The following is a 144179-nucleotide window of genomic DNA, read 5'->3' on the forward strand; positions in this document are numbered from 1 at the left end:
TTTTTGATATGTTCGCTTGTAGATGTAAATAAAGAGACGTGTACCTATAAAACATTTATTGATGCTAATGTAGGCACGTATCTGCTTATTTGTGCCCTAACCGTTGAGAATCGGATACATGTTTCAAAATTCCTATTTTGAGACATTTAAATAACTAAATATTATAGCTATATTTGTTTTCGCTGTACTGACAGAACCTCAAATTTATTTCCGTTAGAGAGTGTGTACTCAACGTTAACAAAACTATCACCTTAGGGTTACCTGAGAGAAACTCCTCCCCCCACGAGTTTTGGCAGGGGAGAACCTTGCTATCTTAGCTTGAAACAGACTAACTCACTCATCATGGAGTAAAAAAAGCCCATCAGGTTACTCGCATCATTGACAGGATTCGAATCCTAGATGGTGATTATAACCACTAGCTAACAGCGAGGACACGTCAACACTAACAGTTTCAAATGGCGATCAGACTAAATTTGATGAAGCCTTTCGAGTTTTATGGGCAAAACATAGTCCACTGGTAGAAATTGTACACGTTTGTGGTAGAATGTCAATGTCAGACCAAAATATGAACTATTGGGAAATCTTGAGTAGAATTTACTGAATCATCCACCGCATATCCCAAAGATTGCTTCATCTAATTCTCATCTGTTCCATACTCAAGAAAAAAAAAAACTTTTACAGACATTAGCGGCTAACGAAAAGGCAATATATCCATATTTTGTATTCTCCAGAAGGCTTTAATGGATGTTTTGAAATTTCTATTGCTTGTAGCAATCCATTTAGAAGAAATAATCGAAAACTACTGTATAGTGAGTTTGGGCAGAATTCTCATTAAAGCAGAGAAAACACCTGTTTCCAACAGCTTCCAGTTATTTTCAGGATGTTTTTGAAAATGATTAGTTCGTCTAAATCTAACAGTAAAGCGTATAATTCAATTTCACCAAATAATTCCATTACTAAATTACACTGGTGATGAAAAGTTAAGGAACAATAACAAAAATGTAAACAAATGAAGACTTCTTATTAGATCACTCTTTTATTTCTCATGCCTAGAGAATCCAAGGCAGGCTCTGTTGGAATGAGGTTGGAGGATCTGGCTGGCTATTTCATACGAGCTAAATTCTCTTAGAAGGCATTGGTTCGTTAGCAAAGTTCTGTGAGGACATGCGTTATCGTTCACTGAAAGAAATGCGGACAAATTGATCCTGTAGAACAGCGATTGTGAAGATCACGGATCTCATCTCAATACCTTAAAGTAGTGCGTGTTCATATGGAGGTCGATATGGCCATTGGCAGTGATCTCACACTATTAAACATCACCTCCAAAGTGTCGAAAAATCCGCTGTTGTTCTACGTCTGCAACATTGTTTGACAGAACTGCAATCGATTGTACCCGAACCACATTAGGCTAATTTGGTTCTGGTCTGATAGTCTAATTAGGTTCTGGTCTGGTCTATATCCCAATATCTTAGGTCTTCCAGCAGTTACCGGCTTCCAGTTGCCGGTGTATCACCACCACCATATTGAATTCAGCCAGGTAGGAAGATTGTATATTCCTATTTCGCCATACTTTGAGGCTTGCTATACGAAAAAGTTAGGTTAAATCAGGTGTGTTGTAAGCGCCCAAGTAAATAAGGCTATGAGGTGTCAGTATATTGTGTCTGTAACTGTGGGCGAGTGTTCTTCTGTCGGTTGGCTGGACGGAAAGTCCCAGTTTTCACTTTTGGCATTTACAGAGTTCTGTATACTTCACAAGAGTACTAATGGTGCAGTTGTGGGAGAGCACCGGTGGCGTCTTACCCTAAATACTATGCCACTGTGCCCTCGTGGGTAACACAGTTGGTTGGATCGCCGTCCTCCCCACATCGGGTGGAAAAAACCTGAGTTCGAGTCTCGTCGATGACGGGAGGAATTTTTATGGCACTTTTTCACAACATGGCCGAGTTAGTTGGTCTCAAGCTAGGGTAGCATGGTTTTTTCTCCCGGAAACTCGGGTTTTTCGTCCATTAAAACCGAAAATCGGCCTCAGAACACACTCAGTTTACCGACAATATACAGGAACAATATGGCCTCAGTCGCTGATACTCCTAAAACCCTACTGCAACGACAACAACCCTTTCCTGAGACTGACTAACTCAGCCACTTTGGGAAAAAGGCCATAAATAACACCACGCTCAAAAATATGAATTTCATCCCCCTTTCATCTCTGTATTTTTATGTATTATGCATTATTAACTGGAAGATTCATTCTTTTGAAGACACTCTCGATTAAGAGGAAGATGTATATAAAAAAATTATGAAAACTTATGAAAATGGTGCCCCGCAATGTGACCAATAATAGTACATAATTTTTCAGTTAGGTGGCGATAAAGTAGAAGACAAACCTGTAGTCTGGAATTAGTGTAAATATATATATTTTTAATGTATTATTGTATAAACTGCTGTTTGAATAAACACACAAATATTGTTCTTATTGAAAAGATTTATTTAAGTAATTTAGGAGAAGTATGTGAAAGATCACAAGACATCATGCAGAAGCTAGGCATCTTGCATTCTGGCTGGCTCAGTCAAAATACCTTCTTTCCAGTCGTTTCTGTCAGGAAAAAAAAGGTAAAACATGTTACACTGAGAAAATTTACATAAAATATTAATAATTACAGTATAAAATAAACAATAGATTGAAGACAGATTATCAATAGATTTAATTTTTATACTGAGGCTAAGGACAAGCCAAATTACACATTAAGAAAAACTTAACTTCAGAAGAACGTAAGATTGATGTATAAAAGAGAATGAACTCACCTTAACTGAATTTACTTGATGTAGTAGTTGTAGGGGTTGTAGAAGCCATAGCCATAGTGAGCAGTTGGGTTGTACGCACCATAATAGTTGTTATAGAAAGGGCTGACGTATACACCGAGGGTGCACACCACCAGAGCAAGGAGAAGAAGGGCAAACTATTAAAAAAAGTCAAGAATTAGGTGTGAAATATTAATCCATATAAACTCACATAAGAGTAAATTTATGGGAGATAAATTTATTTTCTGGTTATAAAATCTACCGTATTTACCCGCAGAATTTTCCTTTATTGTGTGATAATTTCGACAACTCTTGAAAGTACTTTTTGGGGTAAATTATTGAGATTAAGAAGGAGTGGTAGCACTTATTATTGCATATTCGAAACGAAACATGTCCTGGCATGATAAGGTGTTTTAACACAATCTGTGAGAAACTAGATTTATAGGCTGAACTTCCTTATATGAAGTTGATCTAAACTGTTCCTGCAGTTTACAGATAATTCCACTTCTTTTGTATAAATTTCGATAATAGAATTATGGCGAATAAAGAAGAGAATTTCACGTGTAAATACGGTAGTTTGTAAATAACATTATATGAAAAAGAAATTAAATTGCATAATATTAAATGTTAAATTCAATTTTTAAAATCTGCCATCGACTGTCTTTAGGAAATGTGAGAACAAGAATAATCGACTTTCAATGAACATTATAACTATGAGGCAAACTTACCAGAGCCTGCATGATGATAAGATGCTAGTCTTCTGATAAAGATTAACGTGCAGATCGTGAAAAGGAATGCCCTTTATATACGAAATCACAAATGCAGATTTTTAAAATTTATAAATGAAGGTCAAAGTCAGAACCAATCTGTGATCGATAAAAATATGGGTCAACTCCCACTGTTAAAACGGCATTTAACAAGGTCTTCGGGGATGCAAATAAGATGGTAATGCAATCCCATTGTAATCGGATAACAAGGACAGCATTGTGTTCTTGATTATAAACCACTTTCTGTCCATTTTAATTTTTTTATTATAAATTGACAAAGGAATTTCGTGAATAAGATTTTTTTTTCGATCTGAATCCAGAACAGTATTTCAATTGATGGATTCTATAAAATATACAATTTATTTTGATTTCTCGTACATATTGATGGAGGATAGCTGCAAATAAAGCCGAGATCAATTGAATCGATCATTGGAGTAGCCTTGACCGCAATGTAGAAACCAGTGTTAATCTTATTATATTCTATAATTCTCAGAGCTTCCTGTCTTCGATAGCCTAAATGATAAATAACGTCTCCAATTTATTTGAGACCTGTTTTAGGAGTAAAGATAAGATGGAATCTTATAAGGCAGCAAATCTATGCTGGACAGATTTGTACATTAACAGATGGACAGAAATGATACATTAGTTATGTAGTGGTCAGGTTTGTGCGCAAAATCCAATTGCCTGTTATCAACCCGAATCAAATACATATTTTCTAACTCGAATTTCGAATGTACAGCTCATTTTTCCTTATTAAACTGAAGGTTTCCTTGGAAACCATCAGTTTCCAAGATGATTCATATTATAGTTTTCACGTACTTAGATTGTGGTCTGATGGTTCATATTAGTCGCACCGCTGATTGAGAAGTTCTGAAGTGAGGAGCTTTTTGGATGTTGCTGCAGTGGTCAGTTTCCGGTTTTCATCTGCTTCCTGTATGCCAGATATACAACTCAGACCACTCCTCAGGCAGATCAATCAGTCAGAGTTCCAATGGAAATAGCCCTTACGAGCTCTGATTCAGAATACGAATGCCCAGCCAAAAGACAGCCTCATCGTATAACTCAAAGCGAATTAAACGATCTTGTGGGTGATTTAAATCTAAGGCCCAGGTAGGGCTTTTGATATCTAGGCTGAAGGAATGGGACTTGCTACTTAAAGTTAAAATTGTATCTGTATTTTTTAAACGACAAAAAAGAATTTTCTTCATATTTGCTATGGAAGGTTCACCTTTGCTACCAACAAATGTCTTCTTGTTGATCAAAAAAGTTTGATATAATTAGGAATTTTATATAAGCCTGGTGTAGGGTTTTAGGCGCATCAGCTTAGGCCATGTTGGGCCGTATGTAATGTTTGAAAATTGCATGTGTCCTTTGGTTGATTTGCTGTTTGCTGGACGAAAAACCCAAGTTTCCGGGAATAGATAACCATGCTGCCTTCGCCTGAGATCAACTAACTCAGCCACGTTGTGAAAAGACCCATAAAAATTCCTCGCATCATTGACGGGATTTGACCTCATATCTTTTCCACCCGGTGTGGGGAGGACGGCGATTCTACCAACTATGCTGCCTAAGAGGGCTTCATATAAGCGATGGACAGTAATGCCGATGATTTTCAATATTTAAAACTAAAGTTTCCACGCATCAGTGATGCGAAAATCAAAGGTATATTCATCTGATCAGAGTTACTCAAAGAGGAACATTTTTGAAAAAGTTATAAATCCTTTGGAGTCGGAAGCTCTGAAATCCTTCAAGAAAGTTTGTGAGCATTTTTTTGTGAAACCGACTCACTCAGTAGTGTCATGTTGTTGTAGTGGAGTTTTAGGAGCATCAGAACACGAGCTTATACACAGTAAATAAGCTTGTGTATAAGTTTGTTTCACTGCCCATTCAGAACAGAGGGCAATGCAGACACCATTTTTTAAATTGTTTAAGGTTAAAATATCTGAAGAGTGCGCATCAATAATGATTGGTTGTAATACCTTGCTGTCAGAGTCTTACAACCAATCATTAGCGACTTCACTTTTATTTCTGGAGGGCAGCAACAGCCTCTTATTGATCCAACTTACGCAGCTAATTTCCGATTTCCAAGAAGGAAACAGCAGACTGTGTCCTTCAGTCGGAGAACTCTTCTTTCGTTATTCCCAAATAGGAATCAGTTTCTATGGGTCAAGTTCAAAACGTGTCTGAGTTAGTCGGTCTCAGGCAAGGGTTGTATGGTTTATCCTCCCGGAAACTAAGTTTTCCGTCCAGCAAACAGGCAAATCGACCACAAAACACAATTTACAAACATAATGTATATGGCACAATATGTTTTAAGTGCCAAATGCGTCTAAAAGAAAAATCCGACAATAACAACAATTCTCCATCCTTACCATTAAGTTTATTTGCATTGACTTTGCACTATTCTTGACTTTGTTATTCTGAAGGATATTATACTTCATATGTTACGAATATTGTTCAATTAAAGAACGCTTAAGACGTAAAGTTTTATTTATATATATATATATTGTGCTGTCAAAACATAATGACCAATCCCTTATTTAAGCAATCAAAATGGACAATCCATACGAAGTAATTTATCGACATGGGGAAAGGACGTGATCTGACGGACTTCGCAAAAAAGGACGATTGATAATTGTCAGTCGTTCCAAGAGTGGACAGACGGGCAGTGGAGAACGTAGCAATCGAAGGGCTAAGGATGGACGCCAACGTCTCAGGGATGGTGGTGGTGAACGTAGGCTGTTCCTCCTTGTGCGAGTCGAAAGACAGAAAAGAGTGGAACGACTGACTATGGAATTTAACCAGGGAATGACTAGCGCTGTGTCCAAAACCATGATCTACCGAACCTTCCTCCGCTGTATGGGCCTTCGGAGTAGGCGCTCGTTCAAGTTATCCATGCTTACGGTCACCCGTTTCCAACGACGCCTAAAGTTTGCATCTGAACGACGTCATTAGACCTTTGACTACTGGAAAAAGTGGCCTTTGCCGATGAATCACATTCCCCGCTATGCCGCGTGTAAAATAAATGAAGGGTATGGCGACAAACTGCGGTGTGGTATCACCCCGATGTTCTGGTCCAACAGAAATATGCAGGGAGTGATAGTGTTTGGTATGGGGGATGTTTTCCGAAGAATCTCTTGGAGTCTTCATACCTCTAAACTGCACTCTGAATGTTAAAAACTACATGTCCATTGTGGCTGATCAGGTACATCCCTTCATAGTGAATGTCTTCCCGGATGGTACAGATGTGTTCCTGCAGGATAACGAGCTTTGCCACTTAGGCAGTATTGTTCGAAAGTGGTTTACAGATGCTACTATCTTGGCTGCCGAATTCACCGGATATGGTCTCCATAGAACACTTCTGGGATTATTTCTACAGATCTGGCGTTTGGATCCTCCACCCACGGATTATCGCAGATGTTCAGGACGTATTACTGGCGACATGGAACAACATACTTCCTGCAACGTTTAGAGGCCTCACAGTGTCCATGCTTCGCCGTGTGGCGGCGGTACTGGCAGCAAGAGGATGAAACATCCACTGTTAAGTAAGTGGTCATAATATTTTGACTGGCCAGTGTGTATACTTTATTGCCATCGGTAATATAAATGAAGTGACATTGATGATTTGTGCAACAAGCGTAACAGCAGTAATGTTAGGGGTTTAACATTTAGGAAAAATAGTTATTTAAAAATATAAAACATATTTTAGTGAGTAATACACAGCTTATGCCTCCCAACCGTAGAATTGCGTTCTGAGTAGTAAACAGCATCGTGGGGCGGCTGGAGTGAGATTAGTCACCACAGTATCAATGCAGCTTCAATCATTGCAGTATTTCGAAAGTGAAAATCATCTTTAGCATTTAGACATGAGTTCCATTAAACCCGCTTTCTGGACCTCAAAGTTTCTAAATGGATCTGGCCCATAAATGGGTTTTGTACCTTTTGAGATGAAAACATTTTCTAAACTGTAGCTTGGTCCTTCCCCCCATCAGCTCACTTCCAATACGTCCATTAATTTTTGAGAGATCTGAAAGTAAAACGTGCTCATTGTCGTTAAAAAAAATAATTTTCTGCATTAAAAAGCGGTCTGCTTGCTATTCATAGGTTTTACATTTGGTTACACCGATAATATCGGGGAAGAAGGTTCCAGAAGTGCACAGGTGATGGTGGACTATTCGCGGAAGGCTTTAGTAAGAGTTCGACAGCTTAAATTGCAGTGTTTGATGAAAGAGGAGTTCATTTTCCCAGAAAATTTTATGTGGAAGTCGACAGCATTTGTAATGATGGCTGTATTTAACTTACTTTGTCTCTAATTTGCATACGGTTCTGAAGTTGAAGTGGGAACTAAATCCGATATATGGTTCTAAGTGCAATCTTCCATTATTGTTTCATTGAAATTTCTCGGCGTTTTTGATCCCCAAAGAATTCAGTATTTTCTACGTTCTATTTGTGCTACTTAAATACATACTGATTTCGATCTGGTTTTGCAATAACTCGTACTAATTTGGAATTCTTATTATATGAAATGTGGCCGGAAAGAATCTGTGGGGTTCTTCAATTTTCTTAAAGAATCTGTGGATTTCTTCAATTTTCTCTCTGGGTTTCTTTAATTTTCTTTGTGAGTTTCTTCAATTTTCTTCATGGTTTTTTTCATGGTGGTTAATTATTTTGTTCGAAGTATTTGCAATAAATGTTATTTTTGGAACGGTTGGTGGAGGTTTCTTGAAGTATGTGAACTGTTCGTTTCTGAGACTGTGTGGACTTCAGTATAACAAGGAACTGAATCGTGTATGTCACATACTAGTGAGGGCATCTACCTTTCCGGGCCTAATGTGCATCGTCAGTAAAGGAACTGTAAGTGTATACCCAAGAGGGAGGAACTATCTTATATCTGTATATTGGACTGGTACTCGTCATCACTATTGCTGTGGATCGTTGTGTGGCAAGCTCTTCAGGTATGTGGCAACATCTCCTTACGTTAATAGCTAATTATGTTGGGTGCATTGAGTGTTTGCGTTTTTTTTAGAAGTACATACCAATGCGGCTATACTGGTTATGTTGTAAAAATGATTAGTATTGTAGTATGGTTGCCCAGCTTTAGGCTTATAAGTTAAGGGTATTAGTACTAAGATCCATTTCTTAGTTATTTGAATAATAGAACTTATCATAGAATGTAAGCAGTTTACAGAACGAATCGATACACTGACACGTCGTAACCTTAGTTGCTTTGGAGAAAAACAAGTAAACAATTGGGCATTCTTCAATTTACCATCTGAGCAAAGTAAATTTCAAATTCTTTCTTTTAGTGTGTGGGGGGAAAGGAGGTGGATTTGTCAGAAAGTCCCCATATATTCGGTATAGATGTGGTAGAATCACTGCAGAGACCTGTGGTGACTGTACAAAGCATTGAATCTGGGTAACTTTTTCATTGACAAGCTGAGGATACAAATTCTTGGCCACAAAAGCCTATGGCTAGCGAAGTTACCGAAGTTCTCACAGAAACTGGATCTTCCCGTGAAAGTACAGTAGTTTCACCACTTTTCATTCGTTTTGAGAGGTCGAGATTCAAGTCTTTTGCAGACTGCAGGAATTCTGAATGACCCTTTTGATCGGGATTAAGCAGAAAGAGTAAGGTTTCCCCTGCGAGTTATTGAGTTTTTCGGCCTGTACAGCACACAAATCAGCCTGTGAACACACACACAACTAGCATTTAATAAGCAACATTGTCTAACTTTCTAATGCTACTAAAACCAAGTACAGAAATCGTACATTGAAGAAGCGGTTGAGAAGAGCAAAGCAAAATGATATTGTGATGTCTCTTGGTGACCCAGTACTTTTAAAAAATAGTAGTTTACACAGTATATTGTGTATAGATTGGATTTTATACACGAGTGTCAGTATTTCCCCTTTCTGTTGTTGGATTCCTGATATTATCGCCATATGTTTTATAAATATTGTGTTCATGTCAAAGAGATTTACTTTAATGAACTTAGAAGAACTGCTTTATTAATATTCACGTTTAGTATCGAGTTTTATTAATAATCAAGCTAATTCGCGCCTTATTTTTTCCACTTACAACTGGTTTAAACCTGTTTTAAATTCACTAACACTTTCAAAATGTCAAAAAACAAAACAGTGATACAGCTCCATTAAGCATGTGTGGTACAAATTAACTCAACCATTCGCTAAATATCAGATAAAATTCGACCAAGATGTTTCCTGTAATAAAAAAGAACTATATTCTCCTCGGGTGATTAATTAAGCCGATTTCGCCACAAATTTCACGTTTGAGGAACTGTTCCAGATTTCGCAAGTGTGAATAACTTCCGGGACGAAAGACATCTGCTAGGCGTGTCACGCGGCGAATTCAGGGCCGCCAAGACCATCCTTTGGGGACAGGTACCCGGCCGTCCTTGACCATAACTGTTCTAGCCTTCTAGGGAACCTTTAAACGAGCCAACCTTCCTGCGCGTACTTACCCGTGCCTTGTAAAAAGTATATTAACAACTGTTATTTTAACAAGCTCAACGTGTTTGGCCCGAAGAGAAACCAGCGCGCAGTGACTGCGAATTGTATAAGACTCATGTCATCCTTGTTTTAATTGGCCGTGATAGGATGATATCTGGAACTAGGTTATTTATCAAGTGTTCGAACTAGTTTCTTATGCGAGAGAGTATGATAAAGAGTGCACGATGAAGACGGGGGAATCAAATGAAATTATAATTTAGGAATTCAGTGAAGAGCTGCGCATTACATTCTGCACGCATATCTCGATATTGGTTCCATTTTACGCGATGGATTTCGAGATCTTGAAATGAAACAGAAAATTTAAGAGGCTTTTAATAACATATTATAAATTAGTCTTAACTTTGATATGCAATCCGGCTTTCAGCATAAAGAATGCATTTTGACTGGTCAAAGAGCTGCTGGACTTGAACAAAATCGCCGATTCTATTGAAGAATTAGCGATTTTGATTGAATACAAGGGGATGTTCTACACGGTTGATTCAAACATGGGTAGCGCGTGGTAAATACCATTGGAAGCGTTTTCCATTGTTGAGGGGGGGGTATAATTTATTTGAATAGGTAGAAGCTACGTCTGCGCATGTGCACGTGACTTGCAAAACAAAATGGCAGCAAGAACGAATATCTGGGCTTTACACCAAAGAGTGAACTTCCATGATCTGCTTGGACACGGTGAAATCCATCTCGATGGATAATTAATATTTGATAAGAGCGACGATAACAATGCATATGGATTCTCTTCACTGCATTTTGCCACGTGGACTACCCTCCCCCACCTTGAAACTTCAGTCTAGTCTACGGCTTGTGGGTCATGTTATTGCGATTTGGACCATTTGTTACAGGTGTTTGTCCGGAATTCCTTTGTGAAGGACTTCGATACTCTGGTGTCCTGTCAGGACTACTGGCTAAACAGGACGGCGTTCTTCTGTACCTTACTCTTCGGACGTCCCTCGTTTTTGTAAAATAATGCAAGGAAGAAAGCATATGCAGTACGTCGGGGTTATAAAATGATTGGTGGCATTAAGAGCTTCTGTATTAGGGGTCGTTGAAAATATAAAAATTAAGCCATTATTCCACCAATTAAACCATGGAGCAATGAAATATCTGAGCCAGTGAGAATCAGAGGATACAAGTCAAATTTACCCTCTTTCGAGTACTTGTTTTTGTATCACTTCACACAAAAATCAAGGAAATTGTGATAATCTCTGAGTAACCACCATTCTTACAGTAAAAGAGTTGATGCCATAGAAAATTATTAAAATTAAATGTAGTTTCTGAATGGTATAAATGACTTGCACCACCATCGTATTTAAATTCAAAAATCTATAGAATTTAAAGGGTCTCCTCAAAAGAATATCAAAAGGACGACTTTTTTTCACACCGAATCCATTGCATCTTTAACAGTTGACTGGAAAATCTTGTCAGGTTTTGTTCCCAGTGATCCTCTTTTCTTAGGGCGTTGTAGAAAAAATTACTTTCTGGTGGCATGTTCTCAATTAATACATTTTGTTTATAGATACTTATAATAATAAAAAATATATATATTCCTGCTAAACTTGGAAAAGAATTACAGTAATATCAATGTGCAGTCAATCTGATTATCTCAAAGAATCAGGACTACTGTTTTCAAGATGTAAAGATAACCTCCAGTGGCTAATAACCTAAGAAAATTTACTAACAGTTACTAACTTTCATTAAATACAGCAATTCGTTGCTTCCTGTGGTCACTGGCAATCGTATATTAATGACTGGAGCTAAAGACTTAAGTTATTCGCAAAATAAAAAGGAAGAAAGGTTAAGGAACATGTACGTTGCGTGCAAGGCGATTTTTTAAAACTAACTTAAACCGCATGGCCATATCTATCTCCCGAAGATAGTTTCACTCTTATTTTGCGGCGATTCCACCTGTGGAATCATTGTCAACAGCAGTTGCTAACGAATTAGCGGCTGCTGTTGAGGAATTAGTCTGTCTTGGTGTGCGTGGCTCTTTCTAGGAACTCTTCATCCCGCAATACAATCATCATAACGCGAAAGTGCGTACCAGGCGTGTTTAAATGATCTCATTCCTGCAAATAAATCACTAGTTTATATTCAACTGTCATAACTGTCCAATATGGCACTTTTCTGGAGAATTTTTGTCCATTCTTTAGCGAAAGAAACTGGCCAATGAACGCTATTTGCACAAAAACTAGAAGAGCCACTTAGTTGGGCGTCTGACACCGATCTACTTTACTAACCTGATCCCACCACAGAGCAATCTTAAGCGAACTGTACCTTTTTTCTTCTTTCAACCCTACCAGTCTTAGTATACGATACCAAATGAAGCGCAAAGCGTAAATGCTAACGAACTTCCGAGACCTTATTTGTCTGCAAATTGCCAATTTCTAGATTATACGTGCACAGAGTTTCGTGGAAGTTTTTTCAAGCAGCAACGCAAATCTAAAAGCGCTTCCTCAGCACAGAAGGCTACATGACACTGCAATCGTAAGGTCAAGAGAACGAGGCAATTTTTCCTTCTTCAGTTTCTCCCAACCCCGAAACTCTAACGCTCTTCTAAGGTCATCCAGGCTTACTGAATTCGAACTCCACCTCTCAGGGAGTGAAAGATATATGGAAATCACTTGCAGGTAACTGCTTAAAACAGCACTTTTGTGGAACTACAGATCAGAGAACAAAAATGATACGCTGCATTTGCGAAGTCTTTTGCTAAGAAGAAAATACATCCATCTGGGTGACCCACGCCTCCGTGGCCAACTCAAGGACAAACTGTCCAGGCTGTTGTGCCCTCACTTGAACCCAGATTTCTCCACACGAGTGGCAGGTGGTTTTTGTAGATAAAACAGGTTCTTCATCGGTTTTTCTTGCAGCTTTAAGACTCAGTCCCATTAAAGGGTCCATAACAGACCTAAAGCAGCTGTACATCTAAACCGAAAAAAGTCCAAAACTGTACTACAGATCCCAATAGCATACAGTCCATAAAACATCACGAATGAAGAAATCCAAATATTTCTGTTAAATTCGTCCTCGCAATTAATACACCGGAAGTCCATAGGAGTGAAAAGTTTCACTTTCTATAAAGAACAGCAAAGCCTCCAGTAGTACCAAAATGAAACCCGTAATGGTGTAAATCATATGTTCTCTTCATATCGTATTGTAAATATCCTTGTTAACAGGAGGCACATCAGAAGCATTCAGAGAAAATTTAGATTAACAAAACAAAGGAGCAAATTCTTTGACTGATTAAGTGCACAAAACATTGGTTTTACAATGATTGATCATCGATTGATTTCTCATACATTGATGGATCCGTCAATGTATAAGAATTTGCTCCTTAATTTTAAGGAGCAAATTCTTATAATGCACAATATAAATTAATTTTGCTTGTATTGATTTATACTATTTTATATTGATTCTGTAATTCTCAGCGTTCTCACCATTATCTAGGGTCTGTGTGCCCTGTGGATGAGATGTCTGTATGTAAATAAATATTCTAAGTAATCGTAGAAGCTACAAGGCTTTTAATACCAACTCAGAAATACTGTTCAAGACTGAGACCTAAATGGATCTCACATGAACTAATGAGACTTGTGGCAGAGAAGAAAAGTGCGTGGGGTGCATATAAAGGTGATACAGGAGTCTATGGTAGAGATAAATTAGTCTGTAATCAAGTTGCCAAAGGCGGTTAGGCAAGCTAAGACAAGATTTTTCTTGCAAAGAACAGCAAAGATTTCTGCGCTTATATTAACAATAGAAGGAAGGAGTTGAATCACATTCGGCCATCTGATGTCAGTGGGTTAATTGCGAAGAACAGGCAATGATCATCTTATCTTTCTTATAAAATACTGTATGTCCGAAATCATTGAATTCTTGATTATCCAATTTTTATCCGTTGTTTCTTATTGCAGGATAGGACCCTTATATTGGTCTGGTACTAAAAGTGGGGGTTTGTCAGGATTAGTACTGCGTCAGCTGTGTTTTTGATTTTTTTTTTTAAATGACATTGGAAATGAGTATGGGGCATGATATCGAAATTTCCTAATTAGATCTGGAGACTGGTTAATGACTTTAATGACTAGTGCTAATCAGAGCTCCTAAGAGATGTTTTTTAACGCTGCAACGTGTATGGTTTTACACTTGGTAAATGACAGTACCTAATAAGTTATACATTAGAATTAGGAGGAGAACGATGGGAGTTCAGGGTCCAGGTAAAACATGTTATCCATGCAATATAGACAGGCAACAAAGAGAATCCATAGTGTCCTGTCGAATTTGCATGAGCAGATAGGGCGGTGATAATGCATAGGGAGGTCAGTGATGAGTATTTCACTTGGAATACTGTGTGCAAGTATGGAGAGCTCATCTAAAAAAAGACATCGAGCTACTTTAAAGGGCACAAAGACTGTCAACCCTCTCGGGAGAGATATGCGTCTTTATAAAGAACGACTTTGAATATACGGGCTGCAGAGCTTGGCAGCCAGGCACATTACAGGTACCTGATTAAGGTATAAGGTTTTGAGAAGTGATAGTAAAGTAAAATGAATGACGCCAAAACTTTTTTACTGTTTTAAATGAGTCCTGATTAGGAAAATTGACTGGATTTACATCCAGTTGTCTTTTAGCTACGAGTTGTAAGTTGGCGAAATAAATTACATCCATCTGTAGTTGAGATTGAGAGCTTCAGAAAATTCAAAAGTCAGCTGAATCAGCACCTACTGTATGTGAGGCGTGAAACATTGGTACGTTTATTAAAAGAGCAGCATTCGGGATGTGAGCATCATCTGCTGCTTTGGAACGGTGTACAGTATTTTGGTAGGTCTTATTCTCCACCTAGATCCACCTTTTTAGGAACAATTAATATTCCTAAGAAGCGGATTTCGATATGGTTTATACAAGTGTCAGGTTTTGTTATTAATAATACACACAAATTGTAATTTATGTTGTAAAAATTGCAATATAAATTATAATAAAATTACAATCATATACATTATTTAAAAAAATAACAGAAAACGTGGTGTAGTTCTGTTCTCCGATGAATACTGTTTTAGCCTACAAGCAGATTCTTGAAGTTATTTCATCCGGAGACGAGGACTGCGGTACCATCCCTCCAACATCAGAAAGGGACACTTATGGTGGAGGCGGTGTTGTCATGTGGGGGGGATAATAACGGCTTCACCCCCTCCATGCTTTGATAGGGGTACCGTAACTGAGCAGAAGTACCGAGAACAGATCCTCGAACCTATGCAACTTTTTAGAGGTGCGGTTAGCCCGGATATTCTTTTCATGCACGACAACGCCACTGCACATAAAGCTCAAGTGGTGGAGGAATATCTTGAAACTGAAGATATCCAATGACTGCCGTGGCCAGCAAGATCACCAGGTTTAAATCCGTTCGAACATATATATGGGACGGTCGGCATTGCATGCAGATAAGCAAACTCGTTGGTCACTTGGTGAGCTAAGGTCTCTGTGATAGAAGAATGGAAGTTGTTGCCACAGGATCTTATAGCCACCCTTATATCGAGTAAGTAGTAAGTGTAAGTAAGTGTTTTTAGGGTCAAGCGGCACCTGGGGTTCCCCCCATCTCCGCGTAGTTTACGTTGTGGTGTATTACAGTACACTGTAAATGCCAGAGATTTAAAAGTGTATGGATCTTGGATCGTGTAATGTCGTGTACCGTTGTTCTTCTGGCCATTTAGCCGCTGGACCCCTGTTGGGATCCAACGTTGCCCCACTTACGCCCCGTGGAGGCAGGCCAGGAACTCCGTAGACTTAGCTTACTCTGGCAGGTCCTGCCGCTTAGTTTCCTGAGATTTCGGCGGCTAGGACCAAAAAAAAAAAAAAAAAAAAACTTTGGGTGGCATATTCCAATGGTCATCAAGAAAATAAAATAAAGTGATTTTTATTATTTGCGTTGACGTGGGGATATTATCGCTTTAATTTTTTAGGCCGAATGCTGGGCGTATGGCGGTTTTGATGTATTAATTTTGATGTGTGGGACTTCGCTAGCGTGAAGATAGAGGGGAAGGAGGCAGAAGACTGGGGGGAAAAGGCAGAAGTATGGAGCCAATAGAGAAGGCGGCCCCAGTTTCAGTGGGGCATGCCCATGCCCCACCAGAAAGGAAACAGGGGATGGCGAGAAGGGGGGACCGTGTGGCCGTCCCCTCCTCCCGGGGAGTTAGGAATTATAGGTGAAGAGGGCTAGAGTGCCCTCTTCAGGTCTCCAATATGGCCTTTGTCTCACGTCTGTTTCTCTTCATTGTCACTCATGGGGCAAGCTGCATCCTTGTGTTCCTCTTTCATTGGTTCAGCATCCTTCTCTGATGCATATTCCAATGGTCATCGATCATTGGTTGATATCCCCGTCCTTAGTTTCCCGTATTCCTTGGTGTCCATATTTGGTTTCATTACTCCTGTTGGCCTTGGTGGATGGCTATTTGTAGTTTTCTTCTGGAGAAGACGTCCTGGGCAAAGCGACTAAAGGCCGCAAATTCTTCTGGTGTGTCCAGGAGATGATGTTCCTGGGTGTTAGGGATGTATTTAATTTTCGTGATCATTTGACATCTGATGTCTTCGTATCTTATATCGAGTATGGATCACTGCTGTCAGGCCTGTTTAGCCGTTGGAGAGGATCATACTGATATCACGTGATCATAGTTTTGAGCATCTTGTATCGCCTTATGTAATGTGACCTTTTTTGTTAATCCTTATGAAATCCCTTTAAATGTCATTTATACCTGTCCTAAGTTTGTCTCCTTATTTCATCGTTATTCTATAGCACACCACCAGACCAAATTTTTTCCCTCTTCATGGCAAGCTGCACGAGCTACACCACGTTTTCTACGTGTTCTGTTAATTTTGTCGAGCAGTGTATTAATACTAAAACTTGATATTTGTATAGAGCGTATTAAAACCGTGGGCTTATAGCCGTGATGGGTTTTGAATTAGATTCTTATTTCAGTGACCGAACTGACCATTGTTCTTTACATTTTCTTAGTTTTTCTATTTTGATCTTTTTGTAATACTAAAAAACAACGAGATTGCCTTCTGTAAATTTTATTTACTCTTAAACAAAACACTGAGAATAATACTGAAAATAAAACAATATTTTTTCACATTCATTCGTTACCTCTCATTTCTGGTTTTCGGATTATATTAACATATTTTAATACAGATTTTAGCTGCTTCTTGTGGTTGATGACACTCGAGCCGACAATTTCATCAGCTTCCTGAGTCTGAATCATGACGTCACTCACCCTGCGAAGATCTCGAAATAACAGAAGAACGCCTTTCTTTAGTGGGTACAGATGTGTATGTTTGTGCTTCAAAATCTGAAAATGTTAAAATTTGTGGAATAGTGTTCTTGGAAGAAGCGAAGGAGTATAAGTTTACATGGGATAAAATAAGTTTCCAATGAGGATAAACTATTTATTCCTTATAGTTTTATTCGTAAGTACGAACTTTAAGATGAAGTCCTTTTAGAATGTCGGTTTGTAGTACTCTTAATGTTTATTTTAAAGAATTACAGCTGGCTTATTAAGAACAATAGAGAGAAACTAGTTTTTCCCATTTTTATCCATGATTTTTAACAAAACAAACATGCCTAATAGACGAATTTATAACATTGTACCTTGTCAGTAATTTATTTCGTACAGACTACCATAATCTTCTATACCCACCATTCATTATCATTCCTCCATTAATGAAATTTTCAAATTACATTAATGAAAATTCTTCTACAAAAGCACTTCGAAGCAAAACCCCAGTAATGATTTAAAGTTCTTCAAGCGATTCTAGATTAAAATATAGGTCACCTAAGCGTCAGACGTCAACAAACCTGTTATGAGCAGCTCTGATTATACAAAGAGTTAAGGTGGTAATGAAATAATAGAAATTGTGTAATCCATATTGCATCTCAAACTGATTATTGAAAATACTTTAGCTCTGAACCATTAAAAGGTTGTCATCTACATGGAAAAAACTCTTCAAACATAATTACCTACCAATTGTATGTATTGGAAGTATTAATATCGCGCACCTGCTCATAAAGAATCAAATTGTTGAAGATCTTTTTGTAAGTTGAGTACTTTGGTCATAGTGGGCAAGTTTACATGGTACTCCAGCTTGGTTCGTCGTGTTTTATGTCTGTAGAAGCGTTCGTTGACATTTTGCTCGTTGTGTGGGATGAAAAAACCATATCGGTTATCCTAGTTAAATGTGTCCATTACATAACTAGTAATTTAAAAGCTAGACATTAAATACTAAATTTAAGGATCGAATCTGACTACAGCATTTCCCACCTTTCCTGTTTTGATCATTGCCTTTAAATTTGAGATAATTTCAGTATTTTTTATTTTTGTGAAGAAAACTTACTTCGGTCCCTAATTACTTGAATGAGGGGGTTTACGTGATTTGTTAATTTATAGCCACTACAATATTATATCACGCGGTAGATTAAGTAATTCATTATGGAAATAATACAATTTTAAAGGAATTGTACCACCTCAATGCCAAACATTTTAAATTATTATGGCTGCGTTTCGGGAACTCGCTGGTTCCAGTCTTCAGGCCTATGGGGGATAGAAAATTGAGGAATGGTACTACAAGTTTCCAATTTGATAATGATATGTGATTATCAACAACAGAAAGGTTTTCTTATTATGCTATAATCTCTTTATACAATTGATGTATTACTTCTGTCTGTTCAATCGAAATTTTACGAAGTTGCTTACATTCTGTAAATACCTTCGTACAATTCACCTGAAAATCTTGGACTTAATGCACCATTGATTTTTAAAGCAATAAGATGAGATTTTTAAAAAGTAGAGGAGGCAGGGAATCGTTCAATCTCCCAGGGGTATTGATGGGAAGTCCCGCAATCTCTTTGATATCGAATTGAAAACAGAAATATATGATGCTGTACATATTATAAACAACATTTAGGACTCAGTGGCAACATTACACACTGTCCATGAAAGCTGTTGTCATCAGTGCAAATCGAATTCACGATTTGCGCTGATGACTGACATTTTAGACTCTGCTGGTAAACAAACTTCTTAGGACATGTAACCCAGTTCATTCGGTGTTTTAATGCTTCCCCCACAAAGTAGTCCACTTATGAATTTATTTTTTGTTAGGATCTGATCCCCAATGGAATATAGTATTAGTCCAATGCAGAATGAAGCACCCTTTGCCATTGGTTTTAAGATCTGTTCATTTACTGCAGTAATGTTTCTATTATGCGTACATCCATTATAAATTGTTTGTAATGCGTTCGTTCTAAGAAAATGGCTACAAATTCTTAAGAAGGCAGGATAGTTTATTATCAGAGAGCCAGCTGTACAGAGATATGAAATTTAAGAAATCAAAGCTCAGTAGAAGATGCCATAGAGAAAAGTTTCAAAAGAGTTCAACATCCGGTGTGATCAAGCAGACATCACAGTAGCTGGATTCTGTAAATGAGAAGAAAATCATTCATTTCAAAATCAATATTACAAGAAACTCCTAAGGATAAATTTCACATTTCTTAAATAAAAACGGAATTTTAGAATGAAATAATTCATTTAGATAATGAAATTCGAAATTTTAATCCAGAGATTGAAAGAACTAAGTGAGGTTTCAACATGGATTAGTCCTTTTTTGACTGTAAATTAAATTAGATGGTATATTTACTGATGTTGGGATATTGGACTGAGTAAAGGTCTTAACGTTATTTACAGCGTGTAAATGTATTTTTAACTTACCTACTAGTGATGTTTTCTTAACGCCAATAGGACCAGGGATGGAGATTTCCAGTACTGTACGAGTATGATATTGGGTTAGCGTAGTTGTACCCATAGGGGTGTACATAGACCCCAAGGGTGCAGACCACAAGGGCCAAGAAAAGGAGTGCAAACTGCAAGAAAAATAAACAACAATTCATTTATTTAATTATGTTAAACAAGTTAAAGGTAGTTAGTTTTATTTTTTACGATATTTTTAAGCATTTGAGAAAAACTAAGAATTCCTCGTCTTACCAGAGCCTGCATGGTTATAAATTGCTAGTCTTTCTGAAGATTAACGCTTTAAAAGATGAATTATCACCCGTATTTATATCAAAAAGTATACGTAATGAAAAAAATTTATACTACCACGTGTTTGTGTTAGTTGGTAATTATGAGCCAATCATTGGATAGTAGGGGTGTGTCTCGAAATCGAAGACAATGTATCAATCTAATGTAATTAAGATTATACTATTGTTTTTTTGATAACGCAGTTAAAAATATGAATCCGGTCTCGGATTGGCTGCGACCATAAAGGTGCCTGATAAGTAACCGATCAGAATGGTACTGAAAATTACTATCAGATGTTGGTGACCTTGAATTTAAAAAAAAAAAAGTCTAACGCTTGAATAAACCCAACATTTCTGTAAGCAAAAAATAATTCATTGAAATATTGATGCCATGATGACTATTTTTGTATAAAAGGGTATTATATTAACAGAAATAATGAAACTCCTAAATAGCATGATCTATTCTATTCCCCGATTCTTATAAAACTTTTAAAAGTAAGGACTTCTTAAAATAACCTTAAGTTCATGCTTCGAAACGAACTCAATTTTGTTTCACTTTGAATGAACAGTGGAAATTCAATTTATTTCATCATTGATCATTAAATGAATCTTATGATCTCCACTCCAAGCATATTGATACTAAAAAGGCAGAAAGATGCAGGGAAGCAAAGTTTGTGTAGCATCTGCCTTAAAAAAATAATAAAATGAAATTTAAAATGAGAAATGGCTTCCATGTTTCATTTCTTTTTTGTTTCTTTCAAATATTTATTAAATAACTCTTTAAATCTATATAAACTGTTCGCCTCTACAAGACTAAGTGGTAACTTGTTCCAGTAGTTCTTTAGTCTTTGACTAAAGTAAAATTTCCTTACACCCAATCTAAAATTTTCCTTAATTTTAATGTCTCCTTTGCGTCGTCCTAGAAAGAGAAAATAAGCCTCCCATCCTTAGGCTTACTCAATAATTTTAAGGTCTTAAATCTCAACAAGACTCCCATGTACCAATAATGCCTACTTTGCAAATTTGGAGTCTCTTCTTGTATGAGCTCTCTTCGTATTCACAACTAATTTTGTTACCATTCTTTGCCCCTTTCAAGCAAGTGGAAGTCTGAATTGGCAGAAATTGTTTTCCACAACTGTTAAGTTTCCACTGCTGAATTAGGTTTCCAGAACTGTTTACTTCTCTGAATATGATCTGACCATTGATTTCTACAGTGTGATATTTACTTTTATACCTCCTATTACAGAAATGTATCACCAACAGTACCCAATTGTACTGTTGAGAGAATTTCATCCCGGACTGTATACATTTCTCTTTTCCTATCTAATTTACTTTTTCTACAGACAGTCAATCTTCTTTTGGGAAACAAGCTGTAAATATTGGACAAAGTCCGACATTTTAGTAAATGGAATGACTGAGAAATATGATCCTCCATTTTAAAATAGTTTTAATGAATAAATTAACTTACATTACAAAATAGCAGCGATTTCGTAAGTTTTTTTGACATTAGGTTTTTTGTGACGATCCTTATCGCAAAAACAAAAGCTTCTTTTATTATTTTATTTGTTTTTCAAAAATATATAAAGCAGAAATTTTCTGTTTGAAAAGAGAGAATGGAAAACTTAGTAAACCAATACCATCCCGAAGATAAAGTGAATCTACCCAATGTATTCGTTTCCTGGACTACAAAACTTTTATATAAAAATAAATATTGCAGAGTTTAAAAGGAAATATTTATTTCTTTTGTTTAAAATTATTACGATCGTTCTGGGTGCGATCCTTAATATTTTTTATGATCTGAATATGAGAAGGCGTTTCTTCTGGCCTTGTTTTACACGCGCTCATGACAGAAGGACATCTTTTTGTCTCCCAACTAACAGGTGTCAGTGCGAATATAAGTGACTCTGTCCCTTCTTAGAACCATTGATTATAAAGGTGTGGTCAACAAGAAAATTCAGGGTTACCTTATTGCCTTGGCCTTCATAAGCTTTATGGCCTTCGCAATAAAATTAGTAGAAGGCTCTTGTATACACACCGACTCCAAAAAGATAGGACAGTTATATTAAAAATATGCGTTGATATATAGGCTAGCGGCACCTATCATCACTAACCTTTTTCTGATGGCCAGCTGATTTCTTTATTCATATCAACGAAATTTATTCTCAGAGTAGAGAATAGGGGTTATCCCTTTTGAAATTCAATTCCTGTCCAATCTTATATCGGTAGAATTTTACCATAGAATTTTAAATCAACATCAGTTGAACAGGCTAATGTTTTTATCTGATAATCTTCCGTGATGTGATAACTAACCCTGTTAGTAACTGAGTAGGAATCTAAATTCAAACGATACGATTCACCAAATGAAATTTCAGCCTGTTGTATTCTATACATATTGCAGTTTAATGCACTGTAACTGATCATTTGGGACTATAACCTTCTCTAAATACATGGTAACAACCACAGCATAATTAGATTTTAAAATATTTGATATTTTCGTTGCCTACAGATTTCGAATTGACGTTAAAAGGCGTACTGATGTTCCTTGAGGGGAACCTTTGCTGTCATACTCTGTATTGCTGATGGAACAGGGGCGTAGCTACCGTATAGCAAAAGTAGGCAAAGCCTAGGGGCCCCTAGTGAATTCGAGGCCCTACTTCACCAGGGCCCATAAACAGATGCAAGTAGATGGACGCAATATGTAATGAAAATATTTTTCTCACTGAGCTCCTCAACAATGTTATACATCTAGAATGAGCAAGGAATTCTTATCTTATCTCAAACACATAACAAACCCAGGCAGCGGCAGTCTTTATTTTGCTTTTACAAATGCAACTTTGTATAGTGATCAGACACCTGTTTGGTTACTCTGTGTATGCGTCATATCGTATGGTGTTCGGGATTCCCCAACTTGACAGGGGAGGATAGCCCCCACCGTATACGAACATTTAGCCATATATGGTGGTCAAAAGTTGTTAGTTGATTAATTTCAATTCAAGTTTGTTCAAGTCATTATCAAAACAGCAGTTAACATACAGAAATGTATTTGTTTTATTATTGCTATTTGTATTTAAAATATAAAGTTTAAAATTAATAAATTTTAGTTAAAAATAGATGAAAACAAAAAGGGAAAGAGTGGAGCCCAAAAAAGAACAATGAAGAAAGCAAAAGAACAAGCAGTCAATAAATTACTTAAATTAGATCATTTCTTTACAAAACACAGTAATGAATTTAGTGCAGAAGGTAAAGAAAAAGACCAGCATTGTACTGGAAAATGCGGAAAAGAATGCTGTTGGTGTAAATATATCTGCGGATCATTTAAATCAAGCAGGGTCATCAAACGAAAACAATTTAAATCATAGATATGCTTTCGTCGGACATTAGTGTTGAACGCACTCCAACGAGCGGAGTTGGGAGAAATCCCAGGTGCCTTTTGACAAGAACACACCTGCAACGTTTATTCCCTCAAGTGATCTTGGAGAATACGTGGACATCAACATTTCCGATGTAACAAAAAGAAACATTTGAGTTTGTCACCTCAGAGACCTAAAGGACCATTTCCAAGGGATCCTGAACAACAAAATAGAAGTTTTAGCTACACGTTCTACCATTCTACTTCAACGCATAGTCCAGTTCCTCGTTTGTGGCTGTGCTATTTCGAACTAAGATTGGAAAAATTTCTCTTTTCGGATAAAAACTCTGTTTCTCAACATCATATCGAGGCATGTTGCTATACATGAAATGTGGCAAAGAACGCAACGATTGATAAAGATATTGAGGAAAAAGTAAGATACAGATCTTCATTTTGGAAAATGGTAACTTATTTAAGCCCCACTATCCAAAATGAGTTAATGGAATGGTTAGGTACCAAATTAGCAAAAGAAGTGTTACACTCAAAATTAATTCAGCACTATTCACTAATTTTGGATACTTCTCAAGATCTCACAAAAAAAAGATCAATTCGCGACGAAAATGAAATCCAAAGATTTTGAAATTTGTGAAACGTTTTTAGGATTCTATGACATGAAGACCATTCGGCAGAAATGATGACGGATAATATAATGAAAATATTACAAAAACTAAATATTCCCATCGAAAAATGTTATGGTCAGAGATATGCCACGAGTGGGGTTTATAATGATGCGCAGTCACGCAATAAAAGGATGCAATCAAATGCAGAATAAATTCATTGTGCAAGTCGCAATTTAAATTTAGTTATTAATGATAGCGTAATTTGTTGTAATAACGTTTCATCATTTTTCGACATTCTTAAAATATTTTAGTTTTGGAAATAGTACAAAAAGAGGATCTTTTTTCTAAATTTACTGGGGAATCTGAAGTTACATAAAAAAAACTCAACCCTACTCGCTGGTCTGGTAGATTATGGTCTATAACCACTGCGAAAGTTCGTTTTGTGGATATTATAAAAGCTTTGACAGAAATTAATCTTAAATCAACTGAAAATCTTGAATCAAATGATGATATTTGATTTTATTTTCATCTGTATATTTTTGAATAACGTGATGTGCGAAATTATGCTTCAAAAACTACAGAAGAATGATATAAGAGTATAGACCTTGATGAATGTACTTCTGTATTGGATCGAGTTAGTAAAAATTTACAAAACATTCGAAATTCATGCGAACAAATTAAATACGAATCCGAGCAAATTGCCAAGGATTTCGGGGTAGATCCCAAATTTTAAGACAAAGGACAACGTAAAACTAAAAGACAGTACGATGAATTAGATTCTTTTTTTGTTTGATAATTATTGTTTTTTTTTAAATCAATGTTTTTTACTGTTTTAGACAAAATTATAATACAAATTAAAAATCGTTTCAAAAGTATGAAGTTGGTAAATTATTTTGCAATACTAGAACCGAAAAAAGATGTCAAATGTTAATATATCAAGTGAGTGTGAAAATGTAATAAAGTATTTCTGAGTAGGCTGTCAGAACAGGGCTCATAGGGTTCTGTCAAATATATTTATGAATTTTCCAGTGGTGATGGAGATTATTCAGTTATATAAATAAATGGTTATGCTGCACTTGAATATCGTACACAGCCTTGAAGAACTCATTTTAGAAAGGATGAGAACCTATTGGAGTGAGTATAGAAAACAGCGACGAGTTTTCCAAGTTATAGTTTGGACACCAGGCAGGGTGACCTCGTCAATGTGTTTTAAGGCCTTAGAAGGCTGAGTAAAGTAAACGCTGATGAAAACTTTTTACGCTTGGCCAGTTGACTCACAAGCAGGAACAAATTTCAATTGAAAATTGAACAATTTTCAATTGAGTGGCATTCGTTGAAAAATAAATTACAAGATGGCAATTCTACGGGGTGTTTTAGAATTACACGGAACAAATTCAGGATAGTGTTCTACAGCTCAGAATAAGATGATAAAGTTCTTATAAATATATCTCAAAATTAAAAGAGAGAAATCAAGTTTCCGAGATATTAAACGATTCTCTTTTCTTTTTTTAGGAGATCCTAAATTAAAAAAAACAAGTTCTTGAAATGAACCTCTAAAAGTAAAATATTTAAAGAAATTGTTCAAAATAACTTGCGTTATTTGGGGTGATCCCAAATAACACAAGTCAGTTAGCTGCACAACAATTCGGGGAAAGACAACAGCAATTCGCAGAATTCTTTAGGAGATTCGATGTATTGCGAAAAGAAAATGCAAACTTTAAACAATTGCAAATGATGAATTTAGCGATATCAGGCGCGAGGATACATAAGTACATGTGCTGTGAGTGACTGGGGTTCAAGCCCGTGACTACTAAATACGGTGCTGTTTCTTGTATTCTTTCTATCTTGTAAACTGCTTACCTTGTGGTCGTCTCGGAGTATAAACAGAATTTTTATTTTTGATGGAGCGTGCTATCCACCCTTTTTTTTTTTTTATGCAAATTCTCTTTTTTTTTTTTTTTTTTTTTTTTTAGGAGGTCCTATTAAAAAGTACCGTGGATAGGTTAGAGATTGGAAAACAAATGAACCTTGTTCGCACTTTACTTTCACTTCTACAAGTTGCATTATTTAGGAAATACACACGGGGGTGGGACTTTTTTCCATAGACCAAAAGCAGGGATCATTCATGGATGTAGCTGGGTAATGTGCATCTTCTGACGTTCAATTTTCAACTCCTTCTATAGTTTTTATTGAAAGAAGTTAGTAATGAGCTAGTACCATGGATGAGTTAAGGGTAAGCAGGTAATGGTCCTTGGGATTGTGTAGGGTTCGGAATTTGAGTCAGTCCCATACATGGGAAAGCGCACTGACCCACAAAGTCAGTCTGGAGGATATTGTATTATGTTCAAGAACGATTTTTACAGCCTTCTTTTCTAATTCCTTCAATTCTCACGATGTCACCCACTTCAGAAATCTGAAGTTGCTCAACAATGCGATACCATTTTTTTTCTTTAGTTAATAATATATAACTCTATGCTTAGATCCAAAAAATTCAAATTTGGATTCATCCATCCACAGTACGTTTTTCCACTCTTCAATTGCTTTAACAACTTTCACAGTGATAATCTTCATTTCTGTCCATGGGCGTCCACATAATTTTCCAGGAGGGGGGAACAAAGCTTGGAGACAAATAATTACATCAGTAATTTTTTAAATTAATTTTTAAAATCTTTATCTTCACCTTCTTCCCACGTTTATATGGGGTCGGCATTTCCGTCCTTAATTCTTTTCCTTCATTCCTCCCTATCCTGGGCTTCCTGTCTCCTCCATCCTCTTTTAAATCCTTTGCCACCTTGTCTTTCCATCTCAGCTTAGGTCTCCCCTCTTCCCTATCACCTCCAACTTTTCACACGTCTTCCCCACATACTCCTCACTTCTTCGTTCACATGTCCAAGCCACTCAACCTAGATTCCTGCATTTTTTTTTACTCAGAGGCCCACCTTAACCGTACCTCTAATGTAGTCATTTCTTAACATGTCTTTCCTCGTCACACCACACATCCATCTTGGCATCTTCATCTCCGCCACTTCCATCTTCTTCTCCTGGGCCCTTGTAATCGCCCATGTCTCAGCACCCTACATCAATGCGGATCTAACCACAGTATTATACACTTCCTTTCATTCTACAATTTACTTTCTTATCACACAGCACCCCACTCATCTTTCTCCAGTTCAGCCATCCACATTGCACTCTGTGCTGTATTTCTGCACTCAATCCTCCATCCCTCTCAACGTTCGACGCCAGATACTTAAATTTCGAAACTGATGGTAGCTTTTCCTCCTGCAGTCTTATAGAACTCTCGTCTTCTCCATTCAATACCATATATTCTGTCTTCGTTCTACTTATTCTCATGCCTTTCTCTTCCAACGCTTTCCTCCATTCCTCCAACTTCTCTGCCTTTCCTTGGGATGGTTCGCGCAGTACGATATCATCCGCGAACAGCATACTCCATTGTGCTCTACTCTTCCCTTCTCTCACCAACACATCCATTACCAGATCAAACAGATATGGGCTAAGAGCTGATCCCTGGTGCAGTCCAACTTCTACAGAGAATCCCTCAGTCATACCTACACTACTCTTAGCCTGAGTCACCGCTCCCTCGTACATTTCCTTCACAAGCCTTACGTACTTTTCTGATGCACCCTTCTCCCTCATGCGTCTCCATACCTCTTGTCTGGGCACTCTATCATATGCGTTTTCCAGGTCTATGAACACCATGTGCAACTGTACTTACATCTCCCTGTATCTTTCCCTCACTTGCCTTAAAGCAAAGACCGCATCTGTTCCCGGCATGAAACCAAACTGTTTCTCCTATTTCCGTCTCCTGCCTTATCCTTCCTTCCTCAATTCTTTCCCAGATCTTCATTGAATGAGACATTAACTTTATTCCCCTGTAGTTCCCACATTCCTGCACATCCCCCTTTCCTTTATAGATTGGCACAAGTATACTTTCCCTCCACTCATCGGGTATCCTCTCCTGCTGCCACAGTTTTTCCATAAAGTCCCATAGGATATCGATCCCTTCTTCTCCCAGACTTCTCCATACCTATACTAGTATCTGATCAACACCTACTCCTTTCCACCTCTTCATTTTTCTGAGTGCGCTTTCCACTTCTTTCCTTCTTATGCCTTCCACTACTCTTTCATTCGTCTCGTCTCCATCCTCCCATGTTTTCTTCGATTGCACAGAAGTTTTATCACCGATTGCACTTCCTCATTCTACCACCAAGCCTCCTTTCCCTCCGGCATCCCCTTTCCTGATATTTTTCCCAACAACTCTTCTCCAACTTTCCTTATGATACAACTGTTTAACTTCCACCACTCCTGCACGTCTTCCGGTAACTTTATTCTTTTTAGCACCTTTTCCCTAAACTCTTTCGTCAAACCCTCCTGTTTCAATCTCCACCATTTTTTTTTTTTCTTTTCTCCCTCTGTCTTGAACATTTCCTAATTTGTCTACTGCAACCTCCCAATCGACCACAAGCAATTTTTTAAATAATTATTTAATTAAACAAGTTCCTCTTTATAGTGCAAGATGACCACTCATGGTAATACGAATTTATGAGATAGAGAAATACAAGAATATTACAGTATTTAGTAATCGCGAGGGCTTCATACAACCAGGTGTTGTGAACTTCTATACTCTCGTGCTTGGCCACTCAGCTACTGCGGCCTTTTTGGAGATCACCTGTATTTGGAAAAATGAGCTTACTGATAAAAGTCATTCATATCTTGTGGCAACAATTCTTGTACACGTGCGTACTGAACATATGCTTCCATGGGAAACATTTACTCGACCGGTCAACATTCTGGTACTTGTGGCAGGAGATACTTGAACAGCAAGAAGTATGGATTTGCTCCTTAGACAAAACCGCACTAAGTGTTGATGCCTCTAAATTCCATTTTATAGTTTCAGGAAAATTGTAAACCATGTCAAAGTACAGATGAATCGGAGTATCTTATTCCTGTTTCCCCTCCTCCTTCAACTGTAATAACGTGGTTTACCTGGAATTAAATTGCTCTTCTGAGTTAATACAAAAAGGGATGTTTGAGTTTGGTCATTTTGGTTTTCTGTTCTGCCTAAGCTCCTCATTGAAGAGGACACTGGTCCGAAACGGTTTTATGGGGAGTAATCCTGGATTACTTGGTTTCCCTATTTATGTGTGGGTATCAGACACTAGGATGTGCCCAATGTATAAATGCATTAAGTACTTGTTTTTCTAAGTCGGCTTTCCGCAGCAACAAATGCTTTATGATTTGGTACTCGTTGATTTGGATATTAACATTTATTCAATGTTTTCAACCCTTCTAATAAATAAGTTAATTCGACCTACTGCAGTAGCCTTCTTCAGTCACCACACCTCAATCTAATTATGAGTCTGTAGAATATTCTCTTCGGAATAGAAATCCATAACCATCCAATTTACAACAACCGCGTGAAGAGCACTAAAGAGGGAAGGGGGAGGGTGTCGCTACTATTAAGTAGCGTACCTAATAAAGTGGCCATTCTCTGTACATTAAGGAAAATGAAAGACTTAGTATTTTGAGATTTACTTAAGGATATATGGAATAAATGGAAACTTTGTAAAATTGAGAATAAAAATTGAGTTGCAGATAAAAGAGACGTTCGACATTTTACTGTAAAAATGCTTGCTGGAAAGATCTCTGCCCCCAATATCTGGGACGTGGTCAGCTGAGAGAGTGCCCATTCCGTATTGTGAGGGATGCCACAGTCTTGGTCCCATTCTTTGCAGGCTTTATCTTGATCTTCCTTGTCTCCGTACTAACCCGTCCTTGTCTTATCTACTTTTTTGGCAGTTTATTGGATGATTTATGGGATTAGGTTTGCAAATACCACTGGGGTTGCAGTGATACATTAGGGGATGGATTATGTCTGGAGACTCATTAGTGTGTCATTTAAGATTCTTAAGTCATATCTTAATGATATATTGATGACCTTAGATGGATGGTTGATTTGCCACAGCATGTGCTCGCATCTTTCTAGACAAATTTCGCCCATCTCTGATAATTAATTTAAATCTTTAAATTCTTTGTGTGGGTGTGGTGTTACTCAATTTATTTATATATGTACAACTAAATAATACAGGAAGTTCATTGAGAATCGCCATTAAAGCTAATTTCAAAAAGACTTTACAGTTTGAAACCAGTATACCATACGTCAGCGAAAATAGGATAGCAGAAGCATTGGAGGTAAGCGCTCTTGCCCTCCTGGGTAGCACAGTTGGTAGAATCGCTGCCTTTTCCATATCCGCTGGAAAAGATCTGAGTTCGAATCCCGTCGGTTACGCGATTTATGTGCATTTTTCAAAAACGTGGCCCAGTTAGTCTGTCTCAGGCGAGAACAGCATGGGTTTTTTCCTCCTGGAAACTCGGGATTTTCGTCCAGCAAGCGACAAATTGATCACAGAACACACAATTTACAAATATATAATATATGGCCTAAGTTTCTGATGCGCCTAAAATCATACACCAAAAACCAGGTAAGCGCTCCGCAAACAGATTCAATGTCTTGCCAAACATCAAAGAACACTTCTGATTTTAACCAAAACATGACTTTCTTCTGTGTATTCCATTTTGAGAAATATGCACAGAATATGCCAATACTCCTAGAATTATTTACGACTCATGCAGTGTTTTTTTCCATGCACTGCGATCAGTGGACTTGGTTTTTACGCGAGAATCCCACTTCCGGCCAATTGATTAGGTGCGTTTATATGCAGAGCCAATGGCTATGAAGCATCAGAATATTGTCTTTAACTGAGAATATTTTTTTTTTCAATCGTTTTGCCACAAGAAACTACTTTCTAGAAGGCAAGCCGTGCAACCATCGCCTTAGACCAAATAACTCGGCAGTGTTGTGAAGGAAGCCCATAAATTCCTCTCGTCATTAACTAGATTGGAAGCCCGGTCTTTTCCATCCGGATAGGGAGGACATCGATTATAACTACAGGCTATCTCCAAGGGCCTACATTTGTAGGCTAAAGTATTTGAATATTTCGTAGTGGCATCCAATTTTTTATAGTCATTGGGATGCCTTAATTTTTCTAGGATACTATAAAACGATCAGGTTGTTTTGAATTTGCGATATGCTATTTATACCCTGACAAAATCTTTCTTTTTTCATTAATTTCAGTTTTATCGGATTGAACACCCCCGCCTAAAAGTTTGGAATTACAGCGTGTGACAACAGTTTTTTTTTTTTTTTTAAATTAGCTATGACAATGTAAGGGTTAATCCAAAAGAAAAAAACGACAAATTATTTTAAGATTTTTTTTATTAAGCATTGAAAAACTTTACAGCAAAAAATATTGAGGTGATTAATATTAACAACTATACTGATTTTTTTTTTTCATGAAAATATCCTTCATGAGATTTTCACTGCTTTACACAGACCTAGTGTTCTGGCGATTAATTTTATGTCTTGACTGACATTACTCCAACGATCTGCAAAAGTTTCCTTTAAATTTTGTGAAGATGGGCAGACTTCGTGGACTTGACGGTCCAGATGATCCCATAAAAACTATTGGGTTTAAGTCAGGCGGATTGGATGGATACATCTTTGCAATACCACTACTGTTATTTAGTTGTTAGAAAGTCCATGATAAGTTAGTTGTGCTTCGGGTCATTACCCCCTTTGTAATATAAAATTTCTTCCCCAAAGTCTCCAGGATATTGTATTATGTTCAAGAATGATTTTATAGCCTTCTTTTCTTATAATTCTTTCAATTTTCACGATATCACCCACTTCACAAATGCGGTACCATTATTTTTTTTTCTTTAGTTAATAATACAATATAACTATGCTTGGATCCAAAAATTCAAATTTGGATTCATCCATCCACAGTACGTTTTTCCACCCTTCAATTGTCCAATGTTTATGGTTCTTAGCCCAAGTTAACGGTTTATTTTGATGTTCCCGTTTTGATAAAGGTTGTCGGGCCTCTACACGACCATGAAGTCCTGCTTGTTTACGACCAAGTATTACAGGGGATGTAGACAGGGGAGTTTCTCTGTTCCTATTGAACTTAGCTTGAATTTCAGGTGCAATAAGTCGTCGATTGCGTTTAGAAATCAGTGTAACCGTCTTATCTTGTGCTTCCGTTGTTACTCGTGGTCGTTCTGATTGTGGTTTTTCCTTTAAACTACCATTCAACTATTGTTGAATGGTAATCTTTTAAATGAAACGCTTAGCTTTTTGCCAATACTTCTCATGGAATAACTTTATAAAGAGTTATAATAGTGCTTCTTTTTTCAACATTCGGTTCCTTATTTCTTGCCATTTTTATTACAAAACTAGCACCAAACGCTTTCTGAATGACTGGTTTTCGATTTTGTAAGTTACACCTCTTAGCGCTCAATTTACACTGCTGCCACTTTATTAGGTACACCTACTTATCGTGTTGAGCCTCATTTAGACTTTAAAACAGCCTGAATTCGTCTAGGCATGGATTTAAGATGCTGAAAACGTTGTGCAGGAATGGAGTACCATGCAGACATGAGTGTGTCACGCAGTTCCTTGAAATTCGACTGAGGTGTAAGCCTGCAGCGAACAGCCCTTTCCAGCTCATACCAAAGATGTTCAATCGGATTGAGATTCGCGAGCCACTGCAGCAAAGAAAGGTCATTGTCACGTTCTTGGAGCCATTTCATAGTGATTCGGGCTTTGTGCACCGGCGCATTATCCTGCTGGAAATAACCATCTGACTGAGGATAAACTGTCAACATGAACGGATGCACTTGGTCAGCAACGATGTTTAGGTACGATGTGGCATTCCGACGTGAATCTATGGGTACCAATGGACCCAACGCGTGGCAAGAATTCCCCACACCACAACACTGTCCGCACCACCTTGCACATTAGTGGTCAGACATGACCACTAATGTGCAAGGTGGTGCGATATTTTGTTTTCGCACCAAGGTTGTATATTTGACCACAATTCTAGCCATCCTCCTCTGACTTCTCTCATCAACAAGCGATTTTCTTCCACATGAGTTCCTTTGACAGGATGTTTTCTGTTCGCTGCACCATTCTCGATACACCCTTGAAACTGTGGTGCGTGAAAAGTTGAGGAGAACTGCCGTTTCAGAGATGCTTTGTCCAGCATCTACTACCATGCCGCGTTCGAAGTCCGTTAAATTACTCCTTTTCCCCGTTCTTGCTACGGTTTGTACACGCTTAACTGATACTATAAAGGTTGTTCTGCTGCATTTATATCTACAACTGTGGTCATGTGACTTGTAACGTTGTGGGACAAACCACTTGTGTGCACAGCAGGGATGTACCTATTACAGTGGCAGCACAGTGAATATTATTTCAAAATAGTCCAGAATCATCTACGATGCTTTACCACATTCAGGATTCGTACACCTTTCTGGAATAGTCCAAAACTTTAACTATTAAGTTATGATTTTTATACATAATGGAACATATTTTAATAAATTGGTAAACAAGCTGGTACTATTTATTAAAAACTTGGAGAAGTAAGAAAAATGAAACGTCATTCCAAACTTTGAGTTGGGGTGGTGCATATCTATTCGGGGAGAAGTACAAACCCCATATATCTCCATAGTTTACTTTATCTGCGCTGTTTGTCCCTGTTCGGAGTCAGCGACATGAATGGAACGCTTCCACTTAGTACGGTTTTTAGCATTAGTTGAGGCAAAAGATGCAAGAAAACAAGCTTATACAGCATCACCAAAAAAAAAAAAAAAACCTTCCCCCATCCGGTCACTCCAAATGTTTGTCTAGTTCAGCTTTAATTTATTCAAGCTATCAACTTCCACAACGACAGATGGAAGTTGGTTCCAGCAATTAACCACCCGCTGGCTAAAGGCAAACTTCCACACATCTCTTTCCTCAATTTGAATCTATGCCCCCCTTAGGTTCCTAATCTGAGCAAGCGGAAGAATCTCATCAGTATTGAGCCTGCTCAAACCATTCTAGCCTTATACACCTCAATCAGAGCAACTCGCAGGTGCCTAGTCTCCAGCCGCTGCAATTTTCAGAACTTAACCCTTTCTTTATAAGCACATCCCTTTGTTCCTCTCACCAATCTTGTTGCCCTCCTTTTTACTCGTTCTAGCAGCTCTACACCTTTCATAAAATGAGGCCTTCAGACCTGTATGCAGTACGTTGGCGCCTCCGTAGCCGGGTGGGCAGGAGCAACAGTGCGTAGCACACGCTTCTTGATTAGACCTGGGTTCGAGCTCGTCACCACCAAATACGGAGGATGCGGAAAGGTCAGGGAATGACCACCGCATATCCCCGGAGCAATATGGCCTTAGTTGCTAATGCTCCTAAACGCCAAATAACAACAACTGTACGCAACGTGTGGACTGACCATTGCCTTTGTATAACGGGATAATCACCTCCTTGTCTCTGCTAACAGAATTCCTGTATATCATTGACAAAACTCCATGACCTGCTGTGGCAGCCCATCTGCACTGTTCAGAGAACTTCATATCTGACTGCACAATTGCCTCCAGGTCTTTTCATTCTCCACTTCCCTGAGTGTAGTACCCCACAGTTGGTACGTTTATCTTGGGTTACTGCTACCCATATGCAGTACTTTGCATATGGGTAGCACAGTCTGGTGAAGTGAACCCTGGTTCCTGCATATCTTGCCGCACTCCTCTCGCTATTGTAATCTTCGACCTGCCTCTCCTCTTTCGATCTGGAACTTGTGAAGCTAAGCACATGCTTGGGAATGTGAGTAAATTCGCGGCGCTGGACGTGGACGCGCCCCCACTATCGAAGTCTGTTCTCCCTAATCTTCAAGTTGATGGGTGTAGTTTGCATCTCTTGTCTCGCATCTTCATTCCGCTTTTTATCTCTTAGGATTATTCCAAAACCCCACCATAGCAATTTCATTTCTGCAGATATTAAAGCTCGTTTTTCCTTTCTTCTTACAGCCTAGCACTCCGAACCATATATCATACATGGCCTTACCACCTGTTTGTAACTTTTTTGATTTCAATTTAGTTGGCATCTTCTTGTATTTCAAAACACCAGAAATTTCCCGCCGCTTGGCCCATCCAGATTTTAATCGACTTCGTGCGTCCGAAGTCGAATAAAATATCCTGGATCAGCGCTAGACAAATAGCAGCTGCGGACGTCTACAGGTAATTATTAACTCTAAGCTATACTTTGCCAATGCTGAGAGAGCTGCCTCTGTTTGCCAAAACGCTTAATGTTTGCTGTCTTGTTCCCGCTTTAGAACTGTTACCCATCTCTCCAGCTTCTCCTGCGCTCGCGATTCGCCACTAAGCATGATGGCATCTGCAAAGAGTAAACTATCAGAGCCATTGCTCTGAATGTCTCTGGTTAGTTTGTCCGTTATGATGATGAACAGAAACGGGCCAAGGGCAGAGCCGTGGTGTTAGCCGACGTTAACAGTGAGGGCATCACTAACTCCAGCTGCACTACGTACTCTAGATCTACTATCCTGGTACATATCCTGGATAAGCTTGACATAGATCTCAGGAACACACGTCTTTCTCAAACACTTCCACAGAAGACTCCTAGGTATTTTTTCATAAGCCTTTACTAGGTCTATGAAGGCTAAGTGGAGAGCTTGTTCTTTCTCCCTACACTTCTCTTGCGGGACCATTGCTATAAATATTCCATCGGTAGTGTTTCTCTCCCCTTCATAAAGCCAAGCTGGTTCTTGGTAATCTGGTCTTGCAGTTTAACTGTCTTCTTTCGATAATCCACTCCAACCACTTCATTGTGTGGCTCATTAGTTTGATTAGTTCTATAGTTGTTGCAGTCATGTACTTATCCTTTCCTTTTATATATCTAAGACTCTTCCTCCAAGCATCTGGTGTCTTGGCTTCTCTCGTTATTTTCTTCATTAGCATCGTCATAAATGGGACTCCTCTCTGTCCTAAACCCTTAAATTTCAATGGGTATCATGTCAGACCCTGCTGCCTTGACTTCATACTATGCAATGCTAGCAGAACTTCCTGCTTTAAATCCTCAACATCCCAAGTCTAGCTCCTGTTGTTCTCCAGCGAATGTTTCACTATTCATGATACCTTCGAAAAATTCTTTCCATCTTCTGTTTTCGTAATCTTACCAGTCTGATGCTCTTATCGCTCTTAAATCCTGCTGTTTGTTGAACCGTGTTCTGGAAGTCTTGAGTATCTTCAATTCCCCTTCCTTAGTGTTCATACTATAACACTATCCTTCCACAGCTCTGGCTTTAGCTTGTCTTTTATTTTCCTTGTACTTATTCTAGTTTTCATCAGTTCTGTCTCTGCCATTCTTTAAAAGCTTTCTCCTCGTCCTTCAATGCCTTCTGAACATGTTCACTCCACCACCAGGTTTCTCTATGAAATTTCTTTTCTCTTTTGGTATTCCCTAGAATTTCTTCCCCTCCCTTCATAGCCTATCTGGGCCTTGTTCCACAGTCATCAAGTTTCGATCCTCCTCGATTTCTCTAAACTCCGGGTTGGCGCAGCTCCTGCGGTCTGTTTAGACTCATGTTCTTGTAGCCTAAACCATTTGATGCGCTCCTCAACTTCTTGTGATAGCTTTGGCAAGTTCCTTCAATAATGAGATCACATAACAGAAGTCTGACTGAATAAGCTTTCTCCTGGGATGACTTTGCAGTCTTGGCACCATTTCTTATTTTTGGCTCGCAAAACCATGTATAGTGTGTTTAAGCTCTAACGGCACCAGGGGTTTCTCCCATCTCCGCGTAGTTTATATTGTCGTGTGATACAGTACACTGTACAGACCAGAGATTTAAGTGTATGGATATTGTAGTGCATAGTGTCGCGTACCGTTGTTCTGGCCATTTAGCCGCTGGGATCCTGGTGGGTCCCAATGTTGCCCACACTAAGCCCCGTGGAGGCAGATCAGGTACACCAGTAATTTGTTTTACTCTGGCAGGTCCTGTCACCTAATTTCCTGAGATTTCAGTGGCTAGGGCCTAAAATAATAATGGGGAGATAACGCTAGAATTAGAAAAACCTGGTGAACGCAGTTTAATTTTGTTAAATTTGGACATGTGGGACGTGCACTAGTGTACAGACAGAGTAGGGTCTGTACACCAGTAGAGAGAGAGAGACTAAAGGGTGGGGTGAAAGTCAGAAGTATGGAGACGAAAGAGAAGGCGACTCCAATGATTTCCAGTGGGGCATGCCCATGCCCCACTAGGAGAAAGTGGGGGTGGGGGAAGGAAGGAGTCAACAGATCGTCCCCTCCCCCACCAGGATAGGGAAAGAAAGTGGGTGAGGCTAGGTGCCCTACCCAGTTCTCCAACTGGCGAGGTGGCAGCTTAGCTGCATTCAAAATCTTGGTTTTCACAAGGTGTCCAGCCAGGGCTGCCAACTGACAAGGTTGCAGCATAGCTGTGGTCTGATTGGAGAGTTAGTTTTGGTGTTTGTCTTGTCTTATCGTGATAAGAGGAAGATGAGACAGCAGTTTTGGCTTCAACCAGCACAGTTAATTACATGCAGTTTTGGTCGTGATGGGAGAGTGTCTAGTTTAATGTTCGTACATCAGATCTATGTAGAGGAAGCGAAGAGTCTGTTCAGTTTTGTGATCAGAGTTTTTTTTTTCGATAACAGGATAGTGGTTGTTTCTTATTCAGTTTTGCCAGTGTTGCTGTTCAGGCTGAGGTTGAGTGCAGGGTTCGTAGTGATGAGGTTGTTCTGGTCATGCTAAGTGGTTGCCAAGTTTCTTGGTTGTGGTAGGGTTCTGCGCCTTGTGACCAAGTCTTGGGCAAACTTTGTGAATGATTTGTAGTTCTGTTCGTCATCAAGTAGGCAGTGTTTCTGGTTCCTGGGATTGTACTAGAGCTGAGTGATGAGAAGGGCTAGGAGATCTTCGTACAGTCGGCAGTCGAACATCAAGTGGTCTCAGGTTTCTTGGGAGTCACATGCACATAGAGGGTTGTTTTCGATGCCTAGCATAGTGAAATTTCTGCGGATGCCGCCATGTCCATTTAGAAGTAGTTTGTAGTCCTGGTGAAAACCAGGTTGGGGACTTGGGAAATACTCTGTCGATGTCCGGTATAAATTTTAGAGTTATTTCTCCTTTGGTGGAAGTTGTCCACCTTTACTGCCAAATTTGTTGTAGGTAGGACAGAAGTCTTCTTTTCTCGCTGGGTCTGTTGCTTAATGGATCTGTTGTATGGTCGATATAGGTAGCGGGTTTGTCCCTACTTAGTTGGTAGAGCATTCCAACACGCATGGCCTCCAGGTCAAGAGGTAGCACCCCTGCCAGTACCTGCAGTGCATGCGTGCTAACCGCTGTTACACGCCCTGGTCATGTTAAGAAGAATTGGCCTGTGAATGGACTCCAATTTTCTCTTATTGACTACGGTGGAGGCCATGAGAAACCACGCCTCAGAGACGTAAGTGATTGCGGGAATAAATACGGTTTTATAAAAGAGCCAGCATGCGTTTTTTCAAACCTCAATCTTGGCGGTTCACTCTGGCCACCATTGCCGTGTAGGTCCTGATCTTTCTTTGTATGTAGTTCAGGTGTGGGAGGAAGAATAGGTTCTTATCTATTATTATGGATGGGATCTATCCAGTTATATTAAAGGAGGCAGCAAAAGAAGTAAGCAAACCCTTAGCCATAATTATAAGAGCTTCCCTGGACTCAGCAGAGGTACCCATGGACTGGAGAAGTGCAAATGTGACCCCAATCCACAAAGGAGGATCAAAGGGAGACACAGGTAATTAGACCTGTTAGTTTAACTTCTGTTCCAGGAAAATTAATGATGGCACTGGTTAAAGAAGCACCGCAGGATCATCTAGACAAGACTTCAGTTATAGCTCGGACACAGTATGGGTTTGTTAAGGGGGAAGTCTTGCCTGACCAATTTGATTGGATACTATGATGTGGTCACAAAGGAACTGGATGCAGGGAATAACTTTGATATTATATACTTGGATCTTAGAAAGGCTTTTGATACCGTTGCACATGAAAGACTGCTGAACAAATTGGAGCAGTGTGGCATTGGAGGCAAATTGATGCTATGGATAAAGGGATGGTTGAGTAGGAGAAGATAGAGTGGTAATCAATGAACACTGCTCATCGTGGACTAATGTTATTAGTGGAGTCCCTCAGGGTTCAGTGTTGGGTCCATTGTTGTTTTCTGTATTTATAAATGATATTGATGATGGTATATCAGGCTTAATGTCCAAGTTTGCAGACGATACGATGGTTGGCAGGGTTGTTAATGACGCTAATGACAGTACACTGCTGCAACAGGATCTAGAAAAGTTGGGCTGAGAGGTTCAATGAAGTTTAACATTGACAAATGTAAAGTACTACATATGGGAAACAGCAACCCCAGAGCAACGTATCAACTCTGTGGTACTACAGTGACAGTGGTAGAGAATGAAAAGAACCTGGAGGTAATTGTGCAAGCAGATATGAAATTTTCTGAGCAGTGCAGACGGTCTGCATGTGTAGCTCATGGTGTGTGTTGTCAATGATATACAAGAATTTTTCTAGCAGGGATAAGGAGGTGATTATCCCCTTGTATAAGGCAATGGTCAGACCACACCTTGAGTACTGTATACAGGTATGGAGGCCTCATTTCAAGAAGGATGTAGAGCTGCTGGAACGAGTACAGAGAAAGGCAACAAGATTAGTGAATGGAACAAAGGGTTGCTCTTACGAAGAAAGTTTTGCAATAGTGTCTGGAGACTAGGCACCTGGGAGGTGATCTGATTGAGGTGCATAAAGCCTTGCATGGTTTGAGCATGCTCAATACTGATGGAATCCTTCGTCCTGCTCAGAATAATCACCTGAGAGGGCATAAATTCAAATTGAGGAAAGATTGTTGTAGGATAGATGTGCGGAAGTTTGCGTTTAGCCAGCGGGTGGTTGATTGCTGGAACAAACTGCCATCTTTCGTGATAGAAGTTGATAGCTTAAATGAAGATTTACAATCTTTTGAGTCATTTCACTGGACTAGTGCAAAGTGCAACAAGGGACATCAAAAAAGTCCATCTTTTCAATTTAGCTCTAGCTTGAGAAATATTTGGAGTGAGTGGATGGGTGAAATAAGGGTGTTTTTTTTTTTTTTGGCTGATGCTGTATAAACTTGCTTTCTTGCATTATGTGCCTATGCTAATTATTCCTAGGTGCTTTAATTCAGTGACAAGTTTGACTGTAATGCCATGGATCTTGATCTGTGGTGGTCTTGTTGGCGCCAGGGAGCCTTTTAGCAGGATGGATTGAAATTTTGTGGGTGATATTGTGAGGTGGTGGAGTCGTACCTAGTCCATAATGGTGGTGAGGGCGCGATTTGCATAGGTTTTAAGTTGAGCCCTTGAGTCAGCGGACAATATTAGTGACAGATCATCTGCATAGGCCTGAGTGCGGTCTTCCGCAAGGTCCATAACCAGAACTCATCCAGGACATCGGGCCAAGAACCGAGCACTGGGGCCAACCTCGGTAGATTTTTCTCTTCACTTGGCAATAAGATGCCTGGACTACTGCACTTGTTTGTTAGGTAGTGTTTTTTTTTTTTTTTTTTTTTTTTTGGCCGAGGAAGCTCGGCCACTGAAAGGTGTCGAACTTCCCGGCGAAGTCGACTGGGATAACTAGGAGGTATTTCGTGTCACAGCTGTTGGCTGCGTTGATAAGATTTTCCAATGCGTCGATAGTTGATCTTCCTGGCTTGAAGCCATATTGATTCGGAGCAGGCATCCGTGTAGCACTGTAGTGGTTCTCTATTTTTTGAGGGAGTAAATGTTCAAACACCTTATTCAACACCAAGAGTAGGACAGTGGGGGGAGTCAGGAAGTTCTTGAGGTTTAGAAGGATTCTTCCGAATTAGGCGGAAATCTGTCGTCCGCCAGTCTGATGGGAACCACCCTCGTTGTAGGCAGTGGTTATAGAGGTTTAGAAGGAGGTTTGGGGTGTATTCTGTTACTTTTTTTCACGATTTCCGGTTCTATCAGGTCGAGTCCGGGGGGTTTTCTGTTTCTTAACTTGTTGACTGCGAGATGGAGGTCAGTTATGGTGAGAGGATCCTCTGTACAGGTAGAGTGGTAGTTTTAATTGTCCAGGCAAATCTGCTGTTGGTCAGGAGAATCTTGTTCGTCTAGTTGTTTGAATAAGGTGTTGAGAATATTACTGAGTCACTCCAGGTGGTGGTCATTAGCCCTTGTGGGGGTCTCGTTGACTGTGTTGTCTCACCTCTGAGGAGCTTGTTTCTTGCCCCTTTATAAACAACTCTCCAGGGGTCAGTGTTTCCTATTGTTGAGACAAGTTGCTTTCAGGACTGCTTTTTGTGTTGCCTGATAATTGCTGTGCAATCATTCCTGGTCTAACAGTATTGTTGCCACAGGTATTCAACTTCTGTAGGTTGCCAGATCCTCTGCCTCTGGAAGGCACATCGTTTCCGATTTACCTCTTACCTCAGTGCAAGAAGTTCTCTGGACCACCAGGGGACAGCTCGTGGAAGGGGATTTCTTTTCCTGATGGCTTCATTAGCTGCACTCACGATTGCATCCGTTACTGCCCGTTGGTGCCAGCTAGTGTCTTGATCTTGGGGGTTCTTAGCCAGTAATTGTTCTTTTTCAGTTAGCATCTTAAATAGGTTCCAATTTGCGTTGTCCGTGGCGTAGCGTTGGAGTCTGTGTCCTGGGTACGGGTTAATGTTCTGTTCATGTTGAAGGTAATGGCACGATGGTCGGAAGTGGTCCACTCCTCCTGCACAGTCCAATTGGTGATGTAGCCTGCAAAGGGTCTTGTTGAAGTTACATTTATGATGGTTTCCCAGAGGGTGCTGGAAAAGGTTGGCAGATTGTTAGGACGATTATGGACGACCAAGTTGCTGTTTATTATGAAGTCTTCTAGACGCTGGCCGTTTCTTGCGTTCCAGGGTTCGCTGTGCCAGAGTGGAGAGCGACAATTTACATCCGCAGAGATTAGGATTTTTGCTCATAGCTCAGTGAGAAGGTGTTGAAGATATTGTATAGCTGGCAGGATATCCTCTCCTAGCCGACAGTAGAGGGAAACCGCGTAGAAATCCCCGAGCATTGTAACTATGTGGGCACACACCACCCAAGCCAAGCAGAGATGGGAAATTTTTGTGACCGTGAGGTTAGAATTTCGCACGACTATGGCCGTCCAGGGCATCTCTCCTTCCACCTAGACCGCCCTGTAGGATAGAGGACAGCCTTTTATTCCATTGGCAAGGGCTCCTGGGTTAGGAGAACATCTATATTTTCTTCGATCTTCTGTCTGATTTGGCCAGCTACTGCCTTAGTTCGCTGTGCGTTAACTTGGAAAAATTTAAGCCTGGTATTATTAGTGTCTAGGCATAGTCCCCATGTTCAGTTTTTCTGTGTGCTCTTTGCCTTAACATATACAGGGTATTTGTTGTCACGGATTGAGTGGGTGTGTGATAATTTTAAGGCTTCGGCAGTTTGCACAGATTTGGTCACTGGTTTTATTAGGACATGTATCATAGCTATGACTCTTTGTCGCATAGTGGCTGCAGGTCTGCCCCGCCCGTGTACATGTATGCGTTGTGTGGCTGAAGCGGCAACTTGAAGCACTTGGTGACAGCCACGTGTTCCCTAAAACGGTGTGAGCCCCAATTTATATGGGCAGGCACTCACTCTTGTACGATGAGTGAGTGCCTGCCAGGCTTGCGGCGCAAGCTCCACAATCCAGCTTGTGGCATTCCCAGTCCAGGATTTGGTGTGGTATTTTGGTGTGATGAGTTCATCCGGCTTTCCATCCGAGAGGTATTGCTGCAGGTTTTGGTGGTAGATTTCTTCTCGGAGGGTGGTGTGATTGATGTAGTTTTCAACGTCGAAGATTTTTATTGACGGTCCTTTTTTGCGGGGTGGTTTAGGAAGGAGTTCCATGGTTGGGATCTTGGTGTTGGTTGGGATCTTGTGAGCATCTTCCTTTGATTCGGTTTCAATTATGACTCCTGTATTGCGGGTCTTAAGGATTGATTTTATTCTCGTATTTCTGAGGTCTTCTGAGACGGTTGCTATGACCGCTTTCTTTATTTCTTCACTTGGGTTCGGCGCAGCCAGAACTGCTTCAGGTGCAGCCGGCTTGAGCAACACTAGGTGCGGTTTTGGTTGGAGTGTTTTCCTCTTTTCGGGTTGTACCGTAGTTGGTGGTTTTGAATTGGTTTTCCTCAGCGCTTCAGAGTCTGTTGGGATGCGCTGTTGCATTTGAGTGTCCCTGCTGTCTAGGTATGTTTGGCTCCATTCGTTTCTGACTCGACGTGGACAGTTGTGAAGGACTATCTCCAGCTTGGTCTATATACCAACAATTTCTGCTCGTAGGACAACAGTAATCCTGCTTGTTGGTTCTTTTATTTTGTTTTCTAATTCAACCCGGAGGGTTAGGACCTGGTCCAGGAATGTTCTTTCAGTGAGTGGAGTCTGTTTGGCGATTCCGGTTGTTTGGTAGCATCTTTGATATTCTCTAGTTGGATGCATGCTTTTCCATGGGGCTCCATTTCACTCTGATCTTGTCTTCCGCTCAGATTTCGGGACAGCGAAACTGTCTTCTTTTTGGTTGCTGTTGTGACCAACTCAGTTTTGTTCTATAGTTTGTGAGTCATCATTGTGGTTTTGGATGGTCTGTTACCCATTATTTAATGGTCTTTTTTGAATTTGAAGTGAGGTCAGCCGAGTTCACGTAAATTGTCCATTGTTATTTGTTTGGTGTGATATTGGATAATCGAGATTTAAATTGAATAGTCTGAATGTGACGTTTTTTTGCTTGCATTAGAAATCATCAAAATCATGTAGTCGACATGAGTACTATGCCCACCACTATCGTATGTAACAAGGTGTTGTTCTCTTATTGTACCTGGTATTATCTATCCATAGCCATCTACAGGATCCTTTCTCCATCTGCATAGCGCTCATCCAATCCAAAGATGCCATGGACTAGGGTGGCCTAGAATTCTCCGGCCCATATGTCCATTGAGGTCTGCTCCGATGACCATTCCTTCATCAGGCATGCTGTTGATCACCTCATTCAGGTCCTGATACAAGGCATCCTTCTTTTCTACATCACATTCTGCCTGTGGGGTGTAACCGCTAATGATATTCAGCACATTTGTCAGTCATTAACTGTTTAATTTTAATTAGCGGTCACTTTTCCTGCACATTTCCACTACTGCATCCTTAAGGCTATCTTCAACCACAACCCCTACTCCATTCCTCATGTTCTCCGTGCCGTAGTATATTCATTTGTAGCCCTCAGCCAATTCTTTTTACTCCTCATCCCTCTCCATTTGGTTTCCTGGACACACAATATGTTGATTTTTCCTTTTCTTCATAACTTAATGTTCTATTCCTTTCCCGGTCATTGTTCCTACATTAATGGATCTCACTCTGACCTTTGTCCTCTTATATTTCGTCCTTCTTTTATCATTGCGTTTTTGCCCTTGATTGTTTCCTGCTACAGATGGGGCAAGCTTGCAGCGCGTTGCTTCTGGGGTACGCCATAGCATTGCGTTTTATATATCTTCATATAATTATTTATTCCAGTAGAATACTGCAAATGCCTCTTTGTAATAAATAGATTTATGGGAATCTATCCAGACTAATTTCATGAATCGGGTCCAATTTCTTAAAGCAGGCCAAATATTTCTAACATCGTAGTGGGTTGTTGAGTGAAAGAAAAGTTTACTTATTCTGTCTTAAATTCATATTCGTGTTGCTGGAAAAGTCATTTTGTTTTTCCTGGTGGTGTTAATCAGGATTTCGCTTAAATGGTGTAGAAAATTCTTCCAGTTCGTTTATTATCGTCTATCTTTACTGCAGCAGCAATGCAGTAAAACCTTAAAGCTCTTAAAATTCAGGCATTCATAATACATGACTTAAAAAAGTTTCACTGTGCAAACTGAATGGTAAAATCTTAGCGATAGTAGTTGGAGCCGATTACTTGTTAAATTTAAAATCTGAGTGAACTCGTGTTTTTTGTTTAACTTGTGGATATTAAATGGATTCATTGAGAGAATGGTGCACAATTATAATACGGCTTATCTGCTATTCTTTATTTTATGGGACGCGATTAAAAGGTTACTGGGTTTCAATTTTAATAATGATACTTATCGGAAATTTCATATTGTCAACTCCAAACACTTTGGTGTAGAAAGTGCTCGTACAATTTGCTCAGTACTGATAAGGCAATGAGCCTGTAAGAGTCCGGGAGGTGTTGGGTGTTCCTAGGGTTTTTGAGGATGAGGCAGATACTGGCAGTTTTCCAGTCTGTAGAAAAAAAGCGCCCAATTGTAGGCAATTGTTGAACAAATTGAGTATTGTCTGTGGTATATATTCTACAGCCTTTTTTGATTATCTCTGGTTCCGGGAGGTCAATTCCTAGAGTTTTCCTACTGTCAACTCCTAAGTAGTTCTCGTTGAAACCTTACTCAATGAATCCAACGATTTTGTTAGAATTTCCAGATCCTCTGCGAACTCTTTCAGTACAAAGTACGCAGCCGATTAATTTTTCACTTCGACAGTCGGAAATTCTTTTTGATAAAGCGACCAGACGTCGAGAACAAAACTTCTATTCCGCTCTGCGAAACGTTACTGAGAGTCATACACTTATACTCCAAGAGTACTTCTTGGTCAGAGGAGTTAAGCAAGTCATTTTGACAGTAAAAACAATCATTAACCGTATTTAACAGTCGCGTGGGCTCTTCACTGCTCAATTACTTAAACACTTGTGTTATTACGCTCTAGCGTTAACTACACCACTGGGCTAGGTAGATTGCCTCGTGAATATACCTTTTCAGTAACTTCACCCAATATAATTATATTCATATAGCCTTGCTTTGTTACTGCTGTACCTTGTCTAATTCACTGTGCTTCTTCTTCCAGTCACATGCTCCCTGAGGAGCTGTTGTGGCAACCAACAAATTCCTCCAGCTGCATCGATCGTGTGCTATACGAGCAGCATCGCAAAGTGTCATGCCCAGAAGTTCACTGATCGCGTCCTTCAACCTAGTTGCAGGTCTTCCTCTGCACCTCTTCCCCTCGGTTTTTCCTTTCATTATATTCTTCAACAGAAAGTTTTCCCTTCTTGCTATATGACCAAAACACTTGTTTTCTTTTGTTTATGCTATGAAGAATTTTAAGCTTGCCAATTTTTGTTCAATACCCACTCATTTGTTCTTCGATCCAAATAAGAAATACGCAGTATTCTCCTGAAACACCACATTTCAAATGCCTCAATTTTCTTCCTGTCAACTCTTCAGATTCCATCCTTCACATCCATAAGTGGGAACTGGAAAAATTAATGAATCAATGATTCTCAGTTTCATCTTTAGGGGTAGATCATGATCTCTCCATGATTTTATCAGATCAGCGACCAACGTTTTAGCAATTGCCTGTCGTCTCTTTACATCGTTTGAGCGGTTACTATTTTTATTTATTCTTGACCCTAAGCAATCAAATACATCAACTTCTCCGATATCTTTCCCATTAACCTTCACTTTACTGGAACCGAGATTATTACCAATCACCATAATCTTAGTTTTACACACATTCAGAAACAATCCTTTTTTTTTTCTTACTTGCTTCACATACTCTCAGAGTTTCTTTAAGATGGTCTTCAGAATTACAAATCAGTACGTTATCATCTGCATAACGAAGGTTGTTTATCTGTGCCCCTCCAATTTTGATGCCAGTCTCTAAATCTTCCAAAGCTTCACGCATGATGTCTTCAACATAAAGATTAAAAATGTGAGATGACAAAATACAGCCCTGCCAGCCACCGTTACCTATTGTGAAAAAGTCCGTATTTACCATGTTTGTTTTCACAGTTCCTTCCTGGTACAGTAGCTCAATCAGCTGAATTATGTGGATTGGGAAACCCATAATAGTCATCGTTTCTCGTGCTGAACACAATCAAATGCTTTTGCATAGTCTATAAAACACAAAACGACTGGAACATTTGAATTCTTTGCATTTTTCAATAATTAGTCGTAGACTTGAGATCTTATCTCTGGTTCCTCTACCCCTTCTGAAACCTGCTTGCTCTTCTGGCATTTCAAGTTTTCTTAAGATTCTGTTTAATATGATTTTCAGAAGAATCTTGCTAGTGTGAGAAATTAGGCTAATAGTCCTGTAATTTGAGCAAATTTTCAGATCTCCTTTTTTTGTGAAGGGGATGAAAATTGATTTCTTCCAATGTGATGGCCACTGTCCCGTTTCCCAAATGTTTACAATCATTTTATGAAAAAAACTCGGCCCCCTTCACACCTGTAGCTTTAATGAATTCCGCTGGGATTTCATCAATTCCAGGTGACTTGCCACACGTTAGTTCTCCGATTGCTTTTTCGACTTCTTCCTTCATGATCACACTCTTGAAAAAGGGTGAATTTAATTTTGCAGAGCGCAGTGGCATCCGGGATCTGGTTAACAGCAGTCTTTGGAGTTGTTTTTGTTGTGGTCTCTGTGGCATCAGATAATGTGGTGGTATGCCATTGCCTACAACGTGGCCGATTTTGAAAGGGGCCGGCTTTAATCATAGGAAGAGTCATCATGCATCTCACGAGATGCTTGGGAAGAGAAAGTTGACTACACAGAGCCCCGCTTATTGCAGCTGGCTTTCGCCTGGTTTCCAGAGGTCATCGTGACTACCTTTGGAAACCAGGCATACTCGTTTGATTGTCAAACGAGTATGCTGACTTTGGACACGAATTTGTTTTATTGCTACCATGGCAATTATTAAAAACCTTTAAATTATCCTTATAACGTCTTCTACCGTGTTAGAACAAAATGTTCCGCTTTGAACTTGAAAATAAATCTGAGCATTTTGAGAAAAGTTTCCAATAAATTTATAGTACTAAGCAGTTAAGCCTACGAGTCTCGAGTCGCAAAATATTTAACTAACTTGTAAGGTAGTGCTTAACTTCTCTTTGATTATTGCTCACCTCCTAGCAGATACCCCACTTGGCCAAATTTTTGCTATCCTCAAAGGACTTTGCCATAGTTATATGCATTATGGTCTCGTTGCCCTTGCGCTGTAAAAACCAAACAAACAGTGCTTAAGCCGCATTACTATTCTTCTTTGGCGTTATAATCCAGGATGGGCTTTCTCGACGATGTTTCACCAAAAATCCCTCCCAGAAGTCAAACTTCTCCAACTTCTTATTCACGTGGCCTTTAAGTCCCTTTATGTCACTGATCCATTTTTTTTTTTTTTTTTTTTTTCGTGGTATTCTTCTCCTTGTAGGTTTCCATTTCCTTATACACTGAAAGGGACTGAATTCTTGGGACACCTGGTTCCGGGGAAAGTCGACGCTGTCAACCATCTCGTTAGTGGACGAACCCACCACTTGGCAGTTATATAGGAGCACTGAATTCACGTAGACGGTAATTCGATGTCAGTATGTATAAACGTTGTGAGCCAACCGACTTTGAAAAAGGGTGGATAGTGGGTGCCCGACGCATGGGTCACCATTGCGGAGGTGGTAAAGAAATTGCACTATCCCTGTTCGACAGTATCAAGGGTGTATCGGGAATACGCCATCTCCGGAATAACACCGCAGGCACACGTGGGATCATCTTATTGTGGACAGCGCTTTGGGCGGGGAAAGGTGGTGGATGAACGTAGCCATCGACGTCTGTCTCGCATTGCTTCAGCCAACCGGAGAAAGCAAAGTAAAGAATATCGATGTCTCGCGCACCAGGGTTTCCCCCATCTCTGCGTTGCTTTCATTGTTGGTGTAACAGTTCACCGTCAAGGTCAGAGATTTCAAGTGTGAATTTTGTATGTGTAGTGTTCTATTGTTCATCTGGCCATTTAGCCGCTGGACCCCTGCTGAGGCCCAACGTTGCGCACACTGGGTCCCGTGGAGTCGGACCAGGTGGCCCCTCCGTAGCCAGGTGGGGAGGAGCAGCAGTGCGTAGCACACGCTTCTTGATTACGCCGGAGTTCGAGCCCGTGACCACCAAATACGGAGGATGCGGAAAGGTCAGGGAATGACCACCGCATATCCCCAGAGCAATATGGTCTTAGTTACTAATGCTCCTAAAAACCAAACAACAACAACAACAAATAGCAGACCAGGTACCCAGTAGATTGAAGTTTTACTCTGGCAAGACTTGCCACCTAATTTCCTGAGATTTCAGTGGCTAGGATATAGAGAGAAGAAAAAAAAAGATTTAGCTTTGGGGTTTAAGTTAAGCCGAATTAGAGTTTAAGTTAAGGTGTGGAGTTAAGAAATTTGGATGTTAGTTAAGTTAAGTTAGGTTATGTTTAGGTCAGGGTCATACGCGGTGGAAGTCATAGTGGGGGAAACACTGAAGGCTTGGGCGGGGAGATAGAAATATGGGGACGATAGCGAAGGCAACTCCAGAATGTCAGTGTAGATGGGCTCCACCAGAAGAAGCCAGTTCCTCCCTCTCCCTGTTGGGAGTGGGGTTTCAAAGTGTACGAGGTCAGGGTACCCAGTATAGATCGCCGATGGCGCAGTCAAGTCAGGTTAGTTATCCAATTTGCATGTTGTCTCTATATTGGTGCATCAATGTCCAGTTTGAGGTGAAGTCCAGTGTTGTCGTTCATGGAGTGTGGCTCTATCCAGTAGCGGACCTAGCTCTGCTCAGCTTGGAGTTCCAGGATACTGTGTTTTAGTTCAAGTAATCCTTGGCTCTTGATATTTTCTCATCCCTTGTCATGATGTCTAATGGTTGACTTGGACATTATTCCCTTGCGGTTGTCTGCCGTTGTTGCGTGGGAATGATCTTCTTGCAAAGAGTTCAGTTGCTTGGCAAAGCTTCGTATTATTCCTTGTTATCTAAAAGGTGGCGTTCTTGCCCTTTTGGTAAGTACGCTATTGTGGTGATGAGTCTATTGCGTAGGTCGTCGTACAATGTTCAGTCGTGTATGAGGTGGCCCCAGGATTCCAGGCCACTACAGGCACACGTGGGATCATCGATGATGCCGAGTGAGGTATGTTTTCCATTTATTGGTCCGTGACTGGTGGGTCCGGGGGAGGCTTGGAGAAGATCCTGTCGACGTTAGGTAGGAACTTGCCTGTTACTTCTCCTTTGCTTGACAACATATTTAACTAACTTGTAATGTGTGACCACCTGTCCTGCCAAAACTGCTTCAAGTGGGCGAGGAGCCTCTTCTCCAGAGTTATACAATTTGCTGGGTTAGTCGTAATACCCATGATGGTTCTCGCAGTTCCTTTTGAGAGGTGGCGGAGGACGCCGCACCTGACAACCTCAAGGTCCAGCGGCAGTGCTCCGACCAGAATCTGTAAGGCGTGCGTACTGGTCGTGCAATTTGCTCGGGTGATGGCTAGCAAGACTGATCTTTGTATCGTTTCAAGGAGGCTTCTTCCCGTAACTGTGATGGCCTTTGGGTGCCACACCCCGGCAGCGTAGGTGATAATTAGAACTTTATCCTTGTAGAACAGGGATAAAATGTGACTATTAAGCCCTCAGTCCCGTTTCGAGACCGTGGCAACAAGAGTGGTGTAGCTTCGGATTTTACCTTTATACTTTTTAAGTGTGGCTGGAAGTTGTTTGTTGTCCAGAATTAATCCTAGATATTTTTGTTCCTGTGAAAACTTTATCCTGTCGTTGATTTTAATCTGTGGCGGTCTAGCCGCATTAAGGGTTCCACTAAGCAGGATGAAGTCCGTTTTTGTTGGTGAGATTTGAATGAAGTGATTTGCCCAATCTTGGAGCTTGTGAAAAGCACTTTTTGCCAAAGTCTCAAGGCATGCCCAAGAGTCCCCAACCACTGTGATGATCAGGTCGTCCGCGAAGGCTTGCGACAAGGCCTCCTCCCTCAAGTCGGTGGAAAGTCTCATCCAAGATGAGGTTCCTGTTTGTTTGTTATTTGGTTTTTAGGAGCATTAGCAACTAAGGCCATATTGCTCCGGGGATATGCGGTGCTCATTCCCTGACCTTTCTGCATCCTCCATACTTGGTGGTGACGGGATCGAACCCCGGTCTAATCAAGAAGCGTGTGTTATGCACTGCTGCTCCTTCCCACCTGGCTACGGAGGCGCCGAGGTTCCAGTGGAAGGGACCAGGACCGAGACCTGCAGGCAACCATTGTAGACCTGTCTTGTTGCCCTTTGGTAGGGAGCATTTACTGTCATGAATCTGTTGGAGAGAGAACTTTAGATGACCTTGTAGAGGTTTGCAGGTAGCTTGGGTTTGCCGAGGATGCTCGGCCACCAAAGGGAATCGAATGCCCCGGCAAAGTCCACTGTAATGACTAAAATTTTTTGTTAGTCGTACTGGCAGCTTTAAGTAGGCTGTGAAGTGTCCACAGTGGAACACCCTGGTTTGAATCCATATTGGTTGTCTGATGTGCATTATAGGTTGGCCTCGCTATAATGCTTCTGCAGACGGGCGAGTAGTAAACGCTCAAAGAGCTTGTTGACTACTGATAATAATGCTATCGGGCATCATCATGTAAACAACGGAACCTCAACGTGCCACCTAGGCAAATATGCCCATATGCACAGAAGTCTAAAGAGAATTTTGTACTTTTAAAAATTTTTTGGTGTTATAATCTCAAATCAAACTATGTCCTAATTATACATTTAACCATTCCATTGTTTAAATGACTTACAAATTTTCGGTCATTAGCCTGTCATCGCATGAAGATAGTTTAGTATCTCATGCGACTCCAGTTGCCGCCCCTTCCTCGAGGAGGAAGACCTCTACTCGCTCAGAAGGTTAACTAAAATTCTAAAATCATATTATACAAATTTGGCTGTCTAACTCAAATCTCACACTAGGTCTCTTCCCAACACATAGAACATCCATACACTAGTCCCACACTCGCCAAGTCCACGACACTGCCACAGCACCTCAACATCAAGACATCCAGATATATTATCGACAAAAATAATGTCATTAACTTCTAATAATAATCAGTACGCTTCTTATTTAATTCCATTGCAATATTAAACTCTGGACATGCATGGTCTACTGCAACATGATCACTTACAATTTTCTTGCGCTTGCAATTTACGCAACAAGGGACTTTATCTTTATTCGGGCAATCTTTAAAAGAATGCCCATGTGCTGCACAATAGCCACAAAAAACCTCATTCCTACAGAATTTGGCAATGTGGCCATAAATCATGCACTTATAACATTGAGTTACTGTGACAATGTCACGAACTCGACAAGCGGACCAATTCAAAAATACTCTGCCCACACTTGTTAAATGCTTATGAACAGGACTAGAGACTTGAAGAATCCAGTTATTAACATTCTTCTTCTTGGCTTTATTCACAGATATAACTGCCAGATTTTCCTGAAACAGGTCTTCTTCTATTCCATAATCTTTCAAGTTCTTTAACCATAGCTGTTCTAATAACTCCTTCCTATCAATGTCTTTTTCGACATCATATATCAAAATCTTCGGATTCTGCTTCTTCACTTTTTCAGCATTCAATTTAAGTTCTTTAAACTTCACACATTTTGTAATCAAGTCTAGATCTTTTTCTGTTTCAACTTCAATCACCACTTTCTTATCACGAACAGCCCTTAAATTTCTCACTTTGACATCCTGAAGTACCGGTCTTACATTCTTTATTAGATAATTTCTCACATCTTCGCTGCTCTTATGTTTCTCATTTTTGGTTGAGATAATAGCAACTTTCGGTTTATTCTCCACTTTATCTTTTACTACAGTTGCATATTCTCTAGGAATTCCTTGAGTGTCCTTTTTAACCTTCTTTATTCGAGCATTAATATCAAGGTCTAAGACAACCATCTCTAGATCATCCCATAACTCCAAAATTCGAGCTGATACTTTACTAGTTATTCGATTCTCCCGTTGAAAAAGGATATCTCTCAAATTAGAACGAGATTCAGCTATTTTTTTCAGTCGTTTTGCAGCACTTACATCTTCAGAACTTTCTTTTATACTTCCTAGTATAACCTTCATATTTTGAAACAACTGCTCCTTATTATCCAAAGACATAGTTCTCTTGTCACTTCTAGGTGAATCAACCACCTGACTGCTCTTAGTCACCTTAGTTTTTGTTGACTCTGCTCTCATAACTTGCTTTTGCTTCTTAGAAACAGAATCCTTAGACTTCCCTTTATTAGCAACAGCACTTTTATCCTGTTCTTCATCAAGTTCATACTCAGAGCTATCAACTGAGTCTTCACTTCCTGAATCTGTTTCTGTTCTATCGCAAGGAAGAGAGCCAGCGCTCGACTTCTTACTAGCCATATTAAAATTTTTAAATGGCAATTTAGCCAACTATATACAACTCTTAATAAAGGAGTCTGGCGGCCAAAAGTTTTAAACAGACCCGAACTCAAAAATATTAACTCACAAAATATTAAACTAATAACAGAGTCTGGAAATCTATCCAAACCAATTTAAAATCTTTCCCTACTCAAGTCAAACGAGTTAGGGTCCCAGGAAACTTTTAAATACAATCCTGGGGGCACAAAATGCAATTAACTCCTGACCAACTCTGCACCTCCTACCTCAAAACACCCGTTCAGCCGGCTAGGGGTAAACCCCCAAATGCCCACCCCAGACGCCGAGGACGTAGGGCAGCTAATCAGGTTACAACTCGTGCAACAATAGAAACAGCAAAATGGTAACAATCAACTAAAATTTAATTCAATCAAATTAAACAATCACTCAAGATAATCACCAATTTTCACTATTCCCCAAGATTAGCCCCTGGGGCAATGCTATCGGGCATCATCATATCATACCAGAGTCATCTAGTGCCACCTGGGCAAATATGCCCATATGCACAATTATCTTACTAATTAAAAGAATAACATTCCAATATTTGGTAATGTAGTCGACTAAAATTTTGACTAAAAATTTTTACATATATTAAAAGACTCTAGTAGTGTATAATTCACAAACTTCGGTCATTAGCCTGTTGCCACAGAAAATAGATGAGTATTTCCTGTGGTTCCAGTTGCCGCCCCTTCCTCGGGGAGGATGACCACTACATTTAGAGAGTTTGTCTTCTCCTAAAAACTTTATCAATATATTCATTAAAACTTTTAAAATTGTTCCTACTTTCAAATAAAGTATATAGAACATTTAGATTCAAACCGAGAGCCACCTCAAGATTGAGTCTTAAATCAGCATAATTTGGACAATATAGCATAACATGAAGTCCTGTTTCATGTTCACCACATGCACATAGCCCCGAATCAGATAAGCCAAGTTCGTTCAGTCTGGCACTCAACCCATGTCCCGTCAACACAAAACATGCCTTCAATCCGAATTGCAACCAAGGCCTTTTCTTGTAGTTTATAAGTTCAACGGAAGGGAGAAAGTGAAATGTTTCACGCCCCTTATCGGAGTTCAACCAGCGAGTCTGCCAAACTCCAATAAGTTCACTCTCAATCCTTTTCCGTTCGGCCATCTGCAATCTTCTCTCCAGCACACCCGCGCCTTCAGAACACGAGTGAATACCAAGAAGCTCTTTATGAATGCCTCTCTTCAGACAATAAAATAAACCAGAACGAATCACCATTAGATCCGCCGGCATCTTACCAGCAATTACTTGCACGGCATCTGTCGAAACAGTGCGACACACTCGAGTTATCCCCAGAAGAGCAAACCTTTGAGCCATTAACAATTGCTTCTTCACTGCAGAGTTCACAGCTCGACCACACCAAGCTACAGCAGCGTAAGTCAGTATAGGGACAAACACGCATTCATAGAGCATATTGAAGGCTCGTCCCTTTATACCCCACTTTACTCTCACAACACGCCGAAGCTTGGCGTAGAGGAGCTTGATCTTCTGCTTCAGATACTTGGCATGTTCTGTAAAGAACAGTCGCTCCTCCAGAAACAACCCACGGTATCTAACACTCTTGACATATCTAAGAGAGACATCCCCACTTCTTACTAATGGAGGCCTACTCAAACTTAGCCTACCTTTCAATAGCATGGTAACTGTCTTAGTTGGTGAGATACTTAGTTTATGGAGACAACTCCACTCTAATAACTCACCAAGGACAATGCTAGACTTTTCTTCCAATTCCTTTCTGGAATTTCCTTGTACAACAAACACTAAATCATCGGCATACGCTATGGCATGGGTATCCCCCATGTTACGCTCTAAAAATTCATCAAGAACCATATTCCAGACGAAGGGCCCCAGAATAGAGCCCTGCGGACATCCACGCTCCACTGTATATTTTTATTCTTCAAAGCTCGTTCTTACAATGATACAACGATCCGAGAAGTAACTCTGCATGGTCTTATAGAGATTTCCGGGACAGAGTGCTATTCTAGCCCTGCGGAGGATGCTACCCCACCACAAGGCATCGAATGCACCTCTAAAGTCCACGAACAAACCCAAAACATATCTAGCCTCTGCACATTCCACAATATTCATTACTGTTCGTATGGCATCCTCCGTAGAGGCGCCCTTCTTAAACCCAAATTGTTTCTTTGAGCTCAATCCCTGAGCCTCATACCTGGGTACTAATCTATAAGTCAATAAACGCTCATAGACTTTCCCCAGGATGGGTAGAAGTGCAATCGGCCGATACGAAGCAGGTTCATTCATGGGCTTCTCCGGGCTCTTCAGAATCACCCTCAGGACCGCTGTTCTCCAAGACTTAGGAAAAGTTCCTTCCATCAGACATGCATTATACATGTCCAGTAGAATATCATGGTGCTTAGAGAAGAACTGCTTCATCGCATGGGTCTCTAGGAAATCTAAACCGGGAGCCCCACCATCCTTCATCTGGCTCACGGTCATTGCTAATTCATCATTAGTGAAAGGACTCTCGTTTGATTCATTTCTATATTGGTCATTTTCATTTAAAACTATATTATGGACATCTAAAATATCTCCCTCACTAGGAAAGAGAACTCTTAAAATCTGATTTAAAGTCTGACCCCAGGATATAGTCTCTTGCTGGTTCTCTCCCATCACACTATGGGTAATTTCAGCTACATAAACTTTGTCCGTTATTACCTTATACACAGGGTTCCAAGGATCTGCATTTCCAGCCGTGCTCACAAAATCTCGCCAAGCCAAGATTTTAAACTTGTTGATTTTATTTGAGTATTCTCTTCGTATTTGTAGATAATACTCCTTACTTTCTTGAGCGTTTCCATAATTTCTACGTACAAGCTGAAAACGTTTTCGTGCACAACGTACACGTCTTCTTAGAACATTCAATTCCATATTCCACCATGGGACCTTTCTTACACATTTCTTTTTCCTTCTCATGGCTTTCTCACATCCTTCTTGAATTATTTGTGTCACCGTATTTACCTTTTCTTCAGCACTCATTTCAAACCAGTTCACATTAGCATCTATTAATTGATCAATTACATTATGAAACTTGTCCCATTTGGCATTTTTGACAGAGTATCTACTGGTCTCCATCCACTCGCGACGAACACCGTTCACTGTGTACTCATATGATATCAATCTGTGATCACTTGTTGTAACTTCAGCGTGTACCTTCCAATTCCGCACTCTAGCTATTGAAGTACATGAGCAAATCGTGACGTCTATATAAGACTCTCCAGAAACTGAGGAAAATGTTGGCAGCTGCAACGGGTCATTAATTACATCCCAACCTTTAGAGGCCAGGAGGTCTTCCAGATCTGTGCCTCTATCATCAGACATTCCTGCACCCCACAAGGTGGAACCCGCATTTGTGTCTGCAGCTATGATTATGGGTTTAGTTCTTAGCCTACACTCAACCCTATCCAAATAACTTAGATAGGGTTCTAAATAGTCATTGTACTTACAGTAAAGAGATACCAAGTACAAGGATCCAAAAGGGCCAACGATTTCACAACATATGCCAAACTCGTAGCATAGCGATGTAATCATTGTCACCCCCAAATTGGGGTTGACAACCATTATGGCTGCATATGGTTCGTCTCCACACTCCAGAACCCTGTACACATTCGGGTAACCCCTTACTTTTCCTAGGTACGAGTAAGGCTCTTGAACCAACACCACATCATAAGCCTTATCTTCCATCTCCCTCACCAACTGGGAAGCCACATCTTTTGATCTTTGCGCATTTATTTGAGCTATTTTAAGCAAAGATAGACCTTCACGATTCATAATCTATTTTTCTTTTATTTTGCTCCATAGCTTTTTTGTACTCCGGACAAGACTTGTCAACAGCTGAGTGCTCATTGGAATTATGCTGTCTCCAGCAGTTGATACACCTTGCGGCCTCATTTACTGAGGGACAATCCTTATAAGAATGCCCCTTTACAGAACAATGACCACAGAATACATCATTCTTGCAATATTTTGCTATATGCCCGAAGGCCATACATTTATAGCATTGTGTCACAGTAACTATGTCCCTCACTCGACATGAGGACCAGTTTACATATACTCTACCAAACGATAACAGTTTCTTGTGAATAACTGCAGGAACCTGCAGGATCCAATTAGACACATTCTTATTTTTGGCTTTATTAATAGACACTATGTTCACATTTTCTTGAAATACTTTCTGATCAACTCCATGATCCTTTAAATTCTTTAACCACAGTTCTTCAAGCAGTAAAGTTTTATCTATATCTTGCTCAACATCGTAGATAAGTAGCTTAGGATTTTGTCTTTGAAATTTGTTTATTTTCATTCCTAGTTCTTGAAATTCAGGGCATTTTATAATAGAATCCATGTCTTTATCTGTGTCCGCTTCAATAATAACTCTATTATCTTTAATTGCTTTAAGACTTTTAACTTTTACAGTACTTAGAACTGGCCTGACCTTCTTTAACAGATCTTCCTTCATTTGGTCACTTGATTTATATTTATCACTTTTAGTTGTGATAACTGCCACTCTTGGTTTTATGCTCACAGCAGGAGTTGCCACGACTGCAGCGTATTGTGTCCTTTCAGACTTGGATTCCTTTTCTTTATCCAATAGCAACTGTTTTTCTGTCTGAAGCCGTAGATAGGCCTCCTCCAGTTCGTCCCATATGTCTAATATTTCAATACATATGCTACTTGGTATCTTTGCTTTATCACAATATAAAATCTTTCTGAGTCTTATCTTGGCTTTCTTTAAATCACTTAACTTTGAAAGGTCTATCTCTACTTCATCTTCAGAATCCATAGAGTCTTCAGTCATTAAGTCGTCAACCTTCCTCAGACTAGTCTGTGAGGAAGTCCCCTCACCTATACCCATCTGAGTAGATTTAGCCTCGCCCTTTTTGGATGACATCTTGGTTTTTACCTTCCTCTTTTTCTTGCCCATACTATCCTTTTTATTACTTATCTTCCTTTTTTCCTTGTACTTCTTCATTGACTTTACATCATCTGACACATCCTTAGCAAGGGTCAACAAACCCTCCTGCATCTCTACCTTTTCTCCAGAAGAAAAGTCAGAACTCATGTTTAATAACGATTCTACACTACTCTCTTCTTCATCACTCACATCTTGAGAGAGAACCGCAAGAGACTTTTTCTGAGCACGCTTTGGCCCCATATTAAAATAAGTTTTATAACTTTAAACTTAAAAACTTTTAAATACTTCAAAATGTTTCAATAAAAGAAGTCAGACTTCAAACCAGCAACTTCAATAATAAGTCCAAAGGACCTAGTCACAACAATGTTAATCACAAACAAAGTTAATATAATACAATAACAGTTAATCCAAGTAATCTAACTCGAAAAAACTTAAAAAAGGTACTCCACTCAAGTTAAACGAGTGGAGTTCCCAGGAACTGGAATCACTTAAAAGGGCACAGAAATGCTCCCTTAAAAAAAACAAACAAACAACTAAAACAGGAAAACACAAAAGCCCTCTGTACCGACTACTAATAAACCCGTTTAGCCAGCTGAGGGATTCACCCCCCAGCTGCCCGCCCCAGACGTCGGGGACGTAGGGTAGCTAATTTAGGTTTACGAAGCCTATACAAATGCAAAAAGTTTTAAACACAAACTAAATCAACTAAAAAATTTAATCTTCAGTCAAAATTCAGTTGTATTACCAAAATTTTACACAAAGATTCCCCAGATTAGCCCCTGGGGCAATGCTATCGGGCATCATCATCATCATCATATTATTCTAAAATGTTTTCCGAGCAAAAGCTCATCAACATAATACTCTTATTTTACTGTACATACTTTGGACCTCTTAGCCCCCTACCACAGCTAACACAGTTAGCCTTCGTGGTAGGGGTTTCCGCCCCTAACCGCGTGGAGGTGGGTCCACTAATATCTAGCATTTAAAATCTCTATGTACAATAAACTTCAGCCAAAAAGCCAGTAAACCTTAAATCAATAAAACTTTTTCATCTAAAATTTACCATTTTAAAAACACTATTTACAGCACTACCAACTAGGCATTCCTTATTCTAAAGACATCTGCTACAAATTTTAAAAATGCTCTATACACTGTCAAGTCCCGAAAGACCTCGTGCCGATCAATAATTCCACCCATCTTAATCCGTAAATCATTCCTAGGACTAGAATATAACGGGCACACTGAGAGCACATGATCTGAATCTTCTGCAGCTCCACATCGACAATATTCATTTTCGGTCAACCCGAACTGTCGCAATCGGACCCCAAGACCATGACCCGTCACCAGCATTGTCTGGGATACCCCCAGCATTGGCCACGATTCCTGCTTTGCCCTTGTCTCCACACAGGGAATAAATCCGTATGTCACTCGCCCCGCCTCAGAACACGTCCACCGAGCCTGCCAGATCTGGAATATTTCATTTGTCAGCCGTCGATCTTCTCTCCTCACATCTACTCTACTGTACTCGTGAGTCGCGTCAGGGCACGACTTCAACCCAAATATTTCCATTGACTGATTACATTTTGTTCTATATAATAGGTATCGCTTTGCCACAACCAGATCTATAGGAAGTTTCCCTGATAACACCTGCAGGGCATCACTGGACACTGTTCTACATGCCCTTGATAGGGCTAAAATAGCCGATCTCTGAGCTGCAAACAAATGTCTGCGTACAAAACAATGTGTAATCGCTCCGCCCCACGCACCACAGGCATATGTTACCATCGGCTCAAACACACAATGATACAGGAGCCTAAGAGATTTCCCCCTCAGACCCCAATCATGCCGAACCATTCTTCTTACTCGACCATATACCTTTTTCACTTTGTCTCTAATATATTTAGCATGTGGGACGAAGCTCAATCGTTCATCCAGCACGACTCCTAAGTACTTTACCTGTGTCCGGTACTTCAGGGTATCTTCCTTCAATCTCACGACGGGATGCCTACTGGCACTCAGCTTACCTTTTAGCAACATTAACACAGTTTTCTGTGTCGAAATTCCCAACTTATTACTATCTGCCCACAGACTTAACTTCTCTACTGCTCTTTCCGCTTTTTGCTCCAGCTCAAGTCTGGAGTCTCCTTCTGTCAACATGAGCACATCATCTGCATAAGCTAATATCACCGTATCGCTCCAGTCATCATTAAGGATATCGTCCAGAACCATATTCCACACCACAGGGCCAAAAATCGAACCCTGTGGTGCTCCTCGTTGTACCTCTCGTTCCACGAAAGCATACTTATTCCTGACGATAACCTTTCTGTCCGTAAAATAGCTTTGCATCAGCCTATAGAGATTCTGCGGGCAGTTCATCTGCCTCAATCTTGCCAATATGCTATCCCACCAGAGAGAGTCGAAAGCCCCCCTGAAATCTACAAACACTCCTAGCACATATTTCTTAGTGCTTTGCCGTGCTCTACTCAAGGCTTCAGAGATGGCATCTTCCGTAGACCTCCCTTTTCGAAAACCATACTGTTTAGGCGAGGCAAGCCCCATGGCTACATATCTGCTTTTTACTCGAGCTATAATCAGCCGTTCAAAAATCTTTCCCAACACCGACAATAGCGCAATGGGCCTATATGACCTCGGATCAGTGACATCTTTATCCCTGTGTTTCAACAGAAGTCGCAAAAGCGCAGTCTTCCAACAGTCCGGGAAAACTCCCTCACTTAAACAAGAATTATATATTGTCAATAATAAGTGGCTATGGTGTTTAAAGAACACCTTCACTACCTCGGCGAAGATCTCGTCTCCACCTGGTGCTCTATTTCCCTTAGTCTCTTTAATAGCTTCATTCAATTCATCAAGAGTGAACACCTCTTCGGTCTCCAAACTGACATAGTCCCTATTTTCTTCCCGCACTCGGGCCTGGTAAGCAGTATCTTCGAGCTTATTATCCAATGGAAACAGGGAATCCAGTACTGCGCTTACTGATTGCTCCCATGTCGTGGTCATCACATCAGCAACGCATATGGAAAATGTAACTGATTCTAATTTGAGCTTTTCCATCACTATTTTGTAGGGAAGACCCCAAGGGTCTCGATCTCCCTCCATCCGCACAAAGTCCTCCCACGACTTTTTCTTCATTTCGCGGATTTTCCCCACATAGCTGTTTTTAGTGTCCTTATAAATCCGTTCATAAATCAGTACATCTCCATACCCTAATCTTCTGGCCCTGCTCCATTTACGTCTAACTGAGTTTACCTTCCGCCTCAGCCGACTCAGCTCTTCGCTCCACCAGGGAACCGATCGAGCATATTTCTTCCTTCTGGTCATTGATCCGCACGAGGCCCCTCGCAAGACTCTTGTCAAAACTTCCGCCTTAACCAAAGCATTACCATTTAAAAGTGCATCATTCCCTTCCTGTAATCGTTCGTGGATACTAGCTTGAAATCGTTGCCAGTTCACCGACCTCCGTACTAACCTGCTGGGTGTCTCTATTATCTGACTCCGAGATTTCCCTTCAATATTAAATGTTATGGCCCGGTGATCACTCGTCGTCCACCCTTCCCTCACACACCACTCCTTAACTATATCAATGGCAGAGAAACTACATATGGTAATATCAATATTGGCTTCTCCATTTATAGTGGAGAAGGTGCTTGGGTTACGCGGACGATTCGCAATCTCCAGACCATTGCTAATAAGACAATCTTCAAACTGAATACCTTTCACATCAGTTTCAGAACTGTACCACAGTCTAGAATTAGCATTTGAGTCAACACCCAACACCATAGGCTTTCCTCCAACCTCGTTGGCAACCATATCCACAAACCGTAGATATGTGTCTAAGGTCTCGCCGAACTGGCAGTACATACTTCCTATGTACACTCGCCCCATAGGGCCGATTACTTCCACACACATTCCATGCGTGAAAGACAAGCTCTGCATCTGAGTTATTACCAGGTCAGGGTTGCACACAATTACTGCTGCTTTACAATTCTCACGCTGCGCAATCCGGTAACTCATTGGGTAGCCTTTAACAAATCCACCTATCGTATAGGGCTCCTGCACAAGGAGAAGATCAATATTCTCCTCTCGTGTCCTTTGAGCAAGTTGTAACGCCACTTGATACGAGCGCTGACCATTTATTTGTAATACTTTTATTTTGGTATTTATAATATTTATAGACGTACTATCCATTCACTGGTTTTCGCTTTAAAATTTCGATATACCTTTTGTACTCAGGACAGTCTCTGCTCCTAATCGAATGGTCAGCGCTTGCATTTTTCCTTTTGCAATTAGCACATTTTGGCGAATCTTGCTTCTTAGGACAGTCTTTGAAGAGATGATCTTCTCCAGCGCAATGCCCACAAGTTACTTTCGCTTTACAATTCCTAGAGGTGTGGCCGAAGGCCAAACATCTAAAACATTTTGTCAAAAACACAATGTCCTTAACACGATGGGAACTCCAATTCACAAATACTCTTCCCCTGCCCACCAAAAACTGTTGAATATCTTTTGACACCTCCAAAATCCAATTCTTAGCTTCTCGATCATACACCTTGGCCACTGAACGCACCACTACGCCCTTCATAAAATTCTCTTTGCTTATCCCCATTTCAATGACATTCTTCGAGAAAATCTGTTCTAGCAATTCCTTTTCTTCTACCGTTCCTTCCACGTCGTACACAATGATCCGATTCCCCTTGGTCCGAGGAATTTCAGTTTTCAGTCCTGCCAACTGAACTTTAGCACAAGTCATCACCCTTGTGAGATCCTCCTTCGTATCAAGCTCTAGGACTACTCCCTTATCCCGGATAGTTCTGAAACTTCTTACTTTCATATCTTTCAGCTCGGGCCTAATCGTTTTCAATACTTCATTCTTCACCTCTTCACTTGTTCTTAGTCTATCACTGTCTGCCTTTATAAATATTACATGTCGCTCTCTTTCTTTTAGAGGCACATTAATCTCACTTCTTCTTGCCACCTCCGCAAAAGTTTGTTTCACTGGACCCATTTTGTCCCTTTCTTGAAGTCTTGCCCTCAGAACTTTATTCGCTTCATGAACCCGTAACGCCTTCGTCTCCAGAGCATCCCACATGTCCATAATTGAGTTCATTGCTGTACGATTCACTTTGTTCGAATCTTTAAAAAGGAACTCGTGCAACTGCTTCCTAGCTGCTTTGATCTCATCGAACGTCATGGAACATTCACCGTCTGCTTCATTATCACTCTCTACCCTAGAGCGCTTTACACTTGAGCGCTGCGATACATCAGTGGCCACAGTCACTTCCATCTCAGATGGTTCTTCTATGGAGGATCCTGACTCCACATCATACCTTTGCAATCTCACTGCTAATTGTCGTAGCTGCACAGGGGAAGAGGACCCATCTTGCACCTCCTCCGCCACACCTCCAGATCTACCAGGCTGCTCCCCCTCCGGACGCGCAGCCATGAGAAACAATCTTTGAATTACACAAAGTGAAACACTCACAATAAAAAGAAATACTCACTATACAAACAAAACACCACACTGTATTTACAAAACAAACACAAAGCTCGTCGTAATCACAACAACAAGTTCTACTGCTTGGTATAGATCAAGTCCACCCTTTCAGAAAGGGCACGGAAATACAGGAAAACCTTTTTCCCAAAATCACCTATCCACGCTTGATTTGACCACCAGCCGGCAGTCAGGCTCCTCTTCGCCGTCCAGGCTTTGCCTGGGCGCCCACCCCGCACACCTCGGATGTGGGAGCCCTGTACAATAACCCGCACAAATCACCAAACAAACACAACCAAAAGTTGATAGTAGTTCTATCACTTACCACCAATAGTCACACTTTTATAGAACGTTTGTTAAGTCGCTGTGCACCCGGGGTATTCTACTTACTCGCGGGGCAATGCTATCGGGCATCATCATATAATACCAGAGCCATCTAGTGCCTCCTAGGCAAATATGCCCATATGCACATTTAACTTTATTATAAAAGAATAACATTCCAATATTGGAATGTAGTCAACTAAAATTTTGACTAAAAAATCAAACAATATAATTTAAAAGACTCTAGTAGTGTATAATTCACAAACTTCGGTCATTGGCCTGTCGCCACAGAAAATAGATTAGTATTTCCTGTGGTTCCAGTTACCGCCCCTTCCTCGGGGAGGATGACCACTACATTTAGAGAGTTTGTCTTCTCCTAAAAACATTATCAATATACACATTAAAAAGATTAAAACTGTTCCTACTTTCAAATAAAGTATATAGAACATTAAGATTCAAACCGAGAGCCACCTCAAGATTGAGTCTCAAATCAGCATAAATTGGACAATATAGCATAACATGGAGTCCAGTTTCATGTTCCCCACATGCACATAGCCCCGAATCAGATAAGCCGAGCTCGTTCAGCCTGGCACTCAACCCATGTCCTGTCAACACAAAGCATGCCTTTAATCCGAATTGCAACCAGGGCCGTTTCTTATAATTTATAAGTTCAACAGAAGGGAGAAAATGAAAAGTTTCACGTCCCTTATCAGAGTTCGACCAACGAGTCTGCCAAACTCCGATAAGTTCATTCTCAATCCTTTTCCGTTCAGCCATATGCAATCTTCTCTCCAGCACACTCATGCCTTCAGAGCACGAATGAACACCAAGAAGCTCTTTTTGAATGCCTCTCTTTAAACAGTAAAATAAGCCAGAACGGATCACCATGAGGTCCGCCGGCATCTTGCCTGCAATTACTTGCGCGGCATCTGTCGAAACAGTACGACACACACGGGTTACCCCCAGAAGAGCAAACCTTTGAGCCATTAATAATTGCTTCTTCACTGCAGAGTATACAGCTCGATCACACCAAGCTCCAGCAGCGTAAGTCAGTATAGGGACGAATACACATTCGTATAACATATTTAAGGCTCGGCCCTTAATACCCCACTTTACCCTCACAACACGCCGAAGCTTGGCATAAAGGAGCTTAACTTTCTGCTTCAGGTACTTGGCATGTTCTGTAAAGAACAGTCGCTCCTCCAAAAGCAACCCAAGGTATCTAACGTTCTTGACATATCTCAGAGAGACATCCCCACTTCTTACTAATGGAGGCCTATTCAAGCTCAGCCTACCTTTCAGGAGCATAGTAACTGTCTTAGTAGGTGAGATACTCAATTTGTGGAGACAACTCCACTGTAATAACTCACCAAGGACAATACTAGATTTATCTTCTAGCTCCTTTCTGGAGTTACCTTGTACAACAAAAACCAGATCGTCGGCATACGCTATGGCATGGGTATCCCCCATGTTACGCTCTAAAAATTCGTCAAGAACCATATTCCAAACAAAGGGCCCCAGAATAGAGCCCTGAGGACATCCACGCTCAACTATGTAATTTTGTTCTTCAAAGCTCGTTCTTACAATGATACAACGATCCGAGAAGTAACTCTGCATGGTCTTATAGAGATTTCCAGGACAGAGTGCCATTCTAGCCCTGCGGAGGATGCTACCCCACCACAAGGCATCGAATGCACCCCTAAAGTCCACGAACAAACCCAGAACATATCTAGCTTCTGCACATTCCACTATATTCATTACAGTTCTTATGGCGTCCTCAGTTGAGGAGCCCTTTTTAAATCCAAACTGTTTCTTAGAGCTCAAACCCTGAGCCTCATACCTGGGTACTAATCTATAAATCAATAAACGTTCATAGACTTTCCCCAGGATGGGTAGAAGTGCAATCGGCCGATACGAAGCAGGTTCATTCATGGGCTTCTCCGGACTCTTCAGAATTACTCTCAGGACCGCCGTTCTCCAAGACTTAGGAAAAGTTCCTTCCATTAGACAAGTATTATACATGTCCAATAGAATATCATGATGCTTGGAGAAGAACTGCTTTATCGCATGGGTCTCTAGGAAATCTAAACCAGGAGCACCTCCATCCTTCATCTGGCTCATAGCCATTGCTAATTCATCATTAGTGAAAGGACTCTCGATTGATTCATTTCTATATTGGTCATTTTCATTTAAAACTTTATTATGAACTTCTAAAATATCTCCTTCACTAGGAAAGAGTACCTTTAAAATCTGATTTAAAGTCTGACCCCAAGTTATAGTCTCTTGGTGATCCTCTCCCATCACACTATGTGAGATTTCCGCCACATAAACTTTATCTGTAATAATCTTGTACACGGGGTTCCAAGGATCTGCATTACCCACGGTACTTACAAAATCTTGCCAAGCCAAGATTTTAAACTTATTAATTTTACTTGAATATTCTCTCCGTATTTGTAAGTAGTACTCCTTACTTTCTTGAGCATTTCCATAGTTTCTACGTTCAAACTGGAACCTTTTTCGAGCTGCACGAACACGTCTTCTTAAACTATTTAGTTCAAAATTCCACCATGGGACCTTCCGGACACATTTCTTTTTCCTTTTCATAGCTTTAGCACATCCTGCTTGAATAATTTGTGTCACCTTATTCACTTTATCTTCGGCACTCATTTCAATCCAGTTCACATTAGCATCCATTAATTGGTCAATTACACTATGAAATTTGTCCCAGTTGGCATTTTTGACTGAGTACCTACTGGTCTCCATCCATTCGCGACGAACATCGCTCACAGTGTACTCATATGATATTAATCTATGGTCACTTGTTGTTACTTCAGCTTGTACCTTCCAATTCCGCACTCTAGCTATTGAAGTACATGAGCAGATCGTGACGTCTATATAAGACTCCCCAGAAACTGAGGAAAATGTCGGCAGCTGCGTCGGGTCATTTATCACATCCCAACCCTTTGAGGCCAGGAAGTCTTCTAGATCAATACCTCTATCATCAGACATTCCCGCACCCCAAAGGGTGGAACCCGCATTTGTGTCAGCAGCTATGATTATGGGTTTGGCTCTCAACCTACACTCGACCCTATCCAAATATCTTAGGTAAGGTTCTAAATAGTCATTGTACTTACAATAAAGGGACACCAAGTACAAGGATCCAAAGGGGCCAACGATTTCACAACATATGCCGTACTCGTAGCATAGCGATGTAATCATTGTCACCCCCAAATTGGGGTTGACAACCACTATGGCTGCATATGGGACGTCTCCACACTCTAGAACCCTATACACATTCGGGTATCCCCTTACTTTACCCAAGTACGAGTAAGGCTCCTGAACCAACACCACATCATAAGCCTTGTCTTCCACCTCCCTCACCAACTGGGAAGCCACATCTTTTGATCTTTGCGCATTTATTTGAGCTATTTTAAGCAAAGATAGACCTTCACGATTCATAATCTATTTTTCTTTTATTTTGCTCCATAGCTTTTTTGTACTCCGGACAAGACTTGTTAACAGCCGAGTGCTCATTGGAGTTATGCTGTCTCCAGCAATTGATACATTTTGGGGCCTCATTTACTGCAGGGCATTCCTTAAAAGAATGGCCCTTTACAGAACAATGACCACAGAAAATATCATTCTTACAATATTTAGCTATATGCCCAAAGGCCATACATTTGTAGCATTGAGTCACTGTTACAATGTCCCTCACGCGACATGAAGACCAGTTCACATATACTCTGCCAAAAGATAACAATTTCCTGTGAATAACTGCAGGAACCTGCAGGATCCAATTAGACACATTCTTATTTTTGACTTTGTTAATGGACACTATGTTCACATTTTCTTGAAATGTTTTTAGGTCAACTCCATGATCTTTTAAATTTTTCACCCACAATTCTTCAAGTAACAGAGTTTTATCTATATCCTGCTCCACATCATAGATAAGTAACTTAGGATTTTGTCTTTGAAATTTATTTATTTTCATGCCCAATTCTTGAAATTCAGGGCATTTTATAATTGAATCCATGTCTTTATCCGTGTCTGCTTCGATGATAACTCTATTGTCTTTAATTGCTCTAAGACTCTTGACTTTTACATTACTTAAAACTGGTCTCACCTTCATCAGCAGATCTGCCTTCATTTGATCGCTTGATTTATATTTATCACTTTTAGTTGTGATAACTGCAACTCTCGGTTTAATGCTTACAGTAGGAATTGCCACGACCGCTGCATATTGCGGTTTTTCTGACACAAATTCCTTTTCTTTATTTATCAACAACTGTTTTTCAGTTTCTAGCCGTAAATAGGCCTCCTCCAGTTCGTCCCATATGTCCAAAATTTCAATACATATGTTACCTGGTATCTTTACTTTATCACTATATAAAATTCTTCTGAGTCTTACTTTAGCTTTCTTTAGATCACTTAAGTTTGAGAGATCAATCTCAGCTTCATCCACGGAACTCATACAGTCATCAGTTAGTAAATTATCAACCTGCCTCAGACCAGTTTGTGAGGAAGTCCCCTCATCAAACACTGTCTGGGTGGTTTTTGCCTTCTCCTTTTTACTTGAAATCTTGGTTTTGCTTTTATTCTTTTTCTTACCCAGACTATCCTTTTTGTCACTTATCTTCTTTTTCCCCTTATTCTTTTTCAATGTTTTTACATCATCCGCCACATCTTTAGCCAGGGTCAACAACCCCTCCTGCATTTCTGCTTTTTCTCCAGATGAAAAATCAGAACTCACATCCAATATTGATTCCGCACTGCTATCATCCTCATCTTCACTCACTTCTTGAGAGACAACCCCAAGAGACTTTTGCAGAGCTCGCTTTGGCCCCATTTTAAACTTTTTAATACTTCAAAACTTTAAATACTTTTAGAATATAAAAAATCAGACTTCAAATCAGCAAATCCTATACTAGTCCAAAGGACCTAGTCAACAACCAGTGTTAAAACACAAACAATGTTAGAACACAAACAGTTAATCAAGTAATCTAACTCAAAAAACTTTTTTAAAAAACGGTACCCCACTCAAGTTAAACGAGTGGAGTTCCCAGGAACTGGAATCACTTAAAAGGGCACGAAAATGTTCCCTTAAAAAATCTAACAAAACACTCTAAAACAGGAAAACACAAAAGCCCTCTGCACCAACTACCGATAAACCCGTTTAGCCAGCTGAGGGATTCACCCTCAGCTGCCCGCCCCAGACGTCGGGGACGTAGGGTAGCTAATTTAGGTTTTCGAAGCCTATGCAAGTGCAAAAAATCTATAACACAAACTAAATCAACTAAAAAATTTAATCTTCAGTCAAAATTCAGTTGTTTTACCAAAATTTTACACAAAGATTCCCCAGATTAGCCCCTGGGGCAATGCTATCGGGCAGAAGGAACTTGGTTGAGCAGATTTTGCAGAATGAGTTTGGTGTTGGCTCTCTTCCAGTCAGCTGGGAAGGTTCCTGTGTGCAGCCGCTGCATGGAGTTCCAAGCTGAAGGATGGTTCCAGGTCTTGTGTGATGTAATTATGATTATCCCTACAAAACTGGTGCTGTTCCGGGCTGGCAGGAGTGACCAGTCCTTTAGGGATGTTATGATGGATAACATCCTTTTTTGAGGATGTTATCCATTGACTGTTGCCACGTTGTGGCTGCCACTCCCTGTGCAGAGACTTTTGAAGTGATAGTCTCACTTCAAAAGTCTCTAATGGCGATTTTGTATCCCACTTCCCAGGAGTCGGCGTTTCCAGTTGTGGCGATGAGGTGCTGCAGTAATTTCAGTGGTATAGTAAGTTCCTTACGTTTCTGTAGGTTTGCCTGAGGACCAAGATCGGCGTGCACGTTGGAATCGCTTTCTCGCAGTCATAACATCTCTCCTAAGTTGCTGGAGCTCTGGGCACCACCAAGGGACTGCATCCGGGGCAGGGGTCTTCCGTCTGATGGCCTGATTTGAGGCCATTATTATGTGGTTGGTTATGTGCCTTTTATAGAATTTTTTTTTTCTTCGTCCGGATGGAGCGTAGTCGGTATCGAGTCCATCAGTACCCTTTTGAATGCATCCCAGTTTGCCGTTTCCACGGATTATCTGTTTTCAGTTCTATTATAAGGGACCCTGAGGAGGGATCTTGCCCAGTTGGAATGATATAACCGAGTGGTCAGATGTGTTCCACGCGTCATTCACCCTCCAGTCCGTTATATTTCCTGCTACGTTCTGAGTGGCTATAGTGATGTCTATTGTTGATTCCCACATTGTTGCAGAATGTGGAAAGATTGTTTGGTTGGTTAAGAGTTGTCAAGGTGGAATTGGCCAAGAAGTTCTCCAATCGTTGCCAATTTCTTGTTTCTCGTCGGTCAGGGGTCCAACTGGGTCACATCGGTGACTCAGTCGGACCCCTGACCGACGAGAAACAAGAAATTGGCACGGTATTAAGTACGCCTTGCAGGTATCTGATTGCAGAGATTGTCTTCGCCTGGATGGCAGTACAGGGAGACAACGAAAAAGGGGCCCAGAGTGCTTATCATGTGGACGCATACCGCCCATGTCAGACAAAGGGTTAAAATTTTAGTAACTGTGATACTCGGATTCTTGACAATGAAGGTTGGCCCAGCGTGTCGACACCCGTCTGGACAACTGTGTACGCCAGGGGATAACCCTTAACCCGGTTCCTGTAGGCGTAGGGTTCTTGAATGATTAATATAGCTGCCTTTTCCTCCTCAGCTCGGGTCCTAATCTACTTGGCAACGGCCCGGGTCCACTATGCACTTATAAGAATTTGTTGACTCTGTAATTAAATTGCTTAGGGCGTGTCCCCATAGCCGATTCTGATTTGGTAGACTTGGCTTTCATGTATGTGGGGTACTTGTTGTCCCTGATAGAGTGGTTGTGGTCAATTTTGTTTGCCTTACAGTTCGCACTTTGGTAGGCGCCTTACAGTTCTCACAGAGACTCGGAACTTGTTGGGGCAGGCGTTAAACTACTGTCCTTTCTCGGCACATTGGTCGCAGGTATGGGTGGTGTGTCCAAACTTACAGTATCTGTAGCATTTCGGGACAGCCACATGTTCCCTGAGTCTGTGGCTACTCCAATTGATGTACGCTCTGTTCTGGTTGGTGAGCACCTGCCAGGCAGGTGGAGCGAGTTCGACTATTCAGTTTGTTACTCCCTATTCTAGACTTGGTCGAGTATTTTTGATGGATTAATTTTTGTCATACCTTGATTTGGTAGGCGGTTTCTACAGTACATTTCCTGAATTAGTTGGTCCTGTGTTAGATCTTTGTCGAGGTCGTAGATAATGATCGACGGTCCCTTTTTCCTGGGTGTCGACGCAGTAAGACCGAGTCTGGGGATCTTCGGATTGTTCATTATTTCATGAGCCTCCTCACGTGTCTCGATCTCTATTATGTCAGTATTCCTGGTTTTCCTTATAGATTTAATTTTTGGATGTTTTAAAATCCTCGTTCAGTTTTGTCATAACTTGGTTCTTAATTTGGTCGCTTTTCTGGATTTTTTGGTCGCAGGACCATAAGGTTGGGCTACTGGAGAAAATTTTCTTCCTTGGGTAGCGGTATGTTTTTTTACGGGTCTTAGCTTGTGTCATCCTCAGCACGTCAGCATAGGAGTGGGTGCGCTGTTGCATTTGATTTATTCCTCCCTCAATGAGGACCTCCATTTCGCTGTGGCTCTTTCGCAGTGTACGTTGAGTCTCCAGTTTCGTTCAAAAGAGACGATTCGTCCACTGAGTTCAGTTGTTATCCTACTACTTGGATCTTTGAATAGGTTTTCTAAGTCAGTTCTTAATTTAGCCTTTTTTCCAGGACGGTTCCTTCCAGGAGGGAAGGGTCACGGGGATCAGTAGCCTCTTCTAGTTTTGCAACCTGAGCAGTGGGCATGCTAGAAATCCTTAATTTCCTGCTGATCTGACATCATCCTGTCAGATTTGGGGATTGTGAATTTTTATTACGTTCAACGGCCGGAGTGGGCCTTACATAATTGAGTTCCTCTGATTCTATTGTTGTGGCCAACTAGACGCGAGGGGTTGGTTTGTCGACATTACTTTGCTTTTCCTCAGGCAGTTTGCAGTATTCCGAAAAATCGGGTAAGCGTCATGTAAACAAGGAATTCTTCAGGCAAGTGGAGGGCCGGTAATGATGTGGTACGTGTTCAACTGGCACACATTGGGACCTCTAGTACGTCTAGATGCATCTCTGAACGGTCCAAGTTACGTGTCCATTCCTGCAGACCATCTGCATTCCTTCATGGTCATCGTGCACCCACAGGGCAATGGACTCTTCCAGCAGCACAGTCGCCTCCCTACAGAGCTGTGGTGACTAGAACATGGTTTGAAGTGCACTCGGCAGATTTTACCACCATGGAATGGCCTCCTCGTTCACCGTACATAAGCCCTGTGGAGCATCTTTGGGATGCTGTGGAATGGTCCGTTCGAGCTTTGGTTATCTAACCTGGTTTTCCAGGCTGGATAGACATCCCAGAAAGACAGTGGAAAAGACATCATCGCCTTGCCTTCACATCAGCGTAAATGTCAAAGGGAGTCGTCAACTTGTCAATTCTCTCCACTACTTAAAAGCCAGCCAGGGTTGCTTTTACGAGCCTAAAAACTTTTGGAGGTATGCCCAGTAGGAAATCATTTGTCATTTCCTCTCTGTTGAGGTAATCAAAAGCTTGTTTTGACACCTACATGTAGGTTATATAAGTGTAATTGTATCTGCCTCAAAATGAAAATCTGTTAAGTGTTGAGCGATTGGGTTTAAATGCACACTGAGTCTCCGAATACGCTACCAGTCTGTTATAAATAACTCCCGACAACCTTGTAAGTTACTCTCAGTAATCTAATACCTCTATAGTTCGAACAAAGCAGTTTATCGCCCTTCTTGTGAATCGGCTGTACGATTCCAAGTGTCCATTCATTCGGGATTTTTTACTTCAGACAATATTGTATCAGATTATGTAATATTTTCCACTCCACCGTTCTTGAGCAACTCTGCAGTTATTCCGTCAGCACCCACCGGCGCTTTAAAGTTCTTTAAGCACTTAACTTTTTGAATTTCTTCGAAGCTAAAGGCTTTAATATACGGTTCTACCGTATAGTACAATAGCTGTTTTGTTTCATTCTCATCTCCTATCAAGATGCTCTCAAAATACTCTTTCCACCATTCAGAACCTTCTTTTCTCTGTCAGCAAGTTTCCTTCGCTATCTCTACATGCAATAATTTTCGATTGGAATTCCTGTGTACTTTCTTTAATCTTCTTATGAAACTTGTTACTTTCCTTGTTGTAATGTTCCACCATTTCGCCCACCTCCTCCTCAAAGCCTCTTCTTTCTACACATCCTAGCTGCTGCGATCCGTTTTTCCTTGTAGTGGTCTCTATTCGCTCTGCTATTCCGCTGCAAACATTTCACCCTGGCTTGTCTCTTCAAACTTCTACTGCTCCTTACACTTTTTCTGGCTTTTACAAATAGATTCTGTACCTCTTCAGAAAGTACCACTGGTGGCTCCTTCTACAAAACACTGCTTCTTGGCACTCATCATTAGCTCATTTCTCGATCCTGAGATCTCATCCAAGGTTACGCTACTGCAGCCAGAACTACTTCCTTTATGCAAGTCCATTCATCTTCAGTCTTGTCACTGTTTTCCTGTTCATGCAGTGTTCGGGCCAACTTTGCCTGGTATTTCGTTTAGACAAGTCTCTTCCAATTTTTCTACGTTCCAATGCTTAGTTTTCTCAGCCTTTCCTCTTGCTACTAGGGCTCTTTTATACTTTAGTCTGGCTCCCACTAGAAAATAATCAGAGCTGGAGCTCCGAAAAGAACGTAAATTTTCAGCTGAAGTAGCCCACCTCGGGGACCAGTACACGATAGATCTGATTAATTTGATTTGTACCTGGGATTTTCCACGTACCTTTATGAATATTCTTTCTTGAAAACCAGTTACTCATGACCTTAAAGTTGTTGGCAGCAGCAAATTGTGCTACTCTAAGACCATTGTTTTTTCTTTATGGAGGCCGTCTCCCCCAAAAGATCCATGAAAACTTCCTTCCTACCTGCTTAGTTTAGTGTTTAAGTTACCGACCGTTATAATTGCATCATGCCTTTTGAATTCTTTCGCACTCAGCCTGGAGTTCATCGTAAAATCCGCATGCAACATCATGTGCACCTTCAGTTGGGGCGTACACATTAATAAAGGTCACATTATGGAATTTTCCTTTAATTCTAAGTCTGCAAATTCTCCTAGACACTGGTGTGAAGTCAATCACTAATCTGCGCATTCTCTTAGAAATCATAATCCGTCTTTCATCAATTGCACAGTAATATACTGTAAATTTCGGCTAATTAATTTAATCACACCTTTACATCTCTCTTCCTGAAGGGCAACGATATCCATCTTAAACTTTTCAGCTTCCTCTGCTATGCTGTTCATAGCTCCTACTTGCAACAGGGTACGCGCATTCGAAGTTCCAAATCTCAATACCAAATTCATGTCCTTATTTCGAGGCCTGGTTTGTTTCTGTAAGGGCTGTCCGGTTTCATTCGTCAAATTACACGGAACGGTTAAACTTTTACAGGGCAGAGTTTTCAGTCTTGCGCCCAACCTGGAGGACCAGGGTATCTCTTTTCGTCTTTCTCTTCACCGTTGACCCGTCAGGCTTGGGTAGCCCTATCAGTAACTAAGCTACCACCGACATAGCTCTCAGAATAATTAGAGCAAACAAGCACCACCACCACCACGTCAAGATAGAGATACCATCGGTGGGGAGCTTTATTACTATATGCTTAGCAAAATCATGTCAAGAACGTCAGTTTTCATTAAGGGCCATCGCCGTAATTCTTCTAGTTCTCTGCCCTCAGGAGATTTAGCACTCCATTGACGCCATGCTTCTCTATCTTGTACTTTCCTTTTAATTCCTGTATAATTTCCTCTTCCCATCCAGGCAATCATTCCGATTCTCCTTCTCCCAACTGCTCTCTTCCCACACATCTTCCCTCAATCACTTTCCTCAACATGCTTTCTCTTCTTAATACATGTCCTATGAAAGAAAATATGACATGTTCTTTTGTCATCTTAGTTCTTTTACTAACGTTCTCTCTTCACTTACTTTCCTCGTTACTCGCCCTGTCCACCAATTTCACCTTTTCCATTCTTATCCACACCCACATCTCGAATGCTTCTAGCCATCTAATCTCTTCCCAGTGTCCTTGTCTCTGAGCCATACAGTACAACAGTCCATATTAATGTTTTCACCATTTACTTAATTCCTTTTGTAATTTCTTCTCAAGTTCTTTTCTATTACTAAATGCCTCTTTGCCCATTGCAATTCTTGTTTTTATTTCCTCCAGGCTTTTTTACATTTTCTGTCGTTGTTTCCAAAGTATCTGTCCACGTGTTCCAATATTATTCCATCTAATGTTACTTTGATTCTTCTTCCTGGTCACTTTGAAATTAACTTTATCTTGGTTTTCTTGCTGTTAATATTCATATTGTACTTATTTACTTTGCTGTTCAAGGTATTCAGTGGGCTCTGTAATTCTTCCTCATTATTAGCAATCATTAACCGGTAGTCCGCAAATCTTATTTTTATCTTCTCCCCTCCTACTTTTACACCTCCTTTAAGTTCTTCTTTATACTCTTTCATCATTATCTTATTTTTATAAATTTAACTTTCCATTATCTTTCCACTAGTCTTATTCTTCCTTTTGGTCAAGTGCTTGGTTTTTTTTTTTTTTTTTCATACATTAGGTCACTTTTTCCTCTTCTTGGCATGTCCTCTAGTTCTCTGCATATAAATGAAATAGTAATGGGGACATGGAACATTCTTGCCTTACACCCCTATCAATGTCTACTTCTGATTCCTCTCCATCAATCCGAACCACATCTGTCTGTCCCATGTAAAATTCCCAAATTAGTTTAAGTTCTTTCCTAGAACTTCCATCGGTTTAACCCAATTCACTCTATCAAAAGTCTTTTCGAGATCAAAAAAACAAATTGTCAGATCTTTTCCTAGTTCCACGCTTCTTTCTGCTAGTGTTCTTAATATTACTATTGTCTCTCTGGTCCCAAATTGAACTATGAATTCACAATCCCTCGTTTTTGCTTTAATTCGTTCTGAGAATTTAATAATATTTTTGAGTAGTGGGAAATTAAACTGATTGTCCTATAGTCGATACAATTTGTTGCATTCTTCTTGTTTTCTAATGGGATGATTATGTATTTTAGAAGACTTTGGGCCAGCATCCACATTTATAGATTTTCCCGGAAATCCCAAACATTTCTTTCTTTGTTTCTTCTCCAAGTCCTTTTATAATTTTTGCTGGTATATCGTCCAGTCCAGCTGCCTTCCCTCTTTTTAAAGAGGCCACTCCCTTTTCAAATTCTTCTGATTAGTTTTGGTCCTAAGGTCTCTTCACCTTCTGCTGTCACAGGCCAGACCTTTGGTTTATTTGATCATATAGCTCTTCTATATATTCCTTCCATCTTCTCCTTTTGTGTTCTTTGTCATATAGAATTTTTCCGTTCTTTTCTTTTATCTTTCCATTAGTCTTATTCTTCCTGTTCGTTTAAGTTTTTTTTTTTTCATACATTAGGTCACTTCCTCTTTTTGCCATGTCCTCTAGTTCTCTGCACTGTTCTTACCACCATTTTACTCTTGCTTCATATGTTGCCCTTCGAAGTTCATTATTCAAACTCCTATATTTAATCCTTGCCTCTTCTGAATTTTGGCGCTTCCATTTTCTTCTCTTCTCCATTTTGTCCATCACTCCTTCTGTAATACTTAGTTTCCTTATCCTTTTCTGATCTACTATACCTAATTTACGTTCTGCTATTCCCACAACAATCTTTTTAAACCTTTTCCATCTCTTCACCACTTCTATTTCCTCTCCATCCACTATCTGCCTATCAATTGCCTCTGCAATCTCCAGCGAGTGCAGTCTTCAGTACAATTAAATTGCATTTCCTTCTTTTTCTTAAAACCTTATTATCTAGCGTTATCTTCATTTTCGTCGCTACAAAATTGTGGTCCGATTCAGCATCTGCACCCGAATAGCTATCATCTTCTTGCCTCTCTCATTCCTTGTCCCAATAAAGTCTCCAACCTCACCTCCTTCTCTTCCTTCACCGAGGACAGTATTCCAATCTCCCATCACAATGTCCGTGCTTCTGTCACTTCCCAGTTCCATTATTTCCTCTGTCTGTTCATATACTTCGTCCACTTCGTTCTCAGTGCTACTGCTCGTTGGTAAACATACTTGCATTATCAATAAATCTTTAATCTTACAGCAATAATCCTCTCACTGACTTGTATCACTTTTTTGAGGCTTTTCTGTCCATTTTTATCTAGAAGTATAGCTACTCCTCGCTGGCTGTCATTCCCTCCTTTGTATATTATCCTTATATCTTTACTTATGAAGTCTCATCTTTCCATCTAGTCTCTGCAATTCCTAAAATATTCAGACTATTTTTCTTGATTTCTCTTCACATTTTCGAGTTTCCCTTTCATTGCTCTTATATTCTATGTCAATCTTCATAAAAGGATAATTATTACAAGAATTTCGCTGGCATACGACCTGAGAAGATTTGTCTCATCTTCTGCCAAATACGACACTCTCAGCTTTTACCTGCTGAGTCCCGTTTCTACTAAAATTTGATTCAGACATCATGGTGCTACTAGGGATAAATGTACAAGGTGGTTTCCCGTTGCCTTCCTTGTCAGCAATGGCCCTCTATGAGGTCGGGTGCATCAGCCGTTTCTCAGACTTTTGATCCTCTCTTTTCCATTCCTCCGTTGTCACTTGGTCCTTGAGGCTGTCACAGACATTCTCTCAGATATGCCAGACAAGCTGTACTTGCTACCTGGGAGTCTAAAACTCTGATGGAACTAATATTCGGGTGACACTCAAGTTAGGTGGACCCAATTTCGGCGACGTCCGGACGTCTGTGACAGCCAAATCCTCTGCTTGCACCTTCACGATGGTGGGACTGTTAGTAATCCTGGGTATAACCTCCATGCACAAGTACATGGCGGGTGACCACCCAGGTGTGAACCAACGTAAGCAGAGGTCGAGATGTGGCGCCCACACCACATGGAGGAACGCCGCCCCTCTATGTTACCAGGCAGTACTATGTGGTAGATGACTCTCATCAACTGGTGCAATACCACCACTTTGCTTATTGGAGGCTTGAAGTGATGGAACCCATGTTTAGTCTCTAGAGCTAAGTTCCGGTCAACTCTTCCATCGTGCAGTATGATTGATGACTTTTGAGGTTATGATTAACGTTGTGGCGAGATCCAATCTTCCTTACCTTTCGAGGGTAGAACTCTAAAACGGTGTTCGCAGGTCGACCGGTAGTTAGTACACCGGACCGAACCTATTGGTAACTCTCTAGAAGGCTTCCGGATCAGCTAGTGTATAATCGTGCTACCTCTACTCTGCCAAATAGTGACTGGAGGGAGTCCGAGTAGTGTGTGTATGGGGAGAATGGTCGAGGCCACGTTATGTCAAGGATCTGGGTATATTCTTATCATGTGTACGCCATATCCAAAAATTTCATTACTTCATACAGCATGTCCAACCCACTTTTTCTTACTATTGAATACACCATGAATTGTCAAACTACTAGAGCAAGCTTATCATCGAAAAGATCTAAACCTCCCAAGCACTTCCTAATTCATTTCACAAATATACGTGGTCTCAATTCTAATCTCAACGATGTCCATTTCCACTTGCAGTCTGCCAAACCCCATGTACTTTTTCTGACAGAATCTCAGTTATCGGTTGATTCAACTACTGCTCATCTCAGATGCCCAAATTATTCGCTGTATGATTCCTTTCGCCTCAAAGGTGGTACTTGTGCATATGTCCGTTCTGATATTCCCTGTCAGAGACTTGGCAATTTGGAATCTCCTCTCTTTGATCTTCTCTGGCTTAAAATCTCTCTACCTCATTGTGTCAAATTCATCTGTTGTCTCTACCGTTCTCCCAACTCCACTAATCACTTGGAGCTCTTTCACTTCCTCTCTTTGCAACTTGACTTTCTCCAGTCCAACTTTCCTATCAGTGAGGTAATTTTCCTTGGTGATTTTAATGTTCACAACTCCAGCTGGCTTCCGTTTTCTAGTCACACCGACCCAGCTAGTCGAGATGCTGAGGCTTTTGCAATTTCTAATGACCTTGCACAGATCGTTCATTTACCTACAAGAATACCGGACAACCCTAACCACACAGCCCACACGTTTGATCTTTTTCTCACAAACAACCCTTCTAAGTACACGGTTGAAGTGAAAGGTCCTTTAAGCACTTCAGATCACAACTTGGTGATTGTCTCTTCTCCAATGGAACCTTTATCTCATGGCTAATCCCAACTTTGTGTTGTTTGGCATTACATGAATGCAAAATGGGATGACCTGCGAGACTTCTTTTCTTCTTTTCCTTGGTCGGATTACTGTTTCAAAACTTCTGATGTCAACGTTTGCTCAGATCGTGTCAGTGAAATTATTCTTGCAGGAATGGAATCCTTTATCCCACACTCCACTTTAAAATCTCGTCCTTTATCTAAACCTTGGTTTTCCAATAAATGTGCTAAGGCTGTTCAAGAGAAGAATGTTGCATATCGTAATTGGCTTGTTTCTAATTCTTCAGTTTCATTTTCTGTCTACACCAAAGCTCGCAACACTTGTAAAGCAGTTATTAATCATTCCAAACTAGAGTTTGAACATGCTAAGAGTAGAAAACTTGCTTTTTGCCCTAATCGTAGCCGAGCATTCTGGTCTCTTGCCAAAGCTATTGGCCGCAAGTTCAAGTCTAATGTCAACAAATATCTTCTTTCGTCTTATCAACCTCCAACTCAAGCAGGGTACTAGTACTATAGGTTCACCTCTGTCCAAACCAAATGGTTCTGTTGTCACTTTAGCCAAGGATAAAGCTGACTTGCTAGCATTCCATTTTTCTTTCAACTCGTGTATTAATGATCTTGGTAAAACACCTCCCACCATTCCCAACACACTCCATTCAATGCCTCCTGTGGTCTTCCGTCAAAAGGATGTCAGAAGGACTTTGACGAATCTTGATGCTAAGAAAGCTCCAGGTCCCGATGGTATTTCTCCACTTGTTCTCAAAACCTGTGCTCATGAACTTACTCCTATTCTTTGCCGCCTTTTTCACTTTCTTATTCCAAAGGTGTTTTTCCTTCTGCTTGGATATTTGCTCACATCCAGCCAGTTCGTAAAAAGGGTGACAAATCCCTCCCATCCAATTATCGTCCCATTGCAATTACTTGTACTCTTTCTAAAGTAATGGAGAAATCAGTTAACCGCAAATTCTTAAACTACCTAGAAACCTTCCGTCTGATCAATGATTGCCAGTATGGATTCCATCAGTATCGATCCACTGATGATATTCTGGCTTACGTCACCCATTTATGGACTGATTCAATGGAAAGTTTCGGTGAAACACAAGCAGTTGCTCTTGCATCTCAAAGGCTTTTGATCGTGTTTGACATAGAGGTCTTCTAAACAAGCTTCCATCTTATGGTTTGCCAACTGTTTTTAATAATTGGTTATCCAGTTTTCTCTCTGATCGCTCACTGAGGGTGATGGTAGATGGCTCTCTGTCTTCTAACTTCTCCACTAATGCCGGTGTCCCCCAAGGTTCAGTTCTTTCCCCCATTCTTTTCCTCTTGTATATTAATGACCTTCTTCCATTGACTGGAAATCCTATCCATAGTTTTGCCGATGATAGCACATTGCATTCAACTTTCCATTTTGAGAAACCTTGTCCTGCTCAATCAGCTTCAACTTCTCGAAAATCGCTACCAATTCCTGAAATGCCGATCTACAGGTAATTCTCCAGTGGGGCAAAGACAACTTAGTTGAATTCAACCCTTCTAAAACTCAGTCTTGTCTTATATCTCTCAAAAAGGATTCTTCTCCCCCTATGCTTATCTTTGGTGACACTCCGATTTCTAGGCAAAATGATATATCTCTTTTGGGGATTACCCTGACTTCTAACCTCTCTTGGCACAAGCACATTACAAATATTGCTTCCTCTGCATCTAAGAAACTTGGTTTTCTCTTTCGCTCTCGGCGTTACGTTTCTTCCAAACAGTTGCTCACTCTGTATAAATCGAAAATCCGCCCTGCCATGGAATATTGTTCCCACATCTGGGGTGGTGCCCCCAAAACCTCTCTCAGGCTTCTTGATTCCATTCAGAAGAGGGCAGTTAGGTTAATTAATGATTCATCTCTAACAGAGTCTCTCCACTCGCTGTCTCATAGACGTACTGTTTCTGCTGCATGCCTCTTCTACAGATACTTCCATGGGCACTGTTCTTCTGCATTGGCTTCTATAATTCCCGCTCTCTCTTTCAAAACAGTCCGAACACGTGCCACCAACAGCCAACATCCATTTACTGTCCAACTTCAAACTCACAGAACCAACTTTTCATCTTCCTCGTTTATTCATTCATTTGCCGTTTTCCGAAACAACCTTCCTTCATACGTATTTCCTGAAAATTACAGTCTACAGAAGTTCAAGTCTAATGTCAACAAATATCTTCTTTCGTCTTATCAACTTCCAACTCAAGCAGGGTACTAGTACTATAGGTTCTAACACCTCGTGTTTGGGGTTTACATAATAATAATAAAAAAAAAAAAAAAAAACTTCTGTGATCTTCCACTGATCAGGAAGAATTTTCTTGCGGCCTAGCATCCAGCTGGTTGTGAGCTTATTTGATAGCGGCCATGTCACACCCATCGTTATCGGAATAATGTAGCTTTTTATAGAGGTAGACTTGCTACAGTCTACTCCACCACTTACTGATTGTGAATGCCGTCCCATTGTCCGCGATTGTTTATTCACAACAAAACCCTCTCCAGGGACCGTTCCGCCAGCCCCCACCTGTGGACGCGCTTGGTGGCATGGGAACAATGCCTCTGAGAAGTCACCTAGAACCCAGACTGCCATAATTAAGCTTACAATAGATTTCGCTGTGAAAAATTTCACCGCGAGTTGCCTAATCTCGCACTTTGAATAAGTAACACTTCCACATTAGAGAAGTATATTGTTGATTCTCAGTTGAGTGTCACAACCCAGAAATGACACCATTTTGGGGAAGACTATCTCCTCATCCGTTGGTGGACAGGCACCAAAAGTATTGCTTAATGTGAAAGGCGTTAGGCTTCGAAGTTTTAGGACTATAAGCCTCAAATTACGATATGAAGCGTACTGAGACATAACACAATGCGAAATACATTCCAAAGACGCTTTTCGTGCAAAACATTAGATCTAAAACCAAAATTCCGAATAGTGTTTCACATAGTCATAATTAAAATTATTTAGGTTTGACAGGAACTGAAAGTGTTTTTTTTTTAATTTTTTTTTAGGTAGGAAGCCTTATTTCTATTCTTATGCTGAGTTCAAAATAAATTATCAAACTTCGAATACTTTTTTAGTTAATTTATTATAGGATGTTATGAGTTTTTGGGAATTGGCTAATCTGAAATATTTAAATTTCACTAAAATTATTTAGGTGTTTTAGTACTAATTCAATATTTGGGTGGGTCTCTATTAAACTTCCGTTATGTGTTATATGTAGCTGTTTTAAATCTTTAAATAATTTGCTGTAAATCAAGTAGACGACTTGACTTTATTAATATGCTACATATCAAAGATCTTTGATGCCTCTTGAATATAATGGTAGTATTAAATATCTGAGATCACTGAAGGGGTTGCGTATCGTGATATGCCTTGTGTTGATTCCCTCATGAGCTCCCTGCAAGGTGCTATAAACAGCTGGAATTGAGTTCGTGATTTCCATTTTAATAATGAATAAACAAATCAGTATAATTTTTATATTTTCACATCTTTTATGTAATTTTAATTTTTTTTTCTCTTATGGTTGGAAATTATAATCATTAAGAATGGCCTTTTTGAATTTACCAAAATAGAAATTAAATGTCATCGGTTCTAACTGTGAGCGCCCGATTCTCATTAATATTGACCACCACTCCTGTGGAATGATAGTGAATCAAATTACATCCACTAGCTAACCTCGATGACATTCCATCAAAGTTGGAAAACAAAGGAAAACAGCCGATGGGTGGAGCAGTTATGTTAATTAGAACGGTTTCCTCACTTGGAGATATTCCTAATCAGATGATAGCTGACGACGTAAATGGCCTTGGTATTCTAAACGCCCTTACAGGCAGATAATTTCCGCCTTTCGATAAAGTATATAATGGCAGAAAAATTAGAAGATGGCACTGTTAATCTTCAGCCGTAAGACTAGCAACTTATCACCATGCAGTTCCTCGTAAGTATAGTTTCATCTTTATATTTCTATAAGCTAAAGTAGATTTTAAGAATAAAATTCTGGAAAAACATTTTGTTTTAGGTTTCCAACATAGTTATTTTCTGTCCAGTAGAAAACATTTAAAACCAGAAGCTTAACTGTTCTTTAGATCGTACTGCTAAACTAGTTAATCCTGGAGGTCAATGGAATTATTTTTCCATTTGATAATCACCTAATACTAATCACCTTTAGGTCTTCGGATATATAAGCTTTGGGTAGTATTTTGTTTTTTAATGATAAGAGGAAAATAAATTCCTTTTTCACTTAAAAAGAAAGGGCAAATGCAGGAATTTCTTTAATTAAATATTTTTTTAATACAAACAGGAACGTGGATGTTTTTATGTGCGTAGTAGTTTTAATTTATATAATTAATTTCAGTTTAAAATAAGGATTGTCGAATTTTAGCAACAATCGATATTTATTTTTTAATTTGACATAATATTTAGAAAACATATCTAATTCACCGCTAGAGGTCCAAAGTACGCTGTGAATATTGCTTTCCACCACCAATTAATTTTCTTAACTGATTTGAACTTAATTTCGTTTAGCAAGAACTTATCTTTCCTATATATTCTATTTATTTTTTTAAATAAAACTCGTATAAAATATGATTAGTTAATGAAATTTCAGTTATTTCAACGATTAGCAGTAAATAATTCGCCGCTAGGGTTCCAAAATACTCTAAGCAACAGACATTGAAATCTAAATTTCATAAATTATTGTTATTGAATTTTATATACAGTCTTCTATAAAATATTTAATTTTTTTAAATTTATAAATTTTATATATTTTCAATACTGAATTGACTTTTCATAAATTATTCTTATTGAATTTTAAAGAATTAATATTTAAATATTAAGGAATAGTTGCCAAAATTCGCCGCTAGGACACAAGTATTGTATCGTATGCTCTGATTAAATATAAACAAAGCAATTATTTACCTAGAGCTCATTCGCCTCACTTAAATTTTCATTTAAGTAGATTATAGTATCTGATAACAATCATTATTTATGAATAGAGCATTGCAAGCATTATTTAATGCTTTTGTTCTCTGCGTTTACTTTAGATTGCCCTGCTTCTTCTCGCCCTTGTGGTGACAACTTTGGCTGTCTATCCATACTATAGCTATGGATACAACTACGGTTATGCTCCTTATGCCCACTATGGTGGTTACTATGGTGGATCTTACCCTTACTCCAGCTACTATTATAAGTAGTAAGTATCTGAAGTGTAACAATCTGAAATTTTCCGTTTCATATAATGTTAATCGGTGTATTTAAATATTAAATTATTTTTATAAATCTTTTTACTTATGATTTTTTTTTCTCTTTTCTTTTAGGATGAAATATAGAAATTACCCATTCTTTCCAACTTTCTCTACGAGGACGTCCTTACTGAAGCTTCATCCTTCCTCCCGAGATACTTCGATGTTTCCACCCAATGTCTTCTTTCCCCCACCCGTTCGTGAATAAATAATTTCAATTACATATGTGTGTATTGAGTCAAGTTTGTTTAGGATTGGTTTTTTTTGTCATTGTTACAAATTAATTACAAAACACTTCCCCAATACAGATAAAATGGCATCACATTTTGGACGAAATAACTACTAACAAATGAAGTGAACACAAGTGGTCGCGTATTAAATCTACAAACAAGAAAGTATGTTCTTTTACTCGGTGTAGGCTGCGATGGAGATTAATTTCTCATAAATGTGCGAAGTATTTTTTGGTACATTCTTATGCGACGTTAATTTAAACACTCGGTGAATAGATTATTTCTTTCATTAACCAATGGATGCACAAGCTGCCTGAATTTGACTGGAAAGGCACGGGGAAAAACATCTCCAGTACCTTGATGCACTTGCATATCTAAATAGAAATACATTCTTAGTGGTCTCTTGTTTCCAGTTCTACTCGCGTAAAATCAGACTTTGTAGTCTGTTGTTACACGAGTGTCTTCAGATGAAGTCATTAGCATTAGTACAGGCATATGATGCAAAAAAAACAAGCTTATACAGCATCAGCCAAAAAAACAAAAAAAAAAACTTTCGCTCCAAATGTGTCTAGTACTGTCTTGAATTTATTTAAGCTGTCAACTTCTCCAACGACAGATGGAAGACGCTTGTTCCAGCAATCCACCACCCGCTGGCTAAAGGCAAATTTCTGCACATCTTTCTACAACTGTCTTTCCTCAATCCGAATTTATGCCCCCACAGACTATTAATCTGGGCAAGAGGAAGAATTCCATCAGCATTGAGCATGCTTAAACCATTCAAGACCTTAACACCTCAATCAGATCACCTCGCCTCCAGACACTGTAATTTGCAAAACTTAAGCCCTTCTTCGTAAGAGCAACCCTTTGTTCCATTCACTAATCTTGTTGCCCTTCTCTGTACTCGTTCCAGCAACTCTACACCCTTCCTAAAATGTGGCCCCCAGACCTGTATACAGTACTCAAGGTGTGGCCCGACCATTGCCTTATACAAGAGGATAATCACATCCTTTCCCTACTAGAAAAATTCCTGTATATCATTGATAAGACACCATGAGCTACTCTCGCAGACAGTCTGCACTGCTCAAAAAACTTCATATCTGTGTAATGCCCTTGGTACAGAAAACAAATTGTGTACCGTAGTACTGCTGTGAGAGATAACAGCTGCATTGAACATATTTCATGAAATATCGACAAATAACGCAAAAACAAATTAGAAATCACTTAATTGGACATTTAATACAGACAAATTAACAGTCGAAATGTAGGTAAAAAAATCAAAACTAAAATCGGGACGGGTAGCGCCGTAATCATATTTATAGATTCAGATTTGGACTGAAAAGGAGGGTAGTTTGTTTCTTTTTGCATGTTGATTTTCACAATGCGCTCGTGGAAAACTTAGAATAACTTGGGGGGGGAAACACCACTCTCAATACAGATGCTGACCAAATGCAGCCTAATTGAAGAGGCGTTAAACTCCCCAAACAATTTGAAGCCAGACCTTCCCAAGCGAGCGAAAAGTGACGAACCTACAATTTTATATGTAATAATAACAGCTCTCTGCGACCTTTTTCTTCATTAAAAATGCTAATAAACTGCTAATATTGCTGCAGTTATTATAAACCTATAATAATAGGTTCACCTTGACTGAAAAGACAAGGATAGTGTTGAAACAGTCTTCATCCAGTAAGCATGTCGTTAGTGTATGGTGTGCTCGCTCTCCAAGCCTCTTATGTTATCTGACACCTGTGGAGAATGCTGGAAGAGCGTGTCGTGGTTGCCTTCCTCGGTCACCGAACAACTCGAGGAGCTTCAAGCACATTCTTGAGACTACTGTTCTGCAGAATCTTTACCAGTCTTAAGAAGGTACTTGAGCTGTTCTAATCGTTGGGATCAACATATGAAACGTACAATTCACTATGAAGTGGTTTCGTTATATTTCAAGTGGTTACAATGAATATTAATGAAAGGTGTACTTCGCTTTTGACGGGTACTGTTCAAAGAAAAAATGTTGAAGAAACTAAGAACTCAATATTTCAAGGGAAAAATATTATATACTAAATAAAGCCTAGAAACTATTCAAAATAAACAGTAGGAGACAAAACCTGCGACAGTTAACCAAGACTCTGAAAAGATGTTTCAGTTATTTTGTAAGTGATAGTGCAATGTGATCAAAATAATCAAACTTTTAATGTATGAGATCAAATTCATGGTATAGGCATGTACGAGTGTACTTGTTTTTTTATTTTTATCGTCGGATAGTGATGAGCAACCTTTTCCCCCCATCATATTCCAAAAAGCTCTGGTGTAAGATCAAAGCTACTGGTTATTTTAAATCTGAAATATATCATTGCAAATACCGGTAATATTTGATTTAGGTGATACATATATTGCTCAAAATTACACCAAATAATATAAATCGAATTCGCGATTTTTCTGTAAATGCAAATTAAAACATGGGGAGATTTAGTTTTTTTTTTTTTGTGAACTCTGCAGTCCATAAAATTACCAAGAATAGTTTCATAAAGAAATTTTATATTTTGTGAGATATTTTTAATCTAATAGTTATGTTATTAAATAGTTTATTTTCCAATTTAAGTGTAAAATTACAATTATGATTACACTCGTAATAATAATCGTTAATTATTGCGCCATAATTCCATGCACTGTGCAAAAAGAGTGGATATAACTACTGTGAAAAAGGTTTGGATTAGTCCCCTGATTACGATCATTTTCCGTCAGAGACGTGAGGAAGTTTTATAGGTTTTTTACATATTGACAGAATTCGTAGGGCGAGGGCGCAATGGTTTATTTCTCCCCAGAAACTTGGTTCTTTCATGCAGAAAATTAGGCAGAGCATCCAAAGAACATGCAACTTATTGCTGATGTAATGAGCTTAGACCAAACCCCTAATATTAATTTTTTCCCATTTCGAGCAAGTTCTACTTTTTTTCTTTCAGTAACTCATATTTTCATATTACACACAGGGCACCTCCACCATGCAATAAAATTTGCATTTTAATTTCTTTTTATAGAGATATTTGTTTTCGCTGTAACCTAGATGATTATCTGTGTGATTTGTCCACTGCGGTTGTTGGTATATTGAGCAAAAGATTGTAATCCTGTTGGACACGATATCTTGGAGTAATTATATTGGCGACTCTAGTCCCACCGTATCTTTTGACTATACGTGTGTTTCACTGGGAAAACTCTGAAAACTCTGAAAGAAGCTAACTACAGCTTCGATTGAAGAGACCTGAAAGAATTCCTCCAGTCGAAACACCGTACCCACTCAACTTCCACGGAGAACATCTTGGAGTAGGTAATCTAAATTTGCTTCGATTCAGTTCTGTTGGAATTTCTTCAGCAACTTCAAGCGGCAGGAGATGTTTTATTTTACTTATAAATGATCTCCAACTACTCCTATTGAAATGTTCGTTGCACATAAAATAACTTTGCAGTTTATGGTCATAGTGGATGTAACTACTGTGACTGGAATGATCCGGGTAAAATTCTACATTTTTTACTTATATGCATTTTCACAGCATAAGAGATAAAGAAGTTTGCAGTTATTCTTTGACCATGAACGAGAAAATATTTCATGGTTTTTCAATGTCATGCCCCATTAACAGATCGCACAGCTTCAGTTTTAAAAGTGACTACTGTGCCAATTAAAAATCTGATCTTAAAGCTTTCAAAACACATTCTTCGAATTTTTTATATTCGCATTCTCTTTTGCTTCCTCTGTTTATCCATTTGTCCCTCATTTCTGGTTTTCTGAATACATTAACATATCTTTAACGTAGATTTTTGGCTGTTTCTTACGGTTGATGACACCCAGTTCAACAATTTCATCAGCTTCCTGAATCGTGACGTCACCCGCTGCGAAGATGTACCAGTTGACAACTTTGCATCGGTGAGAACAGTTATGTGCGTTCTATTAAGGATTTTATTGCTTCAAATATTGTGCAAACTATTTGTGAGATTATTTGGTGCTCTTTTCTGAAGATTCAAAGGAATAAAATACAGGAGTTTCGAATTTGGATAAGTTTTATTCCATTATGGTATACTTTATGTACGTGATATAATTCCATGATAAATTCGTAAGTACATCGTATTTCATAGATTATTAGTGAACGGGTCATGTTCAGTTAATATCCTATTATTGTCTTTAATTACTGTTTAATTTGATAGTTTCCATTCGGTTGGAAGAACAAAATACAACTCTGTAAATTGATATTTTAACTGACTGCTACGAGGATTAAAGTCACTAGCATTTTCTATCGATAAGTTAGTCTGACGTTTTCATGATTATTGAAAAATAAATGAGTGAAACAGATTTTGCAATTCGTAGTGGAAATGAGATGTTTTCGATTTCCGGCACTGGCCAAACCAGTGCCACCTAGATAACATGTTATGTAAATGAGTTGTCTACACAAACTGAATAAACTACTGAAACGTTTGCCAGGCTAATAACATAAACAGCTTCTGATAGAAGTTCACAATCTGTGGATCGTGATCCTGAGTGGGATAAAATTATAAGGCTCTTTCATTTACTTTGATAGGTACATTTGCACATGTGTACTTGGTTGGTTGTCTTTGAAGGAAAACGAAATGAATTTATCAGTAGCTATTAAACCAGTTATGTACAGTTGTCTTGGTCTTTCCTTCTTTCTTTAATCTCGTGTTGGCTATTCGTCTCAACGAATAGCCACTTCAGGAAAACAGTTTTAAATACCAAAGTTCAATATACAGAATTGATTCCAGATAACCGAGAAGCATCATATTTCTTTTAAAGCTTCTCAAATTACATATTTTCTTGTAATTCTAAAACAAATTCGTTTGCAGACACTTTTTTAAGTTTATTTTAAAATAAGTGTGTCCTGACTTTTGGCTCATCGTGTATAACTGGATTTACAACACATTTCGAAGAGTTAAAAATAATCTTTATCTATCAGCTGTTAAAATTCCCCATCAAAACAGTTTGAAAAATTTATCGATTTGTTAAAAATACTGTATCAACAAATGTCATTGGGTGGAATCTTCCTTGTTTAAGGATCTTTGTTTCATGTAATGTAACGAAACATGCTTCATGATTTCTTATATTGGAAATGATTTGTGAACTGTTTGGTAATGTGTTAGTTGTATAAAATAAACCTGAAACTTGATAAAATAAAAAGCTAGGACAGTTTATTCTGAAAAGAGGCTGTTGTACAGATGTGAGAAAGAAATCAAAGCTGAGTAGAAAATTCCAGGAAGTAAAAAGATGTTGAAATAGTCAGGGTTCCGTTGAGTAAACACATCAGGGTAGCCAGCTTCTGCAACTGAGAAAACAATTTATAAATAGCAATGTTTGAATTAAAATTTTTGAACAGTTTTAAGAGAACTTAATATTTTAAAGCGTAAACTTTAATATTTAACTACAGATTCCATACTATCAAAATTATAGAAACTTCTTAAAAATTGTATTTCTTTTCGTGACAATATAGAAGTTGATCTATATTAATCTGAGAAGAAATTTGGTGATACAGTAAACTCTTTAAAATCTGCCACCCTTGTGGGTTGAGAGTTGCTAGAATTTAGAGAGGTATACCTGGTGATTGAGCAGTTTGAGAGGACATATTTGACGTCCTGCTCTTGCAACAACGTGAGTGATGATCTTAATTCTCACAGCAGAACCAACTTTGCCTTTCTACCAAGTTTCCTTGGTATTGCACTACTTCAACAGATAGCTTTAACTATCCTACAGTTTTTTACACCTGTGTTGTCACTAGAGACCACCTGATGAGATCTTAAACGAATGGCCAGTTAATCTTTTATAGAGGCCACCTGTTTGAAAGTAGTGCAATACCAAGGAAACTCGTTGCAAAAGCAATTGTTCTGCTGTGAGAAATATTAAAAGATTGAAAGGACAATTTGCTCTATTTATATTCATTGAAGATTATCATTTATGGATAATACTTCGAGGTATTTACGATATTCTAAGAAACTACTACTTACAAAATTCTCAATTTTTAATTTAAGAAAAGGCACTCGGAATACATGTAGGTGTTAATATAACAACTTACCTAGCGGGTGATGATTTAACGCCAGTTGTACCAGGGATGGCCGGCTACAGAAGAATAGGAGTATCCTCCTGGAGTATTATAGGCATAGCCGTACCCGTAGGGGTAAGCATATTGCCCAAGGGCGCAGACCACAAGGGCCAAGAAAAGAAGGGCATACTAAAAGGAGAAATTTAAAAAAAGAATTTACTAGAAATAGATGGTTGTTAAAAGGATCGTTATAAATTCCAAATAATTCTTAGACAGCATTTGATTTTTAAACTAGTTTCTTAATCAGCTATGAAATAAATTCGTTGTCTTACCAGAGCCTGCATGATTATCGATTGCTAGTCTTTGTTGAAGATTAACGTTTAGAAATGTGAATTATCCCGTATTTATACCAAAATGTGAAGTTACAGAAAAGGTTGGTCCTCACGTGATTTCTTTCCTGGAGTAATTATGAGCCAATCGTTAGCTAATTGGGTGTGTCTCAAAATTGATGATACTCCATTTGTTTTGTCTTCTGAGATTGTTTCTGATTCGCTACAGATGATATGGGTGTGGGACTAGTTATTCACGAAGTTTGAAATCGGTATCGGATGCTTGTGCCAAATGCTTATGAAATTCAAACGAAGACTTCACCGCTAGCCATTCTGCATACTTGAGTGAAGAATAATCAATTTGTCATAATTCTGAAATAATTTTCTTCTGAGATGAAGTTGCGCAACACATTTGTGATATCATTTGACAGAGTATGAAATACTTAAAGAACTAAATCTTTTCTTCCCTTTTCTAGAAGTCTCATTTAAACGAAAGTGTACTTTTCCAGCTCTCAAACTTAAGTACTTTGAAATCAGTAGCCTGATTTTCTTCCAGGGTTTTCTTGTACTACACTAAATATTTATTTCACTTTAAAATTTATTCTTGACTGCAAGCAATGATTTACAAGAATTATTTGATTACGATTTCATCAAATAATCCTTGTTTATTAACTCATAAATCTTTATCTGAAGGCTACAGCCGCGGATTTTAACATATCCGTTTTTAAACCTTAGACAGTTAAATACACTTTGCTGCCATGGATTATATCTTTGTATAAGATTCGTTTAATCCAGTAGAAATGCTTGATTTTTGTATTTAGCTTCTCACGATCGTAATCTGTCTGCATGCTTGTGTGCGCTTCTGTCCAAGACAACTAAGGCTATGAGGTGTAATTATGTCTGTAGTTACTTGCATTTTCGATCGGTTTGTTCATTATTAATTCGGCATCTGAAATAAAGAAGTTCATTTAAAAAAAAAGGAAAGACATTTCTTTCCTTTTTTTTTTTAAATGAACTTCAACCGAGACAAAAGAAAAAGAAGGAACAGATCACACCATACCTCATATCGCCCTATCAATATTACGCTCCTCCACTGACCAATCAATTGGAAAAGCTGTCTCTATGGTCCTATAAAACTGGACCGGCTGGTAAGATATGGAGATTTACTAGTAGACAGCTGAGTACAGATATACGAAAGGACTTAAATTGTGGTAGAATTCCCACAAAGGAATTCAATCCCAATTTAAGAAGATAAAATGGTTGTCAGATTCTTCAAAAATCTCCGTAAACGAAACCTTTAGATTAATTTCTCGAAATTAAGAAATTTCAGAGATATAGATTCTTTCAAGTATGTTCACATTCTTTCTTGAACATGTTTAAAAGAAGATGGAGTTCTGCCCTGAGCGCCACACTCTGCCATCAGGATCGACTCCGTAACTTAGTGTATATCAGACACAATTGATACATATTTGTCTGTGGATGATTTTGCGATCATTTTGACAATGTGCGAATAAACGAAAGGCAACTACAAAACATCATCAAAAATATCAGTCTCTTGGGATAAAAACAATGACTTTCTAATCCAGAGACAACTGCAGTCCATTTCGGCTAAAACAACTTTTATTCCGATCCAGACCTTTATTTATATTCTTTTATTTATATCTCATTACCCCTCGATGGGGGTACCTATGTGGTGAAGAGACCTCCCAGTGATGCTGCTGGTCCTGCAGATTAGCATCACTGGGATCCAATGCACACAGCCTTGACTCCAAGATATCACCATATGACGTGTATGGTATGCACTGCGACCCATGGAAATTCTAAAAGAGGATCCCGGTGGTTGAGAGACTCAGCTTCAACAGACCACTTTCGCCCCTACCTCGACAAGAGGGTTAGTACTGGGATGGCTTACCCAGGATCAATAGGCTAATGGGTTCACCTGCAAGGGTAAACAGTGTCAAAGCCATGCCACTACTCTCATGGTCGAAGAGGCAGAATTCTCATTCCTGGTCTCTCATTCCTAAGTGCATTTAGTGCTTGCCGGGTAGTGGGCGTCCCACTTGGTCTCAGTGTGACGGGGAGCCCGGGCACCGAAGGGAAAAAAAACCCTCAACGAATCCTAACATCATACTCTTCTTCTGAGACCCCAACACAATCCCTACAAGAAAAATTGAATAGTTACCCAATTTTTCCTATAATCGACTCACTGGACATTATAGTAGGTCTAACACCTCGTTACTAATAATACCCTTCAGGTGAAATGTTTATAGTAAAGGCACTCCTGGGTAGCACAGTTGATAGAATCTCCGTCCTTCCCACACCGGGTGGGAAAGACCTCAGTTCGAGTCCCGTCGATAACGTGAGGGATTATGGGCCTTTTTCACAACGTGGCTCAGTTAGTCGGACTCAGACGAAGATAGCACGGTTTACTTTAAATCCGAGTGCATGCTCACAAGCACTCGGGTTTCTCGTAGTAGTAAAACAGAAAATCGACCACAGAACACGCAATTTACAGACAATATACACGGAGCAATATGGCCTTAGTTGTCTATGCTTTTAAAATCCTACAGCTACAATAGCTTATAGGAAAAATGTCATCCTTCTTTATCCAGAAGGGTTGGCACGCTCTCTTAATTCAGTCAAACAGCTTCACTTAAGTGATATCTTCATAGAGACCAAAGTGACAAACATTCAGAAGCTTTTCCGAGCCACATGTATTGGCGAAATGCAACTCATAGGTATACCTCACAAGACAACTTCATCCCAAGAAGTAATGTCAGAGTGAGATCTCCTTGAAGGGTCCGAAGCGGAAATCTGTTCCGAGTTAAAATATCAAGAAGTGACAGTTAAGAAACGAATATTCTTTTTGGGATGAGATTCATGTTACCGCAAGAAACACGATTCTCGTGAATTCACCAGTGTCTCCTAATGAGATAAACGCTGGCTATATTAACTGTTCAGTGCGTGCTCTAAGTGCCAGAAATATGGCCATTCGCAAATGGCTTGTGAACCTTTCGATGTGCTGCAAAAGACCACGAAATAACATTGCGTTCAGTAATAAAACACTTGAATTCTCACCCTTCATACTCAAAAGCATGAAAAAGGTGGAAGAAATAAAACGAAACACAGAGACTTAAGGCAGAACCGAATATATTATTATATGTTCACCATATTGCGCCATATATAATATGTATGTAAATTGCATGTGTTTTTTTGTCAATTTGCCGTTTTCTGGAAGAAAAACCCGAGTTTCCGGGATAAAAAACCACGCTACTCTCGCCTGAGACCGAACTCATCCACATTGGGAAAAATGCCTATAAAAATTCCTCTTGTCATCGACGGGACTCGAACTCAGGTCTTTTCCACCCAGTGTGGGGAGGATGGTGATTCTACCAACTTTACTACCCATGAAGGCCTTGTTTGCTTTACATCCTTTATATACGTAGTAGATGTTAAGAAATAGAATTGCATTGGTTTCGTATTTCGAGTAGACATGTTTAAGAGAGATGACTTTGCTTCAGAAACGAGTCTGGTTACAACGAGGCAAATGGTTGACAGAGTTTTCTCTGTTGAATGGCTGAGTGCCGCTATCCGGTTGTGAAGAACCCTCTTAAACACCGGATACGGAAGCGTAAGGGTGAATTGCACGCACCACATTCATCATATGTTGATAGACGTTTGTAAGACAAACTGATAACACTTGCTGGTAGAGTGGTAACTGATAACGGGCAGTGGTCTCAAACATGATGATAAGATAAAAGTGTATTTTGTAATTTTATTAAAATTAAAACCTTTTAAACTAACGAAAATTTAATTAATGAAAAGATGCACAAAAATGGCTAATTTACTTATAATTTTTAAAGTTTTAGAAATAAATATGCAATACAGCTACTAGAATAATAATGGCGTTGTTAGTAAAAAATTTTCGAAATTCGAAACCCGATGTGTCTTACATTAGATCTTCGGTGTACTTTTTGTCATTATTTCCATCTATGAGTAGGCGTATCCCCTGGCCTTGTTTCATCTTGTTTTCTGTATAATTTGGTCCAACTTCACACGCTCCCAGAAGTGAAGGACAATTTCGTAGCACAGGTTCCACTGCGACTTTGGACTATCCTTCCCTGTACTCATTGATGCCAGGGTGTGGTCGATAAGAGAAAATTCAGGGTCATTTCATCGCCTTGGCCTTCCTCTCCGAAGCTTGTGTTTGCGAGACCTTGACAATAAAATTTGTGGAAAGTTTTTTTCGTACACTACGTGTTCAAAAGATGGAGTGACATTGGGTGGTAAAATTTTCTAAACGACTTCGTTTTTTGTACTTTGAAGTTTTCACTTTTTACAAAAAGTTTGTTTTATGTTCTCAAGAGAATATACGATAGAAACTTGTAGCTATTTACAAAATTTAAAACAAATAGAAAGAAATTCTTTCTCAAAATCATTTAAGATTTTGATATTGAGGTCTGTTCCCCAACCGTTGTAATCAGAGACTGGTGGCGCCTGTTTGACATCATCTAATAAACCCTTCACTCACTTCATTTAACTATTTGTTTTGAATATTCGTTCGATCCATCTCTCAATTTAGATAAACCGTTTACCCCCAAAAGACTAAGTAGAACTTTATTCCATAAATCGATTGCTCTTTGAGTAAAAGAATATTTTTTCACATCTTTTCTCCAAATGCCAATTGTTTTGTGATCATCTAGAAATTCCTCCAGTCATAGATGGGAATCCACTATAAACTGGTGACAAGTAGCGAAAAAACCTCCATACTGTCATGGAGCCAAAAGAACCTGTAGAAATTCTTCTAGAAATTGCAGGAGCGTTGGAATCGGTGTATATGGTTTCAAAGAGGCTACTTCGAAAGATTATTCTCTCTTATTATTCTCATTTCAAATAAATATAGTTTTGTCGGATTTCTATTGGTCCAATTTTAATGAAATTTAGAAATTCTGGACAAGTCGTTTTAGTGAAATATAAAATTTCATGTAAATCCATCCACTGGGAGTTGGGTTATTACATGCGGACAGACTGACCAACCGACAAAGAAATAATAATTGCCGGATATATATTGGTCCGATTTTAATGAAATTTGGAACGGTTCGACAATTTTTTTAAAAGAGCCAAATATAAAATTTCATGAAAATCCATCTGCTGGGAACAAGCAGAAGGACGGATATGATGATGACAATAGGCGTCCTGTACCTGCATTAAAATGTATGCATAAAATCATAAACAGTTACTGCTTAAACATAGAATTATTTCATTACATCTCTTTAAAAGGTTCACCCTTTAATACCTGAAATCCTAAAGCATTATGTAAAATACCGAAGTAATCGTGGGAAATATAGTTCATTATTCATACTGTTATCGTTGTTGGATGTCGAAAATCCATTTATTCCACCAAAGGAATTCAAATTGGCAATTTGGTAATATTCAGCAGTATTTAATATTACTAGTTTTGTATTTTTTTAATGAACTTTTATGTTTGATTATATGTTTAATTTTATGCCCTATCTTCGGGTGGTGGAGGCTCCGAAGCCGGGAGGGCAGGAGCAGCAGTGCGTAGCACCCGCTTCTTAATTAGTCCAGGGTTCGAGCCCGTCACCACCAAATACGGAGGATGCGGAAAGGTCAGTGAATGACCACCGCATATTCCTAGAGCAATATGGCCTTAGTTGCTAATGCTCCTAAAAACCAAATAACAAACAATCTTCGGGTGGTGCTCTTAATTCTTCGACCCAAACAACATTGTTATGCAAATTGGCAGAATCACCAAGATTAGGGTGGACTGGTCAAACCATAAAATATAATCTAGCCATTGTTGGTCATATTCATGGTGGCAATACGCAAAATCGTCCTTGCCTATCGGCTAATCATAAACCTCTGTTTTATAAACCACATACTATATTTATGAGAATTATTATTATATTATACTACAGGGTGGTCATTTTAAATGTAAACCCATGAAAATGCGAATAGTTTCGAGTAAAAGAGTGCTGGAGACATGAAATTCATGAAATCCTTTATTCTGTTATGGCTTTGCCATCTATTGATAACTTCAAAAACTATAAACGGTCATGAGCAGTGTAAGCAGGAAATTAAGATGGTGTTCAGCACACAGGGGCCTGTTTTCATCATGATGTAACATTGCCTCAAAAAGAGAGTCATTTAATCTACCTCTTTCTTAAATTATTTTTGATTAACAGTCCTTCATAGGACTGATCATTGAGGAAGGGTCCTTCAATCTCATCATGAAGAACTCCTCCTTGCTATCTTTCCTCCCCTAATTATCGTACCAGGATCCTCTGAGTTTTAGAACTGACCCTTGTCGTTTAGGCATGATAGGTTTAGTACGAGTCTTTTGCTGGTTTTTATGGAATTCTGTTTCTGTATGAACGTCCTAAATCCAAATTCGGGCAGAAAGGGTTCTTTTCTGAAATAACTGCTGTAGAAATTAAAGATATTTTTCTATAGGCAAATGAATCCTAGTTGTTTCGCTGGTACGTGCCTATTAAGATGAAATTACGGGTTTATTCGCAGATGGCCCCGAACTTCTAACATCCGAGTCATCATGGAATCAATTCGCGATACCAATTTAAAAATATAATACCAATTAAAATAAGTATAATTGTGATTATATTTTGCACTAACTGAGTTTCTTAAGTATAAAATTCTGGTATAAAAAGTTTTCGTACATACATTTGCAGATTTCAGCGTGCTCTCATTTGTGGCTCGAAGGATTTTTCATCCCTCAACAAAAGACATGCCTGCCATTTTCTGGTATAAAGAACACTACCTGTCTCTTTAAAATTTTAAACCACTACTGGATTGACTGTCTTATCCAAATTCCAACTGGAAAAGTCTTTGCACTTCAATAGGACACTTAAACTTCATATACCACACACAAACATCGCTTTGCAGGGACGCCATTTTGAGATTGAGCTTTTTCATTCGAGCCACCTAGTGGTTACAATACTTGATGCAATTCCACGACATTTCTTTCAAATAATCAGATGAATAATATATGCCCACCAACCATAAATCGAACAATTTACTGAATCATAAACTGTGCATCCAGGTTTCAAATAACGTTTTATAAATTATATTGTAGCTATTAAATTAAAGCGTCCATATTTTAAAGTAATTTTCGTTTTAAATGCTTTAGGTAGTTATTGTTTGATGACATATGAAACGTGATTAAACTTGCTAAGTTTATTAATATTCATGAGCCAAGTAATAAAAGAACTGTGATAGAGTGTACTCTATTTGAATACCTTCAGGATATTATAATGTACTCCAAGGAAATGTAATGTTCTTTTATGGCAGGCCACAGATTCGTGAACTCTTCATCTACTTACAATGCTTCTTATCTGGGACTCATCTGGATTTCAAACCTGAAACATAATTTCTTTTTGTACTACGCATAAACATATTTAATATGGGGACTTACCCATATTCTGAGCTGCTAATTCCAAATTGTTAATAATAATGGCATAAATTAATTGTATGGTGAAGATAGCATGTTTCATTCTCCAGAAAACTCGGGTTTTTTTGTTTACATTCTTTAACAGCATCGCCTGTGTCTCAAAGATTTTAATGTTACCAATAATGTAATTTATAATAAAAATAGGACTTACACAATACAACGAGAACTCATGGGACACTTATGGTTATGAACAAAACATGCATATAATAGAAACTAATCAATACATGTTTTTCTTCTACTGTGGAAGACTTTTTATCAAATTTCTAGTAGAAAGTTCCATGTACTCATCTTCGGCAAACATGTGTTCTTGGAGTATGGTTTAAGGATCATCAGCGACTAAGGCCATATTGCTCCGCATACACTGCCTGTAAATTGCGTGTTCTGAGGTCGATTTTCTATTTGTTGGACGAAAAATCCGAGTTTCTGGGAGAAAAAACCATGCTACCATCGCCTGAGACTGACTAACTCATGCCATGTTGTGAAAAATGCCCATAAAATTTCCTCCAGTCGGGGAGGACGGCGATCCTACCAACAGTGCTACCCACGAGGGCTCGATAAAACATAATTAAATTGAATTTCTGGCTAATCGCGTAATTAATTTCAAGGATTTAGATAAATAACGCTATTTAAAACTTCCTTTCTTTTAAACACACCATCATAGTGAAAGATATAGCATCCCCTTCTGAGATATTATGTTTAATAATATTAGTAATCAAGTCAAGAGGACATTCTATTAAGGTTCTTTGCGAAGGACCTTAACAGAATTTCATCTTATATACAGCAAATTTTATTTTCTTTCTCGTCAGCTCTGTATTTTAGTAAAATCTGTGCGAATATATGCTGTGGGCTTTCGTTTTAAGTCAACAAAAAGTACTTGACTTAGAGTAGAATTTCAGTTGATCTTCATCAAGTACTAAGTCAGAGGCATCTTTTATTTCTATTAGATTCAATAATGGCATCGAAAGCCACGGATGAGCTCGTGTTTGCACTTTACCAGTATTTTACCGTGAAATACTGAGAACAGCCACTGGCAGATACGCAAACAAAAAGGGAATGTTGATATCATCCAATGAAATGTTGGTTATCTCTTAAACCAAACAGAAACACAATCAGCATCGTTAACATTACCCACGTGATCGGGTGACGAATCAGATTTCTCTCTCTCTGCTAGCCTCGATGGCATTCAAGCAGAATTCTAAAACAAAGCGAATCATCTGATGGGTGGAGCAGTTATGCTAATTAGAACTTCCTGATTCTGAGATGTTTCTAATGGGATGGATGTATGGAGAAGATGGCCTTGATATTGAAAATTCCCCTACATTGCCTGGTAATTTCCGCCTTCTGATAGAGTATATAATGGGTACAAGACTGGAGGATGGCACCTGTTAATCTTCAGCCGAAAGACTAGCAACTTACCACCATGCAGATCTATGTAAGTATAGTCTTACAACTTCTTTCTGTTCTGTTATATGTACTAGTCATTCTAATTTATGCCCAGTAGTGTATATTAAATGGGTCCTTGTGGGTAGCAGAGTTGGCAGAATAGCCGTCTTTCCCCCACCGGGTGGAATAGACCTGAGTTCGAGTCTCGTCAATGATGGGAGGAAATATTATGTGCCATTTTCACGACGTGACTGAATTAGTCGGCCTGAGGTGAGAGTAGCGTGGTTTCTTTCTCTCGAAAACTCGGGTTTTTCATCCAAGAAGAAGCAAATTGACCACAGAACACTCGCAATTAACAGACATATTATGTACGGTGCAAAATGGTGAAGAGTACCTTAATTCAGCAAAGAAATGGCTTTCTTTACCATGGATTTAGGAGATTTAACTTTACTAATGAAAACTAAAAGGGAGGGAAGAATATAGTGAACCACTTTTCGATATAAATTCATTGCCCAGTGTGATTTTTTCTGTATTATAAATTAGAATGACTGTTTAGCTTTGAGCGAGTCTGATATTTCTGTGTTTCTGTTCCTTGTTTAGTTCGTTCTTCTTCTCCTGGCCCTCGTGGCTGTAGCTATGGCTGTCTATCCCTACAGCTATGGATACAACTACGGCTATGCCCCTGCTCACTATGGTTCTTACTATAGTGGATACTACCCCTACGCTGGCTACTATTATAAGTAGTAAGTATCGAAAATTATATTGTTTTCATGAACTGAAGTGATTTTACAAATCTAAAAAGACAAAAATGATTTTGTAAACTGATTATACAGAGTTAACAATATTTGCTTTATTTTAAAGCGTGATAATTACGTTTTATTTTCTCTTTATTAGGATGGATCGTAGACTACCACTTTTCCTATCTTTCTCTATGAGGACGTCCTTACTGAAGTTTCATCCTTCACCTGCAGACATCGATGCTCTGTATTCCACTGTTCCCTCTCCCTTGTTTCTGAATAAATAGTTTTGCACATATGAGCGTATTTAGTCAGTTGTTTTCCACAAGAATTAGAGTCCTCTATTATTCCTCAAAAGATGCAGTTGGCTTTTAACAAAATAACTGATATTATGTACTTGAAAGAGAGATGGGTAGAACACGAGGAGGTGAATGAAAACCGGTGTTCATAGCATCTTTTGTGTGTATGATAAAGAACTCTAATAAGATTTCACACCTTCTTCAGATAGATGAAATTCATCAAGAAGAAACGAGTCAAATTAACATCGGTGAAATAAATATGAAAATAAGATAAAGAATTGTTTCAATATGTTTATATATTTTCATTAAACATTAATAAGTATAAAGCGCTCACTAATACTGTGAAAGGAAAGTTTCTTTTCACAGTAGTACTGATCTTTCGTTTTACACGGCTCTCATGTTACCTCAAACTGGCATTATGAATAAACAGCACTTCTCGTGATCCGAAAGAAACGTCACACTGTTAGAGACTATAAAAATTTGACAAGACAGTCTTCTTGAATTATGGTAACATTGCTACAATTTGTACAAAGTGTATGCAAGCTTAAAATGATTAATTTGACTGCCTCATTAAGATGGAAAACTTCCTTTCGTTTATGTACTGAAAGACGTGGTTTGGCTGTAGGGACCAGTTAAGAGGAGAAATCTTCGCGGTGTTTAGTGGATGAGTGAGTGATGAAGCACCTTCTAGTAAGGAACACGTTCTTCATAGTTAAGAACAGGTTCTTATTGATAGTCATCAATTAGACACGGATCCTTCCGGATAATATAAATCTTGATTTATGGTGACGCTAATAAGGGAGGTGGGGATACCTCTAGTGAAATAATAGCAATGATTTTCAAGCCTAGAGGGATGCTTTGTGACGATTTCTTTAACAAATCAACTGAGATTTATATGTAATGTTTGGAATTAAGAATTGAAAACCAGTTTGATTAAAAGTTACATCAGGATTTCGTGGTTCTTTCAATAGCGATCTATTTTACATTTAATTTTCCGAGAAAGCCTCTTCTGATTTGAATGTCAATTATTTTCATAAGAAATATTGGATACAAACTCTGCATTTATTCGAACCGAATAAAGGCAGAGTTTGTATCTTTATTCCGACATTGTTGATTACTGTTTTAGTCATTGACCTCAGATCAATAGTTATCAATAAAATGTCGACAAATCTCCAACCTACTGGACACCTAATTTAAAATTAAACATGCCCTTTATGAGTTAAGCTGGACGTTGGTTTTTTGACCTGAAACCCGCATTCCGTATGATATCTGCAATTTTATCCATTCTGCAATAGTATTTCAACATCCAAGGAAATCTAGAAATCATCAAAGTCGTTCTCCAACTGCGGTGGGTTGTTTAGCAATAGGCTACAGCCGGATTTTCATAAACGACGTCTACAAAGCGATAAAGGGCGTGATGTCAAAACTTGCAAACGACGTAAAGATTGGGAGAGTCATTAATAAACAGTGCCAACCAGCGAAACCATCCTTCTGGATGGTTTCAGAATTCCAGAATGGTCAAAAAAAGTGGCAGTGTTTTAATGCAGCAAAATGCAAAGTCTTACACACGGAAAATAGCGATCTAAAATACATTATACACTTGGTGGGGTTGAATTAAAAACAGTGGAGGAAGAAAGGGATGTGGGAGTTAAAATAACGGCAGATATGAAGTTTTCTGACAGCGTAAACAGGCAGCCAGGAAAGCCCATGGTGTCCAATCGATGATTTATCGAAGGTTATCCTGTCACAATCTCATTGTATAAGGGAATTGTGAGACCACATTTGGTATCTTGTATTGAGACCTCATCTGAAAAAAAGACATTGAGCTTCTTGAAAGAGACAAAAGATGGACAACTCGCATGATGAGAAAGGCGATTGGGCGACGCACGAGGAAAGACTTCGATTATGTGGACTACAGAGCTTGGCAACGAGGCACCTCAGAGAAGACATGATTGAGGTTTATAAGGCTCTGAGAGGGATTGGTAAAATGAATGAAAGCGCAATTTTCACTGTTATACAGAATTCATTACAAAACCAGCGGGCATAAATTAAAATTACTGGGGAGGGAGGAGGCTTAGACTAGATTATAGGAAATATTCTTTTAGCCAATGAGTTGTTGATTGCTGGAACAAGTTGCCTCCGGAGATAATTGACGCTGACATTTTGAAGAAATTCAAAGGTCAATTGCATAATTACCTACATGAGAAGTACATATTTTTTTATTTTCTTTCTACTTTTTTTTTGCCGGTGCAGCAAAAGCCTGTGGCTTCCTGGCACCATATGACTACACTAAAACTAAAATTCAAATTAAACGAAATATACATAGTGGCGTCCACAAGAAGGTGGGTTGTTTACATTGCACTTCGTAGCCACACTCCACGACTGAATTATTCGGTGAACCCGTCTTATTAACCAATTCTGACTTCTCATCCTGTGCCGATGTCATCTGTCTGTATTTTGTTTGTTAAAACAAACAGAATGTTTGTTTTAACTTCGCCTCATGTCACTGTGAAGAAACAGTTATCTGCCAAAAAGGAAAGATGTGTGCAAGTTATGCGTGTTATGTTGTTGTTGTATTGTTCTGGCCTCTTAGCTACCCCAAAATAGTAATCACCTGGACGGGTAATTCAGGGTACTCGACCATGACCACTGGAAGGTGGGCCAGGTCCGGTAGATAAACTTTTGATGTACAGAGAGACGAACCCACTGGAAGTAATGAGAAACGGGTGGGTGCAGGGAGATCCCTGGTGGCCCAAGACAGGGGAAAATAAAGAAGAAAGAGAGAGTAGAGATGGTAAAATATAATATACAATTTTAAGACCAGAACTAATGGATGGAGACTTATCCTGGTATTTGCATGACGTCTTAATAGACCAGTAAGGTGTCCTGAAGGCATCAATGAAGTGCAGAACTTTGGGATGGAGACGTTCCAATTATTTACATATTTTCACGAATCAGTGAGGGATCCAAAAAGCATTCTTCGAAGTAAAGGATATATGAAGACTCGAACCACATAGATGAAGACTCTCAGTATTTACATATATACACGACAACTTCACAGTCCAGAAGATATTCATTCAAAACAAGATCTTTTGGATAGAGATTTGTCCTATTATTTGCACATTTACAAGCTATTTTCAAAAACCAACAAGGTTTCTGTAGATCGGTTGTTTTAAATAGAGAACAGTTAATTTCAAATACAGATTTCTTCTTATATATCAGGTTTTTCCACATGACAACGAAGAATCGAATAGAAGATTCAACGAAGATACAACAAATCCAGAATAAAATTCTTGGTCCAAGCTATAACAAAGTTTAACTCATTCGAAAAGACGTCTCAAAGTAAAGTCCAGCACGCAATTAAGCAGATAAGATTACTTGCTTCCTTCTACTAAAAAATTTGAATGGAATGTTGGAATTCTGAAAAGTTTATTGAATTCACTAGAAGCACAGTTTTCATGTCCCTCTGACAGCTGCAGACCACGGTTAATACTAGTAAATATTCACGTTTCTCAACAAAAATTGGACACTGGTAAAGAATATGATTACATGTTTCCTGTTCACCACAAAGACGTGTGGTCATTTTCGAGGATCAGTTGGCAAAGTTTGGCACGCAAAGATCCGTGTCCACGTATAATCACCATCCTCCGCACACTAGGTAGAAAAAGCCCGAGTTCGAATCCCGTCAATGACGCAAGGTACTTTCATGGGATTTTTTCACTCCACGACTGAGTTAGTCGGTGTCAGGCGTGGTTATCAAGGTTCTCCCCCCCCCAAAAAAAAATACTTCGGTTTTTTGTCCAGCAAAAGAGACAAATCGACTAGAGAACACACAATTTATGGACATAATACACATAGGCTTATAAGTTTGGTCTTGGGTGTCCCTAATATCGCGGTTTTTTTTTATGCTGATTACCTTAAACTTTGTGCTATATCAGATGGTGCGGACAGCTTTCCTAAAATCCAACAAGAGGTAAATAAAGCTATAAAAGCTATCTATGCACGATTGTGCTAGAGATCAACATTGACAAATCTGTTCAAATAACTTTTACAAGAATAAGGTTGAAGAATGGCACTAAGACCTCCATACAGAATACTTCCATTAAGAAAGCATAAATATACAGCGACTGGTCTGACAGGATGAAAATCCAAATCGTACATTTCAAAATCATTTAAGTGCTACAAATGCCTTATGGAGCATTCGAAAAAAACTGCTGGATACCGTAAGCATACAACTGGTAGTCCACTACATGAAGAGACGCCTTACTTCGGTTGTTTCGTATGCATCTGCCATCTGTTCGTCGATTCCCCAATCCTACATTAGAAGATTCCTTATTATGGAGTATTGGGATCCTCAGATGGATTAATAGAGCTACCAAGGATTCCGTTACCACCTTGCAGTCAGTGTTCTTTATAAACACTCCACATCTTATCTTTTCCAGTCAAGTTGATTCACCAGATGTATCCCATGTTCTAGATGAAGCTCATTTACCCTCGAATGAAACACTGAGTGAAACACTGAGAAGAAATACAGAAACACGGTGATGACAGAAATCTATAAAAAGGATTTTGGATCTTCCTTATACTAAAGGTTCTGTAGTTGAGGAAACCTCCATAACTCTGTCTTTCTGAAGACGGCGAACATCTGTTCAGAACTGTACAAAATTGTAAATGGAACTTAACTAGTAGTTAAACTGTTAAAAATAATATTATAAAAATTAATTTACTTTGTGTTTCGATGTAAGAGGCCAGTCATCTGTTATGTAATTAATCTCTAGTAGCTCTTTATGAAATTGGTATCCATTTGAAAATGTGCGCAATACTAGCAACTGGTATAACTAAGTTCTAAAATAACATACAATTCAGACATTTTGGCCATACAAGGGTCAATTATGCGAGTAAACTAAGATCAATAAATATTAGTTGTAAATTTGAATTTAAGTTCCACATTCACAGTATGGACCAAGCGATGGATGAGAGTTTGTATCCAGAGTTATTCAAATTGCTTGGTTGTCAGGAGTGATCACACTTTCTATTAAGCTTAATTACACAGAACTGACTGTTTTTTTCAGTCATGGGTAGTCCTGATCCTAAGTTTAATGAAAATAGGTCGCATTTTTCTTTTTTGAAATTGATAATAACTGAACTTAATATGAGGTCATAATTACAAGCCTCAATGGCAGTATGCTTTCACAAAAGATTTGATTTCAATCAAGTACACTTTTTTCTTTTGATATTCAGATTTTATGGTTACAATTGAATTTTTAGAACACCAGGTTATACACACACTGCCCAAAACATTCGAACTTTTATTCAGCATCGAATCGGGCGACCTTTGTTTCAAATAACAAGTGTGCAGTGTGGCATGGATCCTATAAGGCGTTTTAGTGCGGTTTGGTCTTATTATAACCATTCTTCCATCAAAATATCGCGTAGCTGCGACAAAGTTGAAGGAAGAGGACTTCGTTGCCGAATAGCTCTTTCCAGCATACCTCACACATTCTTAACAGGATTGAGATCAGGTGAATGTGGGGAGGATCGTGGAAATCCGTCTCATGTTCTCGGAACCATTCTTGCACGATTCTGGCACGATACACTGTTCATTGTCATCCATAAAGTGGCCATCACTTGCGGGATAAAAGTTTAACATTTTAGGGAGCAGTAGATCCGATACAAAATCCATGTACTCCCTGGATGATATTTGACCTTTCACCGGTATCAACCTACCCAGTTCGTGTCAACAAAATATTCCCCATACCATGATGCCACCTCCAAATAACTGGTTTTCCTACCGTTTCTTGAATCGTGGATTCCGATAAACATGCACTTATGATGAGACCTTTTCAAAGTCTAACAGGTCATGCGTTTTCCCCATTCTGGTTTCAGATTACTGCAGTCGAACAGTCTGTGCAGCATTTATATTCAACCAGGCAACACGTCATCAACCCACTTCAGAGTTTTATTTGGCCAATGCCTGTGTACAATAGTTAAGATAAATTGAATTGGTGGACAGGGGGAAATGGAAGTTGGAAGAGCATTTTCCTTAGCATAGTGTATTGGCAGATCGTGTTAAAAGGCTTTTTGCGTCAATGAGATAGAGTTTTCTGAAAAACCTACAGAACTGCATCTGGAAGGAACTCAATTTCTACAACGATTGTTAGTTTCTACAGGTGTTTCGAACTAGTTTAGAGGAAGATAATGCAAGGAATTTTTATGCTCTTTTTCACAATGTGGCTGAGTTATTCGGGCTCAGGCATGGGTTGAATGGTATTTTCTATCAAACAGAAATCGAGTGTAGAATACAGGCAATTGCAGACATAATATACTGACGCCTTATTGCCTTAGTAGCTTTGACGCTTAACACGCACTTACCCTCTTGGGAGGTGGCTGGTTTAAGGAACAATATTTCATAATAGGAGAGATTTGGGATTTGTACCGTTAACAGTTATTCAAAATACATAAATACAGAAAGTGAATAATAATTTATGCAAAATAAAAGAAAAATTCATAAATTATTATTCACTTTATATTGCGTTACAACCCGAGTATTGTTGCACTTAACTTTTTTGAATAACTCTTAGCCTTTATTAAGGTTAATGCTCTAATTGGCGAATTGAAGTTTGGGCTCTTTGTAAAATGCAAGGGTTATCAACCCTGGAAGAGGATTATTGCGTGCTTCCATCAGCGAAATTATGGAGATGATGCGGTATGTGGAAGAAAGTTGTTCATTAACATCATAAAACAGTAAAAGGAATAAAACTTTGAGGCATTCCAGCATTACCCAACAAGTTTGCACATAAAGAAATGTCCTCCCATATTATATAGTTGAGTGGCCAGAGAGGAAATTGGTTCGGAGGCAGAAGGGAGAGAAAAAGGCATGAGCTTGGAGTTTGGTTAAGAATCTTTATTCCAAACCAGATGAAAATATCTTTCAAATATTAAGAGAAAGGGCTTGGCTTCAAATATTTTCATCCGGCTTGTTTCTACGAGTTTAGAAAGTTGTTTTTCAATTTTTTGTTTTATAATACGCATTTTGTCAGTCTATATTGGTTGCGTACACTGGATCTATCAAAAAAGAGAGGTCTGATTTTCATTTGGCTACTCAGCATTGAATTCCTCTGTCTCTGTACTATAAATTCCACCTCGAAACCTACATCAAAAATCTTCCATGGCCTTAAAGCACTTAATTTGGATACATATTCCGAAAGGATATATTAAATCAAACGGTACAACTTGGGATTTCATTGCATCTATTCTTAACTATCACCGATTACAGGATGTAGTATTGTCTTAAAAATTCCTGGTCTTATTTTAAGGAAAGAAAGCAAGCTAGAACTGTAAAGGCTGTAGACTGGTTTATAATATTCTAGACGGTGGGTGCATGCCTCTAAACACTTGATAATTTAAGAAACCTTTCCGAACATGCATGGTACTCCATTGCCACGTCCTGCCTTCCTATTTCTATTTGAGTATTCGTATCTGGTTTCCAAGTTAGCTTTGTGAATTGGCTTATATAAATATATTTTTCATATTTTTCCCTTTAGAGGAATTAGAAACTACAAAATCGAAGTTGAAGAACACTGACTCAGAGCATTTCTTTTCCGTATATTTAGAAGTACGTCAATGTTTCATCGGTGAAGAAATGGACTGTGAGGTGTGGTTATGATATCATTCAGTTATAAAAATCACAAAATGTTTCAGAAAAAAGTCATTTCACACAGAGATCTTTTTGAAAGTATTTATTTAGATAAAAACGAGGAAGTTGGAAGGTACATGAGAGTTGAAGCTTCTGTGAGGATGTCCTTAGAAAGAAAGATTAAAAGAATAGGAAAATTCTATACATCATCCTGAAAAGAAAACAAAAAGGAAATTAGTTAAATTAAAACCACATTTATAATTCAATAGTGCACATTAATTGCAACGATTTATCTCTTTATTTTTGAAAGGAAATCTTTATAGACTTAATGATAATGGATAAGTAAAGTTTAATTTAATATAATGAAACAGTTAACTTAAGGGATACTTACTACTTATAATAGTAGCCAGCAAAAGGGTAATATCCACCGTAGTATGAGCCATAGTGAGCCAGAGGTGCGTAGCCATAATAGCCACCGTAATAGGGATAGACCGCAAGGGTTGACACCACAAGGGCGAGGAGGAGAAGAGCAATCTAAAAGGGAAAAGAGAAATGGGCGTTTATGTGAAGCTAAAAACTATCTGTTTAATCAATAATCCCCTGAAATCTATAGTTTACAATCAGCCCAGCTATATAATAATAAAATTCAATTTTTTCTCTTAATTAAAATGTATTTATAAGATTCCTGTCACAAAAATTTAATCCAAGTTCAAATATTACATCAAATTATAAATAAAAAATCAATCTTTGCACGAAAATTATGTTTTACAGTCCAGATAACTTAAGAGAGAATCTAAGTTTTAGAAATCTTAGGTTTTCTATATGAATATAGTCCAAATACATTCACTCCAAAAGCCACCAATTGCACGTATAAAATGGAACACAAAGAATAAAACTGCATACTTACGAGGAATTGCATGATTATAAGTTGCTAGTCTTACTGCTGAAGATTAACAAACTCTGGAAGTTCTGCACCCTTTATATACTTTTTTAAAAGGGTCAAAAATGGATAGACCGTGTTTGGTTCAATAGCAAGGTCAACTCGAACATCCACTCATAATCTTAGGTCAGGTGTGGCAAGTCAGGAGGTGTCCTATTAAGTTCAAAGCTCCACCCATCGCTTTTTGTTTTACATACTTTAAATATTTCTTTCGAGGTAAACGAGTGGATGAAATCTGACTTTTGTAGGCTGATTGGGGGATGACTAATGTTGGAAAAGAAAGGCCAAGGGTGGGGAGAATTTGCAGCGTTCGCTGAAACCGGCACAAAATTATCAAGATCGTGTTGAGTAATATTTTCCTTAAGACCGAGTATTGAAACTTGGCACTTTGACAGCGGATGGTGGAAAACGACAAAGGAATCAAATATATTGTGATTCGCACAAGGAAAAGCGAAGCAAAAAAATGTTATCATTGTATTAATAATTCCTGTTTTAACAACCTCTAAACAGTGTCAACCTCGTTAATTTTAATTGCTCAGATAACCTCCTGTGAGATTGGATATTTTCAACGTACGGTTGATAAACCGATCTGTAAATATCACACGAGCCTAGAAGACCTATACGTAATCCTCCTTTGATATTGTGAAATTAGATGTACTTGAAACAAAGATAACATCCATGAAAAACCCCGTTATTTTCATTTGATATTAATGTTTCAGAAGTCCCAAGAAACTTTTTTATTTAAGGACTCCATTGCCTTCACCCGAGAAAGCAATAGAAAATTAAATTTTAATTTTTAAGCACCTTATTTAAGAGTACCACCATGAGCAGATCAGCGAGAGTTTCCAATATTTTGGTCATGCGTTGTATATGTACTATAATGTGATTAAACGTTTTCAGACCTTTCTTGTTGACCTGTAAGACGTTTCTGTTGTTTCTTTCTTTAGGTAAACTTCTCCAAACATTTTAGACTGTCATAAACCTGTTTAAAGAACATAACTTCGCAACAACTCAATTAATGTTGTCCCCAGGGTAATTTAAAGCCCTGTACGGAACAGGCTTTCTGATAGCCGCCAGCACAGACAAGAGTAACTGGTTGAGGTATCATTATTCTAACATTAAGGAGCTTTTAATGTCACTCAAATGGATTAGCAAATAAAACAACAATGGATACGTAAGCTGGGAAGAAGGATAGAAGCTACTGGCAATATAGACTGATAACTTAACACTTTTATCATTTCCTTTCTTGAACGCATCGTTGATATGTTCTTCTATTTTTATATTCTTGGGTTTCATGGTCTTCTTCCATGGTCTAAATACTTTGTGGCTTCTTCTTCGGTTTCTGATGCTCTGTGGCTTCCTAGAAATGAGATGCATCCATTTTGAGGAAGTAAACTTGATTATGGTTTCAATTGCACCGCTCAGTCGAAATTGGCAAATCTTACGAGAGCAATTTGTGCATTAAATGCTGATAATGTACCGGAACTCGCTCTTGTGGACATCAAGAGTGATGGACATTAAGAGTGCTATTTACCGAGTGGCCTCTTTATAGGCGCACCTGTTCTTTCATGAAAGGAAGTACCCTTTCAGTAATAGATGTACGTGTTCGTACTGTGCGATATAAAAACAAGTGGAGAGATACGTATGCAGTTCAAAGTTAAGTGATTCTGAAAGTGTCATGGTAGTCCACTTCGAGACACTCATACCGGTATGAGTTTCTCTGAAATTGCCACCCTGCTGGTGTTTTCACGAACGATTGTCCTTTGTACACTGAGTGTGTATGTGTTGTGTTTAGTTGTTTTTGGCCATTTAGTCACCAGGAATGCGATCACCCGGAAAGCCTGCCCAGTGTCTATCTACACCACGAAGAGGTAGGTCACAACTCAGTGTGAAACGTGGTGGACTTCAGGCACTACAATCACTGTCTGCCCTAATGGACGAAATCTCTCACCCACTGGAGGTAGTGCTATACCAGCGAGGGGCCAGCAAAAATCCTGCACCCATAGCCACCCAGACTAAGAGTACCGGAAAAAAATGTATATGCAGTAAAAAAAGAAAGAAAAAAGTACATATAATTAATAAAAGAAAGAGAAAATTGTATACAGTACATATAATTAACACAAAAACGAACTGCCAGGATTTCGGACATCGTCTACATAAGTTGGTAATCAGATTAAGAAGTGAACCATCCATAGACACGTTTCCAAAAGGCAAGAAATAATGCTAATCCACCATTTCGGTTATGAAACTCGATCTACATAAACTATCAAGTCTAGAATACATGTTTCCTTCTAACATTCGTACCAACCAGATCGGGTTCGGTCTCGAGTAGCTGGTTATACACTGGTTGCTCATGTACGGTTAGGTTCCAGATTAATTTTATGGGACTAATTGTAATGATGTTGCCTGTTTAGTGTACACCCTCTGTCCACATGGATATTTTGGGTGAAACTATTCGAAATGGATGGATTTACATCAGAGATAGCAGCAGCAAAGATGTGGATACAGTTATTACTTAGAATTAGATTTCTCGAAAACGTAATTTCATCAGAGCCCAAAACTTATTTCAAACTTTATGTAAAGATTTTCTAATTCTTCTTCTTCTTTTATTTAATGTTTTAATGTTAAAAAAGACATCGAGACGGTTAAAATGGCACGCAAAATACACGCCAACTCCTTGAAATTTCCTCAAAAATTCACAAGTAACTTTTCAAAATATTTTAGATATATTTGCTGTTTTCTATCTTGCTAACTTACTGAATCCATAGCTTTGAAATTATTATCAATTGTTAATTAGTAAGTTGATCGCGATTAATCAGTCGGTGATATCACCGACTGATTCTTTTCACTGGCAGATATTCATCATTTTACCATCCCACTGTTACTTGTGAATTCCATGAACTTGATTGCCTCGAAAAGGTAAAAAAACAAAGACAACCGTTAATGGGTGGAGCGTGTGTTTGGTCTTTTATTTTTCATTGCCTATACTTAGAGATGAAACAGGTGGAAGCAACGACCTTGGTGTTTACAAAAAAAAAAAGAAAAGCATTCATGAAAGGCATTTCTGCTCTCTTCCAAAGAGTATATAAAGACCCAAAGCGAAGCGTCTATTGTTAATCTTCAGCAGTAAGACTAGCAACTCGACACCATGCAGCTTTTCGTAAGTATTTGGACATTCTGTCTATCTGTGATACTAAAATCCTCGTTTTGTTTGACTTTAGAATTGAAATTCTAATTGAGTTGAATTCAAATTGATATTAAATTGTCTTTCCAGTTTGCCCTTCTTTTGCTGGCCCTCGTGGTCGCCACCCTGGCAGTGTATCCCTACGTTGGATATGGCTACGGACACTATGGCTATTCCCCTCTGGCCTACACTGGCTACTATGGTGCCTACGGCCCTTATGGCTACTACTGGAAGTAGTAAGTAATTTTAAACTATCAATTCATTTTAAAAGAAGTGATATTCCTTTTTCTATTCTAGGATTACAGATCGAAAAACCTAAAAGTAAAATCCAGTTTTCTTCCCTCCCCAATAGCGCTGATCTTTTGTAATGTTTGATCCATTGCAATCAAAGATTGTTTGCGAAGAGTGCTTAAATACCATTCCTTCTCTTTTGCAATTTATTTGCAACAAAGTGTTGAATCTCTTTGATCGCGATTTCGATGGTGTTATCTACAGTGCAATACCGAAGTAACTCCTTATTAAATTGGCGTATATGAGAGATTGATGCCAAACCGCAAATGTACTTTTCCCGAATATGATGTTTTTATAATTATATTTTATTTTAAAGCTTATAAATTTGAATTCTTTTATTTTAAAGTTCAGCTTAAATTGAAATAAAAACTTCTGAATTACATTAAAAATAATAACTTCTTTATACATAAAATAAATGTTATGAAATACAAATTATTCAGCTAAATCAAATATGTAAGACACTATCGATATATTTATAATTTTTTATAAATAAAATATTAATATCTATTACGAATAATTGTTTCTCTTTCTTTATAGGAAAATTGCTTCTTCAATTTCCTCGCCAGCTGATGTCTTAAACAAGACTGCAATCTTTCTTACAAGACTTTGTGGTTCTACACCAATGTATATGATTCCTTCTTTTCTTCTCTATTAAACGACTTTATTCTTCGTACTTGTATGTCATTTTATATATTAACCAGCACCACAGACAGCAGACACGTTTCTTCCATATTAAATTCTAATTTGATGAGTTCTGTCAATTCAGTCGCGTCAGAAAGGATACCCAAGATGAACCATATGAAAAAGTATGTACAACCGTGTCCCAGCTATGTTCAAACATGTTGAACCTTGTTCGTTACCACATAATCGCAAAGAGGTTGCCCTCGTTAAATTCTAATTTGATGAAAATCGACGGGACTCGAAGTCAGGTCTCTTTTTCCACCCAGAGTGAGGTGGAAAAGACCTGAGTTCGAGTCCTGTCGATAATGGGAGGAATTTTTATGGGCTCTTTTCACAATGCGACTGAATTAGTTAGCATCAGGTGATGGTAGCATCGTTTTTTCAATATGACCTTAGTCGCTGATGTTCCTATAACAAAATTCCTACCACTACCACCCAAAGAGGTTTGTACTTTGCATAAAATATTCAACCTCGGTCTTACTTTCACACTAATCAAGTACTCTTAATTATCATTCAAGGATTGGAGTTTTACTCAGCTGTAAGTGGCTATTTATTTAGCTGTTAGTGTATACTTCAGCTTCTTGCAGAAGTGAATCTGACACGATTATATCGTGAAGAGTTCACAAGTAAGTTCTGAATTTTAATACATATAACGTTTTATTAAAAATATTCAAACCACATAATAAAATAAAAGGTTTAAAGCAAAAGCACGACGAATTAGAAGAAAAGCCAAAAAGGATTCATGGATACAGTTTGCCTCCTCCATCACAAAAGATTCTAACAGTCTAATTATTTGGAAAACATCTACCGGTTTCTGTTCTAATCTTAACCAAGAATGGACAAGAAACAGTTAACGCACTTGCAGAGACTTTCTCTGAAATGTCTGCCACTATAACCTATGATGCTTCCTTTCTACAAACCAAAGCCTCAGCAGAAAGATACAAGATAAATTTCCAAACTACTCGGTCTCTTGCCTACAAACAACATTTTTGTCTATCACAGAACAACTTCCTCCAACCGTAAAAACAGTGCCTCTATGTTGATGACTTTAGCATATTTTGTCAGTCATGCAACATGAGGGTTATTGAAAGACAACTGCAAAAAGCCATTGATCGCCTAAATTCCTGGGCCCTGTTTAATGGATTCAAGTTCTCGTCGCAGAAGACCGTTTGCGTACACTTTTGTCGTAAGCGTAGTCTTCATCCTGAACCTGAACTAAGGCTCGGACAAAATGCTATTCCAGTAGCGGCGGACTCAAAATTCTTGGGACTCGTATTTGATAAAAAGCTGACCTTTCTGGATCACATCCGTCAACTCCGCACAAAATGCACAAGAGGTCTGAAGGCCGATTTCACTGACTAGCTGTTTAGGAAAAGTCTTAGAAAAAATGGTACACAAGCGGCTAACGTGGTTTCTGGAAACCAACAATCTGCTAAACAGAAATCAGTACGGGTTTCGGAAGAATCGCTCAACCTTAAATGTGATGATCAAAGTAGAAGCAAACATCCGCAATGCTTTCGTAAGGAGATAGCATCTGGTCATGGTTAATGTAGATATTAAGAAAGCTTTTGACACCACGTGGCGATATGGTGTCCTTCAGGACCTCCACTCTTTTGGATTGAAGGGGCAGTTACCCCAATTTATACAGAACTTTCTACACCACAGAACATTTCACGTCAGATATCTGAAGAGTTTATCCAAACCATTTGAACGAGAAGGTGTACTACAAGGTTCCGTCCTAAGTGCAACATTATTCACAATAAGAATTACTAATATGACACGAAACATACCAAAAACAGCTGAATAATACATGTTTGCCAATGATCTGATTCAGTCACAAACTATGAATGCCATTGAAAGGCAACTACAAATATCCATAACCAGAATAGAATCGTGGGCGCAACAGAATGGCTGTTCCTTAGCAGAAAATAAATCAACAGCAATGAATTTCTACAAAATACGCAAACTAAATCAGATCCAGAAATATATTTAAAAAATAACCTGATTCCTCTTACCAATAACTTTCTTTTATTCGGTTTGTATCTAGACAATAAACTTAATTTTCCCAATCATATAGCCTACCTTAGAACGGTCTATCTAAAGAAATTGAACATCTTAAGAGCTGTCTCAGCTAACTCCTGGGGTTCTGATAGACACTCACTATGACACCTCTATAGAATTTTTCATTCGGTCCCGCCTAGATTATGGATCACCTGTGTATGACTCCGCAAGGAACAGTTCCTTGTTGCAGCTAAATACAATTCAGCATAGTGCCCCAAGGATAGCCATGGGATGACATGGGAGCCTTCAGAACATCTCCAGTCCACAGCCTATACATTGAGGCAAATGGCCACATTGGGATCTCAGGAAATGATTTGGCAGACTCTGCAGCCAAATCAGCGAACCTATTTAACTCTTGCCTGTCAGTCCCCTATACAGACTACAGGCAAGTAATTCGAAAGAAACTGATATCCCAATGGCAACACTCTTGGCATGGACAGACTACAAACATGAGATTAAGCCTGTAATTGAACATTGGCAGTCTAGTCTGCGCAGGAACTGAAAAGTGGAAGTTGTTCTATCTCGGCTCCGCATAGGACATTGTCACTTGACACACTGCTATTTGCTGAGGGCAGACGATCGTCCTATGTGCAGAAATTGTGACACCATTTTAACAGTCCGTCATATTTTAATTGAATGTCCGTCCTTTTATAATGACCGCCGTTTATGTTTTAGCCATCTGTCTGAACCTTATACACTCAGACAGGTTTTATCCGACAATGACAATATGTCAGCTATTTTTAAGTTTTTACAACTTATTAATCTAAATAATTCTATCTAGAATGTTTTTATCGTTTTATGCTATATGAACGTTTTATATCGCATATTATTTTACAATAATATACAAATAATTTCAACTTTATAGTTTTATTTTCTATATCTTTTTGACTTGGCGCATTATAGCCTTAGATGCTAATGCGCCATAAAACTCTAAAACAAATAAACAATTGAGGCAAATGAATCCCCATTGCACCTCAGGCGAAAAACCTTACTTTGTAATTATGCTGCAAAAATTAAAAGTATTCCATCTTACCCCAGCTGGGAATACCTGTTTCATCCTCAAAATGTAATGTTATACCGTAATAAACCTAATGAAAACCGCCCTGCGGGTCTTCGATTGCAGGAGACCATGAACAGTTGGAATATTAACTCTCCGAAGATCCTTGATCACTATGCTTCTCTTGAACTTCCCTGGATTCAATTTTCACCTCGTTGTGATACTTTCTTTCTGAGATGGGGAAAACGCTACTTGCAAAACAACAACTTAGAGAAGCTACATGAAGAACACATCTTAGACAACTCAGAAAAACTACTTATCTACACTGATGGCTCCAAAACAGATGAAGCCGTAGGTGCTGCTGCAATTTCTTCTACCTTCTCACTATCTGTATCTCTTCTGAATGCATTATCTATACCGCAGAATTATATGCAATAAAACTGGCCATAGATAATATAAATAAGCAGCATTTCAAGCAAGCATTGATATACACCGACTCCTTAAGTGCTTTTACCGCCATTCAGTCTGCTACTTCTTCCCACCATCCCATTCTGAAACAGATCCGATACAGATTATATCAGTATCAGACATCAAACCAGATGGTCACTTCCCTCTGCTGGATCCCTGGTCATGTCGGCATCCCAGGTAATGAACGCGCGGATCATGCTGCTAAACATTCTGACAGTACATCATTCTGCCATATGAAAGTCCCATTCACTGATTATAAATCCACTATTAAAACAACATGAAGGACTCAATGGTCAGAACTGTGGCAAACAAGTAAATAATAAACTATTCCAGATTAAAAAAGAGCCTCAGCTGTGGACTTCAAGTTTCAGGAGAAGCAGGCGAGAAGTTATTTTGGCAAGACTTCGAGTTGGTCATTCTTATACAACGCATCTATTTTTGCTTATGGGAGAGAATCCTCCTCAGTGTCTCATCTGTCAAACCCAACTACCAACTAAACATTTTCTAATAGAATGCCCTCAGTACGCAACTATCCGAAAATCCAGTTTCTATTCTCTATCTAATTTGTAGGAACCTTTAATGTTATTACACATACTTGGCAAAAATGCAAATTTTGAAGAACTATTTCAATACTTGAAACGAATAAAGTTATATAATCATCTCTGAAAGACATAATATACAATTTTCGGTCATAAGAAATTCATGAACAGGCACAATATGGCCAGGAGGCCCTTGGGCCAAATATTCTCAATTACAACAACAGCAACAAGAGGCCTGAATATTCTTCGCTCTTTGTCCTCTTCATCTTGGGGTGCGGACCGATGCACCCTACTACGCATTTACCATGCGCTTGTACGATCCAGACTAGATTATTATTTTATTATTATTATCTTTTATTTTCTCCTAAGAGACACCCGGTTACAGCTATAAACCAGCGGGTGCACATTCAAATATAAGTTATATACATAATTTATGCAAATCATCGTCTTTATAAATTATACAAATCATACATTGTCTAATTAATTATATTATACACATCATTGCCTTATTTTTACATGACAGGCAGATAGAAAGAGAGCACAAGTATAATTTACAATTTTACAAGGAATTAGAGAATGTTCACATCTACACCACTATTTACAGCGAGTTCACAGAAAGACAAATTTTATTATGTAAACATAACAGGAGCACCACTGCGGAGCAAAAACAGTCCCGACCAGTTCATTCTTCATTTCCTGCTTTCTGTTTTGTTTTCATCTGTGGGCTTCACTCAACATTTATAGGTGGAGTAATGCATTCTGAAACATTTCAGTCCTGTATCTCTTCTCTGTGCAAAGCTTTTCTGGGTCTGCTTGAAGATCGTTGTAGATCTTAATGGTGTTAGAAGGAAAAAATCGCCGAAGGCTTTCCAGGTGCGTGAGCGCTCTGCTGATTGGAGGGGATGGTGTTCTATTCGCCCTCCTTTGCGTCATGCGGGGCCGAGTCACCTGATAGTCAGTTTTCGCGGAGTCGAGTCGAGTCTCCCGGTCAGCAGTTTTGCAAGCGTGAGGATGTTACTGGTGATAATTATGTGAGACCAAGGCGTGACATCCAAGTTGGCATATAAAATGGCTCTTGAGATTGTAAATGGCTGCATAGTGATCCTGTTTAACCATCTCAGCATCCAGTACTCTAAACCCAGGAAAGCCTTGATGGTAGCATCTGGGGCAGAAGACCAAATCTGAGATGCGTAGGGAGGGATGGGGATGACGCATCTTAAAATATATTGTTTTACAAGATCAGGGTTCCTGATACCTACCAGTTCCTGTCTGGAGGTCCATAGCGCTCCGTAAGTTGTCTTCTTTACATGTCCGAAATGGGGTGTGAAGTTCAGGTTTTCGTCCCATTTCAGACCAAGATCAATACGTGTCCTAACTTTTTTGACCAAGCTGCCATTTACGCGTATTGATATGTGGTTCTTTAATACCTTGTTGGTGAAAACCATTTGTGCTGTCTTCTGTTCATTTAGTCGAAGCCCCATGCAATTAAGGTATTCTTGCAACTCGGCGATTTTGGAGTTTGCTTCGTTGTTGCATTGTAAGGATGTGTTTTGGTTGTTCGAAGGGATGAAAAATTTCAAGTCTATATACGACAAATTGTTTTTAATTTTCGGTCAGGAAGGGATGCAGTCCTGTTGCAAAGAGAGTAGCAGAGAAGACACCACCTTGTGGGACTCCCCTGTTAACTTGGAAGGTCTCTTTGGAAATTCCATTTATGGCAGTGATGTGTCTTTCCCTCAAAGAACTCGTTATTATAGCTAATACGTGCCTAGTATTATTGCCCAGGGACTGGTACTAGATTACGGGTCCCTGGTATACAATTCGGCCAGAGACAGTGTACTTCGATGGCTGGATCCTGTCCATCATCAGGCTCTCCATATCGCTATTGGAGCATATCGAACATATCCTGTCCAGAGAGGCCCCAGGTGCCAAGCGATTTATTAGTGACTAAGCGATTCCCAGCGATTTATAGAGAGTTAGAAAAAAAATATATCCGTTTCTTTAATTTTCATCGTTAACTTACTTTCATTTTTTTTGTGAAACAGCTCTTTGTCTTACAAGCAGTAAGTGAAGACACAGGAAGGAAACTCACCTTTCTTATTTTTTATCTTAATCTCACTTTACTAACCTAACACAGTAGCCGCTTGGTCACTAAGTGGCACTGCTCTTGCCTCCACGTGGCGGGGCTGGTAACCTGGGAGAGGAAAGTAACACTCCCAGGGCCAAAAGAGCAAACATGAGTAGTAAAATAACTACTGATACTACAGGGCTTCAAGAGAAAGCCCTACCAAGTAGAGATACAGAAAAGACAAAGACAAAGAGACAGAGGACTGATATGGACCCACCAAAAATACCGACATACATTGTTATACATGCGACAGGAGATCAGACATTAGGACGTATGTCTCCCTTCGTAATTCAGAAAACGTTAGAGGGTCTAGTAGGATCTCCCAAGTCTGTTCGACGCCTGAGATCCGGGGACATACTAGTAGAAACAGAAAGTCCTAATCACTCCCAGAAGTTGCTAGCTACGACAACCTTTGGAGGATTACCAGTAGTTGTAACACCACACAACACGCTGAATTCTTCCAGAGGAGTGATCTCCGAGTGGGACCTCTTAAATGTGTCAGAAGAAGAGCTCATAGAAGAATTAAGAAGCCAAGGGATAACAGCAGTGAAGAGAATCAATATCCGAAGGGATGGAAATATAATTCCAACAAGAACTCTAATCATAACCTTTAATACTCCGAAACCTCCAGCAACAGTAAAAGCAGGATATCTGAACTGCCAAGTAAGACAATACATTCCAAATCCATTGCGATGTTACAAATGTCAGAAATTTGGACATTCGCAAATGGCATGCAGAAACTCGGCTACCTGTGCAAAATGTGGTTCTAAAGAACACGAGACTACAGATTGCTCTGCCAACACCTTGATATGTACAAACTGTAAAGGGGAACATCCAGCCTACTCAAAAACATGTGAAAAATGGAAACAAGAGAAACTAATTCAGAAATACAAAACAGAACACAACACAACGTACCAAGAAGCAAGAAGAATAATAAAGCCATGGCCTACAAACAAGCCATCATATGCACAAGCAGTGATCCAATACAAATCAGTAGAAGTGCAAACCGAAATTTCCATGCTGCCAAAAGAATCACTTAATGAAATGAAGGCACAAAAACAGGAGAAAATAGTGAGTACTCCAATTTCTATTCACACAGAACAAATACCAACAAATCAGCACCACAACAAAGACCGAGGTAAACCTACAAACACCAAAACAACCGAACAGATGGATATAGGAAAAATAAACACACCGGAAGAACCAGTATTAGAAATTTTCACAGAAGAAGATATGGATATGGACAGGCCTCAATACCCTAAAAAAGATAAGACAAAATATAAGAATGTTCCATTTCGGAAACAACCCGAAAGCCCTAGAAAAACCAAATAATGGATCAGTTCATCCAGTGGGGCCCCGGGTGCCAAGCGTTTCCGTGGCCAAGCGATTCTTGCGAGTTTATAAAGCGTTTTTCCTCCAAGTGACAGAGTTTTCCTTGTTTTTCTCTTAGAATTAAAATTTTCTGTTAAGTAGCTCTACTTACTTAAAAACACTAAGAAGAGAGCCCAGAAGAAGGCAAGTACCTTTTTCTTTAATTTAACTAGCCGTACTAACTTACTAACTCTACGCTTGGCCACCAAGCGGCACTGCTCCTGCCTCCCCGTGGCGGGGCCGGTAACCTGGGTGGTAAAGGCAAACCCCCAGGGCAAAAAGGAGCAAGCATGGATAAAAATCATTATCCAAACTTAGAGCCTTTGAGCTCAAGAGCGGAAGATTCCAACCCTGACCATGACTCAAGTCAACCTAAAAGACTGCGAAGAGAAGCAGAATGTCATGACGATTGCCCAAACTTCCTGGTGATTCATTCCCTGTCCGTCCAACCTGTGGGTAAGTTGTCACCATTCTTAATTCAGAAAATCTTGGAGTCAATTGCAGGATCACCAAAAATGGTTAAAAGACTGCAATCCGGAGACCTTCTGATAGAAACAGCCACCTCTAAACATTCTGAGCGGCTGTTAAAAACAACAACATTTGGTGGGTTGACAGTAGAAATTACTCCCCACAAAACTCTAAATTCATCAAAAGGTGTCATCAGCGAGTGGGACCTAATTACAGTCTCCGAAGAAGAACTACTCCAAGAACTCAGCAGTCAGAAAGTAGTAAATGTAAAACGGATCATGACAAAAAAAGATGGAAATCTTACTCCAACAAGATCCATCATTCTGACATTTGGCACTCCAGACTTACCATCCTGTATTAAAGCTGGTTATTTAAACTGCCGGATTCGACCATACATCCCGAATCCTGTTCGTTGCTTTAAATGTCAGAAATACGGCCATTCCCAGCAGGCTTGTCGCGGGGAAGCCACATGTCCCATCTGTGGCTCTAAAGATCACACCCAAGCGGATTGTTCAGTCAAAACTCCTGTTTGTCCAAACTGCAAAGGAAGCCATCCAGCCTTTTCCAAAACTTGTGAGCTATGGATAACAGGAAAGAAAATACAAAAATACAAAATTGAAAATAAAGTCACGTTTCCTGAGGCACGTAGACAAGTTATGTCGACCATGCCTAGTGGTCGTTCTTATGCAGCTCGAACTAGAAACTTTGTTTCTACTGCAGCTCAAACGGATGTATCAGTTCCGCCTAACACCTCTCTAGCGAATTGGCTTAAAGTTACACTTTCAACCTCTAAAAAAGATAATCCTCATAATCCTCCAAAAAAACTAGCGAAGCCACAAATACTCCAATCAGTATCCCTACTCATACCCCATTGGTCTCGATTGAAAAAGAACAATTAAAATCTCACTCAGTCTCAAAAAAAATGGAAGCGCCTACCAATAATATGGATGTAGATGAGCTGCTAAGTAATGAGGAGCCCATTCTAGAACTCCATGCAGATGACACCATGGATCTTGGACGCCCCACATTCCCAAAAAAAGACCGGAAAAAATGTCCCACGAACAAAAAACAGTCAGACGAATCATCCTCAGCTAAAACTAAATAATGTATAACATCATACAATGGAACTGCAGAGGACTAAGTAGTCATTCTGATGACTTAAGGGACTTACTAGCTCAATTCAATCCCATAGGTGTATGCCTACAGGAAACTTTCTTGTCACCCCAAATTTCACCAAAATTCTCAAATTATGTGATATATAGACGAGACAGGAGTTCAAACTCTGCTGCTCGTGGCGGAGTAGCTATTCTTGTTAACTCTGACATTCCATCCAGGCCGATCCAATTGAGAACCACTCTAGAAGTTGTCGCAGCTCGTATTGCAGTTGGTATTTCAGTTACCATTGTTTCCATCTACATTTCACCCTCTCTACCACTTCCTCATTCAGAACTTGACAGCCTGATTTCACAACTCCCAACTCCAATTTGTCTCTTTGGTGACTTTAATGGACATCATCCATTGTGGGGGTCTGCTACAATGGATAGAAGAGGCAAATTGGTGGAGGAATTCATGAACAATAATGGTCTTAATTTACTAAATTCTGGATCTCCTACTTACATACACCTAGCAACAGGATCTGTTTCTGCAATCGACTTATCAATTTGTTCACCCTCTGTCTTTCCAATCATGACATGGTCAGTATTAACTGATCCCTTTAACAGTGATCACTTTCCAATTATTTGCTCACTACAAACAAGAGTAACTCCGAATCCTGTTCAACGATCCAACTGGCAGTTTAAAAAGGCAAATTGGGAAGGATATTCTGCCCAAATACTCTTAGACAGATGTTATGTTCAAAGACAACATATTGATAAAGTAAATACTTATATAACCAATCAGATTCTCACTGCAGCTAATGCTTCCATTCCAAAATCCACGCCTTATCACAAACACAGAAATAATTGGTGGAATACAGATTGTTTAATTGCCAAACAGGAAAAAAACCGTGCTTGGAATAATTTCCGCAAGTATCCCACCACTAGTAACCTAATTTCTTATAAAAGACTCAAAGCGAAAGCTAGACAAGTTAGGCGGAAAGCGAAACGGGATTCATGGATTGCTTTTGCCTCAACCATTACCAAAGACACGGATACACGGGTCATCTGGAAAAGAATACAGGCATTAAATGGCAAATTTTCTCGGCTGCCCTCCTCGATACTTCATTGGAGAGGGAAAGACATTTCTACTCCTGAAGAAGTTGCAAATGCATTAGCAGAATCATTTGCAAAAATCTCAGCTTCTGCCACCTATGTGTCTGCCTTTCAGAACATCAAAGCAGGTGCAGAACGGTATAAAATCAACTTCTTCACGCGCCGCTCACTGTCGTACAACCAACCATTTACACTAATAGAACTGCAAGAATCATTAAACAGATCTTCCAATAGCGCTGCAGGACCAGATGGAGTTCACTACGTTATGCTAAAGCATTTACTTGATGAAGACTTGAGAACTCTATTAATTTTTTATAATCGGATCTTCACTGAAAATGCCTATCCTTCTTCATGGCGCCATTCGTTCGTTATCGCCTTACCAAAACCAGGAAAAGATCCTTCCTGTGTTGAAAATTACAGGCCAATATCTCTTACGAGCTGCATGGGAAAAATTTTCGAAAGGATGGTTCATACTAGACTCACCTACATCCTGGAGTCAGAGAATCTTCTTCCAGAACAACAATATGGCTTTCGGAAAAACAGATCAACACTGGACGTGCTTATCAAAGCCGAATCTCATATACGCAATGCCTTTGTCATGAAACAACATCTAGTCATGGTCAATTTAGATCTTGAAAAGGCATTTGATACAACATGGCGCCATGGTATTATTAGGGACCTTTACCATCTGGGGCTTCGGGGCCATTTGCCGGAAATAATTCAAAATTTCCTGCAATTGCGCTCTTTTCAAGTCCGGTACAAAAACATCCTCTCTACATCTCACATTCAGGAAGAGGGAGTCCCACAGGGATCAATACTCAGTCCAACACTGTTTTCAATCAGAGTTAGTAGTATGACACGAGATATCCCAAAAACTGTACAAACGTATATGTATGCAGATGACCTTACCATTTCCTGTCAATCTCAAAGTATGAATACCATTGAACGGCAGCTACAACTTGCCATAACCAAAATAGAAACCTGGACTTCACTGAACGGTTACAGACTGTCAGAAAAGAAATGCACTGTCACACACTTTTGCAAGAAGCGAACTCTCCATCCCGAACCTGAACTGCAAATAAACAATACTCCAATCCCGCTTGTTAATACCGTTAAATTTCTTGGACTACTATTAGACCGCAAACTAAATTTCCAAGCTCACATCACTTATTTGAGAACTACTTGTTTAAGGCATTTGAATATACTTCGTTCTGTCTCATCTATGTCATGGGGAGCTGATCGGTGTACTTTGCTGCATCTTTACAGAAGTTTAATCCGTTCACGACTAGATTATGGTTGTCCAGTGTATGACTCTGCCAGGAGCACTACATTAAAACAGCTAAATATGATCCATCACAGTGCTCTGAGAACTGCGCTGGGAGCTTTCAGGACTTCTCCGATCCAAAGTCTATATATTGAAGCGCATGATCCCCCATTACACCTGCGTAGAAAAACACTACTGCTTCACTACGCTGCTAAGATCCAGAGTCTACCATCGCACCCAAGTTGGGAGTATCTCTATAATACTCGTTGGGATGCCTTCTACGAGAGCAAACCAAATGAAAATAGACCCGCCTCTCTCAGGATCAAAGAACTTGTTCAGACTTGGAATATCAATTTAAATGACATTTTCCAAGACACAACTACACCTGTTGCTCCTTGGACATATGTGTCTGTCTTTCAAGATACATACTTCCTCCAGTGGGGGAAAAATATACCTTCCTGCAATATCAGACAGTTACATTCAGCTCATGCTACGGACAACCATGCCTGTAAAATTTATACGGATGGTTCAAAAACTGAGAGTATGGTAGGTGCTGCGGCAGTTTTTCCTTTATTTACAAGTTCAGCCACACTACCGCTTGCTTGCAGCGTCTTCACAGCTGAATTATATGCTATTAAGTTAGCGCTTAGTAAGATAATTGAGCTCTCCATCTCATCTGCCATAATTTACACAGATTCTCTTAGTGCTGTCTCTGCCATAAGGAAGAATTCCTCCATTTCTCACCCTATATTGAAACAGATTCATTCCCAGCTATTCGCCTGCAGTGTGTCCAATCAGTCAATCAGTTTTTGCTGGATCCTTGGCCATTCAGGCATTCCGGGAAATGAAAGTGCTGACTTTGCCGCTAAACATCCCCAACCCGCTCTCTCACAACATCCTCAGGTTCCTTTCTCTGATTTTAAGTCGGTCATACGCAAAGCCTGCTATGATAAATGGTCACAGACCTGGAAAAGTGACCCTAACAATAAACTTTATCAGATAAAAGAAGATCCAAAGCTGTGGCTGTCTGGCTTCCGAAGAAATAGACGAGAGGAAGTGGTACTGGCAAGACTCAGAATTGGACACACTCACTATACTCATCTCTTCCTATTATTGGGGGAAAGTCCACCGCAGTGCTCATCCTGTCAGACGCAACTTACAGTCCGTCATTTCCTGGTTGATTGTCCCTTACATTCAACCATCAGGTCAAACACTTTTCAGTCACTCTCTACATTGAATATATCACCTGATTTATCTCGCATCTTAGGAAATGAAGCAAATATTGAAGAACTTTTATTATATCTAAAACATATTGGTTTGTACAGAAGCATATAATTTAATCTCTCTAACAATACGCTTTTGTGAATTAACGATGAAGAGACACAATTTGGCCGTAGTAGCCCTTGTGTCGTTAAACCGAACAACAACAACAACAACAACATCCAGTGGAACTGTAGAGGACTACGAACCAATTACGACGATGTCCAGTATCTAATTACACACCATATGCCAATATGCTTCTGTCTTCAAGAGACATACCTTAGACAACAAGAAACTCTTTCAGTAAAAAATTATACAATGTATAAGAAAGACAGAATAAGAGATGGGCCAACACATGGAGGAGTAGCCATCTTGGTTCATAACCACATCCCAACTGAACACATTCCTTTAAACAGCAACCTCGAAGCGATAGCTGTAAGAATAACACTAAGATTTAAGTTAACCATCTGTTCAGTGTACCTTCCACCAGGATCAGATATAACTTTTGAAGAAATAGACCAACTAATCTCCCAACTCAAATCACCTTTCTGTATAATGGGCGATATGAATGGGCATAGTCATCTGTGGGGAAACACTGACACCAACAGACGAGGACGAATAATAGAAAGAATAATAGATCACCATAATCTTTCTCTACTTAACAACGGTAAACATACTTATTTTCACTTTCCTAGTCGTACGACCTCAGCAATAGACCTAACCATATGCACCCCTTCACTCCTACCAGAGTTAAAGTGGCAAGTAATAGAAAACCCATACAGCAGTGACCACTACCCAGTAATCACCACACTGATCAGAAATACTCCCTGTCATCCCAGCAGACCACCCCGCTGGAAAATAGAAAAAGGCAACTGGGAAAAATTTAGAAAACTCGCAATATTTAATTCACAAAGCATTCAAGAAAAATCAGTCGATGAAGCTGTGAAACACGTCACAGATACCTTAATACAAGCAGCTGAGCAAGCAATACCCAGAACTTCAACTCGTTTCCCGCTACATCCAAAATCCTGGTGGAATGAGGACTGTATGACAAAAAAAAGACAACAAAACAAAGCATGGAATAAGTTCCGGAGATGTCCTACAACGGAAAATCTGATAAAATTTAAACAAGCACGAGCGCTAGCCAGGTACACAAGGAAACAAGCCAAAAAAAATTCCTGGATCCAGTTTACTTCCTCAATAAATAGAACAACAAATACACAGACAATATGGAATAAAATACGGAAAATGAACGGGAAATACAAAAACCAACCATCCTTAGTATTACACTGGAATGGCGAAAGCATTACTGACCCTTCAGAGACAGCTAATATACTAGGAGAAATATTTGCCAGAGTATCGTCAAAACAATCATATCGTGAAGAATTTTTGACCTATAAAGAGAAAACTGAAAAAAACAGAATTAATTTTAACACCAAACATATTGACTCCTATAACCAACCAATTACATTGCATGAATTACGTGAAGCATTATCAAAAACAAAATCAAGTGCAGTTGGACCAGACAACATACATTATGATATGCTTAAACATCTGAAGCAAAAAGAAATAGAAAACCTTCTTAAACTGTACAATCGCATTTTTCAAGAAGAGCAATATCCTGAAGCTTGGCATCATGCAATAGTATTAGCTTTCCAAAAACCGAATAAAGATCAGAAGGACCCAAACAACTATCGACCGATAGCGCTCACTAGCTGCTTGAGCAAAGTTTTGGAGAAAATTATCAACAAACGATTAATCTGGTTTTTAGAAACAACCAACTGGTTAAGCAGTATGCAATGCGGGTTTAGAGGTAATAGATCCACCTTAGATCACCTCGTAAGAATAGAAACAGACATAAGAGATACATTTATAAGTTCAAAACATATGGTTACCATATTTTTTGATATAGAAAAGGCATATGATACAGCTTGGAGATACGGTATACTACAAGACATCCACGATACAGGCCTCAGAGGACATTTACCGCACTTCATTCAAAACTTTATGAAAAACAGAACATTTCAGGTCAGAGTACAGAACACCATGTCAAAAATATATAAACAAGAAGAAGGAGTCCCCCAGGGGTCTGTCCTCAGTGCTATACTATTCGTCATAAAAATAAATGGCATCACAAAACAACTTCCATCCACGGTGTCGCATGCACTATATGTAGATGACTTCAGTATATCGTATCAAGCACAGAATATGGGAACAATAGAAAGGCAACTGCAATGCGCAATTAACAAAATCAGTAGTTGGGCCCAGAAAAACGGATTTAGAATTTCACAACAAAAAACAGTCTGCGTACACTTCTGCAGGAAAAGAAATTTACATCCCGACCCTGAACTAACAATAGAAGGTCACAAAATACCCGTCAAACAAAGAGTGAAATTCCTTGGACTCACTTTAGACAACAAGTTAACCTTCGTAGAACATATAAAGCAATTACGAATACAATGTATGAGACGGCTTAATATCCTTAAAGTCTTAACATCACTATCTTGGGGAGCAGACCGTTATACCCTGCTCAATCTGTACAAAACACTAGTAAGATCAAAAATAGATTACGGAGCACCTGTTTATGCTTCCGCCAAAAAGAGCGCCCTCAAATGGTTAGACCCAATTCACCATAGTGCACTACGAATAGCAACAGGAGCATTCCGCACATCACCTTCATACAGTCTTTATACAGAAGCGAATGAACTACCATTGTTCCTCAGGAGACAAAAGCTGGCCCTACTCTATGCATACAAGATAAGATCCACAAGAAATCATCCGACTTGGGCATCATTATTCTCTCCCCTCGACGTGGGCACCTGTACGTGGTGAGGGGACCTCCCAGTGACGCTGCTGGACTTCCAGACTAGCATCACTGGGATCCAACGCCCACAGCCTAGGTTCCGGGCTTACATCAATGGAATCCGGCGTGTTTGCCGTGCGCTGCGACCCGTGGAAATTCGGAAAAGGGGATCCTGGTGGTTGAGGGGCCCAGCTTCAATACACCACTTTGGCCCCTGCTTCGACAAGACGGGTGGTCCTGGAAGGCCCGGCTAGGATCAATCGGCTAGTAGGTTCGCCTGCGAGGGTCAACCGTGTCAAAGCCATGCCCCTACCCTCATGGTCCGAGGGACAGGATTCAGGCTGGCGGCGGTGCGGATATGGTGTCTGGGTAGCCCTGGCGTCCCACTCCCGAGCGCATTTATTGCATGCCGGGTAGTGGGCGTCCCTTTGGGCTCCGTGGTGGGTGGGGAGCCCGGGCACTGAACCACTTAAAAAAACTCATGAATCCTGATAAACTTACTTCTTCAGGGGCCCCAACCCGGTCCCTATCTGAAAACATAGACGGAGAGGCCGATAATACTATTGCAACAAAGAGACAGCGAACTGAAACACCATCATCAGGGCCGGTCCCAAGATTTCTAATCATGCATTCCACCACTGAAAAACCGATTGGAAAAATGTCACCCTTCTTCATACAGAAAGGGTTAGATGGGTTAGCAGGTTCTCCCAAATCAGTTAAGAGGCTCCGTTCTGGAGACCTTTTAATTGAAACTAAAAATGACAGGCAATCTGAACATCTCCTCCGAACAACATCAATTGGAGGAATCCCTATAACAGTGACACCACACAGAACACTCAATTCATCGAGAGGTGTCATTTCGGAGTGGGACCTTCTCGACGTATACGAGGAGGAAATCTGCTCCGAATTAAAACCACAGGGAGTCATTGCCGTCAAGAGAATCACTGCGCGAAGGGATGGAAAAATTGTTAAAACCAGGAGCGTTATCCTGACTTTTAACACTCCTAAACCTCCTGATGAGATTAAAGCTGGATACATCAACTGTTCAGTGCGTCCATACATTCCGAACCCTTTACGGTGTTTCAAATGCCAGAAGTATGGACATTCTCAAATGGCCTGCCGTGGAGTCCTTGCATGCGCTCGATGCGGTGCAAAGGACCATGAAACAACAGCATGTTCAGCCCCAAAACCCACCTGTATTAACTGTGAGGGAGAACACCCGGCCTACTCAAGAGCATGCCAGAGGTGGAAAGAAGAAAAAGAAATACAACGGCTGAAGGCAGAGCTAAACATTTCGTACCAGGAGGCAAGGAAAGCGGTGAAACCGCTCAACATCAACAAGCCTACCTACGCCCAGAAGGTAGCAGGGAGGTGTTCCATCGGAACACAGACGGACATGTCCATCCCTCCAAAGGAGTCTTTCACTCCCATCGCGCGTTATCTGTTAAGTCCGCAAAAACCTGCACAGAAGGACCAATCAACTGCCACTCCTGTATCGGTACCTCCTAATGCTCCTAAAGTAACAAAGGCAATCACCAAAGAAAAAAATAAGAAAGGTGAAGTACCTCCTACTTCCCAAGAAAACATGGAGGTCGAACAGAAGGAGGTACCCGAAGAGTCAGTCTTGGAACTCTTTGCGGAGGAGGAAATGGACACGGGACAGCGTCCATTCTTCCCCAAAAAAGATAAATCCAAGACTGACAAAAGTAAGCCCTCAGCACCTCGGAAGCCGCCTGATGGACCCACCAAGCCAAAATAATGGCTAAATTCCTACAATGGAATTGTCGTGGATTCCGGCGAAATATAGATGACATCAAGGCCCTCCTGCAAAAGCACGAGCCAGTTTGCTTTTGCTTGCAGGAGCCATATCTAAAGGCAAATGATGATCCCACCATGCACAACATCACAGTTTTTCGAAAGGATAGAATTGCGGATGGCTCTGTACATGGGGGAGTGGCTATCCTGGTGGGTAACCAGACCCCAGTGCAGCCCTTGCTAATTACAACCAGCATAGAGGCTGTTGCAATTCGCCTTTCAGTGGGATTCTTATTAACTGTATGCTCTATTTATTTGCCACCTGGGACTGACATCTCCCAGGCAGACCTTGATGATCTTCTAACGCAGCTGCCTCCGCCTTTCTTACTTCTTGGGGATTTTAATGGACATAACACCCTGTGGGGTAGTGCTAACATCAATGGAAGGGGACGAGTCATAGAGCATATGCTCAATGACAATGACCTTTCCCTTCTAAATACTGGAACAAACACCTTTTTCCACATGCCTACCCGTACTTTTTCTGCCATTGATCTCTCTATCTGCTCCCCTTCTCTACTCCCTTCACTCACCTGGGAAGTGGAGGAGAATCCATACGGTAGTGATCACTTCCCCGTGATAACCTTGCTACACAGTGGGAGACCATGTCTTCCCTTCAGGCTACCGCGGTGGAAGATTGATCAGGCTGACTGGATTGCCTTCCAACATCAGGCAAATTTTGATCTTAGTACAGTCAGTCAAGAGCCTATCAATGATGCAGTTAAGTACATCACAGAAACTGTTGTCCAAGCAGCTGCTAATGCTGTCCCAAAAACATCAGCCCGGTTTCCACCATTTCCTAAACCTTGGTGGAATTCACAATGCACAGCAGCAAAAAAGGCTCAAAACAAAGCGTGGGGGATATTTCGCCGATATCCTACCACGAACAACCTTATAGCCTTCAAACGTGCACGAGCCAAAGCACGCTACATCCGTCGTCAGAGTCAAAAGGAATCGTGGATCCGTTTTACATCATCTGTTAACCAGTCTACCAACTCTAAGGTAGTCTGGGATAAAATCCGGAAAATGAAGGGAAAATATACCTCCCAACCTTCTGCAATCCTAGATTATAATGGATGCGCTATTGCAGATCCAACTGCAATAGCCAATGCTCTTGGGGAAACATTCTCTAACATCTCTGCAACATCTTCGTATTCCCCAGAGTTCCTGGTCCTGAAATATAAAATCGAAAAACAGGCACTTAACTTTAAAACTAAGGGCATTTATCCCTACAACGGGGATTTCACTATTCTGGAATTGAAAAGAGCCCTCGCTCTTTCCAAAGCAAGTGCCGTTGGACCAGATGGCATCCATTATGAAATGATTAAGCATCTTTCACCAAAATCTATGGATTGTCTGTTCCTTCTGTATAACAGAATCTTTACTGAAGGGCAGTTTCCGGACTCCTGGCGAAAGGCAATCGTTCTTGCCTTTCCTAAGCCAGGAAAGGATCCAAAGGTCACCACCAATTATCGTCCTATTGCTCTGACTAGCTGTCTGTGCAAAATCCTGGAGAGAATGGTTAATTCCCGTTTAATATGGTACTTAGAATCAAACGACCTTCTCTCCAGAATCCAGTGCGGCTTCCGAAGGAACCGGTCCACTTTGGACAATCTTATTAGATTGGAAGCATCCATCCGGGATGCTTTCCTAAAACGCGAACACTTGGTGTCGGTGTTCTTTGACATGGAGAAAGCGTATGACACAACTTGGAGATTTGGCATTTTAAAAGATTTACATAGCCTAGGCCTAAGAGGGCATCTGCCCTTTTTTATTCAAAATTTTTTAGCCAATCGATCTTTCCAAGTTCGTATGGGATCCTCACTCTCTGGCTCCTTTCGCCAAGAGGAGGGAGTACCACAAGGATCAGTCTTAAGTGTCACGCTTTTTGCCATCAAAGTCAATTCCATCATAGAACAACTTCCTCCAACTGTAAACAGTGCCCTCTTTGTTGATGACTTTAGCATTTTTTGTCAGTCGTGCAACATGAGGGTTATTGAAAGACAACTGCAAAAGCCATTGATAATCTGAATGTCTGGGCACTTGCCAATGGCTTCAGGTTCTCGCCGGAGAAGACCGTTTGCGTACACTTTTGTCGCAAGCGTAGTCTTCATCCTGAACCTGAATTAAGGCTCGGGCAAAATGTTATTCCAGTAGTGTCAGACACAAAATTCTTTGGACTTGTGTTTGATAAAAAGTTGACCTTTCTCGAACATATTCGTCAACTTCGTACAAAATGCACGAGGGGTCTCAATATTCTCCGCTCTCTCTCCTCAACGCGTTGGGGAGCAGATCGATGCACCCTACTACGGCTTTACCGTGCACTTGTACGCCCCAAATTAGACTACGGGTCCCAGGTATACTCCTCAGCTAGAGATAGTGTCCTCCGATGGCTGGACCCTGTCCACCATCAGGCTCTCCGTATCGCTACTGGAGCTTTTCGAACATCTCCTGTCCAGAGCTTATACGTCGAAGCAAACGAACCATCGTTATCCCTTCGACGTAAGCAGTTGTCTTTAAACTATGCTTTAAAGTTGAAATCCCTGCCAGACCATCCTACGTGGGCATCCGTTTTCGAGCCACGTTGGGAAAACTTGTATAATACCCGTCAGACTGCCAACCGACCTTTTGGTATTCGTGTCCAAGAGCTAATCAGAGAGTTTAACATCATGGTAGACAAGGTGGCAGAAACACCAAAAGAAACTCTTCCACCCTGGCATGCTCATCCCCCACCATGCGACTTTTCCCTTAAGAAATGGGTAAAGTCTGAAACCTCGTCATCTGTCTACCAGAAGCTCTATTCTGCACACCAAGCTGAGCACTCAGACTTCCTGTCCGTTTACACAGACGGCTCGAAGTCTGAATCGTGCGTAGGATCTGCTGCTGTCTTTCCAGACACTATAATATCTCAGCAGATTCCTCCTGAATCCAGCATATACACTGCAGAGCTGTATGCTATAGAGCTAGCCTTGGATCACATTCGAACTTGTCAATTCCAAAGGTCAATAATATATTCTGACTCTTCCAGTGTACTACAGGCTTTATTATCTCTGAGACACAATTCTCATCCAGTTCTTTGTCGGGTTCAGCAGAAGATACATTCTCTTCATGAATACAAGTTTGATATCCGCTTCTGCTGGATTCCTAGCCACATTGGGATAAAAGGAAATGATTTGGCTGACGCTGCAGCCAAATCAGCAACACCCACTCATAATTGTTGCCTGTCAGTCCCCTATACAGACTACAGGCAAATAATACGTAACAAGATATATTCCCATTGGCAAGAACTGTGGCACAGACAGAGAACAAATCAATTATACCAAATAAAGCCTGTAATAGAAATATGGCAGTCTAGTCTGCGCAGGAATCGGAGCGAGGAAGTTGTTCTTGCCCGACTCCGCATAGGACACAGTCATTTGACACATTCTTTTCTGCTGAGGGCGGATGACCCTCCTATGTGCGAGTCTTGCGACACCGTTTTAACTATAAAGCATATTTTAATAGATTGCGTTCATTTTACCCATGTTCGCAATATATATTTTACCGCTTTTACTCATTCGACTGAGCCTTATACACTCAGTCAGATTTTATCAGACAACGACCACGTGTCGGCAGTTTTTAAATTTTTAAAAGCTACTAATATATACCCACATTTATAAATAACAATTTGATGAGGTAACCTTTTTAAAGGTTACCAGAATTTATCTTTATTGATATTTTAATCGTTTCATGGCGCAGTATAACCTTAGCTGTTTTTGCGCCAATAAACACAAAATCAATCAATCAATCAATCATTATTCTCACCAAAATTTGAAAACATATATAGGAATCGCAAAAGTGCAAACAAGCCTCTAGGAATCAGACTGCAAGAGCTATTGACAACATATGATCTTAACGTAAATAATGTTGCAAATCTTGAAAGGCACATAATACCACCATGGATAAACCACTCCGCAACTTGTGAACTCTCCACGCAAACCTGGAATAAAAATAACTTATCAGACATTAACTTTCAACAACTACATGCAGCACATAGAACTAAATATCCCAATCATTTACCAATATATACAGATGGATCAAAAGCAGCGAACCACGTAGGAGCATCGGCAGTATTCCCAGACACTACACTGGCACGCCAACTTCCAAAAGACTGCAGCGTCTACACTGCAGAATTAGTAGCAGTTCAGATAGCCCTGGAGTACTTCAGAACCACATGTCATTTGAGAACAGTAATATACTCTGATTCATTAAGTGCAATACAAGCCATTCAAACCACGACCAATAAAACCCATCCAGTTCTAGTGCAAATTAAACAGATATTAACGGATTTAACAAAAGAAAAACAAGAAATACTTTTCTGCTGGATACCAGGACACAAAGGGATAAAAGGAAACGAAGAAGCTGATAGATTTGCAAAATCAACAACTAACCTTTAGAAACAACCTTTCCCAGTTCCGTATCAGGATTATAAACCAATCATTCAAAACCGCTCTCTGACACAATGGCAAGAACTCTGGCAAAAACAAACTTCAAATAAATTATATAAAATAAAACCAAAAGTTGAACATTGGAAAACAAGCACAAGAAAATCAAGGAGAGAGGAAGTTGTTCTGACTAGACTACGAATTGGACATACACACCTCACACATGGCTATTTACTACGTGCAGAAGAACCTCCAAGATGCCAAACATGCAATACTACCCAAACAATCAGACATATACTCATAGAATGCCCAACCTATGAAAATGATCGACGAAAGATTTTCTCATCATTATATAAAAGAAATCAAGACATCACCCTCAGAGATATCCTAGGTAATGAGGGACGGGTATCAGACATTTTCAGATTCATGCAGACAATCAACATCTACCATCTACTATAAATAATGATAGAGTATATAATCACAGAAAAAATTTAACTCCAGTTAATACGACAAGATATAGAGAATCAATATACATACAAAGACATAATATAACGAATGAACTGGCGCATTATGATCTCCGTTGTCAATGTGCCAATAAACAACAAAACAACCAACCAACCTGTCCAGAGCTTATATGTCGAAGCAAACGAACCACCGTTATCGCTTCGACGTAATGGTGGCTCGTTTGCTATTAATGTCCAAGGTATTAATGTCCTTTTAATAGTTAAAAAAATAGTGAGATAAATCTAAGCGCAGATTGAAAACATTAAGAAGTTGTGATTATTCGTAATAATCACAATAATCTAAGAAGATGTTCAGGCAGTGGTCATTCTTTATAAATCCTTTACAGCCAGTGTTATTCAGACTTCTTGAATATTAATTGATTGGAGATATGTGGAGTTGATAATCCTTGTGGAGTGGATTATGATACTACCATTTCTGTATCACTTCCAACAGAATGCGGTAGTTACACCACTGAATTAAACGCCATAAAGCTTGCTCTGGAAAATATTTTCCATCTCTCAATCCAAAAGAGCCATGTATACACAGACTCGAAAAGTGCCTTATTAACCATGCAAAACGTTTCCCCACCTACTCATCTATTACTAAAGCTCATCAGAACAGAGTTGATTCGTCTCAGAGAACATGGGGAAATAGCTGTCTTCTGCTGGATCGCAGGCCATACTCGAATACCAGGAAATGAAATTGCAGATGATCCTGCCAAGCCCCTCGACGTGGGCACCTGTACGTGGTGAGGGGACCTCCCAGTGACGCTGCTGGACTTCCAGACTAGCATCACTGGGATCCAACGCCCACAGCCTAGGTTCCGGGCTTACATCAATGGAATCCGGCGTGTTTGCCGTGCGCTGCGACCCGTGGAAATTCGGAAAGGGGGATCCTGGTGGTTGAGGGGCCCAGCTTCAATACACCACTTTGGCCCCTGCTTCGACAAGACGGGTGGTCCTGGAAGGCCCGGCTAGGATCAATCGGCTAGTAGGTTCGCCTGCGAGGGTCAACCGTGTCAATGCCACGCCCCTACCCTCATGGTCCGAGGGACAGGATTCAGGCTGGCGGCGGTGCGGGTATAGTGTCTGGGTAGCCCTGGCGTCCCACTCCCGAGCGCATTTATTGCATGCCGGGTAGTGGGCGTCCCTTTGGGCTCCGTGGTGGGTGGGGAGCCCGGGCACTGAACAATTAAAAAAACTATATGAATCCTGATAAACGTATTCCTTCAGGGGCCCCAACCCGGTCCCTATCTGAAAATAACGACGGAGAGGCAGATAGCATTATTGCTACAAAGAGGCAGCGAACCGAACTACCATCAGGGCCTGTCCCAAGGTTCTTAATAATGCATTCCACCAATGAAACACCGATTGGTAAAATGTCTCCCTTTTTTATACAAAAAGGGTTGGATGGGTTAGCAGGTACACCCAAGTCAGTTAAGAGGCTCCGTTCTGGGGACCTCTTGATTGAAACAAAAAATGACGGGCAGTCTGAACATCTACTCCGAGTAACATCAATCGGAGGTATACCCATAACAGTGACACCACACAGAACACTAAATTCATCGAGAGGTGTCATTTCGGAGTGGGACCTTCTCGACGTCACCGAGGAGGAAATCTGCTCCGAATTACAACCACAGGGAGTTACTGCCGTCAAGAGAATCACTGCGCGAAGGGATGGGAAAACTGTTAAAACCAGGAGTGTTATCCTGACTTTTAACTCTCCCAAACCTCCTGATGAGATCAAAGCTGGATACATCAACTGTCCAGTACGTCCATACATTCCGAACCCTTTACGGTGTTTTAAATGTCAGAAGTATGGACATTCTCAAATGGCCTGCCGTGGAGTCCTTGCATGCGCCCGGTGCGGTGCAAAGGACCACGAAACAACAGCATGTTCAGCCACTAAACCCACCTGCATTAACTGTGAGGGAGAACATCCGGCCTATTCAAGGGCATGCCAGAGGTGGAAAGAAGAAAAAGAAATTCAACGGCTGAAGGCAGAGCTAAACATATCGTACCAGGAGGCAAGAAAAGCAGTGAAACCTCTTAACATCAAAAAACCTACCTACGCCCAGAAGGTAACAGGGAGATGTTCGATTGGGACTCAGACGGACATGTCTGTCCCTCCAAAAGAATCATTTACTCCCATTGCACGTTATCTTTTAAGCTCCCAAAAACCTGCACAAAAGGACCAATCAGCTGCCACTCCTATATCGATACCTCCTAATGCTCCACAAGTAACAAAAGCAAAAGAAATGAATAAGAAAGGGGAAGTAACACCTAGTACCCAGGAAACCATGGATGTCGAGCAGAAGGAGGTACATGATGAGTCAGTTTTGGAACTCTTTGCTGAGGAAGAAATGGACACAGGACAGCGTCCATACTTCCCCAGGAAAGATAAATCCAAGACTGACAAAATTAAGCCCTCAGCACCTCGGAAGCCGCCTGATGGACCCACCAAGTCCAAATAATGGCTAAATTCCTACAGTGGAATTGTCGTGGATTCCGGCAAAATACTGACGACATCAAGGCACTCCTGCAAAAGCACAAACCAGTTTGCTTTTGCGTACAGGAGACTTATTTAAAGGCAAATGATGACCCCACCATGTATAACATTACCATCATTCGTAAGGATAGAATTGTGGATGGGTCTGCCCACGGAGGAGTCGCAATCCTCGTCGGCAACCAGATCCCATTTCAGGCTTTGCAGCTTACAACTAGCATTGAAGCTGTAGCAATTCGCCTTACAGTGGGGTTCTTATTAACTGTCTGCTCTGTTTATTTGCCACCTGGGATTGACATCCCCCAGAAAGACCTTGATGATCTTATCATGCAATTGCCCTCCCCTTGTTTAATTCTTGGGGATTTCAATGGACATAACACTCTGTGGGGTAGTGCTGACATCAATGGAAGGGGACGAGTCATAGAGCATATGCTCACTGACAATGATCTTTCCCTCCTAAATGTGGGAACAAACACCTTCTTCCACATGCCTACCCGTACATTCTCTGCCATTGATCTTTCTATCTGCTCCCCTTCTCTCCTTCCTTCACTTACTTGGGAGGTAGAAGAAAATCCATATGGAAGCGATCACTTCCCCGTGATAACAACCCTAACTAATGGTAGACCCTGTCTGCCATTTAGTTTACCGCGGTGGAAGATCGATCAGGCTGACTGGAATGCCTTTCAATATCTGGCAAACTTTGACATCACTACAGTCAGTCAGGAGCCAATCAATGAAGCAGTCATGTATGTCACAGAAACGATTGTCCAAGCAGCTGCAATTGCAATCCCAAAATCATCCAGCCGGTTCCCACTATTCCCCAAACCTTGGTGGAATTCAGAATGCACGGCAGCAAAAAAAGCGCAAAACAAAGCGTGGGGGATATTCCGCCGATATCCCACCACTGATAATTTAATATCCTTCAAACGTGCACGTGCAAAAGCACGTTATGTACGACGTCAGAGCCAAAGGAAATCTTGGATTCGTTTTACATCTTCCATAACTCAGGCTGCTAGCTCAAAAGTAGTCTGGGATAAGATCCGGAAAATGAAGGGAACATATCAACCATGCCCTTCTGTGATCCTCGAGCATAACGGATGTCCAATTGCAGATCGAACTGCAGTAGCAAATACTCTAGGGGAAACATTTGCAAAAATATCTGCAATAACATCTTTTCCCGCAGAGTTTTTGGCCCTGAAAGAGAAAAATGAGAAAAACCCCCTGAACTTCTATTCAAAAGGGCTTGAATCGTATAACAAGCCCTTTTCACAGGAGGAGTTAAATGCTGCACTCTTTCTCACGCACGCAAGTGCTGTGGGGCCCGATGACATCCACTACGAAATGGTAAAACACCTCACACCACAATGTAAGGCCCCGGGTGCCAAGCGTTCCGTGGCCAAGCGATTTCAGTGCGTTTATACAAGTGAACTATCTAAAGAGCTTTTGCCAATACATATTCTGTTTATTTCTGAATAGCGTTTTCTTCATTTCATTTTATATTTCAGTAGCTCTTTCGTTCTACAAATAGTAGGCAAAGGCCCAGAAAGGAAAGACACCTTTCTGTTTCTTTTTCCTTTAGTACTAACTCAACTAACAGCCGCTTGGTCACCTCGTGGCACTGCTCCTGCCTCCCCGTGGCGGGGCCGGTAACCTGGGAGGTAAAGAAAAACCCCCAGGGCCAAAAGGAGCCAACATGGATAAAAATACTTATCCACCATTAGAGCCTTCGAGCTCCAGGGCAGAAAATTACAATGACCATGACACAAATCACGATATAGGTAACAACACCAAAAGACTGAAAACTGATAGGATGGAGCAACCCTGCCCATCTTTCCTAATTTTCCACTCGCTATCTAGTCAACCTATGAGTAAACTGTCTCCCTTTGTGATTCAGAAACATCTGGAAAGTATTGCAGGATGTCCAAAGACTGTTAAGAGACTGCAATCAGGAGACCTATTAGTGGAAACCAATAACCACAGACATTCGGAGAAACTTTTGCAACTAAGTAATTTTGCTGGTATCCCAGTAAAAATATCTCCTCACGCAACCCTAAATTCATCGAAGGGTGTGATATCCAGTTGGGATCTTCTAAATGTCAGCGAGGAAGAAATAACCCAAGAGCTGCAGGGACAAAATGTCATTGAAGCAAAGCGCATAATGACTAAAAAAGACAATCAACTTACACCTACCAGAAACATTATCCTCACGTTTAATACCCCTGACTTACCCACCTCTGTAAAAGCAGGTTATTTGCTATGCCGCATTCGCCCATATATTCCCAATCCTTTACGATGTTACAAATGCCAAAAGTATGGCCATTCGCAAACTGTGTGCAGAGGAGTTCCAGTCTGCCCCAATTGTGGGTCCTCTGAACACAATCAAAGTGACTGTTCGGCTACAAAAATGACGTGCGCTAACTGCAAAGGTGACCACCCTGCATATTCCAAAACTTGCGAAAAATGGAAAACAGAGAAAAAAATCGTAAAATACAAGGTTGAGAATAAAGTCAGCTACCAAGAAGCAAGAAAACAAGTTACACCTACTATAAACAAAAATTTAACCTATGCCAATGCAGTAAAAAAATATGAAACAGTCTCCACTCAAACAGATGTCACCGTTTCCACTAATAAATCAATTTCTGATTGGGCTAGAACTGTCCTCTCTGAGAAACAACCAAGTGTACGCAAACAACAGCCCAAAGTCTCAGACCAGGCAAATAATACTCCTCTGACAATACCAGCAGCATCTCCTCCTCCAAGGCCCCGGGTGCCAAGCGTTCCGTGACCAAGTGATTTTTGTGCGTTCCAAAAAGCGTTATATCCAAAGAGCCTTTGAACAAATTATATTTCGTTCCAACTACCGTTTTCTTTATTTATAAATTACTGCAGCACCTTCGCACTACAAGAAGTAGGCAAAGGCCCAGAAAGGGAAGTCACCTTTCTGTTTCTATTTCTAACAGTACTAACCAATTAACTCAGCCGCTTGGTCACCTAGTGGCACTGCTCCTGCCTCCCCGTGGCGGGGCCGGAAACCTGGGAGGTAAAGCAAACCCCCAGGGCCAAAAGGAGCAAAACATGGAATATGACAACTTCCCCCCGATTAAGACTGCAAATCTGAATAATACGGATTTGCATCAACCTGATATCGACTCTACCAATCCAAAGAGACTGAAAACGGATACTCATCGAATTGAACATCCGAGTTTTCTGATTCTCCATTCACTGACAAACCAACCCTTAGGCAATCTATCGCCATTTCTAATTCAAAAATGTCTTGAGAATGTAGCTGGTTCCCCGAAAATGGTGAGACGACTAAAATCTGGCGACTTGCTTGTAGAGACCACAAGCTCTAAACACTCTGAGTCTCTACTTAGACTCAATTCATTTGGTGGAATTCAAGTCAAGGTGTCCCCACATGCCACACTAAACACATCCAAAGGCGTAATTTCAGAATGGGACCTAATGAATGTTTCAGAGGAGGAAATTGTACAGGAATTGCAGGAACAGAAAGTCACACAGGCCAAAAGAATCATGATGAAAAAAGATGGCGAGCTAACTCCAACTCGGAGCATCATACTAACATTCAGCTCACCAAACCTACCTTCGTCAGTGAAAGCAGGGTATTTGCATTGTCGCATACGGCCATACATTCCAAACCCAATAAGATGTTATAAGTGTCAGAAATTTGGACACTCACAAACAGTCTGTCGAGGTGACCCAGTCTGCCCAAACTGTGGATCGAAAGAGCATACCCAAACTGATTGTAATGCCCAGTCTTCTCTTTGTCCCAACTGTAAAGGCAACCATCCAGCCTTCTCCAAAAATTGTGAACAGTGGAAATACGAGAAAAAAATCCAGAAATATAAAATAGAAAACAAAGTCTCGTTCCCAGAAGCACGAAAGCAACTGCAAATACAGATGCCTAGACGTACATATGCCGAAGCCTCGAAAAAATTTCATTCAGTATCCATCCAAACTGACACATCAATTCCACCAAACATCTCTATTGCTGAATGGGCTCGATCCCTGCTCTCTTCTGCACCACAATCATCAAAGCAACACATATCAAGCAGGGCTAACAACACGCCAATCACCATACCACCAGCTGTCCATGCAGCCCCTGTAATATCTGTTCAAACAGAGAAACCAGATACCGTTAGCAAACAGCCAGTTGACTCCATCCTTATGGATACCAATGAAATCCCCAGTCAGGAAGAAACAGAAACGATTCTGGAGATCCATCCGGAAGATGAAATAGACAAGAGACCAGTTTTCTCAAAAAGAGATAAAATCAAAATTGACCGCGGTAAACAGACTTTTAAAAAGCAGACAGACTCAGCTCCCTCATCTAAATCTAAACAATGAATAATATAGTCCAGTGGAATTGCAGAGGCTTGCGTAGCAATATTGATGACATCCAAGAAATAATTAAACGTCATAATCCAGTTGGCATCTGTTTACAGGAGACATATTTAACTCCTAAAGTATCTCTCTCGATCAAAAATTATTCTCTTTTCAGAGAAGATAGACCAGTTACAAATAAAGCTCACGGTGGGGTTGCTATTCTCATAGATTCACGAGTCCCTTGCAGGCGTATTCCTTTGCAAACCTCCATTGAAGCGGTTGCTGCGCGAATAGCAATTGGAGTCACTATAACAGTTGTCTCTATCTATCTACCGCCCACTCAGCCTTGCACTATTCATGAACTTGAAGATCTAATACTGCAGTTGCCAACCCCTTTCTGTTTATTGGGCGACTTCAATGGACACCATCCATTGTGGGGCTCTCCCAATGCAGATGGACGGGGACACCTTATTGAAATGCTCATTGACAGGCAGAATTTATCCATCCTAAATACTGGTTCACCAACTTACATTCATCTCCAAACAGGAACTGTGTCCTCAATAGATCTATCTATATGCTCTCCAATCCTTTTTCCTTGTATTGAGTGGACAGCTTTGGATGATCCACTGAACAGTGATCACTATCCACTAATCTGTAAAATTCAAACTTCACACTCCGTGACTTCAGAAAACTGCATGAAATGGAAATTTTCCAAGGCTGATTGGGCAAAATATACTTATCATGTATCATTTGATAATCAGATAATTGAATCTTGTCCAATTGACATAGTCACCAGCCATATCACTAAACAAATCCTAGCAGCTGCGTCTATTGCCATTCCACAGTCACAGTCAAGCTCTCGTAGATCCACAAATTATTGGTGGAATGAAGACTGTAGAAGTGCCAAAAAAGAAAAAAACCGAGCCTGGAATATATTCCGCAAACATCCTACTACCAATAATCTTATAAATTATAAAAAACTCAGAGCCAAGGCTCGCCATATCAGGAAAAAAGCAAAAAGAGACTCC

The 144179-nt window shown here is 39.7% G+C and overlaps 6 long non-coding RNA genes across 6 annotated transcripts; 3 read left to right on the forward strand and 3 right to left on the reverse strand.

Moving 5' to 3' along the window:
* Positions 1-2464: 2464 nt before the first annotated feature.
* On the reverse strand, positions 2465-3634 carry LOC150078884 (uncharacterized). The gene is made up of 3 exons (XR_016547515.1): positions 3528-3634; positions 2803-2957; positions 2465-2593 (listed from the first exon to the last, which is right to left on the reverse strand). It is a non-coding gene; the product is annotated as an uncharacterized LOC150078884 (long non-coding RNA).
* A 13888-nt stretch (positions 3635-17522) lies between these two features.
* Positions 17523-84986, forward strand: LOC150078885 (uncharacterized). The gene is made up of 4 exons (XR_016547586.1): positions 17523-17537; positions 83098-83462; positions 84568-84716; positions 84841-84986. It is a non-coding gene; the product is annotated as an uncharacterized LOC150078885 (long non-coding RNA).
* Positions 84987-90160: 5174 nt separating this feature from the next.
* On the reverse strand, positions 90161-91484 carry LOC150078886 (uncharacterized). Its single transcript, XR_016547525.1, has 3 exons — positions 91360-91484; positions 91061-91216; positions 90161-90316 (listed from the first exon to the last, which is right to left on the reverse strand). It is a non-coding gene; the product is annotated as an uncharacterized LOC150078886 (long non-coding RNA).
* Positions 91485-100146: 8662 nt separating this feature from the next.
* On the forward strand, positions 100147-101260 carry LOC150078887 (uncharacterized). The gene is made up of 3 exons (XR_016547587.1): positions 100147-100274; positions 100826-100968; positions 101120-101260. It is a non-coding gene; the product is annotated as an uncharacterized LOC150078887 (long non-coding RNA).
* A 7725-nt stretch (positions 101261-108985) lies between these two features.
* Positions 108986-109938, reverse strand: LOC150078888 (uncharacterized). Its single transcript, XR_016547509.1, has 3 exons — positions 109805-109938; positions 109289-109431; positions 108986-109108 (listed from the first exon to the last, which is right to left on the reverse strand). It is a non-coding gene; the product is annotated as an uncharacterized LOC150078888 (long non-coding RNA).
* Positions 109939-112887: 2949 nt separating this feature from the next.
* LOC150078889 (uncharacterized) lies at positions 112888-113985 on the forward strand. The gene is made up of 3 exons (XR_016547533.1): positions 112888-112997; positions 113112-113257; positions 113850-113985. It is a non-coding gene; the product is annotated as an uncharacterized LOC150078889 (long non-coding RNA).
* The last annotated feature ends 30194 nt before the right edge of the window (positions 113986-144179 follow it).

This window comes from Mastigoproctus giganteus, chromosome 10 (genome assembly GCF_048544385.1).
Source record: "Mastigoproctus giganteus isolate SK-2022 chromosome 10, ASM4854438v1, whole genome shotgun sequence".
NCBI classification, from domain to species: Eukaryota; Metazoa; Arthropoda; class Arachnida; order Uropygi; family Thelyphonidae; genus Mastigoproctus; species Mastigoproctus giganteus.